The sequence below is a fragment of the Chanos chanos genome, chromosome 7, assembly GCF_902362185.1.
Source record: "Chanos chanos chromosome 7, fChaCha1.1, whole genome shotgun sequence".
In the NCBI taxonomy this organism is placed as follows: Eukaryota; Metazoa; Chordata; class Actinopteri; order Gonorynchiformes; family Chanidae; genus Chanos; species Chanos chanos.
Window position 1 is genome coordinate 24,949,937 of NC_044501.1, and position 144,179 is coordinate 25,094,115.

At 40.3% G+C, this 144,179-nt stretch overlaps 4 protein-coding genes across 4 annotated transcripts; 1 reads left to right on the top strand and 3 right to left on the bottom strand.

The window, feature by feature from the left end:
* The first annotated feature begins 12,170 nt into the window (after positions 1-12,170).
* On the top strand, positions 12,171-15,669 carry LOC115816144 (uncharacterized protein C11orf95 homolog). The gene is given in 11 exon segments (XM_075353586.1): positions 12,171-12,276; positions 12,716-12,757; positions 12,760-13,148; positions 13,150-13,237; positions 13,820-14,157; positions 14,590-14,874; positions 14,876-15,032; positions 15,174-15,275; positions 15,309-15,433; positions 15,435-15,527; positions 15,529-15,669. Coding segments are annotated over 11 exon segments (1,866 nt in total).
* A 1,646-nt stretch (positions 15,670-17,315) lies between these two features.
* rtn3 (reticulon 3) lies at positions 17,316-41,581 on the bottom strand. Its single transcript, XM_030779114.1, has 9 exons — positions 41,337-41,581; positions 34,105-34,152; positions 27,277-29,790; positions 22,830-23,037; positions 22,289-22,427; positions 21,575-21,644; positions 20,877-20,923; positions 19,775-19,833; positions 17,316-19,518 (listed from the first exon to the last, which is right to left on the bottom strand). The coding sequence occupies exons 1-9, from the start codon at positions 41,431-41,433 to the stop codon at positions 19,470-19,472; spliced, it is 3,231 nt and encodes a 1,076-aa protein (XP_030634974.1). The 5' UTR covers positions 41,434-41,581; the 3' UTR covers positions 17,316-19,469.
* Positions 41,582-43,335: 1,754 nt separating this feature from the next.
* On the bottom strand, positions 43,336-96,353 carry map4k2 (mitogen-activated protein kinase kinase kinase kinase 2). Its single transcript, XM_030780039.1, has 32 exons — positions 96,261-96,353; positions 83,346-83,403; positions 82,354-82,444; positions 79,721-79,785; positions 75,525-75,580; positions 75,063-75,110; positions 74,386-74,428; positions 74,076-74,148; positions 73,722-73,853; positions 73,570-73,632; positions 72,723-72,804; positions 71,197-71,307; positions 69,644-69,722; positions 68,260-68,318; positions 66,743-66,789; positions 65,931-65,969; positions 65,465-65,498; positions 59,361-59,517; positions 58,941-59,110; positions 57,738-57,779; positions 57,567-57,651; positions 54,298-54,377; positions 54,097-54,157; positions 52,025-52,148; positions 51,777-51,835; positions 50,823-50,926; positions 48,908-49,094; positions 48,761-48,829; positions 48,590-48,676; positions 44,369-44,439; positions 44,124-44,179; positions 43,336-43,749 (listed from the first exon to the last, which is right to left on the bottom strand). The coding sequence occupies exons 1-32, from the start codon at positions 96,351-96,353 to the stop codon at positions 43,662-43,664; spliced, it is 2,613 nt and encodes an 870-aa protein (XP_030635899.1). The 3' UTR covers positions 43,336-43,661.
* An 833-nt stretch (positions 96,354-97,186) lies between these two features.
* On the bottom strand, positions 97,187-109,244 carry men1 (multiple endocrine neoplasia I). Its single transcript, XM_030780285.1, has 10 exons — positions 109,188-109,244; positions 108,310-108,790; positions 107,644-107,852; positions 107,272-107,400; positions 101,484-101,524; positions 100,802-100,889; positions 99,208-99,344; positions 98,277-98,412; positions 98,004-98,177; positions 97,187-97,921 (listed from the first exon to the last, which is right to left on the bottom strand). The coding sequence occupies exons 2-10, from the start codon at positions 108,743-108,745 to the stop codon at positions 97,412-97,414; spliced, it is 1,860 nt and encodes a 619-aa protein (XP_030636145.1). The 5' UTR covers positions 108,746-108,790; positions 109,188-109,244; the 3' UTR covers positions 97,187-97,411.
* Positions 109,245-144,179: the final 34,935 nt, after the last annotated feature.

The following is a 144,179-nucleotide window of genomic DNA, read 5'->3' on the forward strand; positions in this document are numbered from 1 at the left end:
AAATACATTTAATAAACAAAAACATAAGACAGTGAGTTTCTTTTCATTTTTCAGGTTTGAAAAGTGATTTTTTTTTACTAATTAACTTAGTTCAACTTAGTTTTGTACAACTAAGAAGAATTTTACAACTAAGAAGTGCAATGTACCCATCTAAAATGTAATCTTTCATCGATATAAAAATGTCCAGTTAACAGGTCTTTTGAATTTCACGCCCTACTTCCCTACTACAGAGCTGGACTGTAGTGTTCTCATCTAAATGAGACTGGACAAATTAAAAGCAGCAGAGAAGATAAAGCCTGCTAGGTGTTACTGCCTGTCATCAAAGCCTCATGTAAAACTATAAAGTAAAGGAACGTCCAATGTTGTCGGAGGCATGGAAGAGCAAAATAATTACCTACTCCAAAAACATAATTTTTCTCCCTAAAATTGTTAACGTAAAAAATCAGAGCTCTTGTCTGAATATATCTTTTACAATAAGCCAACAATTTAAAAAAGACAACTTTTTAAGAAAGGTTCACCAATATTTAGAAAATGCAGCATGCTTACATTCTTCCAAATGAGGGTCTGGTTCTGGATGTACCTTTGCTGTATTTGAGTACATGAGGTAAAGATTTGGCCCTTATAATTCAGCCAGCATTCAGTTTGAGGTTTGCAATTCTGGTCAAAATAAACAAGTGCATAACAGTACGTAAATACATAAATACTGACATTTTACCCTAATTCCTCCATTCCTGGCTTGGTCTATTTCCTGATTTTTTTTTCAGTTAATCTGCAAAACAAAACAAAAAGATGTTTCCTAATGGTAGAGAAGACAACTATTATGTATCATGTAAGAAAAACATGGTGATTGTGAATCTGCTGTGGAGAAACAACCAACAGAGAATGAATGAAAAGACTTATAAACACCCCCTCTCACCTGTACTTAATCTCAGAGTTTCCTGGAGTTTTTAATTTTTTGGAGACTTCCAAGTTTTCAGGACCTCTGAATCTTCTACATCAACCATCACTTCAACCTCTGCTGGATGACTTGAACTCTGCTCTGAAAAAGATTTCCCTGGTCTATTAAATACACAGCTAGGAAAACACTTTGATCTGGTAACATGTCTATAAGATTTTTTTTAAGTGTACTAAGTGTCTCACTGTTTGCCCATTACCTGGCACAAATGAGCTGTGATGCAGTAGCTGGCTACTGAAGAAACGTTCTCGCATTGACACTTGCTCATCCCAGGCTTCCAGAATATGCTGTCGATTCTGGGGATCCAGAGAGAGTGTTTCTGGGTGGGCTTCCTCTATGTGATTCTTTGCTCCCTCCAGACTTATGGAGTGCTGTTGCTCTCCACACACCATGCACAGAAGGAGCTGGTTCAGTGGGTCATAGTCCATGAGATAGACATCTCTCCACTTGGCATCTGGAATAGGGCCACTGCTGTCCTCAACAACAAAACCCATTTCAACTTCATCTGGATTGTCATTAGGACACACAAAGAACAGAATCATGAGACAAGGAGAGTCAATTCTCCAGAATATATGGTATTTTTTCAGCATTTTTGGGGATCCTGGAAGAGATCTTGGAGTGTTCATGTAATGGGTAGAATAGCAAGACATGGCTTAAATCAAAAATAATGTAAAACTGCTAAAGGCATCATTTTGATAATCATGGAACTAGCAATGACCTAAAAATATAGCATGAAACAGTTACACTACGCTCTCCATATGACAGCATCCTTTGGTGAGAATTGTCCTGTTCCTCACTAGTTATCAGTTACCTTTCATAGCCTCAAACTGGCACTCATCAGGAAAGTAGCTCAGTTCCACCTCAGCTGGTCTGCTGTGAAGAAGCACATAAATCCTAAATCATCATTAAAAAAAATTTAAAAAACACTAAAAAAGTAAAGGATTGGAAAGAGACAAAAAGGTAAATTAAATTCTAAGCCTGTCCTTTATAATTTTGAAACTAATAAATTTCATCCTTTAAATAAGTAAGACGTGGAGTTTTTTCAAGTTCCAGTAACAACTGATACAATCTGTAGACGAATCCAGGTGGTCTTGCTTGATTCAAGCACTTACCTAAGCAGTAAATCATTGTTATCTAAGGTGTTGAACCAATGGTTTGTGTCTTGGACCTGCAAACAGATGGAAAAAAGGTGTATTTTTACACAAAAACACTGTTTAGACAAAAATAACTCATAATATCATATATTTCTTTTCACTAGGATACTCATAACCTTCTCTGAAATGGTGATATTTTTGTTGTATTTTGTACTAAACTAAAATGTTCCAGCTGCTCTTATGTGCAATGATACTTATGTTTCTTTAAAATAACTCAAATTAATATAAATTTCCTTCATCCACACCTATTGAAACACTCAACTGGAACTGCCATCTGCCAACTCTGCCTGTGAACTGAGCTGTTCAGAGAGTGAGAATCCTACCAACTGATCCCTGTCACAGAGATTTCATTTCTTTCCATGGCATAGATTAGAGAGAGGGCTCTGAAGACAACGGTTTACATGCCCTTGTGGCACCCTAAACAAAACTATTTTTTTTTTTTAACTTGACATTTTTTCTCACACTGTTCATAAAAAGTGAATGAGACTTACTAGTACAACTATTGTAACCACAGTGCAGAATATGCAAACTTAGCATAATCTTATATTAGGAAAAACTCTTTCCATGCATCTGAAACATAGGACTTAAACTATCAAACATGGTCTGCATTCTTTAAAAAAGTTGAGTCAACCATTTGACAGATTACAAAATTACAAAAAAGGAAATGTATGTCATTTTTCATTCAAAACAAATGGGTAGTGTTGTTTTCCTGAATATGAATGTGTTATACCTGTGATTCAAAGCTTTGATGCAAGCTTTCACTGGGCAGGTCAAATCTTCCATGAGTGGACAACCTCTCATGTGTCAGCTCCTTCAATGCTGCCTTTCTTAGCCCTCTGCTCCTTCTTTTTCACCCTCCAGTATTCACGCTTCTTCTGCAAAATCTCCTCTTCATTCACAAGATCCACAGTCGACTTTGGTTGTTTTAAGTAGCTTTGAGTATCTCTTTGTTTGGTCACTGACGGTGTGTTTCCTTGAAATTGAGAGCGAGCTTGCTTAGCAGGACTTCTGGCCAGGTTTGTCTTTGCCAGATTGTTTGGAGAAGGTTGGAGAGGGACAGCTGATGAGTCTGTTGTTGTAGTGGCACTCACATTTTGTACAGTGGGATGGGTGGTGACAGTAGGTACAAAAGCATGGTTTTGATTGACATCTGTAAGGAACGAATGAGGTTCAGAGAGAGATGGAGGTGGGTGCTGAACCGGCATGGCTTTTGTGTTGAGGCATGAAGAGCTAGGCAGAACTGCTACCACTTCTCCTCTGCCAGTGGACGTGGAATCTAAGAGATGAAAGCAATTTGGGAGTTAACTAAATTAACTAAAACGGAACCTGCAAAAGAGAGAGAAATCTTTACTAAATTGTTTACATAGACTGATCTTTGTTTACATAGACTTGATACTGGAAAGTATGACTGCTTGCAATATCAAATCAAACAAGTAAATGTTTCATTTGTTACTCAGCGGCACTGTCATTACTAGTATTAGAGTTTACTATTACTCTTATTATTAACAACTTTGAGATTTTAATGTAAACAATCCTGAATGTGTATCACCATGTCCCTGACGCCTTTCCTCTCCTTGGCTTTCCTTGCTCGTTGTCGTCTCTTCATGAACCTCCAGTACTCTCTTTTTCTCTGCAGGATGCTGTTTTCACTTGACTGCTGTCCTGAGGCTTCTGGGTGATGTCCCACTTTCTCAGGATGAGTTTTTTGGACTGGGTGTAGTGAGGGGGCCAGCACTGCCATGGACAGACTTTGGCTGTGTGGCGGTTCTTGGCTGACAGAGGGCATGAGAGTAGAAGAACCTGACTGAGCCTCAGTACAGAAATGTGACAATGTTTGGTTTGAAAGCACAGTGTCATCAGCAGAAGAGTCGAGTGTGAGAAGAAGAGAATGACACTGCATTGGGCTGAGTTTGGCCTCTGCAGTAGAGACAGAGGTTCCAGTGATATCACACTCAGCACTTCCTTGGGGGAGCAGTACCAACTTAGAGTTCAGGTCAGTCTTTGTATCCTCCAAAGGACAAAGCTCTGGTTCAGTCTTGCATGGAAACAGCTCGCTCTTACAAGATGCTGAAACAGTGAGTTGTTCTTCAAGAAGGCCACAGTCAGGAGAGCACTGGCCTGATTGTAAGCTCCTGTTAACACTTCCTGAAGATTCTGTCTTGCTCTCTGAGTCTGGGGATTGAAAACATGGGGGGTTTGATATCTTCAACATCCAGACACTCAGTCTGTTGAGAAACAGCTATGCATGGTGAATCTTGTTCTTCCTTTAAACTGTCTGTTGGAGTCACCATCAATCCGCGGGAAATGGAGGATGTGTCGGCAATGGTATCATCAGCGGTACAAACATTACAGAGCTGTGACATTCCAGACCCAGCGTCAGCGGGTCCCCGATTTTGTTGCCTCAACTTCACTGAGGTGCCTCTTCCCCGTGATAGTCCTTGTGTGAGCCAAGCAGCACGGTTGGCCCTCTGCTCTCGTTTTTTGATTCTCCAGTATTCTCGCCTCCGCGCTAACCTTTCTTCCTCAGATAGTTCCTCAAGCTATGCTAGATTTTGTCACAGTTCTTGAATTCTCTGATACAGCACAACTAACTGCCTTAGGCCTCCCCAGAGAAAAAGCTGAATTCATTCTTCGGGAGTTCAGACCCATAGACCTGAGATTTAGCTTAACATTTTTTTATGGGATTGCTCTGAGAATTGTGGAGTGCAGACCTAGCTCTAAGAGTGACTAACTTTGGAGATTTTGAGACATCAACAGGAACAGCATATGAGGGTTCTTTTAACTGTGTGGCCTTATTTTTTGGAGGGGATGGATTCAATTGTAATGGACATTTTAACTTCAGCAGTGAAAGTATAACTGTGAACAGGAGGCACTGTCTCAGGCTCCATCTGTTGGATGGGAACTGTGACTGTGCCATCCTCTTTGATAAAGCCTCCAATGGTTTCAGAGGCACTGTTGACCATATTTCCTGCTGCTTGTTGTAATTTGTGGAAGCCTGCACGGGTCCTTCGTATCTGCCACAGTATGGTCTGACAACGCTTCATACGACGCATCATTGCATCCTGCTCCTTCATTCTGGCCTTCACCTCCACTGAGAGCTTGGCCCTCTGCTCACGCTTTTTAATGCGCCAGTACTCCCTTTTTCTGGCAAGCTTCTCCTCGGCAGTCTCCACTCTGGGAGAACTCACTCTTGGTAAGACCATGGCTAGAGAGAGGTGTTTCCGCACAGTCCTCTGAGTTAGCAACCTCTGAGTTTCTAAAATCCTTTGCCTTTGTGTTTTGAAACGGTCACTCCTCCTGATAGCAGCTGAAAAGTGTGAGGGAACCCCTAGAGCTAGAGATGCATGGTTTGCTTTCAAATCCTGGTTGTGTGCGTTAGTATTATCTATGGCAGTTGAATTCACAGTTCTTCCAGACTCTTGAGCTTCCTCTACTTTTGAAAAATGCACTGGAGTGGAGCAGGGCACTGTCTCTGATCTGACAGTGCCTGGTATCACTTTAGGTATTGATAAGCTATGCTGGGTGACTCTTTTCACGGCTTCATCACTTTTCATTATGCCGGTGATAGGGTGTTTCCCAAGTAGTTGCACATTGCTTTCAACACCCTGTGTTCTAACTTTTTCCTTTAATAACTTTTCAGCCCGTTTTGCCCTCTGTTCTCTCTTTTTGATACGCCAGTTCTCCCTCCGCTTGGCTGCCAGTTCCTCCTCATTTTCAGGAGCAGTCAGGACATGGAATTTTCCTCTTTGTGTTGGCACCCTCTATTTCCTTGGATGTCCTGACTCATGTTCATCTTTTAGTTCTGTAGGGGTCAAAGGTGTGGCAAGAACTTTAATTTGAGGTTTGTTCTTTTCATTATCCCCTAGTTTGACATGACACATAGGGGTTTGCTGAGACATTGCAGAAGGACTGCCATTGATCAGTGATATTCTGCTCAAAGTTTCCACTGTGGTGTTTGGGGATACTTTTAAATCTACTGGAGGCACTGTGAAATCTGTAGCGAAGTCAAGGGCTCCATTTGGTTTGACATCCTCTACACTTGTGATCCTTTTGTCTGAGCACCTAACCAGATTTTTACCAGGGATTGCACCCTTTTGTGACTGGTGTACTTGGAGATGAGGTAAGATTTTTTTTAGCTTAACCCTCTGGAACCATCGTCTGTTTGCCTGTGGTTCTTGCCGGTCATAGCAGTCATGAGGTGAGAGGCCTGACTGAACAGAACTCAGAGGAAACTCTCTGTCCATTGCATATGAACCATTACTACTTGATAACGTGGGACTAGCATCTGAATGCAAAAGAGATGTGGAACTACCAATTTTTCAGGGTTGAAGAAACTTGGGCTGAGTCTGTGAATGTAGATTTACAAATCCTGTGTTCGTCACTTCAGCTTTTCTCTTGACCACTGACAGTCTGGCCCGCTGTTTCTCGTTTCTTAGTCCTCCAATACTCCCTTTTTCTGGCAAGTGTGGCATCATCAAACTTTGATGCAGGCTGGTAGCTCGGAGTTCGAGAGTCTTTTGTTGTGTGCATGCCAGCTGCTTTTCTGGAAACACAGTTTGTCTGCTTAGGAAATTAACATTCCACTTTCTTAAATGTGTTTTTGAATGGGACATTATCAGCTCAGTTGAGGCAGTTTACTGTGTCACATGTTTAAGCATGCCATCATCTTCTCCTGCTGCTATCAGATCATTTTGACCACGCTGCTGATGTTGTCTCAAGTAGTGACCTATGACTGAATAAAAACATGCTGATTAGTTCATGTGGTTGATCTTGGAATTAGCAAATTTAGATATTTTTTTAAACTTAGAATTTAGTGCAATTATCATAATTAAGAGACAAGACATAGCACTAGTTCATATATGCTTAAACCTGCTTTTAAATTCTAACAGTTGCCTCAAACTCCCAGAGCACATTTCAAAAGAAGGACAAAATACTGACCTCAGTCCAAAAGATTTCAGCACACTGGTGAAAAGAAGAACCTTGGGGTCCTTGTCTGAGGCTGAACTATCTGACAACAAAGATAAAGCAATGCTTTAAATAACTCAGGGATAAAGATAAACAGGGACAGTGGCTGGGTGGAAAGCATGAAAAAGCTACCTGGACACTGTATATCTACACCAAATTCGCTCCATAAGCAGTGGAGAAGCTATGGAACTACAGCCACAGCCCAATATACTATCCCCTTAATACAGAAAAAATAGGCAGAGGTAGAAAACTGCCATGGAAATACACTGAGACTAAACAACAGCAACAAAAAGCTACTACAGTCTCTGGGTGAGACAATAAAAAGTCAAATGGACTGTCATCCAAAACTCAGCTATTTTGTCATACACACACACAGTAACTCAGGGTTTTCCTTGCCTATCTGAGATAGGCTGCCTAACTTTTTTTCTTGACTGCCTGAAATAAATGGAATGAATCATTTTTTTTTGAGTCAACCTAAAAACTTCAAGGCTTTGTCCACTGTGGTGTCTGGATATGCAGTATGCTAGGCAGTAGAATAAATCAGAATACATGTAACACACTGACACTACAGTATTCACTATAGCATCTACTTGTGCCATTACTGGATTTGTTATTCTAACTTCTGGACACACCATTCTATCAACGTGATGTGTTAGCTTATGGTAAGGTTACTTAAGTTAACTGTTCATCCCCTTACCATACCTCCATACAGATAGCTAAGCTAACACACTGCCTGGCCGTTCTTATGCCGAAAACTTCCTGTCTGCCAGGATCTCCCTTCCCTCCATGTGAATGCACACTCACCGAGCACCTGTTGCCTAAGATAACTCATTCTTCCTACAAGAAAGGTTCATGTATTGTGCACTGTAATTACAAGTTCAAGTTCAAGATTATTTGTCATATGTAGGTCATATGTCATATACAGGGTCAATGGTACAATGAAATGTATGCGACGAGAGAAACAGGTCAACTCAACGATAAGAGCACCAGTCGTAAGAATAAAACTAAAATAAGGGATTTAAATAAAATAAAAATTAAGAGAATAAGGAATTAGAAAAATAATAGAAAATAAGAGAGGTCATGAGCGATAGAAGATTGAAATACAAAAACTGTGTGTTCGTTTTATACATTGTAGTTTTAATTAGTTCAGCAAAATTTATTAGAAGTTATTGAAGTCCTGTTTAAGACCAAGTATGATTTTCTACATACATTTGTATTGTTAATGGTCCAAAATCACGTGAAATTCATAGTTCAGGGTCAAATAGCAAGAGGTATTCTCTGGGGAGATCCTCCTCCCCCACCCTGCTCTATACCACTACCTGACCCAACACCTAAGCCCTAAAAAGTGCCAGGGAAAACCCTGCAACCAACAACAACCACTGCAACCAATGCAAACCAACACTGCTACTGTTTACAAACAACAAAAACAATATTATTAAACATCTAACACCAATATGCAATGAAGTCATATTAATACAACATAATTATTAGCAGTAGTGATAAAAGAGGTTAAAAAAATACTGGTGTGACCACTATCACTGCAGCAACTCAGCAACTCTGTCATGACAAAAATAGATAGATAGATAGATAGATAGATAGATAGATAGATAGATAGATAGATAGATAGATAGATATATAGACAGATAGATATATAGACAGACAGATAGACAGATAACAGATACATAAATAGATAAGTCCATTTCACTGAGCAGGCCCCTTTGAAGGTTTGAAAGTTAGAAAAAGACTACTGGCTATGGACCAAAGTTCAACATCTCATAAGAAACTGAAGTGAACTGTTCAGTGTGTTTAACAACCACTACTCACTTTTACTGGATAGTTTCATTTATATTATATAAACTCTGCTAATTAACTTTATAATCAGAATACGTGGCTTTGATTTATGAAATGAACACCAAATGCAGCCATCCCTAGAAATGGTTGTGAGCTATAGAAACAAAACAAAACAAAACACAGCCAGTCAGGTAAGGAAAGGAAAACCTGAGTTTTTTGGTGAAGTATTTGAGGTAATAGAAATTTCATCTCCATCCCTATATATATATATGAATAAGGATGAATAAGGATCATATATATGTATATGTACACACACACACACACACACACACACACACATATATATATATATATATATATATATATATATATATATATATATATATTTTTTTTTTTTTTTTTTTTTAATGTAGAGGGATTGTTATTGATTTGAAACTGCACTGTATGGTAACTGCCTTGCCCTATGTGCTTTATCAGTTGAATTTAGGTTTAGTAATTTATGTCAGCTAAACCAGATCGCGGATGTGTGCTACAGCTGGTTGGCGTCCAGCTGACTATTTCCTTTATGTTTCTTTAATACATGTTCCTGGGCAGGTGATATATTCTCTACATATGCTCTCAGACTGTGAAAAACAAGGTCAGATATGCAGCAGGACAGACTGTGTGGCTTTATGGTCATATGTAGGGAGGCAGTGACCTTGGTCCAGAGGACCGGGTCAGTGATGCATTCTGGACCTTGAGGTACAGATGTTAAAGAGGGGCTAGTGTCTGTTGGAATATGTAGTTATCCATAGCAGTAAAACAAACTACACTGTGTGATACCAGTTCATATTTGTTGTTTCATTTCCTAATCAGAATTGTTAATAATTGTGTCTCTAAAGGCCAAGATATATTAAGTACATTGTACATGCTTTCCTGTGGCAAAATTTAATCACTAAGACAAAATATAAGATGTAGGCATTACGTATTCATTGCAAAAACTAAATATCATAAAAACACAAAATATTTCATGACTAATCTAATGTACAATACTACAAGCACAAAAACAGACTGAAATTTTGTCCAGAAGTAGATACCAGTGCCACTTAGAAAATATCAGGAGGCTAATGGCCCTGATGTCATTAGGTAACTTTAGGCAGAAAAAGGATAAATGTCTAAGTGGCTGGAGGGGTAGCCTTTGATAGCGGGCTAGCTTGCTTGGTTAATTTCACAACAGTTGTAGATAATGTACACCAGAATAGCCATAAACACTGCAGACATATAGCATAGATTATAATCCTGACTGAACACTGAGTGCAAGTTATATTAAATGATATCACAGTGACATAGGCTATAAATTGTTACAACCTGTGGAAATAACTGATTTTTTTCAGGTTGGTACTCACAAAAAATTTCCAAATTGCTGTCAAAACAGTCTTAAAATCAAATATATCGGATTAAATAAATAAATTAAAATACGTTTAAGATACTATTCTGCTACTAACATGATTTACATGTCGAGTCTTGGAATGAAATTTAATTGCTGAAATTTACACTTAGCCAAAGTCTTATCCCAGAAGTGTGACAAATGACTGGAGATGCTTTGCGAGCAAAATAGGTTGGTTATGCAGTGGACTCTCTTAAAAATCATCGTTAAAAACCATGTATGCTTGAGAAATTTGTATAGTACCCCTTTAAATCATGTGTTATGTCCTCGACCAACAGTGAATACATCAAGTCGCGTGAGAATGAAAATAAACACTATAGCTATTCTACATACATATGCAAGCAAAGCATCTGCGATCATATTCCTGTGCCCGCACGGCACGATAATGATATTTTTAAAAGTAGTATTTGCGTTGGTTTCCGTTACCTCGAATGTACTACGGCCAAATACTTCCTCCTTCTCTGTCCACACGATCTGGTCGCTGTCTGTGTGTAGGTTGCTTATATTACTTGGCCATGAAATGCTGGATGCAACAGTAATAGTGTTTCAAACATATGAAAAACATGCATGTGTTTTACCTGGTTCTTACACCTAACTTTCCGGGATAGTTTGGGAGCGTTTGGACATTTGCTAGAGACTACCAGGACACTGCAGCTGCTTCCCGAAGCACCCTTTCTTTCTGACGCTGCCCTGACAACGGTGAAAATACCAGGATGTAATACCTTGTTGTATGTTAACTGCGCAGCGCGTGCACAGATACGATTCTTAAAGCAGCAATGTCTCTGTAGAGGAAAAATCATGAGTTTGTCATCAGCTAATATTTTAGCGGTTATAGCAGGATCGTGTTCCGTTTTAACGAACTGCACTGTCACATTGCCACAAATAGGCTAACCACTCATAAACCATGGATTGAATTGTATTACCCAACAAGACAGTTCGTAATTAACCCAAATACATCTCTGCTGGCTTTATTTCATTACAGGGTCAAGTGGTCAAAGCCTAGATCATATCCCAGATTAATCAGTACGGTCCTCTTTTGAAATTCTTTTTATACATCTCATAATTTGCAGATAAACACGTCATTAGCCGATGGTCTTAGCTAATAATTACCCACAGTAACCGAGGTCTAATCCATTTTTTCACTGTACAGCTCTTGTCTGAGTCAATGTGCTTACTGTATTTTTTAATTTATCCAAAACACTTTTGCTGACTGATCTGTAATACTAGCTTTTGTTTATTGGAATATGTCTATATGTAAGAAATATCACACACTTTACTGAGTGTCTTTGCGTGTTCTCGTGCATGAATAAAAAAATAATTTTGTAACGTTTTTGTATGGGGAACTGATAGTGGCTGGTATTTTGTGGCAGTCCCAAGTTTTGCGTATATTTTTCCACACAAAGCTACATTTACGAAGCTGCAAAACCTAAAGAGATTGTCGAAATAAACGAGGAGTTTCGTCCCTTGTGTATGTCGCTGCGTGAGCACCGCTACTGTCTCTTTAAATTTACCCAGGAGCCCCTTAAGGAGCCCCAGGGCCCCAAGCTCGGCTCCCCACCCTGAAGACAAGCAGACCCTCAAAATACCTCTGAGGAGGCCGTAGGAGTTATCTAGTATTTGATAGGCCCTTAAAGCGGCTTCGATCACGGAGTGTAATCGTCTAAAATTTATACCGATATTATTAAAGTCAATATAACTCTAACCCAAAGGGCGTAAGAGCTACAATGCAGTAACAACACTGCACACAGTTTAATGGGTGCGTGCGTATATAAGAGATATTATTAACTGCCTGCCGAATGCTTCTACAAAATCCTCCTTCCGTGGCATTGCTACAGAGAAGAAGTGGGAATCTTGTTCTGTTCGACAACGTAACATAGGTATGGAAAAAAAGGAGTCCATAGAGTCGGAGCCCGAGGTCCACCCTGAGCAGACAGACTCATTCTCATTAATAATAAGCACCGAGGAGGAGGCGACACAACAGCAGAGTGAGTTGGGTTTTTCATTCCAAAGTAAAAAATATTGTAGTTAGCTCAATAATTGCAACTCAGGCTGTCTGTCGTGTGCTTAGACTGTAGCGGCGTTAATCCGCGTGACAGCCAATTCCATGAGGCAGCATGGCTCCTTGTCTTACGGACTCCACTATAAACAAAGGCAAAATACCATGCTGCTAGCTCAATGTAATGCGTAGTCGCCACCCAGAGGAAATCAGCAGTGTTTGTAAGATAGCAACTGCACTTGTAAACCCTGAGGGCTTAACGAAAATGTGAAATGTGACAATGTGAAAATCATTTGGATGAGTTGAAAATATGGTAAAAATAAATTGTTCTTGCCAAACAAATCTGTTAAGTAAATTTAATGTAATTACTGAGATCAAAACTTTGTGCAACTGTACAACAAAATGACAGTCTTTGTTATGTATTCCAGGTGAGGATGGAATGACCAATGGGCATGGTGATGAAGAAACAATGAGAGCCAGGCTACACCCATATGCTCTGCAGGCACCAGTTACTGGAGTGTTACAGAGGGTCCAGATTCGCCTTTCCTCCTCTCTCCTGTAGCAGGGCCATCTGGGAATAAGCCACTCTCAGGGCGTGCTGAGCGGGCATCACGTCCTGGTCTGAGCCGGATCCCTGGCCGTGACCACCGGCGATACTATCATGAATATTGGCGCAGTGAGTACCTGATGGACTTTGACCCTCGGAGGCAGGGGATGATCTGCATGGTGTGTGGAAGCTCACTGGCCACACTTAAACTCAGCACCATCAAGAGACATATCCGTCAGAAGCACCCAGACTCACTGCTGTGGAGTGCTTCTGATAAGGAGGTTATCCGCTCTGGCTGGGAGAGCCATCTGAGTTTTAGAGGGCAGCCAGAGACCCTACTGTGCTCCTGGAGGAGTGGCCCAAGAACAAGATGAATTGCTGGACTGTTCACATCATTCCATGGGTTTGTGTTTGTGTATATGTGTAGAACAAAATCACAAACATTACACTGAGATTAATGTACTCCATACAAAGTCTAATCAAAACCCATAGAATGCAGCAAGAATAAAATGATATTACTGTGAGAGGATGTTAATGTATTGACCTACATTTTACTTGCTTTATCTCTAGTAGAAAGGTGATGGTATTGGGCTGAATTCTCAGTTACAGAGGCTTGTATTTAGCCATAACAAAAGGAGCTCAGTATGCCAGTGTTTGCTTTTGAGGTCAGGGCACTACGATGACCACTGTGATTTCTTTTCAGAGTAGGAACCCTTGATTTGTGACATGGAGACTTATCATAGGTGGGGACCATATATGGGGTTAGTGTAGGGTCTGTTTCAGAGAACACCTGTGTTGGTCTCAGCACTCACAGATCTGCGTCTTATTCATGTTTAGGTGAGATATGCTATTACTACCCAAAACCTACAGTGGCATATGGTCCTGTCTCTAATGAGCTGGTATATCTTCTGTTGGTGCAGTATCTGTATATAGTCTCAGATTTGAGAGTCTGTTGCTTTTAACGTCCACCTTTATAACCCTGTAGGGAAATCTGGCACTGTAATTCCTAAGCGGTCAACCCCCAGATAGGCACCAGAACTGTGGCATCCTCCTCCTCTCCGACCGGCCAGGAGCTCCCAGGCCCCCTCTGTGCAAATGTTGGAGCGCTACCTAAACGATTCGCTGCATGCCTGGTTCCGGCAAGAATTCCTGATGGAGTATCAGGCAGAGGCTGGCCGGCTGGTGTGCATGGTGTGTGGCAGTCCACTGCCTTCACTGCATTTGGACCACATTAAGAGCCATGTGTTAGACATCCACCCCAACTCACTGGTGTACAGTGCAGAGGAAAAGCACTGCATCCTACAGACCTGGCTCAGGCACATGGTGAGTGGGAGAGTTGAGAATGAAACAGTTTGTACAGATTTTAGTCCATTAGTGGAGGACACTTGCAAACAACACTAATGCTATTGCTTTGTTTCATTCCAGCTCTGAATGCAATTTTTCAATGTATAGCACTTTTCCTATAGCACTTTTCTTAGATTAGAAATGAAGCACAAATGGATTGCATTGAAATGGGATGGTGCAGTGACAACCAGTAACATGAATTTGCTAGATGTTTTTTGTTGGGATTTCTCCATCACAGGTTTCAAACGTTCATCTCATACATCTTAATGAGTGTATGAGTCTTGAGTGTTTTGAATGGACCATGGTCTGTGGAAGTCATTTTTGTCTGTCTGCTTATATATGAGTACACCTGTGTACAATGACCATTATTATTTTTATATGTACTTCGCCTGTGTGTTCATTTTACTAGAGTCTGACCACTTGAGAGAGTTTTTCAAATCGGAACCAGAGACCAAAGATGTAAAAAACAACAAAGCTGAGTTCTTTCCTGCAGAGATTGATCAGTCCCCAAGATGGTATATTAAGAATTCAGGAAGGGGGAGCTCCAGACACAGGACAACAGTTCACAAGCACTTCCACATCGCTTACCCCAGAAAGAGAAGGTTGCGTGATGGGTTTCCCTGGCGGTTGCGGTTAGACTACCTGGTTGCTTATGGCCCACAGGGTCGGGGCTGTTTCTGCATGGTGTGCTCTCAGACCACTACCTGTAGCCAAGGTCAGCAGCTTCCGTCGGCACATCCAGGACTGTCACCCTGAGGACCACCAGCTTGAGCCGACAAGAACGGGGAAGCGATGGCTAATGCCTGGTCCAAAGAGGGTGCCAACACAAGAGGAAGCTTTGCAGACACAAAAGGGTAATCTCAGTATTCTTTATGTACACACAGTAAGACCTCTAAGTCCAAAGGAAAATTCGGTGCTTTACAAAAATGCTTCTCTTTCTAAATTTGGTTTTGACAGTTGTGTTAAAATGGCCCCTCTCTTCTCCTTGACAACAGCCACCACCAGTGACATCACTGATCCACCTATGCTGGAGGATGGACCAGCAATGCAACTCAAAGCTGGCAAACAGGGAGTGGTCAAGATGGAGGATGGAGAAAGTTTTTAAGGCAATACCTCGACATCAGTTGCAGGACGACACAGACACTACCCAGGTAAGGACCAGCGGAGGAACTACCAGGTGCGCTGGCGCATGGAGTACCTGATGGACTATGACTGTCGAAGACATGGACTGATCTGCATGGTGTGTGGAGCAACCCTTGGCCACACTCAAAGTGAGCACCATCAAAAGACACATTCAGCAAGTACATCCCCATTCACTGGAGTACGGACCTGAGGAGAGGCAACAAGCTTTTGGACAGTTACAACCAAACAGCTCTGCACTTTGTCCACTCAGAGGACTGCTTCTCAGCTATGGACCACAGCCATATAGTGTCCACTACTGTGGACTCTGGCTTCTTTTGGCACTTAGGATGCAGGTGGTCTTTTTTATGACCATTTGCCCCATTTCAATTTTGGTTTCTTTTGTCTCAGGAAGTAAATGTTCATGCTGGGTTGAGCAAATACTGATCTTCACAGCTTTTAGGGGTTATCAGAGATTTTCATGCACTTTTTGTCCAATGATAGACAAAAAACGTTTTGTGTGATAGGGTATTTTGGGAACGGAAATAGATTGTCAAGTGCTTCACATAATAATCACAAATTAAAAGAGATGAGTTGGGTTCGTCCTTTCATTTTTCACGGCTTGCTGGAATAAAGTATGGCAGTGTTAGACTGATGTTGTACTTCTAATGCATCCAGATTGTCCAGTGAGTCAGCAACAGGACTATTTCTGCTGCGTCAGAGGTTTGATGCTACAGTGTTGTAAGCATGAAGGTAGTGCATGAGGTCATGCATGACTGTAGACAGCATGTCCTGAAAGGATGACATGGGTTAGCATTCCAGAGCAGCTACCTTCCCATCAAATGGTATGCGCCTGACATGTAACACTGTTGAACAGTTTTTTGTAATGGTACAATTTAGTTAAGCATTAGGCCTAAAGGTTGTTGGGGGTGGGGGGGTATTCCAGAAAGCAGGTTTAGTGAAAAAAGTAGTAAACTTCCTAATAGAGGAGCCATATGGCTTCATTCTCCTAGCAAACAAAGCCACGGGGCTCTTCTATTAGGAGGTTTTACTACTTGTTTTGAGTTTTCACTAAACCCGCTTTTCTGGAATAACCATCTGATCATGTACACAGCTGGAATGGTACCCCATAAAAAATGCTAGGGCTTCCAGTAGATCATATTGATTTCAAATCATAAAGACTAGTTTCACTCCATTGGGGCTGACTATCAGCACATCATTTCATCAAATAACATCAGGCTCAGGGAGTAGTCATTGTCTGTTCTTACTTGCCTTGACATGGACTGCCTGTTAGACATGGCTGTTGTAGTCTGTGGTTGTTAGGCAGCTCACTGTGATTCTAAATTCAGACTTAAGAGTCTGCAGTTAAACTACTGAATGGAGCACAAAGGAAAATAAAGGCAAACTGAATGGACTGACACCACCATTGACTTGTTTTAGGACCATCTTTTACAGCTCCGCTGTTAGTTCTGATGGCAGAATCAGAATCACAGAATTTGATTTCAGTGTTCAAGACCTCCAGAGGGTTTTGAGTCAGTTTTATCAACTTGTTACAAACCCCAGCTTTTTGACAAACTGCAGCATTTTCCTATCACACTATAATTATCAGTGTGCGAACAATGGTACATTTGTATTTTTCAACACAGACATATAAATAATAATATGTAGTTCTGGCAATATGAAAATTCACCAGTCCCTGTAGGTGAAAATTCACCAGTCCCAGTATTCTGGAGTGACAAGGTAAGGACTTGGGCGATGATACATGGCGAAGTACAGAAATTTACAGTACTTATTAATCATTGTAACGCAGAAATAAAGGATTTAAAACGTGGAGCAAAACATTGCAGAGAACAAAAACAGCAGAACATTAGAAATTCACTCTTGAAACTCCTGAGGCTTTAATGACTTTGTTACTTACATTTAGATTTTCTGATAAACCGTGTAATTCAAAACACAAAAAGAAAAGTATTGTAATCTGGAGACCCCACTGGATGGAAATAAAACACAAGAACAGCAAATAATCTGATATATTTTATTAATTTCACTTGACATCAGTACAAGGGCCAAAATTTCCCCCCATCATTCGTATTTTTCCAGAAGCCCCTGTACATAACTGAATTTATAACTAACAAACTGATCTTAGATGTTAGTTTTCCACATGTAATTACCAAGAATTAGAGTGAAAAGCAAACAGAGAATGCAAAAATGTAAAATGACTTCTCCCATGAGAGAAACTGAGACAGGGAAAAAAGGAATCAGCAACATTGTTTTGAAGAGGAGAATTAAGTAACATCTTGATATTCTAATAGTATTTCAAACACTTAAAGAAGAAAAGAGTAAGCAAACAAGAAATTATCTAAAAAAAGGTAGTATTTCTTTACTTACCCATAAATGAAAGAATTAAAACTTATTTCAAGCACTTAGATTCTGACTTCTGAGTACTGGTTTACACAGAAAGGTACTCTCAAATGTAGGTGACTGTTATCAATGTGTGCAGATATATTCATGCTTTAAAAAAAATGACACACAAATATCCAGTATTCCGCTTTGAAGGTCCAACTTTCAGTGGAGAACAGGTCCTATACTTATGCAAACAGTGTGTCTACGAGACTAACCTTCTAGTGTATGTCTACTGAGGCCATTCTGATCACAAATAAGTTAGTTTCAATGGTCAAGAAAAACAAACACATGCATCAGCTGGAATGTGCTATAAATACTTTCCAAGTAACATACAGCAGCTGACACTCTTATGTAGTAACAGTAGTCATAAATGATGTTTCTAAAGGCTAATATACCTCTTCGAATTAAGAACATGATAGCTATTTTACTACTCTAACCATTATTACTGTAGCACTGAATCAAAAATGCAAACTAATACACTGGAGAGAGAGAGAGAGAGTGTAAAGTTTGAAGAGGTTGCCAATAGGAGGCAGATTTACTGAAACTATATCATCTAATTTTTGTTTTTTGAAGAATAGCATCCTTCATGATGTTTCTGAACCCTACCATTCTCTAAATGTGGCCATATATGCACAAAGGAAAAATATGTGATCCTTAAATGAATAAGAAATTACATATCACATATTCTACTACACTTTCAGTAACTGCAAGTGCCTAAGAGCATTAAAGAAAAAACAAACAAACAAACAAACAGCCATATAAATTCTGTGAGACCTGGTCGAAAGTAAAATTTCCTCTCACTGACCGTCTTTAACCCGTCTCTGGAAACTCCCATATACTGGGCTTCAGAGAGCTTCCCCTTATCCAACATAGCCTTATTCCAAGCAGTAAAAAAGGCAAAACAGGTCACAAATCACTGACTTATCCAAGACCTAACCATTTGCTGTCAGCTGTTGCCTCCAGGGGGGCAGAAGTCAAGGGATATCATACCTTTACTTCTGGACACTTGTATGTTAAAATTTAAGTCATTTATGAAGTTAACAACTAAATGGGAAGTCAAAGCAGCCATCAAAATAATAATAATCATTATATCTCCTGTAAATACCCTAATAATATACAGACTTTTGTTCTGAAACAGAACAAAAATGAGTTTAGAAGCTGCAAGAGGGTATTTTTAAATATAAAAAGCAACATGAATCACTTATTCACAGTAAAGAAGAGCCTGCTGTAACCTTTCTATGTACACAAATGGAAAAAGTTTCCCAAAAAGCCAAGGAGATCTAAACTACACCAAACCAAACACCTATTTCACTCTACACCACCTTCCTTTGTGTATGTAGTCAGTGCATTGGAAAGATAATACATTTTAAGTGTTTTAATGTGGGACAAAAACTGTTTTTAAGTGAAATGTACAGTAATTCTGGTTACAGACATTTGAATTATCTTCATTTTCAACAGTAATCCATCAACACTACAAAGCCAGGTTGTAGAGGAAGTCTAACTGTCTAGTACTGCATCATGATGGGCACAAAACCAGGCACCAGGATTACAGTATTACATCTATCTGTGAAGCTCTTGTATCTTTTCTATTCTGATATTAAACTGCAAGATTAACACTGAAAAATTTCAAGCTTCTCCACATTCAGCCTAGCTAGATGAGTGTAGATAATTTACTGAAGGGTGTGCCCGTGGGTTGGATGTGGGGGTAGGAAGAGAAAAGCTGAAAAAGCTGAAAGGGTGGAGGGGGCTGTCAGGAGATCAGACTGGAGTAATTATTCCATCTTGTTGCGCTTCACAGCTCCAGGAAGTTTCTCTTGTAGCCTAGAGAGATAGAGATCAAAACATAAGAGTTTAACAACCTGTCTGATTAAGCAGTTCCATGAGGAAGAGGGTCTTTTAAGTGATTTTGTCAACCACATACTGGGAGAAAGCCTAGATGTTATGTCTAGAAAGTGTCTACAGGTTATTCAGCTTGTATGTGGTGCCATAACTACCGAGCAAATGGCAATTCATCATTCTGCCCCTGCTTTCACTCATACAAATACTTAATCAGTCAAGGGATTCAGAGGGAACTTACTTGGCAATAGTGTTGTTGAACTGAGTCCTTGCAATTTCAAGATAATGATCAATCTGGGTCTGTAAGAAACAGTTCATTTATTACAGCCATTAGAACAAACTAACTTCACACAAGCATAACATACATACAAACATACATACATACATATATTTGGGTTTAGCCAGATTCATATTCTCAATTCTCCAAGATACAAGGCTGTTTAAAGAACATCAGACACTGCAAGACTTGCAACCTCCTCCTGCTGAGCTCTAAGAAGTCAGATGCACTGACTCTTGGTTGGATGGCTGGTAGGCTTAAGCCAGCTGCTTATACCTAAACTTTGTCAATTTCTTGCAGCTGATATGGTCTTTCATTTTGATTCTCCTTTAGAAAAACATGTCTATGATGTCTACATGTCTACATGCCTGCTTACACTCAACTACCAAGCTTGGGAAGCTGCCATGCACAATGCAGAAAAACTAGTCCATGTTCCAGTTATCAGTTCTAGACCAAGCTACTGCAATACTCTGTTCTCTGAATGTTCACTCTCAGCAGGTGCCAGCTAGTACAAAACAGAGCAGAGAATTTGAACATATTGACTTACTGTTAAATTCTGCATTGATTATAAACCCATGTCTTTTCTGCACACCATGTAACTTATACACTTTAACAGATTTACTAATCCTCATGTCTTTCCTGTCTTTTCACTCCTTGTGGGTGTGGAGTGCCCTTGGGCACAGGTGTCTCTGATCCAGCTCCTTCCTTATCACATTGCTCAGCAACACCCATAGTCTGTCACTGTCTCAGGCCTCCTGAGTGTGTACCGCCCTGCATACCTGCTTTTCTCCCTCACCAGGAACTGCCCTCTTTCACCCAGGGGTGGAATTCACCCAATCACTATGTATCATGGCATCTAAAGCACCAAGCTCTGTGCCTTTGAAACTACAAGCAGAGCCTGTATTTGCTATGTTTAGCTGAGGGAATCAGCTGGGAGCGACAAGGTAGTGTAACACAAACTGCAGGTTTGGTTGTGATGCAAAAACCAAATTAGTAATCATAAGGTTAATTAAGCTTTAGAGGTGTTTACAACATTTGTGACAAGTTTCTTGGGTGGAGAACTTACCTTGTTCTTTTCATACACAGGGGGGACACTGAAGAGAAGAATATCAGCTGCAAATGAGAGAATAAATAAACAGAGAAGATAACAGGAAATGTCAAAAACTGTTTAATTTGGTTTTTTTAGAGGAGCATCCAATTCTCAGACAGGAAAACCAAATTAAAGACCTATGCGATCCACATGAAATATGTACATAGGTATAGAAGAAAAATCTAAAATATAATTTACCATAAATATCAAACTGCAAATGGAGTTGGGTTGGGATCACATCAGTGAATTTTCTGGTACGCAAATTACGTGGAATGCTTTAGTTAGGTAGTCTGGTCTAGAGTTGGGCTAATCAAACAAGCAGGGTGTGCAGGAGATGTAGCAGTTGGAGGACACAGCCTTGTAGCTGGCAACAACGGGTGTAATCAGGTCAACATTTTCAGTGAAATCATGGCTTCATGGAAAAAAGGAAAAACTTAACCCCCGTAATTCTGTAAACATCTTACTTCATTATAAATTCTACTTTTTAATTAGCAACTAAGAGAACAATATAAAAGACAGAAATGTGTCCATGAAGATATCGAACCTTCCATGCTATCCAAAAACAGTATTAACTATGACACTCCTTTCAAGTGCAGCAATAATTTTCATCAGAATTGTGAGATGTAATTATCAACTATGTGCCAAGGTCATGAAACTGTAAGGCATGGCCGTACCCAGAATGAGGATGGTAATGCCATTGAAAACAGCTCCTACATAGGTCAGCAGCCACATAACCACTGCCAGCTGAAAAAGAACAAATACGAAGAAACAAATTGTTCACATCATTCCTGTTTGTATGCTTAAGGAAAAACGTGTCTCACAATTGAAGAAAGCCAACAAATAACAGATGTTTAAAAAAATCAAATAGCAGATAATACCACTTGATAATTGAGGCTTTGATAAAAATATAATTATTAATTGTGATAATAATGACATGGGTTCATCCTTCTCACCACATCTTCAAATGTTTTCAACCTTCTAAAATTATGAAAGGTGAATTCCTTACACGAGTAAATCATGTTAAAAGCTGCACTCGCATTTGCTCTGCTTCTACACTCACATTTGATTTTTCTTCCTCTCCATCTAACAACACATTCTGGGTCATCCCTAAAATCATTATTGTAATCCTTCATCTGCACTAATGTACCTGCAACTGCCATGGTCCCATTCACCATCAAAAGATGAGAGACATTAACACATCTCATCATAAAGTAAAGATGAATGTAGTAATAAAGCTAAGCAACATTTAGTTGATCTGATCGGATAACAGGGTGAGTGAAATAAAACTATAAAGATGTACTGATCAGTGGTGTCACTCACACAGACAGACTGATCACAAAAGGTAGAATAGTAAGCTGAAAGCACTGGTGTTTGACAGAGACACTGACCTTCAGGGAATCCACCAGATCCTCAACGAGGAACAGACGGCTCATCTGTTTGAGTCCTCGGTTGATGTAGGTCAGACAAACGTCCACGTGCTTGCGGAAGGTCTCTGGGGGCACGGTGACATCTTTCTCCATCAGAGCTCTAGTCAAGCACATGGGTGAATTTAATTAGCTTCACTATTATACACCAGCCAGCCTTTTGTAGTTAGATGACTTATGAAATTAACACTTGTTTTTCCATGACTAAAACTTCGGGCTTCAGAGCAAGACTTACTCTTTGAAAACACATCAGTTTTTAGATAGATCTTTAAGAGATGGCATTCTGTTGAAGTTCCAGTTGATGTGGAATGAACCTTCCAAAAACCCAGGCCAATAAGCATTAGCTTGACAGTTAAAAAGGTGGCAGGGAGAAAAGTTTTGCAGTTCACAAAACTAAACTCCATTTAACTAACAACCCATCCTAAAGTAATGTGTCTATAAGGGAAAGGCAGCTCAGAGTCATATTATTGATACCCGCCATTCTTTTAGATCACCATGGTCTTACTTGAAGGGATGTCCCTCACTGGATTTCTGTACGGCCTGGATGACAGACTTGTAGATTCGGAAGGTGATGGTGACACAAAGCAGGGCCAGGAGTAGGTAGGAGACCACACTGATGATGCTAAATGTTGCCAATGAGAGCAACACCAACAAGGACAAACCAAACACCACGCCAGACTTCTTAGGGTCACGCCAGTGTACCAGATCAGTCACTGTAAGGGTGTAAGTGAATAAAAAAAAGTGTAAGTGTGAGACAGTCTGTGTACAAGACAAAGCATGTGAAACCCTGACGTGGTAGGTAGGGTGTTTATGCTTATTGTGAAAAAGCAGAAAAAATAAGCAGTGTAAATGAAAAGAAAAAAAAAGAAAACAAACAAAAAACAACCCAGTAACTACCGATGCATACACTTCTACCATGTAGGATATGCAATGCCTACACAAGGAGCATAACCTTTTTTTTTTGCCTATTTTTATCAGTGTAAGCTAGATACAGAACTTTAAAGGAGTCAAGCAAGAAGACGTACATGTTAGATTACATAATGCTGTTATGGGGCTTCTAAATGGCGTTCTCTGCAGCATGAACTGAACCTTTTAAAGGATTCTTACATAAAAGACTGACTCCACACGAGAAGAGATGCCTTGGGGGGGATTTAAAGCTAAGCACCTCAACAACAGCACTCACAGAATGAGACATGGATGTAGCAGTAGGATGGTAGTGTGTATAGCTAGTTTCACGCAGAAGAAGTGGATATGGCCCAAGTACTTGCACAGACTTGAAATATCCACCACACCCAGCCACTCCCCTGTTTTCCTTTTTCATTTGTAGAAAAATCTCCTAAAAATGACTATCCTCTTGCTATGAATCATACCATCATACCATTTCTACACTGTAGTGCCACAGTTCAAATACTGCAGGTAGAACACCACAATATTTATACAGATAGATTTGGTATGTGTTGCAACACACTGCAATAACAGATTTTTCCCATGATAAAAAGTGGGTTTTCAGATTTTGGACTTTTATTTCCTTACCTTACATGACATAAGCCAACAGTTATTTATGCAGTTAAACTGTCAGTGTGAAATCCTTACTCACTGTATAGATGCCAACTCAAGAATGTGACTTAATTATTCAAAGCTTTTCTTTTTACCTGAAATAAATAAAAGCAAATGCTTGTGGCTCTCCCTGTAAATCATTTAGTTAAAGATCACAACAAGTCACGACTGAACAGTGAAAACACACATCGATTATCAAAGAATTTCAATGTTAGATTTCAGAATCCATAATGTTTAACTTAAGCATTCAAAAGAAATGCATTCGATCCCAAACAGAGATATGAAAACATTAACAATAGAACAACAAGAATCAAGGCGGGGAGTTTAAGCTAACTGTACCAATGTTTAAGCTGACGAATCAGGGCTTAAAAAAAGCAGACCATTGTTTTGATCGCCTTGTTTCAGATGCTTGTGGGGTAACGACAAGTGTACCATGTATGGGGTTTCCTCATCTTTCACTGCAGGGGTCTGAGTCCCTCCCAGCACGCTTTGCCAGTGCCCACAGGGAGGCAGCCTACACTGAGAGCCCTGTTTCATTACCCCTCCCTATGTCTCCCCCTCCCCATTCCCTCTCTGCTGTTAGTAGCCCTAGATCCAACAGCACGTCCCAGGAGGTGCCCAGCTGCAGTGGCCTCTTTTTAGTGCTGGAAGTGCACAGCTCTTAAAGGCACAGGCACTATATCCTGTATCTATAAACCAATGTTTATGCGGCTTTCAGAGACACAGAGAATATTTTTCCAAAAAACTCAAACAAGCCTACCAGTCAGGATTAACTGGTTGGATAAGACAGATTTCAGCTGAGGAAGAATTCACATGTTCTTAAACATATCCATATATGGTAGTGTTAACAAATGGCTTAGCTTGATAAATTTCAAAAGGCGATACAAAAGAATTCAAAAATCCAGGGGGATTGTGAAACAGTGACTTGTAATAAAACTATGCTATATTCTTTAAATGTTTTTACAGTTCTTCTTGATGGGGGAAAAAAAGAACAACCACTGTGGGATTCATTAAATATGTACCTGCCTGATTCTGTGTGAAACCACATACAATGAAGAATGACAAATGCCGAATGTTCTAAAATTGCATGTGTGCTCATGTTAACCTCAATTAGCATATGCAAACTCAAGAGTCAGAATGAATTTAAAATGGGGAAAAAAACTCCAGCTGTGAACAAATGCAGCTTGGTAGCCACAGAGTCAGGGAATAGTGCTTTACATTTATCTGACATGGGGCACCGCATCAGGGAGATTATTGGAGAGACAGCATGTAAATTCTTAAAAATAAACATATGGACAGATAATGTTACCCTCATGATACAGAATCCTGGGTTAAAAAAAAAAAAAAAAAAAACTTACCTTACTCTCTTACCTTCAGTCTCAACAATGGTGTGTATGTGAGTTGGTAACATAATGTTTTTTAATAATGTATTTAGCTTTTTTCAATTGTCTGACACACATAGGGCCTATTATTGCCTCAAACAAATGAATTTTCCTTCTTACCAAAGGACAGATGCTGGCTGAGAACATACTGTTCTTTCTAAGTGTTTCTGGTCTTTCAAAGTGTTTCTAGAGCTGTTTTTCTTTACACTTTATAGTCCAATCAATGAGGAGTAATACTCACAATAGTGGAAGTGCTCACAGATTTTTACAAATGCTCATTTTTCAGCATCATTTCTAAGTTTTCTAAGTCAGATCATACAGTCTAGTTGGAACATACATACTCACAAACACACTGCTCTATAACTAATTTATGAACTAGTTTAGTATACTAGTTTGAGTATAGATAAAGCACAGCACCGTCCTCTGTCTACAGGTTGTATGTGTGAGACAAGTATTTGACCTGCATGTTTACTCTGAAAAGGCACATGACCTTAATGGGGGTGAAGCAGATCTCTACTTACTCACACAACAGCCTTTAGAATGGAGCAGGATAACTAAAAGACACCTTATACATGAGGAATTTGAATATCAGGCAAAAAAAGAATCTAGCCCTTTCTTTAAAATAGCATATACCCTGAATTAACTACAGCCTCCCCATCAGCACTCCTAACACAGCCCTCTGAGAAAAGTTGTGCTAAATATGAAACACTGCACTTGGGGAGAGACTTGACTGATTTGGTGGCTATGAAAGCAGACACTCAGGAAAAATGTGTGAATTCATCAAATCTCACTTCTGAACTATGCCTGAGGACAAAAATGCCATTTCTGATACTGCGGCAATGAAATTAGCAGAAACTAGCAGCACTTCATCATGTCGTAGCATCACTCAGTCAGTCTACAATTCAATATATGTCACAAATTAACCTTTTTAAAGTTACTGATGAACATCAAGTACCCAATTAATTACTACCTTTCAAATAAAATGACACCAGAACAGAAACCTGAAATTAAGGCTCTGGCTGAGGCTCTAAGGCTAAGAGATCAGTATGTTACTTGAATAAGGTTCTCTACTCATACTCATTCTTTCCTTTAAGGACACTCACAGGCAAGTCATTTTTCCTTCAAAGATATCCAAAGTGTAACTTAAATCTCTCTGCATAGTCCTGGAAGGCCCTACATTTCTAAAGTCAGAGTGCCATGCTGAATTAAAAGTTTCAGTCCATCCTAACCCTAACCCTGAACCTCAAACTACTCAAGTGAAAAGGCTGCTGAGTGCTTTATCCTTAGTGTTAGTGCATATAAGGATATTTCAACTTATTGAGTTTTTGTACAACAAAGAAGATTTAGAGCCATACAATTCAGAATTAGATCAATCTTTGAAAAATGGTGTCTCTGTCCCTGACCCAAATCTTTTGTAAGCTCCTCTCCCCTGATAGACAACAATTTTACAGCCCAATCACAGCAAATTTCTTAGTATTTATTGTGTTAAAACATTTTTATGCCACAGCCCTATAATCTCCTTCCCCTGACAAGGAAATTGTTACATTTGGTCAATGTTAACAAATATGGTCATGTATACATTTTGTAAATGAGAATGATATTATCACACCGGGTACTTTTAGGACTGGCTGAAATGACACATAATTGCCAGATCTGTGTGGTGTCCATCTCCGTATTTTATAGTCAAAACCTATCTTCACCACAGCACACTCATGTGACACGAATGATACTTGAATGCATAAGTAAGGGTTCGAGCAATAAAATGTTACTTCTCCTTTCAAGAGCACTATTTCTTTTAACAACAGTGTTTGTCTCCTACATTACACGAGTAGCATACGTGATGAGTCGGTAAAATTCCTGAACATGGCATGTACTCTTAGAGCTCCTAAATACAGTGCAAATACTGAATATATTAGTGTTGTCTTCTTGGAGCCCAACTTAGGACAGGGTTAGAGGGGTAGGGCTTTGTGTGAGATGTTAGCAGGCCAAAAGCCCAGAGGAAAGGCATGTTACCTGATATATGGGTTAGTATCGCTGCCAAAATATGTTCGGCAAGGTGGTAGGCTTCTGCCACCCAAACATCAACTGCCTCTAAATCTGTGGCAAAAGAAACCTCTGGCTGTTTGATTGAAGTCTGAGGTGTGACTGTTGAGGTGACAGACGATTCTGATTTAGATACAGTTTCCTTTTCCTGTGTTGATGAGTACAAGGTCTGTACCCTGGGTGAATTATCATCCTCTTCTTGACTGCTGCCAAGCTCTTTCAGTGCACAGATGGTGAGGTGCTCTTGTTCAAGGTCCATAACCATGGTAGGCTGGCTGGTGGAAGGGGCACTAGATTCAGGGCATGTGCTCTTTGTGGTGTAACTTGCACCTGGGTCTTCAGATTTGACATCCAGTTGTGACTTTAGGCATTCCCTCATGAATTCCACAAAGCTATCAGTAGGTGCCGTGCCCAATTCAGAGCTGATATTCTCAGGATCAGTGGATGTTTCAGTTGAGTATTGCCTTCCTTGAATGTTTTGTTGGGTCATTGCTGCAAGGTCTTGTTCTGGGTTACAGCTATTCATTATCATCTCCTCAGAAGTAATAATATCTTTTGCCATCTGCTCAGCCATCATTTCCTCATTTTTGTCAAAAGTTGGAGAAGAAGCAGGGAAGGATTCTTGAATGGAAGGTTGTTTCTCAGTTTGGTTGTTGGAAGGATCATCCCCATCTCCCAAAGAAAAATGTCCTAAACTGGCCACTCTCTCCAATCCCCCATCATCATCATCATCATCATCATCATCACTAGTTACACTATTTTGTGGGTGGAGAGGTTGTAGCTGAATTTCTGTAGAGGGTTCAGGGAGACTGTCAGAGTTCAGTTTGCTTTCATCAATCATGACTTCATCAATACTTTCATCAATAACAGATTCATCACAAGAAAGTGTACAATCTTTTTTGTCCTTGGACTCATGAATAATGCCAAAGTTAGCGCTCTCCTCTAAGATTTTTTGATGAGCAGTTTGTTTATTTAAAAATGAGCCAACACCACACAGGTCTGATTCATTAGAGACATCCCTGGAATCTTCAGGGAAGCCAGACAATGTTTCTTCAGCCATGTCTAAAGGCTCATTTGTGTCAAAGGAAGCATTCTTAGGTGGTTCAGAGGCAGATGACACCAGAGAGTGTGCCTCACTGGTCCCCAAAACAAAGTGGTGAGACTTAACACATCTTTCATTAGCATCATCATTTTCTTCTTTGATGTGGGATTCATTATCAGAACCTGTAAGTGTGGGCTGAAAGGGGGTTTCTTTGCCAGGTTCAGGGACCTCTGGTGGCTCAGATCCTGATTTTACTTCCTCTGAACGTTCATACTTCTCATTATCATCTTCTTCTTCCTCATCACTAAGTACCTGTTCATCTGTCTCAATTACATTAATGATGGGCACCTGGATACACTGCATCTCTTGTCCTGTCAGCTTGGTCTCCTTTCCTTCAGACATTTGGGCAACACACCCTGGCACTGCTGGGGTACGGACACAAATTCCATCTTCTATCACGGTGTCTTCAGACTCACCAGAGCTGTCAATTTCAAGGATTTCTGTAGGCTTAGACTCACCCCCGAGGGGAGCAGACAGCTGATTGGTCACTGAAGCACTGGGTGGTGACCCAGGGGGAGAAGGGGGAGATGAAGAATCAAATTCAATAGGGGGTGCGGGGGAGGCAGAGAGCTCAGAATCTGAAATTTCTTGAAGATTTGGTGGGCACTGAGCCTCAGTTTCAGAGCTTTCTTGTTTGTCCCACATGTAAGCAGTAGGCAGGAAGCGCAGGTCAAACTCTGACTCCTCTTCTACACTGTCTTCTTTTAATGATTCACCATTGTCTTTTAGTTGACGACTTTTAACAGGATTGTCCATGAATGCATCAGGGACCCCAACAAAAGCTTCTGGAATGTCTTTTACTTCTGTCCTAATTTCTTTGGATGGACTATCACACTGTATCAAAAGAGCATCTGAATTTTCTTCCAAATCAGAATCTTCAGGGTGAAAGGCAGGCGCGGGTGGTAAGTGAGCTCTCATCCAGTCTGCTGTGTCCTCAAAGTCACTCCCACGTCGTGTATCACCAAGGACTTCAAAGGGTGATTCTGGTGAGTCCTGCTCAGTTGATGGCGGCCTGTTCTGGAGGGGTGAAGAGATAGTTGGTGCCTCATGGGCTGACTTCTCATAGTGTCGTTCTTTAAACTGGGGGAAATTTCCATTGCTCCAATCAGGATCATTCTGCTTTGCAGCTAGAGCCTCTAGTGCTTTAATTCTCTCAGACACAGGGGATGGCTTTATTGGAAGTTCATCCTGATTAACAGATCCATGCAATGAGTCAGAGAAATCTTTTTTCTCTTGGATTTTGAAGGTACAATCTGTGACATCATTAGACGGCCCTTCACTCCCATATGTTGCTGAAGAAAAAGAATTTGGCTGAGAAAAAAATTGACGTGAGGCTGCCACACCTTCTGAGGAAATTTCAGAGCCTGGTACCACCCTTTTGTCTGCATCCAAACAGCAGGTAAGGAGAAGGAGGAAAAGGAGGGAGTAAAAGTCAAGACACTCTACACATACAAAGATATGCTAAAGTAGGGGTCCATCCTTGTAGCTCTTTACTGGGGCCGTGAGATATTTTAAGATTAAAAGAAAACTTTTTATAATGGCTGATCAAAATTATTTTTATTCTGCCAACCCATTTGGAGCCAAAAACAGGACCTCACAACTTCAGCAATCAGACCTGAAGCATAACTACTTATTCTTAATGGTACAGCATTAAATTAATTGCAGCTAAAGCAATCATGCATTGCATGGTTCGACAAATCAATGGATGGAGTTGAATTATGTGCATGCCATTTTGACGAGATATTTTTTACACCTTAACCTTGATTTCGGCTATCTCTGTTTTGTCAGTGCTCTGACACTGTTAAAGTAAACAATTTGCACGCTCAGTTTCTGTTGCATGGCGCTAATGAATATCAGTTCCTGTTTAATCAGAGCTACAAAGAAAACACATTTAAAAATGTTACTCTAAGCTTTTCAGAACATGACCAATGTGACAGGTTTGTGCAGACGACCGCATTGAAGTTACACAAGCTACATAAGCACTTAGGGAACCACTTTGTAGATACACAGTGGTTAACAACAAAACAAATCTCAGATGGATGTATTTGGGTTGTTCTGAGAGAGTTCTACATCTTTAAGACATTACTGATCTTTGTCAAAAGGCTTCAAAAGACTGCTGGGCATCCATCACGGATAGGGGCATACCTTGAAGACAAAGATTTAATTCCTGAAAAGACCTCCTCTAGGCAGAAAGGTGAGTTTGATCAGTCTTTATCAGCAGCTCTTTTTGTAAAATTACGGTGCCACTGGTGGAGTGGATGTCAGATGCAGAGGGGTTTCAGATACATAAAGATTATAAAATTTGAAGTAACAGGGGTTAATTTCATGTACTTTGAATTCATTTAATAATTTTTTTGCGCGTCAAAGTCCAATTGACTGGTTTTGTTGTGAATACATTTAATTATGTGGTCAGAGCATTCTCTCTTAAAATGGGGGACAAATAGTCTGCTGGGATCACGGCTAGATGCATAATACTTTTTGCTTTGTGAAAAACACCACTGTGATTTTCTCAGTTTGAAAGAAGTTTAGTTTATATTTAATGTTAGCATAATTTAGCTTTTTCAAATTCTCATCAGATGACAATTGCTTGCGAGACTGTTCTACATGAATCAGCTCTCTTGATTGTTCAAAAAAAAAAAAAAAGCCTTATTCCTGTAAAGGAGTAAGAAATCAGCAAAGCAGTACTGCCCTCTGTATATTATTCCAACCATTTGTATTGTTATTGGAGGCCTTGGTGAGAAGTGCGAAGTGTGAAGATGATGAATCTCAAGGCTTTGTGCCATGCAGTTTGTTGAAAAGAGAGGCACAGGTAAACCACGGAATGGGTTCTTTCATTTGTTTGGATGGCATAAAGTCCTAACATTCCATGCTATCATGTCATATATGGATACCATTATAATAAGTAAGATTACTGAAACACAAATATAAAAAGAAAGAAACACAGAAAGCAAACCATCTTTCCCTGTCTCCCTCAGAACAAAAAGCCAGCCCTGAATCAGTACTAGTGAGCAAGCCATAAAACCTTGGTCAAGGGAACCCTGACCTTGGGCTCACAGCAACCTCACAAACATAAAACAGAAAAATGTATATTTCCATGTCATTTGATCTGACCTTCGGGGCATGACACACATCAGATATATGAAAAATGCTGCAGCAAAAATTCCCACTTTGCACAAAACAAAAATCACAAGGTAAGGTACAGACCTGCTGAGTGGAAATTCAAAATAAACTCAATAACATGTCCCTGGATTACTATGAGGAATTTAGAAGTTGATAGAAGAATCTAACAACCCAAATTTACGCCAATATTACTGCAAACTAACACAATAAGAAACTTATTTAAGTGTGCTAGTGACGATGCCTCTCTCTTCAATAGCTGGAAATTTTGATAATCGTTATGTTGCTTGGGCGGACAAATTCTTGACAGAAATTACGTCATGTTAAGCAATTACGAATTATTTCCGTAAACATCACATTATTAATTACTGTGTTAAGAGGTTTCCAAACAAATTCATTATTTTAATCTGTCAAATTCAAGTTATGCTACTGGATGCAGTGGCATACTTCTCCAATCAATGATCACACTCGGAAAGGATGCTGTAGTTCTCTCCATGTGTAATTTCCTTGAGACTTTGCTGAAACAATGCTAATTCAAATGCAGGAAGCAAAATCTATGACCTCAACCTACATGGCACTTGGAAAGAGCCAATTCCCTTCACAAACTATCTCCTTTCTCCTGACTCCAGAGTTGGAGCCAAGATCTGCTGATAAAATCTGCTGAGAAATGTGTTATGAAATGTCCATCGTCAGTATAGCTAAATTGTCTTTACAGTATTGACAGTGTAGTATAACTCAGGTTCTCTAAACCTGCTCATGCTAAATTTAGTTAGACTAAATTGACTACTGTGACTGTTATAACAAAGAAGATCAATCAGTTTTTGCCCCATTCTTTTCTATGATTCTCTCATCACTTCGTTTTCATTACTAGCTGCCTAGTAGCTACCTTGACTTGCTTCACTTGTTTGCTAGATGGATACAATTCTTTTGTTTCACAAGTAAATGTCTTAATGCATGTGTGTTGTCTTCCTCCACATCATCCACATGTTACAAAGGCTTTTCCTCTTCCTCTTAACCATTATTAGTGAACTCTACATTCCAGTCAAACTCTACTAGTTTCTGCGAAAATAAGTTCACCCTATGGATGCGAGCTGACTGTTTGAAAGTTTTATTATCAATAATTAATTTATGATCTGTAATAATTAAAAGTATCCCCAGCACAGTAGTGAGGCCAATTACGAAACTCAGACTTTGATCATGATGCCAATACTAACTATTTACTTATATACTGTGAGTTTTTATAAAAAACAAAAAAAACAAAAAACAAAACCTGAATTAATTCACATGGGACAAAGTAGCAAATTTTCGTTTTAGAGTTTTTGGGGTCTCTGGTCTTGCAGACTGAATGAGTGGTTTTGTACCTAAAATATTTCTAAGGATGTGCTGTATACTAAACAGACAGGAGACAAAAACACAAAGGAGAAGAAGTATGTATGATTCAAATGGTACAGAAATTAAAAGATCTCTATTCATCTCTGGTATGTGGTCACATGCAAGAAGTCTTATATGCCACAGAGGTGACAAACCAGCAGCCACAGTCATATACAGCCAATCAAGAACAGGCATTTTATTGGCTGATCCCTCCCCAGTGTCACTCTACCTGCAAAACCTAGTGATTCTGGAGTGTGTGTGTGTGGGTGTGTGTGTGTCTGTGGTGGGGGGCTGAATTTAAAAAAGAAAGGAAGAAAAAAAAAAAGAAAAAAAAAAGGAAAAAAAAAAAAAAAAAACAGTGGAAGGGGAGAGGATGGGGACATTAAGGACAGGTCTCCTTTGGGACGCAGACCTGCTCCATATTTAGAATTGTGCTCTGCACAAAGTGAACTTGAACTTCTCAGCCATCTTAAAATTAGGTAGCAATCTTGAGATTATCTTGGACCTACAGTAATACTGACCTGAATTAAAGACTGAGACATATAACTTTCCAAATCTACATGGGCCTTTTGCTCCTTAAAACAATCGGCAGATCTTGTTGTAACTCAAGGGTAGGTATTTGACTTTGGGAAAAGAATGCAGGCAATTGCTCAGACAACTCTAAGAACTCTTAAGAATATGTCAGTTTTATTTCGTTTTAAAAAAACTTCAAACAGTTTCTTGATGTTTTAAATAATTATACTGCAGGTTCATGGCACTAATGCACATCACTCGTTCATTATGTCTGCCGATTTGCTACATCATTAAGACGATAGCCTGGACTGCAGACAGGCCATGTTGAGTACTATAAAAGGAGTGAACATCATGGATGGAGCTGAGATGTGACTGAGAAAAATCAAAGACTCCAAATATCAATTGCTGTTGAAAACAAAAGGGACAAGTATATATTATTTTTCCAACCAGCACAGCAATGTCTCTGGGATTGTAAAGGCAATGCCCAGAGCAGAACAAGTGGGAGAATGATTATTCCATATCTGTCGCTGTGAACTAACCTGGTTTAGCAACATAGCAGAGGAGAGGGGCACTAGTGAGAGGGATAGAGTGCACAATAGCAGCAGCCCAGCAAAACAGAGACATTCAGCAGACGATAGTAGGAACAGAACTGGGAAAGCAAAAGACCTAAAAGCAGAAGAGAACTATACACTTGCCTTGAGGTGACGAAATGAGAGATACAGGCGAAGTGGAAAGAAAGGAATCTGGAAAAATAAAAAGGATAGAAGAATGAGTAGAAAAGTAACTCAGATTTCAAAATTACTATTCTTATACACCTACTGATGAATCTATACTCTATGGATGCATATCCACTCTATTGCTTATCTGAAATTTCCTAATTGAAAAATCATCGGCGTGTTGCAGATTGTCCCAACATTCTTGAATTCTCAAACAGCAACCATCATTAATTCACCACAGCAGAAAAGACAAATGGTGGATTAAACACCAGTTAACAACTTATTTCAGTATTAAAGGCATTAAAAAAAGCTTACTACATGTTTTTTTTTACAAGCAGACAGCCGTCTGTAGGCAAAACACAACAGATTTGCACTACAACTGAGAGAGTAAACTAGAAATCACATACCAACAACACTGCTGACATAATAAGACAATTTTGCCTTAACTACTCTCCAATTAAAAGAAAATGAGAAAAACAACAACTATACAACTGCACTACAACCACGCAGAAAAAACACTATTAATTTGACTACTGTCTGGCTGAAAAAGAAAGAATAAAATAAAAAAAAAAGCTCATTATATAGTCGTTATTGTTATTCTATGAATGTTGCTATTAAATGTCAAATGTAACCTGCTTGTCTCTGCACAACTGAATGAGCTTTACAGATTTTACTTAAAAGCAAGGCTCGCCAGGGTATGGGTGTCTGAATGGATAACCTGTCCAACCTGTTCACACATTTACAACATTATGATTCAGTTGTCAGCTTATCCTACATAACCCATTATCATTTTGCCACACCTCACATGAACTACAGGGCTATGTCAACTTCATGTCCACTTTCGAGGTTAATCACTGTAGACTGTTGGCATTCATTTCATGTAGGAAAGCTGACAGAGTGAGTCTGACTGGTGCATTGTCAGAAACAGGTTGGTCAAGACGCACAGGTTCTTTAACCATGGCAGGATGTCCAAGTTGTAGATTTTATTGAGTACCTGCTAAATTGCATTCCACCCTCACCCCACCCTAACATTACACAACCTATGCCTCATTTATGCATTTTTCCCCAACTCACACAATGCATTGTTTCTTCTTCTTATCTTCCCAGATTCAAAGAATTGATCATTTCTTATTATTATTTTTGTGCCCGGTTGGATAAAAGTGTCCACAAGGTCATTTTACACTTCTTTGAGACCTTGCCCCAGAGTCAGAACAACCAACATTCCGCTTTGATAGTCTACCATATACCTCAATTAGCTCTCTGCTTTGGACTGGATATAGGAGTAAATTGACAAAACAGTGGTTTCACCATAGTGTGCACACAAATGACAATGGAATCATATTCAACATGACAGCTACCCATACCATAACACATCCACTACTATGTCTCAAATTCATTAATAGGTTACGTGGGCTGACAAAATCTTATATCTTTTCCCAAAGAAAAACCCTTTGAGATGAATGAGGAACACTTTACGTTGACTCCTTGGGCAATATTGTTTCCTCTACTGCTCCAGGGTCCAAGTCGTAGGGTCCTCGGGACATAGTAATTGTTTCGAGCAGATTCAGAAAATTATAGACTTGTTGAGCGTGGTCTTCAGTCAGTTGTGAGGTAATTTTGTGTTTCTTTAGCAACTATGCTGTTAACCGTCTATCCTCACGGTGAGCTAAGTGAACACTAATCCTCTTCTCCTGTACTGTCTGGTATGATTTTTCAGTGTTGATGTCACTGATGATATATGCCAATATGAGAACTTTTTCATTTTACTTTAAATAGTCAGGCATAACCAGTAGTAGGGGCATTGTTTATTACTTCTAGACAAGTAAATGCATTAAATGATTACTTTGTAAAACATAAAAGGCATGCCTCAAATTAGGGTTCCTGCTTCACAGTATTAGAGGAGGATGATTTACTGCGTAATCTGTTTAAAGCTGTTTAATTTAATTGACAACTTTCATTGATTAAGGTGGGAAAACAGGTAGTCTTTTTATGGGATTACTATCTCAATAGGTTGTAAACTCAAACAAAGGCTTTTCAAATACCCTAAGCATAAACTGAATCATCACTTGCAGGTAATCTAGCTCGCCAGCAGTATGAGTTTTAACTTAGCTGGCTGTAAGAGTTTTAGCTTAGCCAGCTGCAAGGGTTTTAGCTTAGCCAGCTGCAAGGGTTTTAGCTTAGCCAGCTGCAAGGGTTTTAGCTGGCTTTCCTTCTGATGTGTTAGCTACAGCGACAGCGAGGTGTTAGAGAAGCTACAGATGGGTTCTTGATGGGATATCAATGAGCAGACCTGAACAGTCATAAATGTACTGTTAATAAGCAAGAGGAGCAACATTGGCCCATTTTGTCAACTTTGCTGATGACATGATGTGTTGGTGATTAATCATAAATGATGCCCTACTTTTTTTAAAGAAAGCCGACTGTATAAGACACATATAGGTAGAGCTAGCTAGAGATGCAAGAAAGAGGGCTAGAAAGGGAAAGAAAGGTATTATTGCATGGACAAGCAACTCTTCACGCAGGACAGAATAAATACATGGAATTATAAATCATTCAAGAGGCTCTTGTAAATCTCTATCAACTACAAATATAGCAGAAGGGAGTCACAACTGCAATGACTTTTACATAATACTAAAGGATTTGCAGTGCTTTATGTTATCACAAATTTTAGTTGGTAGCCAGGTCTATCACATGAATTTACAATTGTCCATCCCTGTGAACGCAGTCAGGCCCTACACCTCAGTTAGGACGAGTGAGTCTTCTTTCAAGTTCTCATCTAAAACGAGGAAGTATGTGCAAAATCCATGTGGGATCTCATGGACAGCTTGCGAAACTGAGCAGCACTGCATCACCTTTTCCTTGACTGTGCTAAAGAAAAAAATCTACACAGCCACAGCACATATTTCAACACTGCAGAGCCCAAAACTAGCTGCTAGCACGTTGACTTCTAGCTCACTCTTATCAGTGACTTTGGGTCCATCTATAATGGTATGACGAATTCAATATCAAATGGACGCATTTCAGTAACATACTGTTAATCACAACAAAAGTGCATTCATTTAAGTATTAATACCACTCAGCACCAGAGACATATTGACAGTTCTGGTCCATCCCTGATACAGTTCCCGGCAAGCAGGACAGACTGCTGATGTCACATGCAGGAAGATGACTTTCTGTGAGCCTTTCTGCAGCTTGCTTGAATGTAGTCCTATTTTTCCACAATACAAGTTTCATAATGTAAAGAGAGGCAGCGCATTTGGAGCAGAGCACTATCCACTTTACCTGCAACTAATCAGACACATGACTATCAGTCACCACTGCTAGCAAAGAGGAAACAGCCAATTGTGTTGCATGGACCTCAGGACCCAGGAGGTGAGTGCAGTGCAATTAGGATTCTAAACAGGACTCACAAACTTAGGAGGGATCAGTGCACTGTTATAATAATTATATATAATATATAAGATATAATTACGGAGGATACTGGATAAAGGAAGACAAACTGCATGGGAGCAGAACCAATTTAAAGCAAAGTATTTAAAAGATAATAGTAATGACCAAGAAAATGTGACTTAGCCAATTGTCCACCTATTGCAATTTACGTACTGAAAAATCAGCTACTTTTTGATTGCCCCTTTGAGTACATTAATGTGAACATGCAGAGCCCAAATACTGCTTTAATCTGAAAACAGTCATAAGTAATTTTCAAAACAGATGGTATTGTGACCTAATAAAAAATTAATCTGTGATGTTCTTTATATTTTTGATCAAAATATAATTAGAAATGATATCAGAACTCTCTCTGCAAGTTACAAAGGAATTCAACATATTTTGCTGAATTTAGCTCTTTTAAACCTATATCGGCCACAATTAATCTACCTACTCCATGGATATAATCTCTACTAGCCTCTTTAGGAAGGTTACAACAACATTATGTTTATATTCTTTGATGTTCTTATTCTTACACCAGTGGTGCAGTTCATTCTTGTTTCAATTAAGCAAAAATTCAGCTCCATTTTAAACAACTGTACACAAAGTTGGCATTTCTTTCACAAACTACAGAGGGTAGCCATAAAGTAGCTTATGTCAGTCATGAGTGGAAACAAATCTGTTTAGAAAAATTCCTGCTAGGCTTTTATGCAATACGCAATACTCTACTTGCACTACTTAGAGAGATCAATCTCAAGCTCAGACAATGCTGCATGCATGGTTTTTGTCCTCAAACTCTCAGTGTTGCTGATGGTATAGTAATTCGTCTTAGATGTTTAGAAATTCTATAAGACCAAATCTCAAGCTAAGAGCCATGACTAAGGTCACCTGACTGAACCTGGTGTACTGAAGACCTGCTTAATTCTGCTCTGTGCAAGATCTTCATGGTCTACTTGGTTTTGCTCCCTTCAAACTGCTCCGATTTTAGGTGTAGCAGGTAAGACAGGACCAAGTCAGCAAAAAGGTCCAGATACTGGAACTGGAAGTCACCAAAGTAATGTCAATATTAGGGGCAATGAATTTACCTACTGGTATTATTATTAATTAATCTAATAAAAGTACTATTACTAGTCAACTGGTACTTAAACTAAATTCATTAAATGTACAATTAGGAATGATAAGAAGTGGATCAAAAATATTTAAAACATCTGCCCAAAAGTAAGAAGATTATCATAATTCTTAATGTTTGGAGTTGACATAAAACTTCTTGACTGACTAAAATGAGGATTTGAGGAATATCAAGACAGATAAGCAGGCAAAATAAATTAAAGTATACTCTCTCTCTCTCTCTCTCTCTCTCTCTCTCTCTCACACACACACACACACACACACACTCACACACACACAAACAAACAATCTTGCTCAGACTTGTGGTTGGTCATCTCTTTCTGGGTTCTAGGTTATCTTTTTCTGTATTCAGTTCCATGACTGCAGACATTTCCTGCAGAGTCAATTTGCTGAGAGAGACTTACTCACCTCATGACAATTTTCTGTTGTTTCCCTCTGCGTTTGATTCAAGTAACGTCTGCCGTTTTGCACACTAAAATCAGTGAGGAATTCGCTTGCTCAGGTTAAACGTTACCGAAACATATCAAAATGCAAAAGCCTACATCACACATTTGCAAACAGAATTGGTTTTCCGAGCTCATTTCTGCAGAGATCTGCAGTTGCTAATATCCCAGTTTAAAAACAATGACCAGAGAGTGTGTTTGTGTTTGTAGGTAGAAAAGCTGGGTGTGTAAGAGAATATTCAAGGGAGCAGTACATCTTTTATCATCCCTCCTCAGCTTACAGCAGACTTTATAACATATAGCATATCACAACATATAACATTCCTCAGGGAAGTCAAGCTAAGTCTGTCATGTGTCAGGTCATTTGTGAGGTTATGTGTGGTTGGTATTATTTCTGTGGACTTGGAATATAACAGCTCAGGACATGTATGCACTTTTTTGGTTTGAAAGCCTGACGAATTAGGTTTTGTTGTGGAATGAGAGCACATTAAAAATAAACAGACAAGCTGACAAACAAAAAATGATTTGTCTAAGCTTGTTAATGGTGGTGAAACTTTTTCCTCTGCTAATTGTGTATACCACCTCCAACTTCATTAAGGGTTTTTTCTAAGCAATCTCCTGAGCCAAATTTTTCATAGGCACTATCTTTCTGTGTCTTCTGGTGAAGGGGTTGTATCTACTTAATACAGATTGGTTTACAAGCTGCATTCATTTGAACATCACCAGATTGCAGTCTCAGCTCTTGGACTGAGTCTAGCAGTACTCCAGGTGAGTCTCCTCGTCTCACATTTCTCATCACCAGAGGCTGAAACTGCGAAAATGGCAACATTTTTTGGGCACGCAGATCACGAATACACAGATGTCTAGAGCCTGGTCCACTTGTCAACTGTCAATGCTGCTGTAAGATTACAGCAGGGCAACATAAGCTCAGATGCCTTGGGGAATAAAAACCTCACAGGATATTTGAACACTGTTTCACAGATACCAAATTTTGTGTGTGAAAGGGATACAAAGAACTCACAACAAAGGACTTCACAAGTGGCCCATCAACTTCCCGAACTACGCTGTGTGGTCTGGACATTTCATTCTTTTTGTCAAAGAAAACATTCAGATTCAAGCAATCAATACAGATAAATAAAAGAAATAGTTCATAACATCACAGGAAAGAACTGTTTTTCCCCTTTAACCGTTTGTTTTTATGTTCCATCCGAGCACAAAAGAAGGAAAAATATTTAACCATTTCTGATACAGTAATCATTTCTTAAACAAACTGCTACCAAATATGCATTCACATGTATAAACATTCCTTAAATGCCTATATAACATATTTCGAAGTCGTATAGCAATGGCTATTTTGTTCTTGTTTTCGTAACTGGCAGCATGTGCGTTCTACTACTGTTCGGTGCATATCTCGTCGCATTTATCAACACGGTCCCTTGTTCTCACAATAGACAACACAATTACTATTCAAGGTACAAAAGAGCCTACAAAATGCACAACACAATCAGTGATCGATAGGTTGTACAATGGTTTCTAAAGGTTAAATCGTTTGTGTTGTTTTGAGTGTGTGCACTTTACAATGCTCAAATGTTACAACGACGAAAAACATCAACGCCTCCAAGAGATCCTCCCTTTATTAGCTCTTCCTCCATTAAGTACAACGCATCTGCAGTGCAGACTGTACTCGCCGCAACATGTTTCATCACTGCCCAATGAGGCAGCCCTATATAGATGTGTCCCCTATTCTGTATCCTAACAGTCTGTCAAAAGTTTCATCCGACCAATGGCTCGCAGTCGCTTTCCAGGTAAAAATTTAGACCATAATGTATACCAGAAATGTTGCAGGTCGAGGAAAACATATCAGCCTCACGACCTAGTTGGGTTGACGGGAGGTCTGTTTGGTTTTGTAGGTCCGACACATTGAAGTGGAGGTCTCATGGAGGACACAAATCGTACTAATTAACACCAAGAATTGTATAACTCCCCACAAGCGCAAATACACGTTTGTATAGCACAAGATGTTTAGAGCTCATGATAAACTAACCTTATCACAAGACTATTTTATCAGAAATGAAAGGATCGGGGAGGAAAACAGAATGCGTAGTTTTCGTAAGTTACGTGCCTCAGAGTTACACGACCACAGTGCCTTCCTTGTACAGTAAGTTAACGAATATCGGAACTCGAAACGTTACGACAGAACGAACACTGCCTTACCAGACAACTTCGAGTCTTTAGACGTCCCCGAGTTCTGTCCGTCTATTAGCCCCTGAGACGACGATATCTGAGAAGACTGGGTCATTGGATCGGCCATATTTTCGTATTATTAATGATGTTCCGCTGTATTGTGCAAGATCGACGTCGTTGATAAAGCTGTCTTCAAATATGTTCGGCTCTGCAAGTTGTTTCCTCTGAATCGTGATGCTGCGTCAGTGCTGTAGACCCTGCTGACTGACTTCTATGCTGTTGAAACAGTGACTATAGCAGATGAAGGCGGGCCGTAATATTAGGGTGAGAGGTCGTTCGCGCTCTTAAAGGGACAAACGACAACATTTTCTGTCTTAGAACCTCGTAAAATTTATTGGCATATGCCCTTGAAAAACATATTGCATATATTCAACTCATATGAAGTATAACAATCCAGAACAACTCGCTCATTTTGTTTGGCTATAATGATATATCTTTCCAAATACAAACACATGACTAAAACAAATTAATAAAAAGACAACCAATAAAAAAAAAAGTATTTTGAGAGTTTGAGATAAAGCGACTGGGCATAAAAGACTGCTGTGCAAATACATAGCAAATATGAACATAAGGATATGCAGAATATATGTGTGTGTAACACTACACCAATACATTTATTCTGGCAGGTTTTAAATATGAACCCCTCCCAATAACATGCTTTAAGCAATGCTTGTGGGTCCAAAACCTTCAGAGACAGGTAAAGTCTATGAATGTCAGATTCAGTTGTCATCCTTTCATATTTTGGAGCTCAAGGTTAACTGAATTAAACAAAACCTCACAGTGATTAGGGGTTTTAAATCTTTATTACTGAATTTGTTTTCTTAAAGAAGGCTGACAAAGCAAACGAAAAAGCAAAAGAAGACCTTGCATAAATCAGACAGTGAGGAAAACAAAGCCATATACATTTAACTGACAACAAAAACCTTTAAAAAAACTCTCTCTCATTATGTTTTGCTTTTCTCTTTTGCTTAATTGTTTGGTTTCTTTTTCCCTACCTGAACAGCATTTTCTGTTCTATTCTGCAGCTCCTTAAATGCCATTTTCTTGTCAAGCACGCCACCTGTTGGTCATCTTTAGAAAGACTCTTCAGGGAAAATAGAATGGGGAAATGGTTGGTGTGTTAATGCATGGATCACTACTTTCTCTTGACTGACGTTTGAAAAATGTGTTGTTGTGTCCTTGACTGAAGCATTGCAACCACGTATTGAAGGGAAGGACATAAAAGTACTACCTGTATCAGCAGAAAAAAAAACTAAAATATTAAGACATTTTCTTTCTGTCTTTTTTTAGCTTTAGACACCAAATGGGTATTAAAGGTGTAAAACAGCTCTGAAATGCTTATCAAATTTGAAATTCTATGTGGGGTTTGCAGTCTTAGAAACATTGTTCTTTCCTTTACGAGTTGCCCCTTCGAGCTGAGCCTGCTGTCTCAGTCTGACTGAAAAACATTTTACTAGTTTACTGTGCTCTTACACATGCCACCTTTAGAAGTTCATGTTATAAAAATAATACCTATATGTAATAAAAACATACCTCTGTGTGTGTGTGTGTGTGTGTGTGTGTGTGTGTGTGTGAGAGAGAATGACAGAGAGAGAGAACCATACTACTGGCATATTTGATGTAGGAACCATGTACATTTAAACAAAGTAGACTTCAACTCTAATTTCAGTCTGACATTTTATTAGTACTGTACATCTCACACAGCAGTGGTCTGAATTAGTCAACAGAGAAAACACAGCTGTGGAAAAATGAAAACAGTGTCAAACTGCAAAGTGAACTGTACAGGAGACTGTGCATGAAGTGGTACATAGTGATGGGTCAGAGCAGGTCATAATACAACCGATTTCCCTCACCCAGAGTGCATACTGTATTTACCTGTTTGCTCTGCCTTACACCTTATACAAGTTAATAATTATATATATATATATATATATATATATATATATATATAAACCACACATTTACACTGTTGGCACTGACTTAGGTCTCGGTCCCTCCTCTGTACAGTGGTAAATTCCACTTATGCCACTGTCTCCATTTTATCACATACACAGGCACATAGACACACGCACACAGACACATACACGAAACTAGTAGTAGTATGGTCAGCCAGCACCAATGCTCCACCATGTCAGTGCATCATCGTCTCCATATTTGACCTTGTCAGAGGAGATGACATTTCGTCCAGATGCCAAGAATGACTTTGGACATTTGTATAATTTGTAACACCCCATATCTTCAATCTCTCTCATGTTCTACACTGTTTGTTTTCCCATCTCTCTCTGCTCTTCTGCCTCAGCAGCTGCATTCATGACCGGTGAGAATGTACAGGTTACTTGAGGCAGAGGGGTTTCCAGTTGGAGTGCTTTGAAGAACAATGTCCCTAAAATAAAAAAGTATATAAACTTTTAAATGTTTGAGTGTAAGTAAAACTGATTAAACTCCATGCTTGAGACATGTATTCAACAGATGTACAAAAGCATTAAGTACTGTTCATTATTAGTGACAAGAGGTTATCAAGATTTTTTTTTTTAAATTAGTGTCAAGATGAGTCCTGTAATACTCACAAGGCAAACTTCAGTTTATCTCATATTTTCATCTTTGTCTAATCATGGTGTTGATCAAGTGCAAATCATGAATTGCCAAATTTTTATAAGCATCATCTACTCCTTTTTCTTTTTTTTTTTCTCTGATGTCTAGGCAGTTGAGCATCATATACTCCTCATTATGAATAATGAACAGTCCCTTAAACAATACCTGTTTGTTCCTAAAACCCTGAAGACACGGCTTTGGTCTGTGATTTCCTGAGTTACCTGAAGAGGCAGATATAAAAAGGACCTTTTTCTTCTGACACATCTATTCAAATTTTAAAATGTATGTGAATACAGAACTGTGTGCCTATAAATACACATCATTTACGTACAATGGTATACACAAATGTTTCTTTTTCTAATATAGAATTCATCCAAAGTTACTCCTAAAGGAAAAAAAATCAAAAGTACCTCATAGGTGTACAAACTTCGTCCTTTTAGTCCATGTTTCCAGAAAGCCAGAATACTCTCCTGTAAACAGACTGGTGAGAGATAATGTCAGTTTATGCAGTAAATAATCTGTAAATACTGTAAATGAGAAATTACTGAGGCAGAACCAGGAGAGCACATGGCCAGAATACAGTTCAGTTTCATTTGTACAGCATTTTTTTTTATTTTATTTTTTACAAAAGACAAAGTGACAGAACAGCTTTAAAAAAAAGACCAGTCTCATGACTCCCGGACGCAAACCCAAGGTGACAGAAGGGGTGGTAAACCTCCCTTTGACCATGTTAAATAAGAAAGGAGCCAAAATTCAAAATGCTTTGTCCTTTAGCTTGGAGTTAGGTTGTTAGGTCATAAAGGTCATGATAATTAGTCTGTTTTAGGGAGCAAGGGAGCAGAAATACAGTGGGGGTATGAGCTGCACTGCCGGACACCTGTTGTGTAAGTGCAGTCACAGAGAACATTAGTGACAGAAAGAGAGCATTAGAACAGCAGTTTGGTCAAAATTAGAGAGCATTAGAACAGCAGTTTGGTCAAAAATGGAATTTGGGAAGAGGGGCAGGGAGCCATCACAAACCAGTGGAGGGGCAGCAGGTGCGCAGGCCTGCATGCATAGTCATAGCTAAGCTAGTGAACATATGCATACTGGATAAACAAACAAACAAATAAATAAATAAATACATACATAAATTCATATATATACATAAATAAATAAAGCATTGGTAATTGTGTAAGGCAAGAGACTGTATGAGTGTCATGGTGCGTTAATTGCAATAATGACTGTCTAACAGGCCTAGCTATGGCAGCCTAAATAACACACACAGTCACCAACACACAGTCAACTAACACACACTGACACCAACTCACAGTTAATTAACACATACCAAAACCCCACCATCATACAGTCAACTAACACACACCAGACGCAGGAGCAGTAGGCAGCATTCCTTGCGCCCAGGGAGCATTGGGTTAAGTGCCTTGCTCAAGGGCACACAGCCATGGATGTTGGTCCTGGGAATCGAGCCGGTTCCAAAGCTTCTTCCCATACCGGGAGTCAAACCCGGGCCGCCTGGGTGAAAACCAGGAATCCTAACCATATGGGAGCTATGTCGGCCATGCCTGGTTTTGCTGCAGTAACGTTAAAGCCGGTACAATCAGTCAAACATAAAAATTACGTTTAATGTTACGTTATTTGAGTGGTGTAGACTAAGCTGTTGACAAACTTGATTATAAGTTTATTTAGAAAACAGCGTAGTAGTTCTAGCGAGTAAACAAACAACGATCCTGTCATTTTTCCCTCGTCCCTTCTAAAAATTTTCTCTGGCAATATTGTTTACAGCAACTTATAACGCTGTCCATTGCTAAATTAGGTTACAGACAAAGCAAGCTAATGCCATGTTTATCATTGGGAGACCGCTGTGGTTAACGGGCAATTAAACTGCAGTGTTTAACTTATTCTACCTAAATGAGGCAATGGTAAAGATATCTGCGACCTGCATGTCTGTAGGTACAGTCGGTGCATTGAAAATTATTAAACCAGAGTAGACACGTAAATAAACTTGAGCTGAACAAGTATCTAACATGGCTTGGTAGCCACACAGTTACTTAGTTTCTCTTTCAAACATGTAGTGTGAAATCCCAAAGTCGCAAATCCTTGATATGACACGACTACAGTCATATAGTATTAGATGCATTCAACAGCAGCGTTTACTCTAGCTCACTGTATCAGTTTACTGCATTATTTATCAAAAATTTAATATATTTTGTTTTACCTTTGTTCAAAGTACTACTTTTGACAATAAAACAAGTTTACTTTTAAACTGTATTATGGCATGTTATCTTGGTGAGGACTCTTACATAACTACACATAACAAATGTTAGGGAGAATCTTTGTTTATGTTATGTGTTTCTGAGAGGGAAAAAAAAAAGAATGTTGGCTGATATATCATTATCGGATTTCTAAATAATCAAATATCAAAATTGGTATTGGTCTGAAAAATCCTATATAGGTCGGGCTCGACACACAACAGCACTCCACCGACACCCCACCAACTCAGTCAACTAACGCACACCGACATCAACTCACACTTAATTAACACACACCAACAACCCGCAAAAACACAGTAAACTAACACACAGTGACACCAAGACAAAGTTAAATAACACACACCAACACTCCATCAACACACAGTCAACTAACACACTCCAACATCCCACCATCATACAGTCAACTAACACACTCTAATACCCCACCAACACACAGTCAACTAACACACTGACACAACACACACTTAATTAATACACACCAACATCCCACCAACACACAGCCAACTAACACACACCGACACCAACACACACTTAATTAACACACACCAACACCCCACCAGCACACAGTGAACTAATACCCCACCAATGCACAGTCAACTAGCAACACACAGTCAATTAACACACATCTGCACACCACCGACACACAGTCAATTAACACACATCTGCACAACACCAACACAGTCACCTAACAGGTATCAACACCCCACCAACAACCAGTCAACTAACACACTTCAGCACCCCACCAACACACAGTGAACTAATACCCCACCAATGCACAGTCAACTAACATGCGCCAACACACAAACAACGAACAGACACCAACACAAAATCAACTAATGGACACACAGCCAACTAACAGGAATGTCTGCATACAGTGGTATGGTCATGACAGTTGAGATTCGGACACTGTTTTACTGGAGAACAATGTTTGGTTTAACCTAAGCCACACCAAAATCAGAATTTGCACATGGAGCACGGCTAAATATTCCCATTCAAATATATTTAAAATATGCAAATATAGTAGACTTAAAATTATACAAAGTCAAACTGAGTCTGTAAACCCAACCCTCTACCTCAGTCAAATTTCTGAAAGGTATGTCTTCAAAATGATGTCATCAAATTAATAATTTCATAGAGCAGTTAAACTGCAGCAAAATGCATACCTTTTTACTTCTTCTAAAGAATAAAAGAGTTTTATTTGCCATTTGTAACTTTACTTTTGCATTACTTTTACTTTACTTTTGTATTCATACTTACTCTTCTGGGCTGATATCACATATTGATATGACAATATGACAATATTGTTTTCACAACACACAAAACAATGCAAACAAATATAAAACTGGGACTATGGCTTTTTTAAGAAATTCAATGACCCTCGAATACTTACATGCTCAAAAGTAATAATAATAATAATAATAATAATAATAATAATAATAATAATAATAATAACTTTTTACAAGTAACTTGAAATAGGCTACTCAAATGTTTTGTCTATGTAATAAAAATGAACAAAATTAATTAAAATATATTTTAACAAATGATCTGTAGTAGTTTAATATTTTTGATGAGAGTATTTGGGAAATAAATGTTTCCTTTGGAAAGGTGAGCGCTGAAGTTTGATTGGATGGCATCATGGTCTAGGTTTGTATCACAGTTTAAGGAACATTAACATTAACTTCTAAGAAAATACACACAATACAAAGCAGAAGCATTTATCACATACCTAATTGTGGATCATGATGCAACTGTGGAAAAGTCAGGGTTTTCAATATATTTCAATATTTCATTCTTCAGGAACAAGTTTTATTTACAAAAATAAAACCTGTGTGAATTTCACCACCTTTCATAAGGTGTACCTGTCGGGTATGGTAGTGCTGCCATTCTACATATAGATTCATTTTTATGGGGTCTCTCTCTGTCACCAACTGTCAGATTCCTATATAGTTATTTCTATATATATATATATATATATATATATATATATATATATATATATATATATAATGCTGCTCTCCTACAAATATACTGTGTCCTTTGATGATAGCATACAATTCTTACTCACCGCTACAGCGGTGAGTGGCTTTACCCAGTGTGGGGAAGTGTGTGCTAACCTTGCTTTCATAAAGCCTTAAAGATTGCAGCCATATGGAATTGTCAGCCATGAATAAATTATTTTTTGCCAATATACTGTATTGTTGTTGTTGCTCTGATAAATGGCCCAATATGCCTGGGGATGCATCAAAACGTCTGATCAGATAATCTAAAAAATAAAAACAAAACAAGGCTAACAACCACAGACTCCCAATGCTGGTACAGTCGTGTTTTAAAAAGGCACAGTGCAGGGTTGGTGTGACTCACCTAGAGTCTCAATAGGGAAGTCAAAGTCCAGTTCAGAGGCCAGTTCTTTGCTTGGCAGGCCTTGCAAATTGACAATCTTCACACTCTCTGTGAATGAAAAGCACCGTTGGACTGCATGGAGGACTTGTTTTGTTTAAAACATTATATGATAAATGATTCGGGCATACTCACTCTCCAGTGCAATGAGCACAGAGTCTCTGTCAAGCTGTGTCACTTGCACTGCCCCAACAGGATCACTATCTGCAGATACACAGCCAAACAATTCTCAGACATTACGAATAAGACTGTAAGCATACATGGGGGTGTCCATGTACCTACCTAGGGTACAGGAATTAGCCATGTCATTGAGATGGATGATGTCAAACTGCACCCGCTGATTATTTGGATGGTCATCAGTTCTCATGGCACATGTCCTGACACCCACGCAGAGCTGAGGAAGCTCCTCAGACACTAAAACCAGCAGTTCAAAGATAGGCAGTGACTCTGGCAGAGTCACCGCAATGTGCTGAGGAAAGACCATGGAAAATGCAACTGAATAAGCAAGTCAATATATGCACAGGTACAAGAAAGTGACAGGGATCATACATTTCGGTTCTTGCTGCCATTTGCAGCATCTTGATGAGCAGAGGTGGACAGTAACGAAGTACATTTACTTGAGTACTGTACTTAAGTACATTTTTGAGTATCTGTACTTTACTTGAGTCTTATTTTGTTTGGAAACTTATACCTTTTACTCTACTACATGCGAAAGACAAACATTGTACTTTTAACTCCTCTAGATTTCTATGAAGAATTTCGTTACTCATTACTTTGAAGCATAGCTTTAAAGTCAGTGGACGAATTTTCTTTTCTAAAATGCAATAGGCCATATTCTGTTTGTCACAGGAGAAAAATAAATCACAGTAAACCACTCCAATGCTGTCAGTCAAGTGCGTGCTGCATTTTTTTAACAGTTGAACTCGGTGGTTTTACTGATGGCTACTACCATTGCAGATAAAGATGATAATGATAAAGGTTCCTCACAAGAGCACCCATGGCCATATCTTAAGTCCATGTCAGAGATTTTTGAAATCAACTGGTTTTCAAGCTAACTGCTTCCTGTACATGTTCGCCTACCTTTTTTTCGTGGGTGGCTGTGATGTAGTGCTCACTGCTCAGTTACAGTCAAGTGGTGACGAGAGTCATCCAGCTGTTTCACATTACAGACATTGCTATGTAGTAGAAGTAAGATTAACCTAACCCACAACGGTATGACGTGTTTATCCTTTTAAGGCTAATCTGAGTTAACTAAGGGCCTATTTAACTGAAGCTATACCTTGTCTTTTACAGAGGAAGCATTCGATTCAACTGCGTTTCTATAGGCTTTGTAGCATATTCCACAAGCTTTTTATTCTACAGGTTCTACAAGCAAGTCAGTATGTTCAGAAGGTCGTTTCAGAGTCATTAGGCTCTGTAAATGCATTGTGGCAACTATGCATTCTCAGATTTTATGGATTTTATGCATTTAATTGGCTTGAGTCATGGACACTTTGACCGGTTAAAATCCACAGCATGGGTAAACTGACAGCATAGTGGCCTTGGTGTCTGAAATTTACAGCATAAACTTCTTTGCCATGCTAAAGGTTGAAGAGGCCCAAACCAAGTTAGAAAACCAATCCAAGTGCCTTCCAGTTACCACTGCACCCTTTGCTCTCAGGATCTGTCAAAACCTGACAACCTTAGTAATGTCACATGCACTGAAGATGTCTTTCAGAGGAAGACTATTATACCTGTGAAATCAGATAAAGAAGTGTGCATTCTGGAACCTAAGAGAAAAACTGCTTGACAAACAAATTGTCAAACTTACAAATTTACAATCATTTTTACAACCTTTACAAACAAATTTATCCACTACTAGCCATCAATCACACCTTGGCTCAACAGAGGGTATCACCACTTTTTCCAGTCTGGATCTCAACAGTGGTAACTGGCAGGTGCTAACGGACTGATGTTGTGTGGTATTATCTGGCTCAGTTTTAGCACAGGTCCACTCTAGCTTGGTGCACTGAAGGAGGATGGAACTATACTGAAAAGTAACTGATAACTTTGATAAAATATTGTTTTGAAATTTTGAGTTCAGATCAATGTCATGCATAACAACTACTCAGACAGACTGAAAGCACCACTGATCTGCATGAAGAGCAAAGATTAAATTTTAAAAAATACAAAACAATAAAGTTCCTCAGGAGCTGACCTTGAGATGCATAAACTTCTGGAGTGGCTCATACCACAGCAGCACAATGAGTCCAGATGGAACGGCTGCACATAAGAACGTGCTGTCTGTGTATGGGTTTCGTGCTGTTGGGATGGGAGGAGGGTGTTAAGAAAGAGACAATAAAAGAGAGAGAGAGAGAGAGAAAGAGAGAGAGAGAGAGAGAGAGAGACAGAGAGGGAGAAGCACAGAAGAAAGAAAAAGAAATCAAGACAGTAAAATTAGATAAAGGTGACAAAGATGCAATGTAGTGTTGCAGATGTACTGAAAACACATTAACTAAACAACATACTAAACTATGTTCAACTACAAAGAATCTCAGTTTGTTGCATTGTACTTGCAACAGATCAGAACAGTAACATCATTTGTAGTCTATGCATCTTTAATCTCTGAGGGACCAGGGCAGTGAGGACAGCTTAATCTGCCCCTGTTTTTAAGGTCTATATTCTGACCCATAACCAATTATTGTAAGATGCAGGAGAATACAAAATAGGACAATAACCAAAACAGTAATGAGTGCTTTTGAGTTGCCTGTTCTTGTACTATTCCAGAGTATTGTTCAGTAATGTGTGTATTGTGTTTTCATGATGAGTTGCCAAGATAATACTGTCTGTATAGCCAAAAATTTCAGAAAACGTTTGAGCTGCTTTAAAACTGTAATGACATAAATATTTCTATTTAGAAGATTATGCACAGTTCATTATGACAACATGATTGACCTTTTGTCTTTTATGGAATCTAGTGTGAGGCTACAAATACCACCAAAGATGAAAAGACCAGAATTAAGGATGATAAGGCACTGAAAGAAACTGTGGTGTACTAGAGTGAAGAAACTGCAGCTGAATACAACTAAACTTAGTCAAACCTCTGACTATTCATCAACAATCAAACTTAACTAAACTACAATTAAACTTAGTCAAACCTCTGACTACTTACCAACACTGCACCTCCGGCAGCCTTTAGAGTCTGGGATCTTTACAGTGACTGCACACTTCCTATAGAGGAAAAAAACAGTCCATCCTGTGACTCACTGACACACACACACACACACACACACACACACACACACATGCATTCACACATTCACATGCACGCTCTAACCTGTGAGGGGAAAAGCAGTTGTCACTATGACTCACACACACACACACACACACACACACACACACACACACACACACACACACCTGTGGCTGATTCTTTCTTTGAGGCGATGGCTGTTGAGGGACAGGTGGCTCAGTTTCCTCTGTGTGTGATTACGCTGTTCAAACAGAGCTGTTAGGCTATGGGAATAAAGATGGGAAGACTTCCCTAAAGTCAGAAAATGGGATCATCAAAAGTCAAATACATAACAAAAAATACAACTATAATAAAACTCCATCTTAATAAAATGCAAAATGTACTGCATGTCTTTAAAAGTCATGGTTTTAAAGATGGAAATGAACATGAAAACAGATGATTAGATGATTTTGTTGTTGTTGTTGTTTGTTCTAACATCACACAGGAAAAAGGCAAAGTCATAGTACAGAAGGTTTGGTTATAATGCTTCTTTTGCTTTTAGAGTGGCCTCAGTTTTTCCCCATTTTTATTTTGTCTGTAATCTTGTTGCTCTGGAAATATTGTGCATAATGCATTTGTAAAAGAAAAAAACATAATAAATGATACTAGTCCTTGCACTTTGTTCTCATGCAATTTTAGTCCTTCCTTTTGTTACCAGTTTTATATTGTAATTGTCAGTAAGTTCCACTATTATGATTGTACTTCGTCACATGCAAGTCTATGGCAGCCCCTTGAACCGTATGGTAAAAAGTCGTGAAATTTGGCACATTGATAGAGGCCAGGCCAAAGTATCCAGGCCCAAAATTTGGGGTCAATCTATACATCCCTGTAGCACCACCAACAGGCCAAATTTCATGGTACATTTTTGACTAAAACTTTTGAACCCTTTATCCTAGAATTGTGATCTTTTTTTCCATGAATCCTTGGGTCATGATGAGTCAAATGCACCCATTGGCGTCAATTTCCGCCTAACAAGATTTTCCAAAAAACCTACTTTGGCGAACTCGTCCTAGACCATTGATCCTATCACCACCAAATTTGGTACACATCATCTACAGAGTAGTAGTTGATCAAAAGTTGTATAAAGAATTTTGCTAGGTCTAAGTATATGGCCGCTGTCGTCCAAAGAATTTTGATGGCAAAGCTGCCAAAACAGGAGATGAGCACATCTCAGTAATGTTTGCATGGATTGATGCCAAACGTGGTATGCTTCATTGCCAGGGGGATTACTAAGTACCCACCAAGTTTCACCAAATTTGGCCATTTGGGGGTGCTATACCAGAAAAGAAAGTAAAAAATGTACTGAAATACCAATTACTTCGGAGAAAAGCAGATATTTCATTGAATTATCACATTAAAGGACCTTAGTTGAGAAATTGAACCCTCTGTGTTGTCCATTTTGTTCTATGGTCATCTTGGTATTATCCTTTTTCCCCTAGTTTTCTATGGCAGGCCGTAGGAGTGCTATGTGGATTGTCTGGGCATCTCCAAAAGCTATGAGTGGGTGTCAGTGTGTCTATGCACCCTGTGATGGATGGTCTTGTTCCAGGGTCATTCTGATTGCTTGTCTACTTGGTGGCCATGAGTTGCTTGGCCCCCTCATTGCTGCTTGCAGCTATATTTGTATATATTTTTATTGTTTTCCTTTATCTCTACTTTCTTATACTTCGTGTTTATTTGATAAATGGCATTGAGAGTGGACGGTAAATTAAGAATTTCATTGTACATGTAAAACTTGATTTAACTGTGCTTATGACAATAAACGCTTTGACTTTTGAATTGAGGCAATCAGTTATTTCAACTGAATAACTTAATAGGATCCAGTCCAAAAGGTTGCTTAAGAGCTTCACAAAAGTGAATTTATGTATTATACTTTACCAGGTGAAGCAAACCATGCTGCTCTTAGTGTTTGAGAACTGTGCTCTTGCTCTTTCTGTCATCACTCAGATGACAGCTACAACACCACACTAGTTCCAATGAACGAAATGAACAAATGACTACATATTGGCGCGTGGCAAATTCAAGTTTTACTTTTTGGAACTTTCTGGATTTTTTCCCCCCGAATATTTTCAATCCGCAGTTGGCTAAATCCGCGGATGTGGAACCCGTGGATAAGGAGGGCTTGGCCTTGTATGTGTTTGCCCATCAGACGCACTTCACTCAGTGGTGGATTTATTTTAAAGCCTGAGCCCTTACTCACCAGAGATGGACATTAAGACATTATTCATGACATAGAGCCAGGTACACCTCTGTGACAGCAACTGCACAGAATGTAGACAAAGACAGAGAGAGAACAAAGGAGAATCTACATATGAATTTCCATTGTTAAAGTAAAATAATCCAAATACCATGTTGCATAAATGTACTGAAGTGACAGTTACTAAGAAAACCATGACATTACCTTTTCCAAAGTATCCTCGTGAAGCTCATTGAGGTTTAGAGTGTAGACACCCTCTTCTGCGCCTAGAATAAGGTACTGGTCTACAAAAATACAAAGTATTTTCATTAAAATCATGTTAATGTACTTCTAGGTTGGCAGTATCTAATATTCATGTGTAAATAATATATGTTAATATATTGGAACTATATATAAATAATGTTGGAACTATTAATGCAAAACATTACTTGTCACTCAAATAACAGGAAAATGACAGGAATAAAACTTCAGAAATCATCACAAAGAGATGGTGTTAAAGTGCCATTCAACTGGACAGAACCAGTGGGGAAAGTGGGTATGCTTAGGGCATTAAGAAGACAGTATATCGACTCTCTGGTCCACGCACACTCTGTGCAAAGCATTTTTGATTTAAAATGAATAATAATAATAATAGTAATAATAATATTAATATTTATTTAGAGCCCAATATCACTATTTATAGTCTCAAAGAGCTTTACATGTCCATAACAAAGTCAAATCAAAATTATATCATGCATAAGTTCGAGAAAATAGATAAGTCTTTAGTTTTGTTTTAAAGGTATTGAGAGAGTTTGCTTCTCTAATTTCTTTAGGTAAACCATTCCAAAGGAAGGGAGAGAGGTAGGAAAAGGCTCGGTTGCCAGCGGACTTCTTTTTAACTCTTGGAATGACTAATAATCCAGAATCTTGAGAGCGCAGGGTGTGAGGTGGGTTACAGGGTGCAATTAAGCCAGACAGGTAGGAAGGTGCATGCCCATGTAAAATTTTATATGTTAATAAGAGGACCTTAAAATCTGCCCTTGCATGAATTGGGAGCCAATGAAGGGAAGCCAGGACAGGGCTAATGTGATCAAACTTCTTCGTTCAGGTCAGAATTCTAGCAGCAGCATTCTGGACCAGCTGAAGACTATTGGTACTAGAGGCAGGCAGGCCAGAGTAAAGAACATTGCAGTAATCGAGGCGAGACGTGACGAATGTGTGAACAATGGTTTCTGCATCAGCCATACTTAGAAAGGTCCTAATTTTAGCAATGTTACGGAGGTGATAAAAGGCAGTTTTGGTTGTGTTCTTGATATGAGTGACTAGCGAGAGACTAGAGTCAAAAATCACACAAAGGTTCTTAGCTGAAGAGTTTTGAGAGATGATGCAGTTGTCAAAATTTAGAGTTAGATCACTAAAAAGATGCTTAGGGGGACCAATGACCAGCATTTCAGTCTTGCCTGCGTTAAGCATCAGGAAATTTGAAGACATCCAACCCTTAATAGCACAAAGACATGCCTCAAGGTTAGCCAATTCAGAGCGGTCATTATGCTGGATAGGTAAGAAAATCTGAGTTTCATCAGCATAACAATGGAAGTTAATGTTGTAACTATGAATAATGTCACCCAAAGGGAGCATGTAAATAGAGAATAGAAGAGGGCCAAGGACTGATTCCTGAGGAACACCATAGTTAAGCTTATGGTATTCAGAGGTCAAATTATTATAGTGGATACACTGCTTTCTCTCAGAGAGATAAGATTTAAACCAAGAGAGCGCCAGGCCACGAATGCCAATTTGGTTTTCCAGGCGCTTAAACAATATAGTGTGATTGACCATGTCAAATGCTGCACTCAGATCAAGCAGAATAAGAACAGAGGTAGCACCAGCATCCATGGCTAATAAAAGATCCTTAGTTACTCATGACTACAGTGGCTTCAGGCCAGCTGACACAAAGGGAATCTGCCCCTTGAGTTTTTAAAAAGAAAAGACGACAATGCATGGCATGTAAACTAGATACGCTTTCTCTTCCTAGGGCTCTGCTTATTATGGGAAAAATAAACCTCCTTAAATATAAACAGCATGTTCCCATTTAGTTTGAATACTACTATTTCTTTACAATGTCCTATTCCAGAACACACACACACACAAACAGGCCTGACACAGGACTGGTTTGAAACAGAAATGCATAGGCAAACATAGGCAGCTTTATATCTTTGTGTGCTTCTAGGGGTCGGAAAAGTAAAAGTAGAAGTATTCTTGCTAAAAAAAAGTACTCTAACTAGAGTTAAACTAACAAACTTTTTTTTAATTGTAAATTGTAAATTTTTTTTTATTTTAGCAAGAGTATTTCTGTTTTTACTTTTAACTTTGGATGGTTAGGATTTACGGCTGTTGGTTAAGTTTATTTACTGGTAAACGTAATGATATATGCTGGAGTATCCTGATAATACCAGTGGAAGTAAAGGACCTATTTGTGGCATATTGACTTGGTTGTTGATTTGAATCCTTGATTTGAATTTGATTTGAACCTAAGTCATATGAATTGTGTGATTTCAGCAGCCTTACTTTTTTCAGAGTAGCTTAGACAGAAAATGTAAAAACGATTCTAAACATGTGGATACTGCCACATTATGATGTGAGCAAAAAGCTTGGAAAAAACTTTACAGATCCTCTCAGGATCCTGTTAAGCTCCTTTTAAAATCTTGTTAAGATACTGATTAACAAGACTTGCTGATCAACTTCCACAATTTCCACAATTCTGTAATAGATCTACATATCTATTAAAGGGGTTCCAGTCTTTATCTTTATAGGTGCCTAGGGATCCTAATACGATAATTCAGAATCTATGGGACAATCCTCAAATATTCTAAATAAAATTAAACAGCATCATAAATAAATATAAATATAATTTTATATAAGAAAATAAAATGTCATGAAAAATTTTCTGTGCATACCAGAGTCCTAACCAAAACCTTCAGGGATCTCATTTAAATCTTTTAAGATCCTAACCATTATCTTAAGATGTCTACCAAGATCTTTAGTGATCTTAAACCACATCTTTCTGGATTCTAGCAAGATCTTCAGGAATCAGGGCACAAACCCAGTTAAGGTTTTAACCAGGAATAACACCACTTGGTACAGGACTGTAAGGGGGTGCAGTCCTGGATGGACAGAGAACAATGTATAAACAACGTGAATGGACGTGTAGGATGAAGTGACACAGTATATACCTGCTGATCTTCACTGTTCCTCTGTTTAAGATGTCCGTGGCAGTATGCACAAAAGCACCAAACAGTGATGCCAAAGGATATTTTCTCTGACATAAAACATCTTTATGAAGAAGTTAAAGAGCCTAAACATGGAGGCCAAGCATGTGATTTTCTACTCTTTCCTCTTTTCTCCACTTATTTTTTGTGGTTATTTTTAAAGAACATTTTATGAAAAATCTAAAATAAAGGAATACCACTCTAATATGTATTTTTGTAAATTCTTACCTCTGGTTTTAGGAAAAACCCAAGTAACAGCACAGTGAATTTTCAGGGGACAGCCATTGAACACTTTAGAGAAACAGGCTCCCATCTGCGAGGAGAGAAATTATATTCATACACTATAAATAATGTGCATTTCAACAAAACTAAGGCCTTTTCAATGTACAATGAACTTACATGAACTTGGGGTGTAGGAGGCAGTCCATGTGAGACAGCTCTCTAAAAATTTATAGAACAAAAAACTGAGCATTATTTGATCTCACAACATTCATCAGTAACAATGAGTAATAACAGTGAAGACAGCATTCATCAGTAATAATGAAGTAAAAACAGTGAGGACAGCATTCATCAGTAATAATGTGTAATAACAGCGAGGACATCATTCATCAGTAATGTTACATCCTAAGACGTATTTATCTATTTATTTTGTGTTTGTTTTGTTTACTGTTGTCCGTTAGTATATTGTTGCTGTTGTACTGTGCTGTGTCCTCTCTCTTTCTCTCTGCTCCTCCCTCTTTCCTGTCGACAGGTCGTTAAGCTCCATGGAAACAGGGGAGGGCCTATTTGTCAAACCACACTCCCATTGGCTGAGAGAAAACGAGGCCAGGGGATATAAGCAAGCCTGTCCTCTTCACAAGAGACCTTTTTTTCTTCTCCTGACTCAGACTGTGGTGGCTGTTGTTGGTTGTTGTTGATAATTTTTTGTTCGCTTTATTTGCTTTTTTTCTGCTATGTGTTTCTTTTTTTTTGTATTGTTTGTATTGTACATAGATTTGTAAATAGCTTTGTTCATAGCGTGGGAAACCCCGTAGGGAGGCTGGGTGCCTTTTTGTTTTAAACCATTTTCTCCTGTTTTTTTGGTTAGTTAGGGAGTGAGGATAGTTTGTGTTGTTAATTTTGCTTTCTTTTTACCTTTAGGTAAGTCAGATTCTACTCCAAATAGCTAGATTGTTTTATTTATTGTTTTGGCCTTTCCCCCTCCTGAAGTCTTTTTGTTTTGTTTTGGTTGACGCTTCCTGTTTTCAGTTAAGTTTGATAAATAAATCCAATTATTACTTTTTCAAAGCTGATTTTTGTTGTATTGTGGAGTGCTGGGGACATTCACTTATTTAATTTAGGCATTTATTTATTGTTACATTCCCTTACCCCCCCGGACAAAAAGGGTAACGTAACAGTAATAATGTGTAATAACAGTAAGGACAGCATTCATCAGTAATAATGGATATAACAGTGAGGACAGCATTCATCAGTAATAATGGGTATAACAGTGAGGACAGAATTCATCAGTAATAATGAGTAAAAACAGTGAGGTCATCTTAGGACAAAATACTTGTATTTATTTGTATTCATTATACTAAAGTACTCGACCTGTTAACTCACCAAGTCCTCTGTTTTCTTCCTCATCGTACACCACTCTGGAGACAGAGTCGTGTCATTGGTCAGGGTCATGAACTCAGGGGACATGCTCTGTCGCCCCTCATTTTCTCCAGGGACTTCAGACTTGCTGCACCACTGCCGCACATCCTGGCGAGCCGAACACCTGGAGAGAACTTTTCCACAAAGTAAGGGAAAAAGAATAGCAGGTTGTGCCAGACTTGTCAATACTACAGGTATCTCAGACGAGCAAAGTAATTTCCAAATGAAAAATATAGAATCAAAATGCTCCAAACCACAGTTCCTTTGCAATTACAAAGATATTACTGGACTGCTAACCAGATAATATTTCCCTATTTCCACTGCAAGTTCATCTGCATTTTGGTATTTCTTGTATGTATTGACTGTGAAGTAACGGTGTGGTACCTGAGGTAGGATGAGGGGTGAAATCGTGGCAGAGAGTTGCACTGGGTCGCAATGGCAGATCTGGCGTGAACATGCCCATGGAAGGTAGGGAGGAGGTGGTACACAAAGGCAGAGAGCTGAACATCCCGCTTTTCCTGAACACACCATTTACGCCCCACTGCAGAGCACAAAATACCACACTACTTACATAATGAAGAATGCTATCATTGATAAGAAGTCATCTTCATGAAATTATACTTATGTAATCTGGACATAAACTGAAGACTCTTCTAATAAGGCTTAACATTAAAACACATCTAACATTTAGACACATAACATAAAACAGAGCTGTGCACTGGGCATTTTTTAACCCAGAACGTGGCTGCACCCTCAGCAGCCTTCTGCCTCATAGATTAGATCAGAATATGATCAAATGAGGAACAGAAACATGCTTACAAGCATATTTAAATCAGTCAGAGTTCATATAGTGGTTTTATTGTGGACATCATGTTATGTATCATCATGAAGTTGTCCCATAATCTCAGCTGTGACCGGCTATCCCCGCATCAGTGAGAAAATGCCCCATATGACCATGACATTTGTGTTGGGTCTCGTGAGACCCGCAGTTTTTTGTGAACTAGCTCCATAAACCCAACCAAAATAATATATTGGAGACATGCAAAAAAATCATGCAGAAGTGGAAAACATGATTCATGATTCACAGAAACTATATTATTCATTGGTGTTAGATTTAACATCAGTTTTACTGAATGTAAAAACTCTGCTTAGAGTTTTTACTTGAACAAATGGTGTTGGTCTGACAAATACAAACTGAGTTAAACCAAAGAGGACAGAACAAATTTCAATCACATGGAGGTGATGTCCATAGCAGCGCAAAAGCCATTTAATGAAGACGTTACACAAAATGTTCACAAATCTTCACAACATGCACTAAAAATTCAGTCACTATGCAGTCACTATGCTAATCTAAATGTCATACACTGAAAAAAAGCAAATGTTACATCTACTTAATTTAATTGTGGAAAGTTTTTCCACGAAAATAAATAATGTTCCTTCAAAGTTAAGTAATTTTGTTGGTCTAACAAAATTGAGAGATGAAATGAATGTAATTTACTGTTGTAACTTCAATTTAATGTGATTAAGTCAGATGAACTTGACTTACTACAGCTGCCAGTTTGAATATATGGATTTAACAAATGAATCTAACCTAGCATTAACTCGTCAATGCTAAGACTGAAGACTTAACTGAAACCATTTACAGCCTACTTTGTCATGACAATCAGTGTTTGCAGCAATTATTCAATTTCAAATCCGCTTGAATGAGGTAAATCACACATATAAGCAGAGGTGGACAAAGTACACAACGTACACATTACTTGAGTCAAAATATAGATAATCCTGGTCAAATATTAATCAAATACAAGTGAAAGTTGTTCAGTTAATTTTTTACTTGAGTTAAAGTACTGGAGCTTTTAAAAATACTTAAGTACATTTTCTTGTTAATGTCAACCAATCGTTGTATTGTTGCCACAATGCATTTACAGAACCGAATGACTCTGAAACAACCTACTGAATGCACTGACTTGCTTGTAGAACCTGTGGGATAAAAAGCTTGTGGAATATGCCACAAAGCATAGAAACACATTTGAATCGACAAAAGGACAGCCATCATCATTTTGATTTTTTTTTTTTTTTTATACAACCCTACTCCCACCCCACCCCACCACCACAAAACAGCATGGCAGTGCTCTGACACAGCCCTAGCAGTGTGTGTGTGTGTGTGCGTGTGTGTGTGTTCTATATATCCGAAACAATTATAGTTTTTTATTATAATCTTTTATCATCACCATCATCATCATCATCATCATCATCATCACCATCATCATAATCATGATTAAGCAAGTATGCAAGTTCAATGTGTAGAAAAGCAGAAATGATAGACTGACCATGGAATATTTAGTGATTTTTGACATATATTTCTGAAAGCTTTTACATATATTTCTGAAAGGACTTCAGTCAGTCACGTTAACTCGGCATTTTCGCTAGCTATTAGTATGCGTCAACGGTGGATTCACACAGGACCCGGTGTTATGTCCCAACTGGTTTCCAAGCTAACTGGATCCCGTACACATTCACACACTGTGTTAACAGCAGCAGTTGTGGTCTGCCTCTGTCACCAGATTCGTCACACATTCACAAACATATTACTCGCGATTTTCAAGTCGCATCTCATATCTACTGTGGCGAACATGATTGTATAAGTGAGCAGTGAGCACTACATCACAGCCACCTACGAAAAAAGTTAGGCGAACACAGCGCATGAACGCATACATGAACCAGTCATCTTGAAAACCAGTTGGGACATAACATCGGTCACAATACAACAATTTGGTGGGCAAATCAATAAAAATCCAATGCATCACGCACTTTGAACTTGACTGACAGTGTAGGAGTAGTTTACTGTGATTTTTCTCCTGTGACCAACACAATATGGCCTCACATTTTTAGAAAAGAAAATATATCCGCTGACTTCAAAGCTATGCTTCAAAGTAATGAGTAACGGGAATCTTCACAGAAATGTAGTGGAGTTAAAAGTACAATATTTGCCTTTCAAATGTAGTCGAGTAAAAGTCATAAGTTTCCAGAAAAAAAGATATTCAAGTATGGAACAGATACTCAAAAAATGCGCTCAAGTAAATGTACTTCGTTACTGTCCACCCCTGCACATAAGTGGCACAAGTGCACAGTGGCATAAGTGGCTCAATCAATAAACATGTAAATATAAACCTTATGACAGATTTTTTGTCATTTAAATAGAAAACCACCTGAAAAACCACAGCAAACCTGGTGTTACAGGTATGCACTAACAACTGAAAACCAAGTGCTGTAAAACTTGGATAAACATCATTCATTCTAGTGCATTTTACATGACTGGTTTTAGTTGGCTGAACTACTGGCTTATTTACGCTCTTTCAACTACAACATTTCAAGTAATACATGGAAATTCATGAATATAAGTTATTTCAACTTGATTTATTTGCTTTAGATATACAAATCACAAATTCAAGTTATTTCAACTTGATTTATTTGCTTTAAATATACAAACATCAGTTTTCATTTTTTGAGTGTAGGAAGGTGGATGCAGCCCCATCCATCCTGGGAACTTCCATCCATTGTTATAAGCAGAAACAGTCAAAACATGATCAAATGTCATACTGCAAATACATGTATCTGCTCCTGTAGCATTAGCTTCAAGATAAACTTAGGGCTGATCCAAACCAAGCTCTGCCTATCTTCCCCTTTTGAGTTCTAAACTGATGATGTCACATCTAAGGAACTAAGCCATTACGATGTATGAAAAACGGCATGTTCTGCTTATATATATATATATATATATATATATATAATATCAATATTGTTTTCATCTTTAAAATGTGGCACATCTGAGATCTGAGATTCACGGCCCGAATCCCTGCAGTTCCAGCTTTGCCTCCTAAACCAGGGATTTTGCAGAAGCCCCACTGGCTATGTTCCCAAGGGCAGGTGGGGTGGAATACTGCTGACTATTAATCTCAGCTCCTGTTGTTCCCAACACCATAGACGTTTTCTACACAGTGTACATTTCTGGAACATACAGCCACTCAAGACAACTCCTTCAACTCTTTGCTACACAAACAACTCATAAACTTGTGTGCACCATGCTAACCAACTCTTCATAAAAGCATTAAAAAACAGTTGCTCATCAAAGCATAAAAAACAACAGATCAGTCTTCACCCTTGACCACCTTCACATGACAGGGCTGTTTCCTTTTATCATCAACAAACCTCAACCAACACGCCATACAACACCCAAATATCTCCAACACGCCATATAGCACCCAAATATCTCCAACACGCCACGTAACACCCAAATATCTCCAACACGCCATATATCACCCGAATATCTCCAACACACCACATAACACCCAAATATCTCCAACACGCCACATAACACCCGAATATCTCCAACACACCACATAACACCCAAATATCTCCAACACGCCACATAACACCCGAATATCTCCAACACGCCACATATCACCTGAATATCTCCAACACGCCACATAACACCCGAATATCTCCAACACGCCACATAACACCCGAATATCTCCAACACGCCACATAACACCCAAATATCTCCAACACGCCACATATCACCTGAATATCTCCAACACACCACATAACACCCAAATGTCTCCAACACGCCACATAACACCCAAATATCTCCAACACGCCACGTAACACCCAAATATCTCCAACACGCCATATATCACCCGAATATCTCCAACACACCACATAACACCCGAATATCTCCAACACGCCACATAACACCCGAATATCTCCAACACGCCACATAACACCCAAATATCTCCAACACGCCACATATCACCTGAATATCTCCAACACACCACATATCACCCGAATATCTCCAACACGCCACATAACACCCGAATATCTCCAACACACCACATAACACCCAAATATCTCCAACACGCCACATAACACCCGAATATCTCCAACACACCACATAACACCCAAATATCTCCAACATGCCACATAACACCCAAATATCTCCAACATGCCACATAACACCCAAATATCTCCAACACGCCACATATCACCTGAATATCTCCAACACGCCACATAACACCCAAATATCTCCAACACGCCACATAACACCCGAATATCTCCAACACGCCACATAACACCCAAATATCTCCAACACACCATATAACACCCGAATATCTCCATACTCAGCATTCACCTATTCAAATGTCTACTCTAATTATGCTGCCATACTCTCTGTTTAGACCACCACATCCCACATATCGTGCCCAGCATTGAGTGAAAAGCATAACTCTCAAAATAACGATCAAAAGCAGTTGCATAATTCACTTTTTATAGCCATCCAATATGTTACAAGACAAACAATGCCACGTTAGAAAATAATAATGCCATGTGCCATGTGCCACACAGTGTGCATCAGTGTGAGTCAGATCAACTGATATAAAACTGTAGTGACAGTGTGCATCAGTGTGAGTCAGATCTACTGATATAAAACTGTAGTGACAGTGTGCATCAGTGTGAGTCAGACCTACTGATATAAAACTGTAGTGACAGTGTGCATCAGTGTGAGTCAGACCTACTGATATAAAACTGTAGTGACAGTGTGCATCAGCATGAGTCAGATCAACTGATATAAAACTGTAGTGACAGTGTGCATCAGTGTGAGTCAGATCTACTGATATAAAACTGTAGTGACAGTGTGCATCAGTGTGAGTCAGACCTACTGATATAAAACTGTAGTGACAGTGTGCATCAGCATGAGTCAGATCTACTGATATAAAACTGTAGTGACAGTGTGCATCAGCCTTTATAAAGCAATATGTAACATTATCAGAAAATCAGTTTGGAGAGTTTATTTAAGTATCTTTTTTTAAGGAGAGACCAAATGCACTAACTGACAGCTTCATCCCTCTCACACCTTTCTTTATTCAGGCTATGGACAAGAGGAGTGAAGTTTTGAATGACAAGCTCAGATGTAACAGTTAGAGGATGATCTCTAACGCTCTGAATGGTAAATTATATCATAGTATCAAATGCTTGTTTCAATACTGCTTTGTTATCTGGCTTTCATTCTGCCATATAAACTCACTTTCAAGTCACCTTCCCTCTCTTCTCATCCACCTCTCCATCTTTTCAGCTCATGTGTTTGGAAGTTTCATATTGACCAAACTGATCCATGCTTCCCAGCACTGATTCCAAGCTTAACATGTCACCAAGCATTCTACAGCATCTACTTAATCTCACCACCATACCATTTGACTACTACCATACCATTTGATGACTCTATTGACTACTACTCAATTAAGCAATGGAATTTGAGGTACCACCCACTGGGACTGCCACATCTGTTAATTTGCATTCTTTTGGCATTGTTTTGAAGAACTTGACAAAACATGTTAGTGCATAAGAACTTTACAATATATGTTATATAATTTGTCTGCACAAAGATGTTACGCTTGCATGGTCTGAACGCAGACATCTCTTACATTCTCACATACCTCAGAAAATGGCAGTCTCTTTATCGTCAAGCTCCTGGAACAAAATGTAGAAGCAAGGATTTTAGGTGGAATGCATTTTAACTAACATGTTTACATGATGTGTGTGTATATCCCTAAAGAGAGTTTAAATTAACAGTTGTATTTTTATACCTAACAGTAAACAAGTTGTTATTACATGTTCCACATAGATGGTACATCTGAAATGACAGTGCTATTGGAAATTTATCACCATTTTAAAACTGAACTATCTATATCAATATTCTTTTGTTCAACTGTAACAAAATGCTTTGTCACAAAGTGGTAAAATCCAACATCAACCAGAAATACAATAACAAAGGAACATATGCTCCAATCAGCAACATGCCAGCAGGGAACGTGGTCTTTTGGTTATGCTACCCAGAGAATTTGGTCTTCTGGTTATGCTACCCAGTCATTAAAAGGCCTTTCAGTGATGTAAGTGTACTACCTCTCATGGAGTGCTTCTTCCACACACTCTAGTAGAGTTCTGCAACAAAGGACAGCGGGCTTTATTTCAGTTTGTGTCACTTTATAAATGAAAATTACATTATTTTTATTAGTGTTTTAGATGCTGGAGAAAAAAAAAACGTGTCATCTACGGCATCTGCTTAGCATCAACATCAATATAAATATCAATGGCACCAGCCAGTGACAGAGTGGCAATATATACCAATACCTATACAAACTGTTAAGACTAATTGGAATAAGGTACACTGGCCACAGTGACTAACAGTCCTCTCTAAAATGGTCCATCTTTTTTCAAAAACAAGCAGTGTTTCCCAACAATTCTTTATTATGGGGATAAATGGGAAATATTCTTTAATACTAATACCATGACATCACGTAAAAATATTTAACAATGATATTTTCTTTTCAACAGCAGTTGAGCAGTGGTAAGCTACCTGGTAGAGGTCACAAATGCAGCTTGACCCTGTGTACAGTGATGTAAACAGTCTGGGAGGCCTAGAAAAATCTAGGGTCCATAGTGAGGGCTCTGGCAAAATTGGCAGAATATGCACAATACACACAATGCTGTGTGTAAATGTTGTGCATATTAATGTCTTAATGTATTAATATGCGTACGAGAAACTGCTGTGATATTAATGTTTGTCTGAAACACACATCCTCCTCTGATGTCTTCTTTCCTAAAGTACATGACTAAAGCCATATGCAGTCTCTGAGGTCCATGTTAATGTGCACAAATTACATCTCACACTCACATCCCATGTACACAATAAAGTGATGAAAAAACTTGCTTACGGTGACTCTACTCCATCGCCAGATAAGCTCCAGTCATCACATGACCCCTAATAAACAAAGATCTCCATTATCCAAAAAGAATCAATGTCATTGTCAGCAATTAAAGCCAAAATCATTAATATAACAACATTTAATAACATAGTCATTAACTCTCTTCATGCTTGGACTTCAGAGTGGTAAGTCTAAAGTGTTGTCTTTACAGATTTATGCACCCTCTGTCAACAGCTTCACACACAAATTAAAAAACAGAACTTGTTTATTAAGTATCCATTTCACATGCCATGATGAAAGATTTCCCTACTTTACTTTGGGGGAGTCTGTTTATTTAACATGTGCTTCAGATGGGTGATATCTGTTGTGCTGAAATTTCCAACTTTAAGTTACTTTCTTATTCAGGACTATTCAGGACGGGTACTGATAAAGTTGAACAAAGAGTGGAAAGAGACAGAAATGCTTCTGCATTTATAACTGAGAATAAAAGCTATTCATAAACAATCTCAGATCTTCTAATCCAGTTGAAATTCAGGACACCTCAGCAAAAAAGAATTGGAATAGGCAGCAGTGAGAAGGCAGCATCTGTGGGTTTCAATCCAGAGAACAATTCCCTCCAGTGCATAGAACACTACGCTATTACTATTACTGTATGACATGCTTAAAGTCAGTATACTACAGCAGTTACTGACAATAGGACAAAAAAGATCACCCAAATGAGAATAATTTTAAATCTCAGATTTTTCAATGTTATATCATAGCATTTGGCCTAAACAAGTGAAATGTGTCAACACCAGAGTCCTCTACCCTCTCGCCTACCCAAGTCAACTCTAAATATGATATGGTCCGTATGCCAATTTACCTCCACAGTGAGTGTTTTTGGTCAGAGATTGGTAGAGAGTGGGCAGAGGGGTGAGTCAGTGATGAGTAAAAATGGCCATTTGAATCATGAAATTCTCCAGCTATTTTAAATGCCTCTAAACCTCTCAACTCTTGCTGAAAACAAATTAATGGACTGGCTGTAATGAAAAAGGCTCATTTTGAACACTATTGCATCCAAAAAATGGCTAAAATGCTCAAATTGTACAGACAGTTCTTATTCAACAATATCAATATCCTCAAGGACTTACTTGTGCTACAGTTCAATACAGTTTTATCAACCATTAGTGCAGATGATTTTCTTAATTTGATGAGACACGTTGTTACCGGTGCGTATTTGAAAGTGAAAAGTTTTTTTTAATACAATAACACAATAAGAGCCGTGTGCTTTACAGGAGCTCAAGAAACGGATGTGAAAAGCAGTATAATCAGTGCCAGCAGATATAACACAGCTGGCCAAAGAAAACCAGCTTTATCACTCCCTTTAAAATTCCAAAAGACATTTGTTGCCAATGCCAATATTTCCTCCTCCATTCATTCCCATTCACCTCAAGAACTGACTTTGAAAAAACAAAAACAAAAAACCCCAAACCACACCAAACCAAAAAAATAAATTAAAAACAAACAAACAAAAAAACAGTACTCACAGGATTGGAACAGGGGTCTGTCTCTTTCCTCCGAGGGGCAGTAAATCTCATCTGTCCAACTGAAACGACAAAAAATATTAGAAAGGCATAAAACTCAACAGTTACATTTTAAAAACAAAGACACCTTGTTGCTGGATGAGAAGACTTCATTTTGTGGTTATACTATTTTTTATGTAGCAATGCTAATGAGTACATTGGTATGTTTTAGCCATCTACATATTTGGATACACGATTGTTGAATTGATGTTCACATAAATAGCTTACCACATTTCAATCTATAGTTCATTTCACAGGAACTCATAGAAATGTTTAGATTATGTGTTATTTAAGATCATAAATGTAAGCCTGACAAACCTTTGTGTGCCTGTTTAGTAAATGCCCTCCCAGAATTTTGCTCACAGCTTTACACAGACAAAAAATATTCCAACCCCAAGTATGAAGACACCCACAGTGGTATTTCTGATTTTACATTCTTCTCATCTTACTTTATCATGTGGCACAAAAGGGAAATGTTTTGATGTCACAAATGGCTATTTGTTGAGTATCAGAGAATTTAAAAAATATTTGTGAGCTGAGCCAGGGTCTAACAGTCATTATAACTCTATTACCCTTCCATACCCACTCTGTGTGTCCAGGCATGTGTGTTTTTATGTGGCCCTAAGTTGTTTGCCATTTCTTTCTCTGCTGTAGAGTTGATTCACTGTCTCTTGACAAAGTCTGCTGAGGGATGATGTAATGTCAATGAAAGATATGTGATAACAGCAGCTGAGCCAACATAGCCAATGGCCTCACCAACACTAGACCTGCTAAGCTGGCTCGCCTCTCCTCTGCAGAAAGCAGAGGGCATGTCGTTGGCGTGTACAGAACAGAGTGAGCTCTGTGTGTGCTGTTCTCACTCCCTGTAATTCAATGGTCGCCTTGTTCGAGGAGCTGCCATCTCTGTCCCCAGTCTATACATGAAGCTGCATGACGCTGAGCTCAGCCAAACAAACAGTTCTGCTCACACTCCCTCTGAAGCTGTCTGCTGAGACATGTACAGATTGTTTTCTGTGGCCACGTAAGGCACTATGCTGTCATGTGACCTGATCCTGAGTGGGGTTATGTGATGCTCTCCAAACATGAACAATATTTCATTTTTTTTTTTTTTGCATGTCCTGAACAACTCCTGAGATAGGTAATGAAAAAAACAACAAAACAACAAAAAAAGTATGCAACAATCCACATTGTACAACCCCCCCCCCCCCCCCCCTTTTTTTTTTTAAACTGTATGCAGCTTGTAGCTGGGCTATTTTCTAAATGCTGAATAGCTGAACGTGGTGTTATTGAGAATATGCACAGAGTAGATAGCCAACACCTCCAAGAAATGAGTAACACAGGCACTTACACTGCTCCTCAGAGAAACTTCTCTCCACAGGCAAATGTGATCCCTCTGAATGGATCTTATCAGGAGAGGAACTGTTTGTCTGTGGACATAAAGGCACAAATATTTCACACTATTAAAACAATGAGTGGCAGCCCTTTCTAAACTCCTAAGGGTTACATTTAGTCTATAAAAATGCAAATGCTTTAGGCCAATTAGGTTTTATCATTTTCATCATTTTTTTTGCTGATATAAAAATTATTCTTATACTTTTTAATCAAAATTAAGCCTGAAACCTCTCTGCATTTTGCATTCATTCTCCAGAAACGCTCTTGATGTATTGAGTCTGTGGGCATTGACTTGTTATGCTATAGTTACATCTCTCTAGGATATAGTGCTATATGAAAGGGTGGATAATATGACCATCCCTAAACAAATGAAACAGGCTTTCCTTGCCACAGATGAGATTCAGGATTTCTCCAGCATAAGGTTCATGGTCTGACTGAAGTAACAGATTAGGAAGCTGGTCTAAAGCACAGTCTTCCCAAAGTGTGGAAGGAAATACATTTGCATTGGTGCCCTCTCATGACGTAATGATGCCTGTCAATGTTTATGGCTGCTGTCGGTTTAAATAGATTATAACAGAGAACAAACATAAAAGAATCCATTTTTCCAGCAACATAAAAATGCAACCTTCACTAATAAAATATGGAAAAATTCACTTCAGTTCCTCAGCAGGTTGTGATGCCTCTCTAATGGTTCACTTTCACTTTGGTGAACTGAAACATGTCTTCAGACATACACTGATGAATGCAGCTCACGCATGGTTGGTGTCTCTAAAGTGGTAGAGCGATGATAAAAACAGACTACATCCCCGTAAAGACACTCATCCTGAGAACTCCCACCATTAATCTGATCTGAGACTAACATAGAATATAACTGAGCACAAATTAAGCTCTCCACAGTTTATGAAGATCGAATATTTATATGTCATGTATCCACATGTATATATACAAACTGGAGAGAGCTTGTGTTCAGTAATGTTTTAACATTTCAGCTACACTGCAAAGGGTTTTTTCTCCTTTGAATTCTCAGTTTAATAGCCCTCTTGCAAAAATGTAACCTATATCTTGGCGCAGATCAGTTTAAACTGTAATTTATTATTGAGCACCTGAGGGTGCAAGATTAGGAGATTTTTAGGCGCAAACCAGCAAGTACAATGGAATAGGATGGGTTGGGGGGGTGCAAGTTCAAATGCAGAGGGGGTGGGGGTGGGGGGGTGGGGGGTGTTGAAAAAGGTTGAAAACATAACTCATTTCACCCCCCATCCAACCACTGCCCTTTCAAGATGCAACAATGAACTTGGAATTGGCTGTTATATTAACCACTCCCGTATCTTGTTCACTTGTCTACTTTAGAGTTCAAAATAGAGGATCTATTCACCTTTTGGGGAAGCATTGTAATTCATGTTGTGAAAACCAAATTATGATCTCTTTTTGTGAGTCTTCCATTGCATGTTACTGCCTCCTTACACCTGTTTGACAAATAAGACAGGATGCTGAAGGCAGAGTACTCACGTCAAGGTCGGTCTCGTCTGCGGTTGGTGTGGCATGTGGCTCAGGGTTACTGGCCTTGTGCAGCAGCTCTATCACCAGGTTTCTGGTTAATAACTGGGTCACAAATGGATGCTGAGGACAGAGAGAATACACCACAGGACACAACACAAAACTGAGTCTATCATTCTAACGTTATGTAAAAATCCAGAGCTCTGTGTTAACAATAATAGTCGTAACAGGTCAACCGCGCTAGTCTACTCCACTGGTAACACAGGCCCCAGTAATACAGTGATACTGTGTTGATTCAGCCAAAGACTTGCTCAGCAAGACATTCGGTTACAAGATGGACAAGATGGACCAATTCAATAACATTTCTGTGCTCTTCTTCACTTTCTTTTTAAATGAATGCATTTTCTCCACTGACACAACACAGCACAACACAACACAATAGCGATACAGTGCAATGCAAACTTCCAATCTAAATAAATACACTTCCATTGAAAGGCTGTGATGCCCTCACCAGTCCAATCATGCTGTTTCAAATACACATCAAGCTAATATAAACATAACCAGGGTGTGTGTAGCTAACTCCTAAACCCAAGCTAATCCAAACATAACCAGGGTGTGTGTAGCTTACTCCTAAACCCAAACTAATCCAAACATAACCAGTGTGTGTGTAACTAACTCTGAAACCCAAGTGGAACAGCGAAGCTGTGTGCTAAGGAGAAATGTATACCTGGCTCTGTGATGCCCTTCACTGAGGTATCTAGCAAAATTTTAGCTGCGTTACACAGACAATAATGACCCTACATCTTAGGCTGCTTTCACACTTGGTCCGTTTGGCTGGTCCGTACCCAAGTGCGATTTTTAGATCCGACAAGCATGAATTGCCACGTACCTGTCCTCCAGTCACTATTTCTAAGATTCTTAGTGTTTTTGAAAATTGCCTGTTAATTAATAAAACGAATTACACGTCATCAATAGCGTTTACTTCCTGGTTTTGGATTGGATAGCTCTCATACCGATGCGAACGCAACCCCCCTTTTCTGGAGGAAAACAGCATTCACTGTGAAAGCTGCCCTTAGACTCACTGCAACAAAAACTTCTTTTTTCTTAAAAGAACAAGAACAGTAATTCTGAGAAAAAAACATTTTAACAATCAATATTTTCCAAATGAATATGTCACAATTAACTGACAGTTATGTGAAATAAAATACTTCAAATATAAATGTAGAACTAACATACTATTCTTAAGGTTAGTTTCAGTCTTACAGAACCTTATTGTAAGCATATTCATCCTACAGTTTTGAGCTAAAAAAATGAAAGTGGCATGTAAATTCAGGTCATACTGAAGTTGAAAACTATTACTTTAAACCATAAAACACTGAAGAGGTTCACCTGAACACAGGGGTTTGAATATTTGTGCACTTATTTTTTAGAAGTGCTGTCTGTGAATTTGGATGATTTTATTGTCTATTCTAACATTTTATTGGCTATTTAGCATGTTTACAATGCTCTTATCTAAAATGTGTTTCAGCTTGAGGTACCTGTAAAAGTGTCTCGGCCGTTGGTCTTTTACGTGGGCTTTTAATCAGACACATCTTCACAAAACTGTGGAAGCCTGCCGACCTAGATATATACACAACACAGAGAGTGAGAGAAAGATTTTACAGGTACGCACCAATTTTAAGAGTAATGAATTATTGAAAGTTACTTGTCTTTTTTTTTTTTAAACAAAATAACCTCCGCACTCACTGTGATGACTGAATGACTTTTTCACTTTATATTTATTGAAGAATTTTTCACAAAGTTCAACACTGAAAAAATGCAAACAATGTATGACAGACAGACCTCCACACTCACACACTCTCCATACTAACTGCCATACATATTTCACATCTGTGGTTGTCCAACAGAACTTTTAAATAAAAATAATCATAAAAGTCCAGACATATGGGACTGAGGCAAACGAATGTTTCAAACAGTCAACTACTTAATCTGACAGATTTAATAACAAAGGAGTTTTTGTCATTAACTTTTTTTTAATTTTATAAATCATGTGAACTGGAGAGAGGACAATGTTCTAGTTCAGATTGGTTATCAGCATATACACAACGGGACATGCAACACTGCTGATTTTCAGAACTTCACCATAAAGAGCAAGTGCACACATGGCAGTTTTTGGCAGATATTTGGCCTTTATCCATGATTGTGAATACATTTTACTTCCAGAAAGTCCACACATCTGGATATGGTCAGATAATAGCACTCCTCTATGTGTGTATGTACTGATCACTACCATCAATGAGCATTTCCATGAGAAAATGAATCACTGTACATAAAGAAAGGAGTTACTAAACACATTTTAGTGGTGTTTAAGCATTCCATTCTTACCATTTGGTCTTGTCCTTAAGCCTGGGAGGCTGGTAGCTGCTCTTAGACATCAACACCAAAGCTCTGTGACAAGGATTACGAGATGTTGTGTTTTTCGGTTTCCATTTAGACTTGAAATGTACTAGACAAATAAAATCATATTTCATTCTGACCTCATGGGGTGTAAGTCAAACAAGGGCGGCTGTAACTCAGCCAACTCAATAGCAGTAATGCCCAGAGCCCAGATGTCACACAGATGGTTATATCCACCCTTCCTCTCCACTGCTGCCACTTCTGGTGCCATCCTAAAACAGATCAGGTCAAAAATTTAACATTAGAAATGCGGAGCAACGCTCACCCAATGTGGATACTTTATTAAAAAAAGAACTTAATTATACTTTAGTTTTCTGTAAAAAAACAAATGTACTCAATCAATAAAAAGATTCTCTATATATCTTTTAATTGGACTAAACCCTGCATTGCACTGAAATGTACCGGAACTTGTAATTTATAAGCAGCTGTCTCACCAGTAGGGCGTTCCAATAAAAGACTTCCTCTTAGCAGCTGATGCACTGATTTCTGCAGCAACACCAAAGTCCGCTGGAAATGGTATTTAGTCAAATCAGGCAAAGGGAATCTCATGACAAGTTAATGAAATCTGTTTTGTGTGTGGAGAGACTGGAGAGGAAGTAAATGTGATAGTGAAGTGTGTGCGCGCGCACGCGTGTGTGTGTGTGTGTGTGTGTGTGAGAATATGTGTGTACATGTGTCTATGCATAAGCAGTGAAGGAGTAGGAGAGGTGGGGTGAGGTTGGGGGGTAGTAGATTTTCACTGACCTAGTTTGACATCTCCTCGTTCTGTGAGAAGAATGTTGGCACCCTGTATTAAACACAGAGTAATTCTTTTAATCTCTTATTATTGTAAGGATTCATAATGACAACACTTCATGTCATTGTCACTATATTTACAATGAAACTTTTAGACTTATGGTACACCACAAAAGGCTAAAACAAATACATGTGTAAGCTATGACAGAACACATTATGGAAAAACAATGAACACTGGAGAAACTTCTTTCACTTCCGAACCTTTCAGATGTTACCATTACAACATGTCTCCAAAAGCATAAATGTACTCAATAATCATAAGAAATACATTATGAAAGCAGGTGAGTTCTAAGGAATCTGTGGGCTGTTAAGTGGCATCGTAACACTTTCTTGACTTAAATAAAAACTACTTTGTACTTTCTTCAGAAAAGCTGTCAATGTCTTGATATTAGAACACTTTCTGTGACAATAAAACAAATTAATTTCCACAAAAGTGCTGACTGAATTAATCAGAAATACATGAGTACACAAACAATTACTACCAAAATCTGAGATAACTGCAATGTGTTTATTATTATTGGATTACTGGATAATATAAACCTAAAATCATTGCATAATATTAATAATTCACATTTTAGAATAGTGTGGCATCATGACAGGCCTCAAAAAGAGGCCATTTACTGTACCTTAATGTCTCTGTGTATTTTGCCTGTCTCGTGGAGGTGAAATAGACCCTTGGAGAGGAGACAAATAATAAACTAACTTCAAATGATTCAGTGACATGGCAATCCATTCCACAGCAATACCAAAATGACAATCCACAGACCAAATTTGACTCATGAGCACATCTTCATCATCTCATAATCTTATTGTAAACAAATAAATTCGTCTTAACACACACATCGAAGCAGACTGTCAGACCCAAAAAGTTCTGCCAGTCTGCTTTGAGACGCAGCATTTTTTTACTGCTCAGGATATGAATTTCTAGATGCAGGATTATTCCTTCTCTTGGAGTATTTAATACTGATCTTCTCATGAAGAAATGCATGTCTGGCTGACACATGTTAAATACCTGATAAATCTGTATCCTTGATTTCCTCATGGTTTAAAATCTCTACAGAGTCATGGGATTATGGGTATATACTCACCTGTAGTGTTTCTCTGCAGATATAAGCAATCTGTTTCTCCTTTAATGGGCCTGCAACTGTCAAAAGATATCAACTTTACATCTACATGGATTTATATAAATCTTTTTTTCATTGAGAGCTTGTTTTAGATTCTGTCGATAGACACATATGTATGTTCAGCCATAAAGTTTAAAAGTAAAGATTTTGTTGAATTTTTATGTGATTTGTTCTTGCCATAACATGTAGAAAGTTAAAAATATAGACTGTTATGCTGTTCTCACAGAACTAACAAAACATCATGCATTTCAACTCTAAGTCAAACCATGGGACACATCACAGCATAAGTGTTTCACTATCTATAAACAAGCTCCCATCAGCAACATCCATGTTAATGTCTGATACACTTAGAAATTCCTTTTTTTTTATTGTTGACTTAGTACATCAAACCAAATCTTTTTAAACAGCATAGCTCATTTTCATCTCAATTTGGCTGTCGTAGCAACTCCATTCATTCCCAGGTGTCACTAGCATCAGCTCTTAAAATGTTTCAGGGAAAAAATGCATTTCAGTTGCACTGTCTGTTCACCCCCTCCTGGAATCGCAACCTTATCAAGGTGGAGGGGTTTGTGAGCCCCTGTGATCCTGGGAGCTGTGCTGCCTGGAGCATGTTGCTCCTGGTAGGGTCACTCAAGGCAGAGAGGTCCCAGGTGAGGGGCAAGACAAAAAGCGATTCTTAAAGCCCTTATGAACCGCACCCACAGAGAAACAGGCACGTCGCTTGGAATAGGGAGACCAAGGCCCCCATCCTGGAGCCAGGCCTGGGAGGGGAGCTCGTAAGCGAGCGCCTGGTGGCCGGACCTGCCTCAGGGTCCGGCCAGGCTCAGGGCCGCCCTCTTGTGAGCCCACCATCTGCGAGGGGAGAAATAGGGGCCGGGTATGATGCCACACAGGTGACGGGTTGGGGCGAGGGCCCCGGCGGACTGGACTTACGGTTCAGAATCTGGCTTTTGGTATGTGGAAATGTTACCTCTCTGGGGGGGGGGAAGGAGCCGGAACTTGTGCGGGGGGTGGAGCCATACCAACTAGATATAGTTGGGCTAACTTCTACACACAGCCTTGGCTCTGGAACCAAACTCCTTGATGGAGGCTGGACTCTATCCTTCTCACTGCGACTTCGGGTTGCAGGGTGGGAAATCTCTGACTGTCGTGACGATGTATGTGCCGAACGGCAGCTCGGAGTATCCAGCTTTCGCTGGAAGGTGTCCTGGTGAAGACACCATCTGGGGACTCTGTAGTTCTACTGGAAGACTTCAATGCTCAATGGCAATGATGGAGAAACTTAGGCCAACGGTCGATGATCAACTTTGTAGTCATCTCATCAGACCTGCGGCCATATGTTCTGGACACTCGGGTGAAGAGAGGGGCAGAGCTGTCAACTGATCACCACCTGGTGGTGAGTTGGATGAGATGGCGGAGGAGGCTGCCGGACAGACCTGGCAAACCCAAGAGCATAGTGAAGGTGAACTGGGAACGGCTGGCTTAGGACCCTGTCCGGAAGGTCTTCAACTAACACCTCCGGAGGAGCTCCTCCCTGATCCTGAGGGAGGCTGGGGACATGGAGTCTGAATGGACCCTGTTCGAAGCCTCCATTGTTGAAGCGGCAGCCTTGAGCTGCAGCCAGGCGGTAGTCGTGCCTGTAGTGGCAGCAACCCAAGGACCCGGTGGTGGATGCCACGGGTAAGGGAAGCTGGCAGACTGAAGAAGGAGGCCTTCCAGCCTTGGCTAGCATGGGGGACTCCAGAATTGGCTGAGAGGTACCGGCATGCCAAAAGGGCTGCAGCGACAATGGTCATGGAAGCAAAAACTCAGGTAAGGGAGGAGTTTGGGGAGACCATGGAAAAGGACTTTCGGATGGCCTCAAAGAGGTTCTGGCAAACCGTTAGGCGACTCAGGAGGGACAGGCAGGGCCTCATCCAGGCTGTTCTCAGCAGGGACGGAGAGGTTCTGACCTCAACTGAGGATGTGGTCAGATGATGGAAGGAACACTTTGAGGAGCTCCTAAACCTGACCAACACGCCCTCCCCAGAGGAGGAAGGGCCAGAAGATTTAGGAGGGTCGTCACCCATCTCTCTGGCAGAGGTCACTGAAGCAGTTAGGAAACTCCGCAGTAGCAAGGCGCCAGGAGTGGATGAGATCCGCTGTGAAATGCTGAAGGTTTTGGATGTTGTTGGGCTGACACGTCCCTTCAGTGTTGTGTGGGAGTCAGGGACAGTGCATGTGGAGTGGCAGACGGGGGTGGTGGTCCCCATTTTTGAAAAGGAGGACCGGAGAGTGTGCTCTAATTATAGGGGTATCACACCGTTCAGCCTCCCTGGCTGGAAAGGAGACTGTGGCCAATTGTTGAACCTCGGATCCAGGAGGAACAATGTGGATTCCGTCCTGGCCGTGGAACAGCGGACCAGCTGTTCACCCTTGCACAGATACAGGAGGGATCATGGGAGTTTGCCAATCCAGTCTACATGTGTTTTGTGGATCTGGAGAAGGCTTACGATTGTGTTACCTGGGGTGTCCTGTGAGGGGTACTGCGGGAGTATGGGGTGCCAGGTTCACTGTTGCAAGCCATTCGGTGCCTGTATAACGCAGTGAGAGCTGTGTCCGTATTCTCGGCAAGAAGTCAAACTCATTCCCAGTGAGTGTTGGACTCCGTCAGGGCTGTACCTTGTCTCCAATCTTATTCTTGATTTTCATGGACAGGATTTCAAGGCGCAGTCGGGGTGAGGAGAGTGTCCAGTATGGTGGCCTCAGGATTGCATCTCTGCTTTTTGCAGATGATGCGGTTCTGTTGGCCTCATCAAACTGTGACCTCCAGCATGCATTGGGGCGGTTTGCAGATGAGTGTGAAGCAGTCGGGATGAGGATCAGCACCTCCAAGTCCGAGGCCATGGTCCTATGCCGGAAAAAGGTGGCTTGCCCCCTCCAAGTTGGGGCTGAGTTACTGCCTCAGGTGGAGGAGTTTAAATATCTCGGGGTCTTGTTCATGAGTGAGGGTAAAATGGAGAGGGAGACTGACAGGCGGATCGGGCAACTAGTCAGGATGCCTCCTGGGCACCTCCCTGTGGAGGTGTTCTGGGCACGATCAACTGGGAGGAGACCCCGGGGCAGACCCAGGACAGGTTGAGAGAATTATATATCTCGGCTGGCCTGGGAACGCCTTGGGATTCCCCAGGAGGAGCTGGTGGATGTAGCCAGGGAAAGGAATGTCTGGGCTTCCCTCATAAGCCTGCTGCCACCGCGACCCAGTCCCGGATAAGCAGCAGAAATGATGATGATGATGTATGTTCACTGACTTTCAAAGCCACTTACCCTAATTAGGGTCACGGGGGGTCCTGGATCCTATCCCAGCGCTCATAGGGTGAATGGGAGGGAAACACCCTGGACACAGACAAACACACTCATATCTAGGGGCAATTTAGTGTCTCCAATTGACCTAACCTGCATGGCTTTGGACTGTGGGACGAAACCAGACATCCTGGAGGAAACCCACGCAGAGACAGGGAGAACATGTAAACTCTACACAGAAAGGTCCCTTGCCGCCTGGCCGGGAATCTAACCCAAGACCTTCTTGCTGTGAAGAAAGACTGCCACCATGCCGCCTGCAGTGTATGTTGATAATTTTATTTGTTTTGATAGAAAGTTCTCACCCTGCAATGGACTGGCAACCTGTCCAGGGTGTTTCCCCGCCTTTCGCCCTATGAGCACTGGGATAGGCTCCAGCACCCCCCACGATCCTAATTAGGATAAGCGGCTTAGATAATGAGTGAGTGAGTGAGAGAGAGAGAGAGTTCTCATTTCCAAGCTATTTTGAAAACAAAGTGAAATGTAAACGTGCAATTAATTCCATCAAGAAGATCAGCCAACTGTTTAAGATTTCAGTGATTGCAATGTCATGAAAAAAAATAAAATCATTATATAATATAGACAGGATAAAAGTTATCTGTTGTTAGCACATTTAAAACAGAGTTCTACCTACATTTTACCATGATCAGTACATATGTCTTTATTGTAAGTAGATAACAATGTTCCACAAAGCTTCTTAAATTCTCAAATTTACAATGGCGGAATTCATTGAAGATACCAATTCAGCCAGTTTCAGATGAAAATACCTTAAATAATGGATCACGTTTTGGATCCAGTATTCAGGCAACATAGAAACTCACCTGTATAGATGTCCTGTAATGAACCTCCTCCACAATATTCCATACAAATCCACAACTTAGTGTTTCTAAAAAAAATAGAGAAATGGCATTCATCAATATCAATATCATGCTTTACCTGTATCTGTCTGCAGTTCAATTTTCCCTTCTTTAGCTTGTCTTCCACTTGTATCTGGTCAATTACTGAATTTAGCCTCGACACTTTTACTACAGACAGTTCTGTAATGGCTCCATGCCTGGATTGTACTGGGGCCTTCACTTGTAAATTGCTTTGGGTAAAAGTGTCAGCTAGATGAATAGATGTAAAAGTAAATGTAAATGCTTTCTGCAGATGACACACCATAGACATTCTATAATGACAAGAGAAGTATAGTGTACAATGGTACCCCAAAACACTGCATCACTTGCACAATCACATTTACAGTGGTGCCACAAAAATAACACTGATCAGAATGATAAAAGAATAATAATAGATAAGAATGCAGGATCTGATCGTCATAGGTAGTAGATATAACGCCTGTTACACTGAGATTTCTCTTTCAATATTTTGTTCTCCTCAAATGTAGCAGTTATGTACAACATAATCATGGAACTGATTTTACTTGATTTCCCTCTCTCATGTTCATTACTGTGCCATAATATTTATCAATAAGTAAACATTTGAAGTGGTTCATTATGCTGTATCATAAATATGACTCCTTAAGTGGTTGTTAAATGACTCTACAGGAGAGATGCACGTGTCAGGGGTGTCACTGCAGGCCAGCAGAATCAAGCTGATTACATCACAGCCTGTTCACTGTAGTCTCATTATCAATTGTATCAAGTGTTTGTCACAAACCTCCCTGGCTCTGGGGCACCCATGACTTCTATGTGCACTAAAGAGCAATGACAAAATCATATAAATCCGGGATTCACTTGAGAAATACAACTGCACTGAGGCCCAGACTAGTAACAAAGAAGAAGAAGAAGAAGAAGAAGAAGAAGAGGAGGAAGAAAAGAATAGAATCATGATCACACACACAAACGATCACACACACAAACTTTGAGCAGTGAATTTAACCTCTGCATTCACACACACCAGGTGCAGGAGCAGTGGGCAGCATGCCTGCACCCGAGAAGAGGGAGAGGAAGAGGAAGAGGAAGAACAAGAAGAAGAATGAATGACAAACATGGTGTCAGTGCACCCTTGGTACTTGGTCTCATAAAAACAACTGGCTGCTTGACTGACTACTACTACTACTACTACTACTACTACTACTACTACTACTACTACTTCTACTACTACTACTACTACTTCTACTGCTAAAAAATTCACAAGGGGCAAATTCCAGAGTGGCAACTGGTGCGGAATAACCGGCTAGGGTAGGAAGGACTCTTGAGCCTTGGTTGGCAGCCTTCCTAGTGATGAGGTAACGATAAACACTTCTTAGCGGTAAGATTAAAACACATATTTCTAACATAATAGAAACCAGATCAAAATCATGCCACATCGCTCGTTGTACAGATCAACAAGGAGCACATCCCCCAGAGGGCGACCAGTCTGCGGTCGAGAAGTGGGTGCTGGAAGAAATCTCCCAAATCAAGAGCTGGAGGTACCCTATAACAGGTTAAATCCTAACAATGGCACTCCAAGCTTACCATCAAACACAACTAAAAGTAAAGTAAAAAGAGAAAAATGGACGAAGGAAGATAATAAGGAGGTAATATAGTGTTATCACAGAGAAATGATATTTCAAACAGATAAATGGAATACAAAACAAACATATATAAACTGGAATAAGGGAGCATGAAGCCCCAGCTGTGGTGGAAGGCCAAGAAATAACCATTTTATTGGACTTTAGTATACAAACAGATTGAACAATACAAGCAAATCGCCCATTCATGATAGTTAAAGATGTCAAGGATAATGCCTACTCATAGGCAATTGTTGCCTATTGTTATCTGCAGTCCCAGCAGATAACAATACTTCATTAAAAACATTTGAAAAGCTGAGTAAATATAAGGATCTTGAAATTGAAGTCAGTAAACTATGGCATTTAAAAACCACTACTGTCCCAGTAATCATAAGTGCTTTAGGGCTTGTTTTCAAAAGTGCATAAACTCATGTTGAAAAGATACCTGGAAAACCATCAATATCAGAACTACAGAAAATAACTTTAATGACAACTAATCATACATTGTGTACAGCGCTGCCAATGCAATTTTGATATATATAGAAAAAGACAGAGTATGTTTATATGTGTAATCAACATATAAATGTGTCAATCTGTTCATATGCATTTGTGTGTATGTTTATGTATTTAATCATCATTGCACAAAAACGCTTTACCTCACAACTCTCTGATGCTTTAGGGCTCTAGTTGGGACTTGGCACAGATCATATAAAAACACAGTGAAAAATTAAAACATTTGACAGGTTGCCAGTCCATTGCAGACTTTCAAAGAACAATGTCTGAAAAATGCCCACTTTCAGAGGATTGGGTCTATTGGATATGTTGAGGTGTTTATTCCTCATATGACCAATGTTTCTTATCTCTTTTACTAATTTTCCTGGACAACACCACAGAACAAGGTAAGCCAAGTTCAGCCATTATTTTAGCGTTTCAGAGAACTAGGTGAGAGGACTCAAATCTTACCTGTGGTAGCTGCCATAATAGGCCACAATATTCTTGTGTTTGCATTCCTTCATCATGGTAATCTCCTGTTGGATAGATGTAATGTCATCTCCTAAAGTGAAGGAAAAATAATACAAGATCATATAGAATATTATACAGGCCTGCTGTAATGTTTGGTTTTAGCATCAAAACCAATGCATTGCCCAAATGTGAACTGATGCAATCTTGTCCGTCTTTCCCAGCATGTCAGTCACCTCAGTCATATTGAGTAAGGCTAGTGTCATTTCCCCGCAGTGTCAGTCATATTGAGTAAGGCTTGTGTCATCTCCCCTCAGTGTCAGTCATATTGAGTAAGACTAGTGCCGTCTCCCCTCAGTGTCAGTCATATTGAGTAAGGCTTGTGTCATCTCCCCTCAGTGTCAGTCATATTGAGTAAGGCTTGTGTCATCTCCCCTCAGTGTCAGTCATATTGAGTAAGGCTTGTGTCATCTCCCCGCAGTGTCAGTCATATTGAGTAAGGCTTGTGTCATCTCCCCGCAGTGTCAGTCATATTGAGTAAGGCTTGTGTCATCTCCCCTCAGTGTCAGTCATATTGAGTAAGGCTTGTGTCATCTCCCCGCAGTGTCAGTCATATTGAGTAAGGCTTGTGTCATCTCCCCGCAGTGTCAGTCATATTGAGTAAGGCTAGTGCCGTCTCCCCTCAGTGTCAGTCATATTGATTAAGGCTAGTGCTGTCTTCCCTCAGTGTGTGCTGGACATCTCAAATGGATCTCCCTCATTTTTTTTCTGTTTGCCAAGAAGCCATAGTACTTCTGTGGCACCAGATCAATTCAATATTTCACAATACAATATGTCATGGCACTTTATGACAACAGTTTAAACTTACCATTCACCATTACTCAGTACCAAGACAACACACAGTATAATGTACCTACAGAGTTATAGTTTGAACAAAAACTGTACAAATTGTATATGTGTACTATGCAAATTAAACAATTATTATATGCACCTACCAGGATCAAGCTTCACAATTTTAATAGCTGCCATCTCAGAGGTCCGAATTTTTCTCGCCTGTAAAAAGTTAAAAGTCATCAGTTCAGTGATTGTTTTTGCTTATATTTCTGTTCGGCTCTTCTACTGTTGTGTCTGCAATTGCTACTTGGTCCACGGTGTGTAAGAAAGCAAAACTGGAAACTTCTTCTGCAACTAAAAGATATTAGAAAGTTGTGTCTTTTGTCTCCAAGAACAGCCTTAATTTTGGGGCACAGATTATACAAGGAGCTGGAAATGTTGCACAGGAATGTTGGCTGGATAGCAATGCTTTCATACTGCAGACAGCCTATTCCATCTCATCCTGCACATTCTCTGTTCTGTCTGGGGCTGTAACCGCCTTAGAATTTTGCCAGTCGAATCGGATTTGGCTGTTCAATACAAATATTTGACTATCTGTTCCTTTTTTTTCCATATAGACAAGTTCACAATAAGAAAATACATTGGCATGAGTTTTAGTGAGGATTTGGACCGCATTAATATAGTCAAATGCAACAGAGTCATGGGGACATATTTTTGAGCATTTAAAAATCAATAAAGACAGCTGCACACACTGTAAACCTGAAAGTTCAAATAACTTAATTCTATTAAGCTGTGTAAACTCAAAATATCCTTATAAGTTGTACTGACTTAAAATTTTTGATTTGTTGTAACACGTAATTCAATTTTGAGTTATGCAAACTAAAGACTTTTGACTAATTTCAAACCACTTTTGGATTAAGTAATATAAACTCCAGATTACTAAATCACTATAACTTGAAATTTTGGCGTTCCAACCTCTGATGTCAGTGCCGCGGTGCATTATGGGGTGCCTCCGTTTACATTTAACCTAGCGACCTTTTAAAAGAGTTTTTAAAAAAAGAGTATAGTCACTAGAGTCGTCATTACAACTACTTTGCATTAGGTACAGTGGTGAGCTGACAAGCCAATGGTGTGATGCTACTATCTGTGAGATAATGACTGAACACCTCAAAGTCAGATTCTCGCACACATGACCATATCATATCATAGCAGTTGTTGATTACTTTCAGATGGTTATCACTGAGTGAGTTTGGTAAGTGTGGGCTTGAAGAACAGTGCCCGCACATAAACCTGGTCTTGGGTTGAGGTCTCGCAAGAAAAATGTGAAAATAGCCTACAGACAAGATTCTGTTCAAATAACTCAGTTTCATTTTTCATTTAATTATTTATTTATTTTTTTACATATATCTAAAATATTTGAGTTGATATAAATCAGTAATTTGATTTAACTTAAGTTAAGTAGTATAATCAATTATAACTTAAAAAAACAGCTCTGAAAACTGCTCACTTCAATTAACTTAAAAATTTTAAGGCAATCAGTTGCCTTAATTGTTCTGAGATCTGTTAACTTATTCAATTTTACAGTGAAAATATTTGAGCTGACATTATTAGCCATTTAATTTAACTTGTTACATAAAAGTCAAGAGAAATTTAAATGTTACATCCCCGTGAGTTAAATCTAGGGACTGTGGGAGGTAACAACAACAAAAAAAAAACTAAAAAAAATTAGATGGGAAACAGAAATATGTGGGTTGTGAATTTATTAAGTCAAGAAAAGAGAAAAACAACAAGGGTTACAACAAAACCAAAAGTAATGTCCAAATCTACTTAATCGCCGTCATCCGATTTAAACACACAGCGTAACTGCTGTAACCAGGCAATATACACACAGAGATAAAATACACACAGCGATATATCCCTGTAATAGTTACAAGACACACGCGCGCGAACACGGGCACACACAGCATTAACCCTGTTGTCTGGCCCACTGGCCCCGTCTATCGGTCTCCCCAGGACTTTTAAAACAGCCGGTTCTGATGAACAATTAAGCACCGGCGCTGTTAACCATTCATAGCAATGAGGACAGGGGAGGGCGGTACCTGGAGAGAGACATGGAGAAAAAAAAAAACAAACAAACCCCAACACCACAGCCATAACACAAGAAAGAAACAAAAAGAATGATTTAACCAAAAATATCTTTTTAAATTAAAGTTTAATTTAAAAAAAAATTACAGGAACTTAAATTTTCTTAGGTAATAAGTTACGACAAAAGTTTTGATTACTCTGAACTTATTCGGTTTTACAGTGTAGTGATTATGTAATAGTGACGTAATATTTCAATAAAAGCCAATCGATGAGACACCGACTCAAAATCATGTCATCACCGCTGGGAGCGAGCAATGGTGCTTCTACCCAACTGCTTTCACAGACACCACTACTTCGCGGCACAGAAATTTCTCCATAAAAAAGTGCTGTTGTTCGACGTTAAACAAAGATCGTTGCGCTGTACGCTTACAACGCATGTGCGAGATTCCGAGTCAGAGGTTCAGTCATTATCTCACAGATGGTAACTTCACACCATTAGCTTGTCAGAGCAGCACTAGACCACATGCAAAGTAGTTATAATGACGACTGTAGTGGCCATTCTCTTTTTTAAAACTCTTTAATCACTGTAAAAAGTTTGCTAGGTCAAATGTAAGTGGAAACGCCCCATAATGCATCATGGTGGTGACGTTGGGCGTCAGAACTCCAAAATTTTAAGTTATAGTGACTTAATAATCTGGAGTTCATATTATTTAATCAAAAAGTGATTTGAAAGTAATCAAATTTTGTAAGTCAGTAGAATTTATAAGGACATTTTAAGTTTATACAACTTATTAGAATTAAGTTATCTGAGCTTTGGTTTACAGTGAAATAATGACTTCTTGTCTTCAACAGGATAGGCTTATTAGGCTACTGTATTTCTCTTTCAACATAAATCTGAAGTGTAAATGAATAAATAAACAAATTAAAAACACTTGCAACTTGAGATTTGAGATATTTAAGATGAAAAAGCAAACGTTTGTCTTTAGCCTCTTTTCCGATGTCCGCCTAGCTATGCAACTTATCCGTCTCAAGTGGTTTTCCAAGTTCGATGTCGTTGAATGATTAGGGAATTGTTGCATACAGCATTTGCATTTAACTTTGTTAGGGCTGTCCTTCAAAAGTTCGAAATGAAGCCATACCTTAGACTTCTTCTGAGACATGATTATAACCAGTCTATTTTACCAACCACTCCACCTCAGGCTTCAGCTTCTCTCATCAGTTAACCACCAGCGCATGTTGTCACGTGATTTTTTTTTTTTAGCAAACGTGCCAGCTAGCCCTGCTATAATAGTACAAAAATGTATGATTCATGATTCCCTAAATTATAATTCCTCACTATAATGCTATTACTGCACATTTTTTAACCTGTTATTGTTAAAAAAAAAAAAACAAAAACAAAAAAAAACACGACTGTTCTGTCCTTGCTGGACGTAAGATTAACTGAAGGTATCCAGCTAGACAGACAGCGAACATGCGAGGATGGATTCAAACTTTCTCTTTTTTGTAAAACTGAAATAAACCGAAATGACACAGTTTCTTTCTTGGTATCAGACAACGCAGGCAAGTTATATTGTCGCAGCGAAACAAAATATATCTTACGCCTGACAGCGCAGCCCACCATATAAACAGTAGCTCAATTGCTAACATCATTAGCCTAGTAAGACAACTTTTGCAGCCTTCAAAACCCACCATACAAACCAGCAACTTGTTGTATTCACACCCTAAACATTTCAAAACATAACATGTCAAACTCTCAACACAGGATAACTACTTACAAGCATATGTGGGCCAAAACTCCACCGAGAGAAGAAATCGACCGTACCTCACAGACAAGTGGTTTGCTACTAAATTGAAGTCACATGACCACGAGCTTAACAAACAAAACTGCAGCCATAAGAGGGCGCCAAACCTATTATTTACATCAAATTAAAGCGTTACCAACACACTCCCCGCCTGGTATAATTAATTTTATACCACTCTTTTCTCTTATCAGTCTTTCTTGACAGGTTCCTTGCAGAGCAGGAGGACGAGTTGCGACACTGGACATAAGTACACTTGTGGAGCTCCTTGCTTCACAACTCTAACCTCCACTTTTCTGATTCTTTTGTCTTGACTCGAAATGCTCTTGACAATGAGACCAACGGGCCATTCATTTCGTTTGGCTTGGTCATCCTTCAGTAAGACAATGTCTCCGACCTGGACATCACACTTGTCTTTGATCCATTTCCTTCTGGACTGGAGTGTTATCAGGTACTCTTGTCTCCACCGCTTCCAAAATGTATCGGTGAGACATTGAACATACCATCATTGTTTCTTGTATAGGTCTTTTAGGTCAAACACTCCTTTGGGAGCTGGCGTGGTCACAGGAACCAGTGGGCGAGCATTCATTATCACCATAACTTCTGCCATCAAGGTGGTGAGGACTTCATGAGAGAGACGAGTGGGGCCTGACTGGAGCAACAATGCATCCAGGATCCGACGGGCGATGCCAATCATCCTCTCACAAGAGCCTCTCATATGGGATGAATGTGGTGTATTGAAGGTCCATGAGCATCTTTCCGAGCTGAGGTAATCTTGGATCCCGGGATCATCTGTGCAGATCTTTAACTCTCTACAAGCTCCGACGAAGTTGGTTCCACGGTCCGATCTGAGAACTTTGGAAGGGCCTCGTGTGGCAAAAAAACGTCTTGAAGCATTGATAAAACTTGAGGTGGACATGGATTCTACTACCTCTATGTGGACAGCTCGTGTTCTCAGGCAGGTAAACAGCACTGCCCAGCGTTTGTTCTCTGCTGTACCCCTTCTAGTTCGCTGTGAGACAACGCTCCATGGCCCGAAGACATCTAGGCCGACCCTAGTGAACGGGGGCTCCATGGCAAGTCTGTCCACAGGCAAAATGGCCATCTTCTGCTCCTTAGGCTTCCCTCAGAGTTTACGGCATGTGACGCACTCATAGATCACGCTGGAGACTAATTTCCTTGCACCAATTATCCACACACCAGCAGAGCGAAGCGCTCCTTCAGTGAAGCGGCGACCTTGGTGGGCAACATCTTGGTGGTACTGTCTCACCAGCAAGGTTGACACATGATGTTTCTTGAGAAGTATAACCAGGTGTCTTTCATCACACAGAAGGTCAGCTAAAGATATCCGGCCTCCTACCCTCAACACTCCATCTCTGTCAATAAAGGGGTTCAGCCTCCACAAGGGACTTGTTTTGCAGACTTGCTCTCCTCTTTGCAGTTTTCTGACCTCATCCCTGAACGCCAACTGTTGGACGCTCCAGATGACCCGCAATTTGGCTTGTGTTTGTGGATTTTCAGGGTTTTGCTTTGGAGACTTGGACTTGCTCCTCACTACACTGATGAGCTTTGCCATTCCTCATATCAGACGCTTCCAAGAAGAAAAACGTTCGAACCTGTGTGGACCAAAAAAGCTGTCAATGGCATTAGTTGTGAAAGCACTGACTTCTGGGCAAATCTCTGTGTCCTGCTCCGGTTCGACAAGATCAAACTTGCTTGGTGTCAGTGGTGCAGACAACTGTTGGACTTGCCTCAGGAATGAGGGGCCGATGAACCAGCTTGTTTGTTTCAGTAAGCTTGCTGTTATTGGCCTTGTTGCAAAGTTGGCTGGATTGTGGTCCGTTGAGACATGATGCCACTGTGTGGGAGTAGTGGACTTCCTAATTCTTGAGACTCTGTTAGATATGTAGACATAAAACCGTCGTGAAGTATTATGGATATATCCTAACACAATCTTGCTGTCTGTATAATACTTCACGGCTTGAAACTCAAGATCCATCTCTTGGCAAATGAGCTCTGCCATCTCTACGGCAAGAACTGCCGTGCACAGCTCCAATCGTGGGATTGTGTGTGCGGGTTTTGGTATCAACTTGGCTTTTCCCATGACGAATCCGGTGAGGCACTGTCCCTGCTTGTCAAGAACTCGTATGTAGGCAACGGCTGCAATTGCCATTGATGAGGCATCAGAGAAGACACACAGTTCTCGGTACTGTGCTGTGGAAAGAGACAATGGAACATAAGGTCTGGGGATGTGTAAGAGCTCTACATCCAAAAGGGAGTCTTTCCATGCATTCCAATGCTTTTCTTTGGCAGGTGGAAGAGGATCATCCCAGTCACATGGTTCAGCGGTAAGTTCTCGGATGAGGGCCTTCCCCTGAACAGTAATAGGTGCCACGAACCCTAAGGGATCGTATAAACTATTGACTGTAGAGAGTACGCCTCACTTAGTGAAGGGCCTTTTCTCCTTAGCGACTTGAAAAGTGAAGGCATCCGATTCAAGGCTCCAGCTCAGACCAAGGCTTCACTGCAGAGGTAAAGAGTCAGCCCCCAGGTCTAAGTCCTTGAGGTCCTTTGCTGGGTCATCACTGGGGAATGCCTCCATCACCTTGCTACTGTTTGAGGCGATTTTGTGTAGTCGTAAATTTGACTCTGCTAACATCATCTGTGTTTTCTGTAGGAGACTGATCGCATCTGTTTCGGTGGCGAGGGAAGTCAGACCATTGTCAACGTAAAAGTTCCTGGTGACGAACTGCTTTGCACCTTTGCCATGTTCTGTTTGTCCAGCTTCGGCAGCTCTTCTTAGCCCATAGATCGCCACAGCTGGTGAGGGGCTGTTCCCAAACACATGCACCTTCATACGATACTCCGTAACCTCTTTTGCAAGGTCATTGTCTAGGTACCAGAGAAAGCGCAGATAATTGCAGTGGTCTTCCCTTACAGTGAAACAGTAAAACATCTGTTCCACATCTGCAGTTATGGCTATGGGCTCCTTTCTGAACCGAATCAGGACACAGACTAGACTGTTATTTAAGTCTGGGCCACTTAAGAGAACTTCATTCAATGACACACCTTCGTATTTGGCGCTTGAGTCAAAAACCACCTGTATTTGTCCAGGCTTTTGCGGGTGGTACACTCCAAACAATGGAAGGTACCAGCACTCGTCATCAGGCTTTAAGGCAGGTGCTAGCTCTGCTTGCTGGTTGTCAAAGATCCTCTGCATGAATTTAACAAAGTGATCTCATGTCTGCCCTCTTGTCGAGGCTGCGTCTGAGGTTGTAAAACCGTTTGAGAGCCTGGTCTCGATTGTTTGGTAATCGCTGTCTGGGTGTTAAAGGGCAGGGGCGCAACCCAGCTGTTGGTCTCGTCTTGATACATCTCATCTTGCATGATTTTGAGGAAACGTTCATCCTCTAATGAAGGTGCTGGCCTTTCATCATCCTCCCTCCTGACAAACACTGTGTCACCGAGGCTGTCTGTTTGGATTCTGTGGTAAGTATCTCTGTGGTTTCGTGTGGTATAGCCCAGTTGGTCTGCAGACAACTCCTCTTTTGCATGTATACTGTTGACGCATGGACTGAGATATGATGGTCTTCCATTGAGCAACATGTTGGTTTTATAGGTCATCACAGAGGCCGGCTTGTGTGTGCGTACCAAACAGACGTCTCCTATAACAACCCAGCCGAGGTCAAGGCGCTGGGCGAATGGCGCATCCTGCGGCCCGTTGCGCTGTTCTCTCAGTTTGTGCAGTCTCAGCACATCTCTTCCTAAGAGCAGAAGAATTTGTGCCTTTGTGCCCATGGGTGGGATCTTGTGCGCAATGGCCTTTAAGTGAGGATGGTGTTGCACAACCTCAGGAGAGGGTATCTCAGACCAGTCCTCAGGAATCATGTCACATTCCAACAATGGGGGTAGAGGTATTTTCACATGACCATCTATGGACTCGATGATAAAATGTTTGGCTCTCCTTCCTTCCATTTCCATTTCCATAGTGCCTGAGCACGTCTTGAGCGTGTAAGGTTCTGTGCCTCCTGTAACACTGAAAAGGTCAAAAAATTCTGAGCGTGCAAGAGAGCGGTTGCTCTGATCATCTAAGACTGCGTATAATTTGACTGCCTTCTCCATCTGGCCTAATGGATACACCTTGGCAAGGCAGATCTTGGCACAAGACCTAGTGCTACGCCGGTCTCCACAGACTTCTGTGCACATCACTGTTGCCGAGGTTGAGGTTTCTCTCACTTGAGGCTCCCCACCATGCTGTTCCTCCTCTTGGGGTTGGTCTGATGTCGTGAGGGGCCGGGCCTGGATGTAATGCCGTATTGTGTCTGTCGCTTTCACACTCTTTACAGCTGATTTTAACTGTAAAGTTCTTTGCCAGGTGTTTGGTGGATGCGCAACACCTAAAACTTTCAGGTATGCTTTTCTTTCTTCAAGAGGCTTGCTCCGGAAGCTGCGGCATTTTCTGAGAGGGTGCAGCTTCTTATGGAGGGGGCATTGCTTGTCCGGGTCCCCACACTCTTCGGATTCCTTTGCTGCGGACTCATGTGAGACATCTGTCTCTCTCACTGATATGTGTTCTGTTGTTATTCTTCACAGGTCTCTCAACTTTCCCCATACACACCGATAGAAAGGAGAAGCTGGGGTCATTTCGAATTCTAGCCTGCTCTTGTATGAATTTGGAAAAGGCAAAGAAAGGTGGAAATGTAACATCATGATCCATTTTGAACTTGGACGCCCATGAAATCCATTTCTCTTGCAGTGTATACGGTAGCTTCTCCACTATGGGATTGATGCCACATGCTGTGTCTAGAACGGCAAATCCAGGTGAGTAACCTTCTGCTTTAGCGAGTTCTAACTCGAGTAAGAGATCTCCTAATTCTCTCAGCTTGCCATTCTCTCTGGCAGATATTTTTGGAAAGCCTTCAATTTTCTTGAAGAGGGCATATTGTATTGCTTCAGGAGCTCCATACGTTTCTTCTAAAAGCTGCCAAACCATTCTGAGGCCCGTTGTGACATTGTGAACTTGTGCAGAGCTGACTCTCCTCGCTTGCTCTGACGACCGTGGCCCTAGCCATTTGATGAGAAGGTCAAGTTCCTCTCTAGGTGACAAAGACAAGTCTCTGGTCACATTCAAAAAGGAGGATTTCCATCCTCGGTAGTTTTGTGGGTTGTCATCAAATTTTTGTAAAGTGGCTGACACCAGCTCTCGTCTCATTAGATATTTTGCTACGTCAGTCACAACTGATGCATCATGGCGGGTAGGTGGCGATGACCTGTGTGGTTCATAATGGCGTACTAGACTTGGGTTTGTTGCACATGGAGCAGGTTCTGAGTTATGGTAATTGCTAGGAAGGCATTGCAGAATCAGCTCCTGATACGTGCTGATTGGTCCTCCTGATAGGTCTTCTTCTTTCCAAACAGGTGCATAAGGCGGAGCTGGTTGTGTGACTGTGTTTGTATTTTCTCCTGCGTAATATGATGACGGCTGTATGGCATTTGACGCTGACTGATTTGTTACTTGGTTATTTTGCGCATATGATTGACTGTCAACATAGTCTTGGACTCTTTGCTTATGATCTGCAGAGGCAATTGAAAGATGTTCAAATTTGTGGTATTGTGGCTCCTCGTGCTGAGGTGCAGCTTCAAAGATCTCAGCTTCAGCTGATGCAGCAGCAGCCATTTTCTTTACCTTAAGAACATGGAGTTGAGCTTGAATCTGCGCTTGTTGTTTCATAGCTTCTGCTTCTTGCTCCGCATAGATCAACTGCGCTTGTGCAGCCTCTGCTTTGGCGCGCGCTCTGAGCGCTTGCTGATGACCTACTGGATAGCTTTGATGAGCTAGAACAACGGGACCTTGTTGCAAGAGACTCCGCTGTAACATTCTTTTCAGTGCGCTCCATCTGCTTGATGTGGGATTTGATGTCTGATGGCTTCGACATAATGTATACAGTAACTGTCTTCGAGTGATGGTGTCAGCTGAGTAATATGCTTTTTTTACTGTTCTGTCCTTGCTGGACGTAAGATTAACTGAAGGTATCCAGCTAGACAGACAGCGAACATGCAAGGATGGATTCAAACTTTCATTTTATTGTAAAACTGAAATAAACAGAAATGACAATCAGTTTCTTTCTTGGTATCAGACAACGCAGGCAAGTTATGTTGTCGCAGCGAAACAAAATATATCTTACGCCTGACAGCGCAGCCCACAAGCTACCATATAAACAGTAGCTCAATTGCTAACATCATTAGCCTCGTAAAACAACTTTTGTAGCCTTCAAAACCCACCATACAAACCAGCAACTTGTTGTACTCACACCCTAAACATTTCAAAACATAACATGTCAAACTCTCAACACAGGATGACTACTTACAAGCATATGTGGGCCAAAACTCCACCGAGAGAAGAAATCGACTGTATCTCACAGACAAGTAGTTTGCTACTAAATTGAAGTCACATGACCACGAGCTTAAACAAAACTGCAGCCATAAGAGGGCGCCAAACCTCTTATTTACATCAAATTAAAGCGTTACCAACACAACGACTGCTTGACTTGAAGAATCTCAGTCAACTGACGGGTGTCTGACTGATGATTCGACTCGTCAACTTTCAGAGGGCAGCCCTAGTTCTGTCCTAGACATATGGGGAATTACTCATGTGGCATAAGGCTACTCATAGTAGTATACATGTAACAAAAGGAAAACTGTGGCCATAAAAGGATGCACCTGGTAAGCTCAAATACTTTCTGCATTCAATCGCTGTTCAACTGGCATCAACATAACACAAAGCAGCATAACATTCTCCAAACAATTCCACTACCCCCACCCTCTCTACCGCTGACAACAGGCAGGATGGGTCCATGGACTCATGCAGTTTACACCAAATCCTAAATGTCATTAGCATGACACAACAGGTACCAGGGCTCACTGAACCGGGCAATGTTTTCCCACTCCATTTTCATCACGTGTTTGTGACCAGGTGCCCACTGGAGGTGCCTGCTGTTTTGGCTGGCAGGAGTTCAGCTCAGCATGGCTGGCTGGGGCTACAGCATGGTGCTGTGTATGGTAGTGCTGTACAGTACTGTTATTTCCCTGATTATAGCTGGTTGTTTAGCTTTCACAGTTTTTGCCACTCTCCTTTATACTCTCTCATCCGCAGCCTTTTTACTCACAGTTTTGCTACAGGATGTTTTTGTTTATCATGCTGTTAAAAGCACAAGAAGCTTCCTTTTTCTAAGGTAACGGGAACGCTCACCAAGCACATTAGTGAAGTAAGTTGCTTAAGGTCACTCATTTTGCCCACCCCAACGTTTAATCAAAGAGTTACTGGACCCTCTACTCCCAGCCTATATGCTTTATGTAGCAAACCATCACTACATTACTATCTCAATCCAATTTCTGAAAGAAGGTTGTGTAACTTATAAAATAATAACCATATTCATTGATTAACATTAGAAAATATAAAAATCGCTCACGCAGCCGCAGGAGTTGCATGGAAAGAGAAAATTTTTAAACCTACACGGTGGCAATCATCCGAAGTGACCAACCCAGAAAAGATGATTATGTGTACACATTGGAACGTGACAGCAAACTGGACAATGCAAGGAAACAAAAACTAACAGCCCCCTCAAGACCGATTTTTTTTTTGGAACTGGTTCAGCTTCTTTTTCACTGTTGCAGTCTTCAGATGGATTAAGTTCGCAAGGAATGCGGACAGATAAATTATTATTCCCAAATCAGTGAGGTCAGCAGGCACATCTAACATCACCATAATCAACAAATCCAAACATGTATGTTTAACTGGGTAGAGCTAAACATAAACTCTGAATAATTTGTTTGTTATGAAATTATGATAATTTGAGATTTGAGGCACACCTTACATATTATGTTGACAATAACTACAGCAAGAGGAAAGCGTAACTGAGCTTTCGGAGCCCGCAGATTCTGTAGTCAGTTGAATTAATTCTAGTTCTGTAAACAGCAGTGTAACTCTGTCTGATCGGCGCTGAAGCGCCTAGACGAGCGCTGTCCTTAACACACTGTGCAAAGATGGGTTTCCTCGTTCCTCTGACAGTAAACTTCCCTACACGTTGACCAAAAAGAAAAAAAAAACAACTTTTTTTAATCTATAATCTCATTCAAAAGTGATTTCCCGCATGTCATTGGAACTTTCAAAATGGCAGGAAGCTAGGTGGCTGGAGGAGAGGGGCGAGAGGGTAGGGGCATGAATTTCGCCTGTTATAATGCTCCTCACATTAAAACATTTATTTAATAAAACGACAGGTTTACTGTGAGGACTCTCTAATTGATACCATAAAACGACTCTGAGGTAGTTCTCGATGTGAAAGTGACTGTAGTTTGCCTTTGTTTAGCAGTATTACAGAGATGGATAAAGGCACTTTAAACAACTTTGTAACGACACAGAAGGAACGGTTCTGCGGTGTTTGGGAGCACACAACAAAGGCGCTTCTATCATTCACAAACACATTCTTAAATGACCGTCAATCAAAGGAATTCTCAGCATATGAACTTGTCTTCCCTGAGTGACTGGAGACGGATGCCACACAAACAACACTAAGACGCGATGTCCTAAAGCCATGAATGCACGGTTTCCTTCCTTCCACGAAGTTCTCCGTAAGCTACTGATTGTACCGTCTTCAATACCATATCTATATATACTATGAAGTGAAGAAAAAGGGTCTGGGTGAAATCAGTGCTTTGTCACGTGAGCAATTTTGCCTTTGAATCTGGCGGAGAATTCAGCCCGTTTTAGTTCTAAAATGTACACGAAAATTGTCAGCGACCCAGTCACTCATATTCAATACAAGACATAGGTTTCCAAAAGAACAAGTAATATTCTTCTCAGTTTATCAACGGAAATTCAAAAGGAGCATTCTCAGGTTACCCTGTTAAATATCAAACAAGTATTTTTCCCAACTCAGTGGTTCAGTTTGTTGTCGGTTGGTACTTATTTCGTATTTTGCCGACAAATTAAGAGTTACGTTCAGATTTCTGTAGGTACAACATGACGTGAATTTGCTGCAGTTTACCAACAAGCTGTTGTGTCTAAGAACAAACAAGTTGGGTGGGGCAAAAAAGGTATACAAAGGTGCTGATATATTCTGTTAAGCCGCCAGGACACTGAATAATTATTAAGACCGTAAATCCTTTGTCAGACTCAGTCGCTAAAAAACATACCTTGTACACATCACCATATGTGCCACTCCCGATTCGATCAATTATCTCATAGTCGTCTAAAGGGTCCAAAAACGAAACGCCAATATTATCCATCACAACAGGTTTCAGTGGTTACTTTTTTCCAGGCTGATCTGTGCGGGTACTTGTCTTCCCTCTTCTCTCTGTACAGTTTTACATCCAATCGTCATTTGCGCATGACCGATGTCTAGCTGCCTCCTTACACACGGAAAGCTGTTTTGTCGGTCACCGTACGGCAGGAGTCTTAAGGTGACAACAGTACAAATTACTGCACAATATGCGCAACAGAACATTCAATGAAAGTTGAGAATGCTCACGGGAGACGTTGGGTCACAAAGGTCTACAAGTCTCTGCATGCAGTTGATTTTATGTAGCCGCGTCTCCTATCTTGTACTTCAATCAAATGGAACGTCACAAAGTTGCGGGTGAATTCGAAGCCCTGATCTTGAACGGCTGTGCGTGCAGTGCTTTCGACTTTCACTCAGTATTAACAGACTTGCAATCATCTGGAAAAGAAACCGACAATCCCACACACAACTGCTTGTTTTCACGAGCGTTTTACTACTTCAAAAAGATTTATACACTATACAAGTATTGGGTAGAAATCATGTTGAAATGTTACTAACCAGTCTACTTGTACTCTCTCTCTCTTCACAAAAACATGAAAACCCTGCAAAAACACTGGCAATAATTGCTGCAAGCAATGACAAACTAATAAAAAAACAGTTTTTATGGGCAATGATTAAGAATCCCGAGAATTCTTCACAAACAAGAACAAACGAATCTCAAAAAGACCTATAATTAATAGTTACAAGATCCAGTATGACTGGTAAAACAAATTTGTAAAACTGCCGTTTTTCACACAATTTAAGACATTTCCTCTTATCTCAGAATGATTTCCTCTTATCTCAACACTGAATGATTTTGTGAATAGTTTGTCATGACATAAAACTATGTCTGACTGAAGGAACTGTTTAAAATAACTTTTCTGATTAGCCTTTTTTCATGTTAAAAGAGCAGGACATGCTAAATGTTCAAGGAAAAGTACAGACTTCACTACAGAGTTTGTGAAGACAGATTTAATTGAGAAGGTTCTCTCTTTCAGGTGAAGCTTCAGGTGTAATTAAGAATATTCACAAAGTCTTTCGCTGGCGTTTCATGAAAGACAGGGTGTAGTCACCAGAAGGTGTCGGTTTCTGTCTCTTCATCTGAACCTGGGACTGTGCAGTGAGCTGTAACTTGATAGCGCTGGAATTGACTTTTGAAGCAGACAGCAGTTCTTTCATTCCCTTCATCTTCTCACTGTGGAACGTGACCACAGGCCCTCCGGTGCTGGCAGGGGTTGGCTGGGTGGGAGAAGGGACAGGGCTGGGAGACAACGGCTCAGTCTTTCTGTCCGTCTCTTTTCCTCTACCCCCCTGTATGGATCGAGGGCGGCCCGCACCCTCTCCTCCAACCTTTTTGGGGGGTGAGCCCTGGGTGGGCTGTGAGGGCAGAGCAGGGGCTGATGGAGGCACTTGATCTTCAACTTTGGACTCACGTCTCGGACCCCGCCTCCTTCCCTCACGAGCGTCTTCATTGGATTGGTCGTCTTCCTCCTGTACCTCTGGTTCCTTAGTGATTATTGTCACTTTCTGCCTCACCTGGAAAAGTGGGATCAAAATTAGGCTCTGTTACCTTGTATTTTTCTGGTTTTATTGGTGGAGTATGGGCACATGGCCTTACCTGTGCGTCAAAACGACTAAGGGACTGGACGAGGTAAGTAGCCCAGCCGACATGGAGGACTGGAGTAGGGCTCCCCTCCTCCCACTTACAGATCCCATCATAGAAACACAACAGGTGAGCAAAGCATTCTGGGTCCTGCAGAGCAGAGAGGGCCGCAGCCTGTCTTGGCTCATCCTACACACACACAGAGGGGAGGGAGAAAGAGGAGAAGAGATTGGAGAATGGGTCTGTTTATTCGTTCATATCATGTGTTGTGAAATATTGTCTGATTACCTTTTCTTCCTCCTCTCCCACCTCCCCACTGCTCTCCGCTGCAGCAGCAGTCTCTTTGAGAAGGGTGGGGATAACATCATTGGCAATGTCAAAAAACTCCTTATAGATCTCCTCATCTTCACGGCAGTAGTTATAACTGAGAATCAGTGAGAAGAGTTGAGCAAAAGGAAGTCAAACGATAATAAAGGTTTGACTTTTCCTGCACATACACCACTCTTCATAAAAACATGACAAGACCAATAAAACAGCACAGGCCTGGTATGATATACTGCAGTTTTGGCGGGCCAAGCTGAGTTACTGCAATGTTTGCTAGACAGCAACAACTGAGCTAAAGTTATCCAACAAACAGACTCAGGAAAAGGAGAGGGGAAAAGGAAGTGAGTAGGAGGGAACACATTGTCCAGGGCTTGTCTGGTGCTGACAAACTGGGGGACATGGACATCAGAATTCATTGGTTCCAGTGTTGGTGTATTTTTAGCAGTGTGGGCTAGTGAGCTGTATTTTAATGGAAGGAAACTGCATGTTTAGTAATCCCAGGGGTTTAACACTGATGTGAGAGGAAAAAAAAAAAACTTTGAAAAAACTTTCCTGTTACCGCCAAACACAAGAGCAAGTAAACAAGTATCCTCGCTGAGCTAAGAAACAAGTCTACTCTCCTCTCCAAAACATCTTAATTATTGCTAGATAAACAGAATTTGTTTAATGAATGTTAAGAAATTAATGCAATACATTAAAATATTAAAAATAAGTAACAATAGGAGACATTAAATACCCCCTTCCCTCTAAGTATTAAAGAAATATTTGTGCTAAACATTAATTTAATACATGGGAAATAGAAATGAGCACATAATGAGACGTTTCTGTGTCAGTGTCTTGAATGAGTGAGACAGCTGTGAGCAGTACAGAAGGACAGATTTGTAGACTGACTCACTCTTGCATTACCGACGCTGCCTCCGCCCATGCTCTGAGCGCTTCGTGTACATTCCTGTGCCTGTAGTGGTAACCAGCCAGGTACATGAACGGGTAGATATGCTCATTGTTGTAGTATGTCTTCGCTGAATTGACAGCCTTAAAAATAAACATAAAAAGACAGGTAGAGAACAAAGCCTGTGGCAATCCTGTTGAGTGCTGAAACATGTGTCATCCATGAGACAGAATCGAATAGTGGAGACATTTTCTACCCCACAGCATCACATTCACTTAAACAGTTTGTTCTCACGCCATTGGTAAAGGTAAGAAAAGAGTCTATAAGAAAAGAGTCTAAGGTTAAGCACCAGTGGAACCACTCTATCCTCTAGTCTCTGGACAGCTGTTATAGTAAGTATAGTAAGAGTTTTCCACTTCCACTGACTGCCTTTAAAAACGTATGCCTGAGCCTAAAGCGAAAACCTATTTTGGTATATATGAACCAAAATTTATGCAAAATATTTTTAGGCTATATGGTGTCATTTAAAAAAATAAATACTTAAATTCTATAGTCTAGTTATAGATACATGGTTAGAAAACATGTCATAAAAAAAATTACTTTGAAAAATGTGTCAATGTTGCACTCATTAAAGCAATAAATTATGTACGTGTCTAAAGAATAAATAAAGTAATGCAACAGACAGCGTCTCAGTGTTAAACAAGCAGTAGCTCTCTGTTTCCTTAAGGTTCCCATCAAAAATCCAAACTTAAATTCAACTTAATCCTTCTCCTACTGTAATTCATAGTTTTCATCCATAGTCAAAACATGAAAATGTTATTGCTGATAGCTCCTGACTTTACTCTGACCAACTGGAAATGTTATGTGAGTGAAATGTTAAAATTCTGAATGAAAACTCTTGCCAAGCCTGCAGCGCCATCTTGTGGTATTTAGGTTTGTCATGGACTAACATGTCAGGCCCTGTACAGCTGCAAAACGTATGGGGGCTGGTTATGGGGGCTGGTGAGCAGAAAGTTTGGACAAATTGTGAATTTTCTTTAGGTCTGAAATATGATCCTGACCTGAGACAACATTGTGAGTGGATATAAGGACGTACAGAGAGGACAACAGCAGCTATGAGTAGTTTTATGGGGGAGCGCAGCACTTATAACCAGGCAGTTAGAGCTATGAGCCATTTTATGGGAGAGTGCAGTGGTTATAACAGCAGCTATGAGTAGTTTTATAGGAGAGTGCAGTGGTTATGTGTAGTTTTATAGGAGACTGCAGTGGTTATCACCAGCCAGTCACAGTCAAGCTCTGTGTTGGTTCACACAAGGGATGATGACTATTTGAACAATTATTTTGAAGTCGCTCTGAGCACAGATGTGAGGAGAGTTGTCAGCAAAACGTTGGTGAGAAATGTGAGTGATGGGTGAGTAAGGGTATTTAAAGAACACTGTCAGAATGTGTGAGAACACAGGGCCATAGACTGGTACTGTCACACCTGAGAAATATTCTTCCAATATGCAACTCTGTTAAGGTTAAAGACTAAGTAATAACTTATGACCGGTGAATTTGACTGGTTTATTGAAAGAGACTTTTCTTAAAGTGCTGTGCGCACCTTGAGGTGGATGGAGAGTGGGTCCTCCTTGCCAGGAATTGGTTCCTGATCCTGCAGGTCGGCAAGGGTTCCCATGGCCATGGGGTATCTGCATGACAAACAGAGGAGACAGTTAAAGAATTCAGCAGGTGCTACTCTGACACAGAGACATAGTCTCTATTTCATTTATTTCATTTTCATAATCTTCAGGTATGTGTTTGTTCTGACTGTATAGCCATATTCTGGTATGTACTACTATGTACATCCCCCATTCGCATGTCCTAGTCCTACAACCACATCAAAATAAGTTTAAAATCCATTCTCCTGCTGAAGTCCTTCACAACAATACCACATATGAGCTATATGAGCTAAAACCAGTCCTTCTATTTAAACCTTTTCCAATATTTTAGGGGATTAAACAGGTTAAAAAAGTATAATTGTACTGTTTCAAATGATCATGATACCTGTTACATTTGCCATAAGGGTACATGAATCAACCCAGTGTTCAAATCTGTTAGATCCATCAGAGGCCAGTTCGCAGGAGAAGGCTGGTGGAGGTGAATATGTTTTTACACTTTACCAACATCACATGGATGCAGGGAATTCACTGGCATGCTCTCCTGACACACAGATCCTAAAAATCTGAGAGGATGTGAAACTCTCTGAATGGAGGAACGCCTGAAGGATATTCTTTAAGACTCACCTCTCCAGGTCTCCACGTTCATAGAGCAGCCACAAAAGCCTCTGTCAAAGGGAGCAGAAACAGATTAGACCAAACATTACTCACACATTACATCAGACTGTCCAAAAACATCATTCACACATTACAAATTGTCTGAAAACATTATTCACACATAGGGGTGTGTGATATTTATCATCTGTGATTAAGAGTGTAATGATTCATTGTAGCACAATACATCATGGTGCAAAAATGTGACGGTACACATTGTATAAGTTGGATGGTTCGCATCAGATAAATTGGACCGTGTTGGTCGTCAGATGATGAATGAGTACACTATGATTCATCAGCCGTAGTAAATAAATATATAAAATTAAAGTCACCTGTATCATTATTTGTGTTACCAGTGCACAAAGTCATACATCACACTTCCGGCATTCCAGTCGAGGCCTCATGTTTTACATGTTTCAGTCACAGACAGAAAGAAGAGGTTTCAGTAGCAGACTAGCAGCGTCAGCATGAAACAATGTGTAGCTGGAGCTGAGAGTAAAATTGAGGATGCGCCATCCTCTATTAAATCAGAAGTGTGGCAACATTTTGCCTTTCCGATGATTCAGCAGGAGAATGGCAACAAATTAATTGACTAAACAAAGACGGTATGCACTGTAGAAAAACTATCAGCTACACTAGGCCTACTGCTAATACTGCGAATATGATGCAGCATCTACAATGCCACCACAACGACAAACTCGGCCAGGGTTTGAGAAAGAAAGTGCTTGCAAGCCAAACTTTTTTTGAAAAAAGTTTTGCATCCCCGTTGCCTCATTCGTGTGCAAGAGCAAAAGATATCACCAGATCCATAGTAGTGTTTATCGCTAAAGACAAGAGACCATTCTCAGTAGTCGACAACAAAGGACTTTGCCAACTACTTAAGACGCTAGAGCCCAGATACAACGTCCCGTCACGCCTGCACATCAGTCAGTCTGTAATGACAGCCTTGTACAATGAAGCAAAAACCAAAGTGATAGAAATTCTGAACAGTGCGGAGTTAGCTCATTAACTTGTGTCTAAATTTGAGCATTGTGTGTTGAGGTGCAATTTTTTATAATCTCATTAATGTAATACAGACAGACCAATTCAATTTAATATTATTTTATGTTTGAAAACTATTTTTGTCTAGCTTTCAAAGAATTCCTCCTAGGGTCAAGCTGTCATCACGTTTGGTTTAATGGCACAAAAAAAAACAACAACAATAGTTCAGCATTATTAATGCATCGAAAATAAATATTTCATTCCAATGTCAGTTCAATTGATTTTCTTAAAAATATCGTGGAAGAATATAGTATTATGAATCGAATTAAACTGTATGCTGAGTGTATCGTTACATCCCTATCTATGATAACATCTTAATTATTGTTTTTAACGATGTGCAAGCTGACATCGAGTATTTCACTCACTTGGCAAAAACCAATCAAGAAACACACTTTGAGAGTCCACGCTTTACTGCGTCATGCAGCCTAGTAGGACAGACTACTGCATGTGCACACTGAAAGTGCATGCAGTGTGCTGGTATAGGCGTACGTGGTCACCGCACCACAAGTTAAGCTAATGTAGCTGCCTGAAAATGCATGACTGAGGTTAAAAATGAGTGAACAAACAGCGCCCGGAGACTAAACACAGACACCGCCAGCCTCGTATACTATGTTGTTAGATTTGAGTCAAAAGACAGCAAGCTGCAAACTATGTCGGACATCGGTTGCCGTTAAAGACACCTCGACAACTAACTTGTTTCACCATCTGGAAACTGTTTGATCTCAATAACGCTTGCACTAGTGATTTCAATGTTTCTATATTGTTTTTACTTGAATTCTTCAGTTTTACATAAATAAACAAGACCTGTTCTACTTAAATATGTTGTTTCCATTAATATCATTACTAAGCAACAATTAATATCCAACTACCAAGAGCAAACTGTGACAATGTAAGACTTTTACAAACACATTTCTGAAGGAGGCAAAATAACGTCTACATATCGTTATCGACAAAATCCCAGAATATATCGAGATATCATTTTGTCAATATCGCACACCCCTACTCACACATCACATCAAAAACATCACTCATACATTACATCAGACTGTTCAAAAACATCGTTCACACATTACATCAGACTGTTCAAAAACATCACTCATACATTACTAGGGATGTCCCGATCAAGTTTTTTTTGCCCCCGATCCCGATCTGAGTCATTTAATATTGAGTATCTGCCAATACCAAGTCCTGATCTGATACTTGTATTTTCCTAGATATTACAGTTGCACAGTGCACATTTCAAGTGCATTAAGGGTATTAAAATCAATTCAGTGTATATGCTTGACAACTGAATAGCATTGCATTAAGAAAAAATTGCCTGGATCCAAGCTGTTTCTTATTTTGTTTTTTTTTTTTAATTCGTCTTTTTTGTTTTCAGTTTTTTGTTTGCTTTGAGTTCACTGCGAACGTCTGTGAACACACACAAACAGTCTAAAGAGGTAGTTCTCGCCGAATAAACGTGGACACTGGACTAAGGGAGATGTGTGCTCAGATGGGAGTTACACCAGAAAATATAAGCAAGTGTTCGATTTTATTTAATTTTCTTACAATAATTCAAGTGGTTAACTTGTCTGTCAATTTCACTGATACAAAAAGAGGCTTTCAGAAAAAGTATGCTATCATTATCAATCCTTAGCGTTAGTTAGGCAACTGTATTGCTCTCTGTGGTCGTTAGTTTAGGCTAACTCGCATGCATCACATACAGCTAAAGCATTAGGCGTTTCAATTTTGAAATGATAGCTTGGTTGTTGTTAGCAGTCTTGAGGATTAATGTCGGAGTATGCTTAAAAGTTAAATTTGAACACCTGAACGTCCTAGAACGTTCAGTTTGCCGAATTTGAAAGAACCTCTGTATTCGCTACCACAGCGATGGGCTGGTCATCCAAAGCGATTGATTAAGTTACCCTCTCGGTAATTATTTTGGCCCTGTCGCTGTCTTGAGGAAATTTCTCTCTCCTTTTAAATGTGTATCCTCCAATGTGTGTTGCTTCGGAGCAGCCTTTGCCAGAGTTACCTGAGTGAACTCACTGTACTCTGTTAAGTGTTTACTTTTTAGGTCCCGTATCAAAGCGGTGGTAGCTTCTTGAACGCAGCTCCTACCACCTCGCGAAATGCTCGCATTACAAACATTACAGGCAGCTGCTGGACTGCTTTCGTTTCCCAATTTAAAATATTTCCACACTACAGCCATTTTAGCCGCGTCCTGCCACAGATTATGCTCTCCGTTTATGACACCTGTGTGATGGCTGACATAAAACAAAGAATCGGACTTAGGGTCGTGCTCAATAAAGCCGATACCAATCAGTTAAAAAATGCCTTGATCGGCCCCCATACCGATCTTTAAGATTGGATCGGGACATCCCTATACATTACATCAGACTTTTCAAAAACATCACTCACACATTACATCAAACTATCCCCTACACATACACTGCGTAATACAAACTTTCTAGGTTAACGACTCACACTGTTTACTGTTGTTGTTTGAACAATACCTCAGATGACCTTCTGTACCAGTGCTGTTCACAGTTTAAGGGGTGCAGTCATAGAGGACTATCAACTGCCTATTCGATTCAAATTCAGTACCTCCGTTGGGGTTCAGGTATATGGCACTGAAAAACAATGCCTCATTAGGAAACCTTCTATGTGACTATGAAATATCACAAATGTTGACCCAAAAAACATGAGTCATGAGATTAAACGAAACTTTGCCTCCAGACTTCTCAAGGCTCAGTGTCTGACTGTGTTTCAGTGTGAAATAAAGACTCTTGTGAGGGGGGACTAGTCTGATTCTGATTAGGACGTGTATTAGGTGTAAAGAGTCACATACCCTCAATGCCAGTCAAAAATCCAGAATGAGTCAGCATCAGTTTCACCTCAGGCTGTAACATCTGGCCCTAAGCTTCATCGACCCTCAGTCTCTGACATCTCAAATTTACACTCAGTATCAACCAAAACTATCACTGGACAACAGCAAGTCAACTTTACAAATTTCTGTGACTCTTTCCTGTGTAGAGATTGTTATTTAAAACCTGGGGTAAAGCATCACTTGTCACAATTTTAAAAATATCACTAAATTTTAAGAACATTGATTTATTCATTTGGTCGTTACACTATTCAAGCAGTATGCATTAAAAAAAACTAACAAAGCAAAAGAAAAAAAAATCTGAATGCCTAGTGGGTGCAAAGAAACCTAGCACTGCTGAGAATTGCAGACTCAAAATGTCACCAACATGGGACTTTCCCAGGGACTGAGTTCCAAAACTGAGACTTCAAACTTTTATAGTGTCGCACAAAATTATTATGGATGTGCCAATTGCCCCCTTCACATTTTATGCTGTGCAATTCAGAAGGAAGCCAAATGAGACTAGCTAAAAGAACCCTGCGGTTACCATGCCAACTGACCTATTCAAGTACAAAAACAAATACATTAGCTGGAACTAGGGCTGCAAATATCTAATTGCGATTTGTCTGACAGATATCGCAATTGCGATTTGATTTGCGATATAATTTTTTAAAGTCATGCTTCAGTTCAATATTCACTGTGTAATGGATTTAAAACATGAGATGGAGCATTACCACATGAGATAATATTTTGATGCTAACTGCTCTATATTCTAATGCAAGGATGAGAATTTATAGTTGAGAAATTATAGTTGTTGCTTCCAACATGTAGGCTATTTATTACATCTTTTTTTATTACACGGCTTTGTTGAACACTCAATTCTGATTGGTCAATTACAGCTGCTAAGACTGCTGCTATGAATGATAGACCGTTATGGACGCAGTTCTGGACATTAACGGACTATTTTTTTAGTGGAAGCAATAAAATAATTTTTGAATTAATATTTTGTGTCAAATTACTGATTTCTTTAGTAAGTAGCCGTGTAAAAATCAGGACAATGTAGAGTGAGCCAGTCTTTATTGTGAAATAAACCCCGACAAGCTGATTCACGTTGGGGTCCTACATCACCCTGTCGGGGTTTATTGCGCAATAATGACCGACTCGCTGTACATTATCCCTTACCTAACTGACATAGAACAATTACCACAAAAGGTGTGACTGTGTTAAGTTAAATAAATAAACTAATAATTAAAAAAAAAAAAAAGTCCAGTGTTGCTCCTGGCTCAGCAGAGGCCATTTTTCTGCACCACGAATGCAACGTTTTCCTTGGGCTTCCCATGTTTGTTGTTGGTGGGCGTATACATAGTTGTCTTGTCTTGGGTCACTTCTGATTGGTAAGCATGACTGGTACATGAGGAGGGCGACATGAATTTGCAAAACCATTGACACGACAGTTTAAACCCTGGGTCAGATGCGCTGAACAACGTGTATCCTAAATCACAGCCTTTTGTGATTTGCTAATTGCATTGTTTCAAATCCTGATTTTGATTTGAAATTGATTAATCATTCAGCCCAACTGGAACCCTAACGGTCTGTATTTGTCCCACTGATTCCCTTTACATACAGAAACAGAATAATGGAAGTACTCATCTACTGAACCCTGGAGACAGCACAGGTTTGGCCCGTCTCCATGTAAGCGTGAGAGTGCGTACATACGAGACAGCACAGGTTTGGCCTGTCTCCATGTAAGTGTGAGAGTGTGTACATACGAGACAGCACAGGTTTGGCCCGTCTCCATGTAAGTGTGAGAGTGTGTACGTACGAGACAGCACAGGTTTGGCCTGTCTCCATGTAAGTGTGAGAGTGTGTACGTACATGCTGAAGCTGCAGTAGTTCAGTGCTGTCTGTATGCAGGTCTAGAGATGGGTTAATGGCACAAACCATAAAAGCCACTTCCATATTCCTGTTACACTTCATATAGGAGCCTTTCAGGTACAACCAGCTCTTTAGAAAGAGAAAGAGAGAGAGAGAGAGAGAGAGAGAGAGAGAGAGAGAGAGAGAGAGAGAGAGAGAGAGAGAGAGAGAGAGAGAGAACGAGAACAATAACAAAGGGTGAAAATTAGAATGCAACACAGTGACACCACACTGTACTGATCTGTGGTGTCAATGCCTTGTTGGAGCCCAAACTAAAGCAGTGCTGCTATGAAATTATTACAGATATATAGTGGGTCAGGGAGTGTATCTTACCCTTTCATTTACACCTGCACTGACTGTCTGCCCACGCCTGTCTTCGTTACCCTTTCCATGCCATGTGACCTCTGCAGTCTCTTCACCACCCTTACCAAAAATCACCCATGCATGGTCCTCTGAAAGGGCAAGGTGAACATCCTGCAGGCCCAGAACCTGGCACGCTGCCACCACTGCAAACGCAACCCCTGAGCTGTCCAGCTTTGTGCCTGATCATGCACAAAATAAAAATGACAGCAAACAACAACACAGTTCAGCAAAGCTGTATGTTTCTCTGCTTCACACAAACTCCTGTCTCAAAATGGTCCTTATCAAAACTTACTCAGAATAACTTGTCTAGTCACTTCTGTCTTTCTAACACTTTAGATGTCATTAGGACACACTGTACACTGATGTCAATTTTTGGCTTTATCGCCCAGCCCTTGCTGGAATAATTAAAAGGAAAAGACTATTTTTTTTCATCAGTGTGCGATTTGAAATTGCTTGCCATATACATTTACAACATATATTTACACTAACACTGCACTTAAGAGAAATATGCTATCTACCAAGCTTTTGCGTTTGTTTAAAAATTACATTAATACATTTCCTTCTCCTTACTTAGTGTTTAAATGCATAACTTAGAGCACTAGGTTTAAGTATTTGTGAGAAGAGTGCTGTTTGTACCGGTGATGAGACTGAAGAGGGACTGAATATGGGCCCGGTCCTTGAAATACGAGCGGCTCAGGCTGTTCCAGATGACGTCCGAGACTTTCTTCACCAGCTCCCGGCTCGAGCAGCCCGAAGGCCGACGATACTGAGACAGGTCTACAGCGCCACGGATCTGAGAGGTGAAGCGTTCGTGCAGCGCTGAAATCAATCCAAGCTCAACTACAGGGAAATACGAGTTAGGACAATCAGGTTTCAGAGGCTCAAAACGAACTCCAGGCACGTTGATTGGTACCACTCGGTTGACGGCAAGGAAGTGCTCCACAAATCCAAGTACCAGAGACAGCAAAGCCAAATCTGGCTCCGTTTTCTGCAGCTCTGCTTCAAACAGCTGAACAACTCCATCGATTCCACGTAGAGGAAAGTGCTTTTTCTGAGCCGTTCGCAGCCCCATGGTTGGGCTTGAGTCGCAAAGCGAATCTGTCTCCTCTACACCCAGCTGAGACGAAAGTGGGGAATAATCCAGTGTTACTGTTGCTAAAGAAAGACTTACTGTACTCATTCTCGGCATATTTTAGAACATGATAAATAGGCAATGCTATTGCTGTAACTTCAATTGAGATTCTGAGTATGACGGAAAATTTAAAGTGTACAAATCCAAAGATAATACAGTAATTTACTCTAAATTTACAGTAGCATATCGGAGCATGGAGGGTAATCCTAAATTAAAGAGCAATTTAGAATGATCTTAAATTAATTTCAAACATTTGCCTGCAAGTGTCCTTCAGTTTGCTAATTTACAAGAATTCCAAAAACAAATCTACCTAACTCACAGTTCTATTCAATTATGTGCTAGTGTTAGCTCAGTTAATGTTTGCATTTAAATATTTGCTTACTCGTTAGTAGATCCAACGAACGTTGTTAATACTTGGAGTATTTATGAAGCGTCTTCATGCACAAATCCACACTTACCGGAGTTAAAACATTTATTAGTTGCCTACCTTGATAGAAAATTTAGCAAACACATGCTTTTGTTTTTGCTCGCCTTTTGCCGCGCAGCTCAGTCAAGAAGAGTCTTCTTCTTCAATGTTCTCATGGCGTTAAGCGCCACATTGTGATGCCCTCTACTGCCGACATCTGGACTGGAGTATGAAGACTGCAAACAACGCGGAAAATACAGAACTTCTGAGAATAGCATTATAGATCCAAGGAACACTTCTCCTTAATGAGATCATCATCCATGCCAACAACAAAAGTAGGTATACGCTTCTGAATGCTGTGTGAGGCTCAGAAATCTACAAAACTACAAGTTGATAAAATGTTTCATGAAGATCGTATATGCATAAGACAATATCGAACATGATCTTGATGTTATACTTCCCTAACCCTGAGTGGGTGAGTGTTACCAGTTCCATCATAGTAATGATAACTGTTTTTTATGATAACTGGAAAAAGAGATGATTGATAGTTAAAGGTACTAGGACAGGATAGAGACAGAGCTAAGAGGCAATAATCTGAGAGCTGCTTGTAATGCCATGGAATGATGGCTATGACTGGTAAACCTAACAGTAACAACAATGTATCAGCAAATAAATTAATTCAGATACTGAGCCTGCTGTGTGTTGATATCTTCCAAGAAAATATGCTCTTTCCAGTTCTGGTGCTGTTGAGAAGCTGTTGGGGCCCAGAAGTGTTGGAAAACGCTGTTCCAAGAAAACCATTTTTCATCCAGTGGCAAAAACCTCAAGAAAGACATAAAAATGAAGATGGAGGTTCAGTCTGCAGCTTCTATTTTCCATGTTGTCTAACTTCTCATGTGGAGTCTACATGGTTAATGTGTGAGCTTAAATAGTTTTTTAAGGTTTGTGTTCCTGTAATATCTGGCCCAGAGAGAGAATTTTTTTTCAGGTGCAAGGGATATTGTTACAGCTCAAAGAGCTGCACTCTCTTCAGTGAACAGAACAACACTGTTCTTTCGAGACAATGGGTGTATGAGGCAAGCATTAGCTTGTTATTTTTCCTTATACCATTTCTAAAAAATGTATAGTTTGGGTCATAACTTTTGGATTTTAGAATCCAACGCGCAGGGCAGTGGGTAGCGCTGTTGCCTCACAGCAAGAAGGTCCTGGGTTTCGATTCCCGCCAAGCAGCCAGGGTCCTTTCTGTGTGGAGTTTGCATGTTCTCCCCATGTCTGTGTGGGTTTCCTCCCATAGTCCAAAGACATGCAGGTCAGGCAATTCGGGGACACTAAATTGCCCCTAGGTGTGAATGTATGACTGCCCTGTGATGGACTGGTTTTGTACTGTTACTTTATGTGTTCAGTTTACTTGATGAGCCCAACAACACATGTTTGGAATGTTTGTTCAACCTAACATATGTTTGTTATGTTTGCTGGAGTCACAGGACCTCACTCAGCAACCCCACTCCCCTCACATTCTTTTTTATGTTCAGTGTTGTGTGTTTCAAACACGCAGAACAACATCTGGTTAAAATCACATTTTAAAAGTCTCAATTTCCCACATATGTCCCTCCTGATTATGTATTAGTCACTGTAGTGAATGTGTCCTCACTAGTGAATGTGTCTCCACATGTGGCATCTGTCATTTCATACTGCATCATAAGTTTTCCTATATTTAGAAAACATAAAGCTTATTATGTAAGTCTGTCATTTTTTTCCATCCTAAAAACACGAAACGCCAGTCTGATCTGAAAGGGTAGTTTTCAGTGTCAATTTCAGATCTACCAAAAGTTTTTTTCCTGCTTTAAGAGGACAAGAGGAGTAGTTTGTACCTGTTGTCAGAGAACGCGTCCAATTAGTCGTCAGTTTTAAACATTGCAGGGAAGTCGTTCTCAATAACGTCATGGTTCCTTTTTTCCTTGTACAGTACTATAGTTTTAATGGTAAGGGTAGCATGGACAGAGAGAAAGGGAGAATATTTCTTTTAGCTGTATGTCTTTCCCAGTTCTGGTGTTTGCTGTACCTCTTGAGTAAAATCCTCAATCCTAGTACAAGTACTTCTGTCTTGTCAGAATTAAGTAGTAGGAACTTAATAAGCATCCAGTGTAGAATGTCCTTTACACATTCCTCAATTTTATTAAGCTGGTGTCTCATCTGGCTTTGCTGAAACATACAACTGTGTGTCTGTCACAAGGCTAGACCTGGTGGGCTTCAAACCCAGGTTGTCAGGGCAGAAGACAAACCACCAATAAATGCTCCACCCAGGATTAGAGTGAACCCCGTTGCAGAGTCATACACAGGAGAGAAGGTAGATCTCAGAAAAGGGTTTTAATGGAACACAAAATCTCAAAAGTCCAGAAAAAAAGAAAGCAGCTTAATCCAAAAAGAAAAACAGAAATGAGATCAATTAGGAAAAAACTTAAGCAAAAAGGCTTTTTCAAAAAACAAGCAAAATAAGTCAAAAAAGTGAAAACAGACACAATCCAAAAAGGCAGACAAAAACGTCTCTCCAAAAAGCAAAACACTACAGTCCAAAAAAAAAAAAAAAAACAAGAAGTCAGATATCCTATGTGAACCAGGACTCAAGTACACAGGGAAAATGGCTCAAAGACTAAGCAACAAGTGAACAAAAGACCATGGTTTAAATAGACAGCCAAGACAAGACACAGGTGATACACATACATCAATAATGAACAACAGGGAAACTGAACATGTGACAAGGACAAAACAAAAAGACTGAGGACCCCTATGGCCAAAAAAGGAATGACACCCCACAGTCATGACAGTGTCATCAGCATAGCAGTGGAAGCTAATACCATGTTTACAAATAATATTACCCAGAGGAAGCATATATAAAGAAAAAAGCAGTGGGCCTAAAACAGAACCTTGTGGAACACCAAACTTTACCTTAGTATGTGTAGAGAAGTCACCATTCACATCAACAAACTGATAATGATTGGTAAAATAAGACCTGAGACAGGAAAGGGCCATTCCCTTAACTCCAACAACATTCTCTAGTCTATCAAGGAGAACAGTATGATCAATGGTGTCAAAAGTTGCACTAAGGTAAGGCAACACAAGCAAGGAGACACAACCAGTGCTGTCTCTGTGCTATGATGAGGCCTAAATTCTGACTGATACTGTAAGAGACATAATGATATTTGTTGATTTAATTGTATTTTGGGTTAATTTAAGTGCCAGCCTTTATATTGTACTAATGCTTTTTCCATGAGGACTTTTATTTTAACAGCCTTAGAGCTTGACGTGATCCTGATGATGCAGGGGGGCACAATGCAGCTGATTCTGAAGACATTGGAGCAGCACACAGTTTTTACCGTGAATGTGTCGTGAGAATAATTTAACGCAAAAGACATTGTATAGAAAATTGATACAAATACACATCCAAAGCAAGGTAAATCGTTCCAGTAAACAATTCAATGCTAATCTTCGACTCCAGTATTTTGAACAAGAAAACACACAACACAACACATCAGGAGTAAAAGACGGTTGCTTTTAGACATTCAATGACCGTAGCCTACAATTAATAAAAACTGTACTCCACAAGAGAAGAAGCTTTGGATTTGACTTTGGATGCAAGAAATAGCAGACAATAGTGCAAAAGAAAGGAAGAAGACCATGAAGCTAAGGCATTGCCAGTTTTAATGCTTTGAAAAATGAAGTTTAAGAAGACGATGGACTTAGTTTTAATGCTGGCAACAGTTAGCAAGAAGATCAGTGCATGAAAACTTGGCAGCTAACACTGAGCACTCTGAAGACTGCATTGTTTTTAGCAATTACTCTTCTTTGAGTTAGACGTGTGACTGGAAGATTATGAAGAAGTTATTGAGAGCACAAATGGCGGACGAAGTTACTGAAGATGTTAATACGAAACGTTAAGCAAACAGCCAAGGCTATGGAAGATAAGCCTCACAGGCTAATTGGTTCTAGAAGAGCAAAGCTAAGTCAGATAACTGCTGTGAGAAATGAAATAGAACGTCTGAAGTTGGACAAGAAAAATCTGGAGAAGATTAAAGACAAAGTTGATTATTTCATTCCTCAATTCATTCATTCATTCATTCATTTTCTGCCACTTATCCGGGACCGGGTCATGGTGGCAGCAGGCTGAGGAGGGTAGCCCAGGCATCTCTTTCCCTGGCTACATCCACCAGCTCCTCCTGGGGGATCCCAAGGCATTCCCAGGCCAGCCGAGATATATAATTCTCGCAGTGTGTCCTGGGTCTGCCCCAGGGTCTCCTCCCAGTTGATCATGCCCAGAACACCAACCCAGCGAGGCGCCCAGGAGGCATCCTGACTAGGTGCCCGAACCACCTCAACTGGTTCCTTTCTATGTGGAGGAGCAGCAGCAGGGTGTCTGAGCTCCTCACTCTATCCCTAAGGGTGCACCAAGCCACTCTGCAGAGGAAACTCATTTCTGCCGCTTGTATCCGCGATCTCATTCTTTTGGCCACTACCCAGAGCTTGTGACCATAGGTGAGGGTTGGAGCAAAGAATGACTGGTAAATTGAGAGCCTTGCCTTCTGACTCAACTCCTTCTTCACCACGACAGTCCGGTACAACAACTGCATGACTGTCGCCACCACCCCAATCCACCTGTCGATCTCCCGCTCCATTTTACCCTCACTCATGAACAAGACTCGGGATACTTAAACTCCTCCACTTGAGGCAGTAACTCAGTCCCAACTCGGAGGGGGCAAGCCACCTTTTTCCGTCATAGGACCATGGCCTCAGACTTGGAGGTGCTGATCTTCATCCCGACTGCTTCACACTTGTCTGCAAACCGCCCCAATGCGTGCTGGAGGTCACAGTTTGATTAGGCCAACAGAACCACGTCATCTGCAAAAGGCAGAGACTCAATCCTGAGGCCACCATACTGGATACCCTCCTCACCCCGACTGCGCCTTGAAATCCTGTCCATGAAAATCAAAAATAAGATTGGAGACAAGGTACAGCCCTGACAGAGTCCAACACTCACTGACTTCTTGCTGAGAATACGGACACAGCTCTCACTGCGGTTATACAGGGACCAAATGACTCGCAGCAGTGAACCTGGCACCCCATATTCTCGCAGTACCCCCCACAGGACACCCCGGGGAACACGATCGTAAGCCTTCTCCAGATCCACAAAACACATGTAGACTGGATTGGCAAACTCCCATGATCCCCCCTGTATCTATGCAAGGGTGAACAGCTGGTCCGCTGTCCCACGGCCAGGACGGAATCCACATTGTTCCTCTTGGATCCGAGGTTCGACAATCGGCCGCAGTCTCCTTTCCAGTACCCTGGAGTAGGCTTTCCCAGGGAGGCTGAGCAGTGTGATACCCCTATAATTAGAGCACATTCTCCGGTCCCCCTTTTTAAAAACGGGGACCACCACCCCCATCATGATAGCCCAACAACATCCAAAGCCTTCAGCATTTCAGGGCGGATCTTATCCACTCCTGGCGCCTTGCCACTGCGGAGTTTTCATTCCTCAATTATTTAAGGAATTTCAGAAACTAAATGATGGTGTTGTAGAATTGTTGAATGAAAAACAGAATGATCAAGATTATTGGTATACACCCAGAGTGGACCAGATTACAACATTTATGGAAGAAAATGAGGAGTGGATCATTGATACACAAGAAGAGGGGCAATCACCTGAGGAATCTGAAGATCAGGATGGTGAGGATGAAAATGAAGTTGGTCCACAAGATAGTGTTTCTCAAGTTTCCAGTAAACAGCAAAATGAATATGGCTCAGTGCATGAAAAAATGTCAAATGTCTCCTAAAAAATTTCTGCACACATGAAAGAGCTGCATTACAAGCAAGAGCAGAGGCTCTAAAGAAAAGAGAAGCTGTTCTGGTGGAGGAAGCACAATTAAAGGCTAAGAAGGAGCAAGTAGAGGTTGACATGGCTATGGCTGAGTCTAATGCAAGGCTCAAGGTGTTACAGGAGTCTGAAGGATCTCTTGCGAGTCGGAGAAGTAGCGTGCAGTCACAGGCATCCCTAAAGCTGAAGTCTAATAAAAGCTGTGGTCCATTCCTGTGAATGAAGTGAATATTCCTCAACAGCAAGAGATAGACAAGTGGTCTTATTTGAAGAAGGTCAAATAAGACCACTTTCAAAGGAAATCTTTCTTTACATGAAGATTACAAAGATTTCATGGAAGACATCATCTCAAAAGGCTTTGCAGTGAGAGTCCCAAAGGAACAGTTGAAGCGCCAAGATGGAAGAGTGTGTTACATCCCACATCACGCAGTGTACCACCCACCCAAGAAAAAGATTAGAGTTTTTTTTTACTATAATGCAACATACAGAGGTATGTCACTAAATGGACAACTGTTGCAAGGACCTGACCTAACAAACAGTTTGATTGGTGTTTTAATGAGATTTTGAGTAGACCCTGTCGCCATGATGGCGGACACAGAATCAATGTTTTACCAAGTTAAGGTTCCAGATGAAGATGCAGGTCTTCTTCGCTTTCTATGGTGGGAACATGGAAACATGGATGAAAATCTGACTGAATACAGAATGGGTCTGCATTTGTTTGGTGCTACCTCCTCACCTAGTTGTGCATGCTATGCACTGAGGAAGACCGCGAGTGACTGTAAACTTCAGACGACACCTGATGCTGTGAACAGTGTTAAAAAATTTCTATGTGGACGACTGCTTAAAGTCCATGCCAACAGAAGACCAGGCAATCAGACTGTCCAGAGAGCTGAGATCACTTTGCCAAGATGGAGGCTTCCGGTTGACAAAACGGATTAGCAACAGATGAGCTGTCCCGTTATCCAAACCTGTGACAAGACGAGGAATGCTTTCAGTGGTGAGCTCAATATATGACCCACTGGGATTTCTTTCACCTGTTATCTTGCCAGCCAAATGCATCCTCAGAGAACTGTGCCAAGAGAAATGAGGCTGGGGTGAGAAGATTCAGAGTAAACAAGAGCAAAGATGGCTAGAGTGGCTGAACAATCTACAGTGGATTCCCAACTTCACTGTGAGAAGATGTGTGAAACCTGCAGATTTTGGAATTGTGAAGACTACACATTTACATCACTTTGCAGACACAAGTGACATCGGGTATGTTGTTGCAACCTACCTTCACATTATAAATGACTCTGGTGAAAGCCACTGTTCTTTGCTTATTGGAAAGGCAAAAGTTATACCTTTTAAGCAGGCCACCATTCCTAGGATGGAGCTGAGAGCAGCTGTAGGTGCAGTTAAAGTTGATCTAATGGTGAAGGAAGAGCTAGGATATCAGCTTGAAGAGTCTATCTTTTGGACAGATAGCATGACTGTGTTGCGGTACATTGAGAACGAAGTGGCACGTTTCAAGACGCAGGGCTCCTACGCAGTATGGAAAAGTATGGAATTTGATTTTAGTAATTTCCAGGTCTGGAAAAAAGAAAAGAGAGTATGGAAAAATATTTGTGTTTCCAGACTATTGCCCCTATTCTGTTTCCTAAAATATAACATTCACAATTTCCCAAACTGAATTGATCATACAAGCAGAGTGTTTTTCATGGCGTGTGGAGCAGGCAGCCAGTGCAGCCAAAATGTATACCGCTGTGTGAGAGAGCGCGGTTAGCGTGCAGCAAATTTTTGAAATGTAGTATGGCAGGGAAGACTCATTAATATTCATAAAAGTAGTGCTACCTGATTGGCCAATCTTAATATTCATAAAAGAAGCGCTACCTGATTGGCCGATATCTGACACATTGCATTGTATTGGCCAATCAGGTAGCACTGCTTTTATGAATATTAATGCTATGCCATACTACATTTTGAAAATTCGAGTGCCGGCCAGAGTGAGCAAGGCAAATATGGCATGGTTTAATTTTTAGCGTTGTGTACAGCAATTGATAGTGGAGTATTTGGAGTATTAGCAGCTGCAACAGTAGTAGTAGTTGTAGTCAAATTAGCTGCTCCTGCAGTGGCTGCTGATCTTACTAGTCAAATGATCTAGCTGAAGTGAAGGCACTTAATTGTAGTATTATATTGCCACCCTTTGGCATCAGTGTGTCATACCTACTGGGCTTATCTATACTACAGTTTATGGTCAAAGCGGAATAAGAGGGAATTCAGTCTATCGGTTTAAGTAAAGACATATGTTAACATCCTAGAACGAATTATGTTGAACTGGCCATGTGTGTCATTAGTTTTGTTAATTTGCACAAACAATTAAATGCCTGAGTCAATATTAAAATTTTAATAAATAATCTTATGATGTAGGCTACACCACAGTACACTGATATGCCATCCATTATCATATGACATATATTGTCATCTGTGATGTCAATTCAGTATTTTGGTGTCTAACTGTTCATAACTGTTGGATGTGAAAGTATTACATAGTTAAGTTCTTGTTTCTTTATATTTGTACTCCACCAAATGAGCCACATTTGTTATTCTTTTTTAGTGTCACAGCTGCAGCTACATGCGGTAGCTCAATGAGGACCTTTGTGATTAGGCCAGAAGCTCTGTCTGCAGAAGTGTACAGGGCACTTAATGTCATGGAGAAGCATGGCTCCTTCAACAGCTGTATTGTGACCTTTTTTGTCTTATGTTTCCAGACAGCAACATTGCTGCCAAGCTCACCTGTGGGGATGACAAAGCAGCTTGCCTGACATCCTTTGGTATTGCACCACATTTCTCATCACTACTTTTGTCAAAAGTGAAATCTGCTAGTCACTATATTCTACTTTTTGACGAGAGTTTGAACCGCCCCCTCTAGTCAAAACAACTAGATGTGCACATACTCTTTTGGGATGGAGACTGTGTAAGTACAAGGTTTTTTGACTCCCATTTTCTTGGACATGCATACAAACCACTACACATCAACTGCAACACTGTTGGGATTCATGGCATATTGCAGCTGTCAATGGATGGACTGAATGTAAACTGGAATCTGTTTGACACACTGTCCAGGGACTTAGAAGAGGAGATTGTCTCCAAACTCCTCAACACAGGGAGTTGTGGACTACATATAATGCACAATGCATTTGAAGCTTGCAGCAATACAACCACGTGGCACATTGAGCACACTCTAAATTGTCTTTATTGGCTTTTCAATGACTCCCCGGGCAGGCGTGATGATTACGCCAAAGTAACAGGTTCAACTGTTTTCCCTCTCAGGTACTGTCAACATAGATGGCTAGAAAATGTCACAGTGCTAGAAAAAGAGCTATTACAATATGGCCCCAGATCCAGATATATGTAGCTAATGTTAATGCCTCAAAAAGTACCACATCCAAAAAACAAGTCTTTTGAGTCTGTTGAAAAGACATGCACTGACCCCATGTTTCTGGTAAAAGCCAACATCTTCCTCTCCATTGCTCGGAAGTGCCAGCCTTTTCTAATAAAGTTACAAACTGATGAGTCCATGCTACGTTTCCTGGCAGATGATCTTTTCACCACACTGAAGCACCTTCTCCAGAGATTTGTCACAAATGATACACTTAAGAGGGTGAAGACTCCAGTAAAGCTCTTCTCAGAAGACTTCAAAGATCAAGCAAAATCACAAAGATCAAGCAAAATCACAAAGATCAAGCAAAATCACAAAGATGCCTCCCTTATCAACATAAGATTTGTTGCAGACAAACTGCTTTCAGAGTTTAGGGTGAGGAAGAGGGTTTCTGAGCGAGATGTTCTCATGGTTAGACAAGAGACCAAGGAGTTCCTAGTCACAGCTGTGACAAAGCTGCTGGAGAAATGTCCCCCGAGGTTCACACTGGTGAGAAACTTGGCATGGCTGAATCCACAGAGGATAAAAGAGAAGCCAGAGCTTTGTGAGAAACAACTAAGGTTGCAGATCATCTCCAGTGCTGGACAGATCAGAGAGAACAAGTGTGATGCAATCCTCAACCAGTTCAGAGACTTCGCTGTGGTCTGCAAAACGAGTGAGGATGCCTCACAGTGGCCCACTGGTGCCCACTCCTGGACACCTTCTTCCATGCACAGCTAGCCAAAGAGCATCCATTCAAAGATCTGTGGGAAATCGTCCAAAAGGTTCTCCTGCTGTCCCATGGCCAGGCTTCTGTGGAAAGAGGGTTCTCTGTTAATAAGAACATCACTGTCACAAACATGAAGGAGAGAACCTTGATTGCCCAGCGGGTAATAATAGACCACCTGCACCATGTGGGTGGGTGTCACGCTGGTGGAGTGGTGCAGGACCCAAGTGCAAGACACGACGATGGAAGTGACAAAATGGAAGACTTTACTTGGAAACTGAAGATGAAAATACAGGTGCAAAACAGGAACAAAAACCAATAACAAAAAGGTGCAGCATAACAGTGTACAAACTAACACAAACAATGATAGACAAAGGACAAGGCAAACACAAGGGCTTAAATGCAGAGGGAGAACTAAACAGGGCAAAACAGGATTGGTTAAAATTAACGAGGTTAATAATGAGACAAACAGGAACAGGTGAGGGGCGGAGACAGACACAGAACAGGAGCACAAAGACATAACAAAACAAGAGTCCAAAATGGAGGTGCAGGCTGTGACAGAATCCCACAGGGACCATGGTATCACATAGCCCTGGATTTCATCACGGACCTCCCCCTGTCAGATGGAAACACCACGGTCTTGGTAGTGGTGGACCGATTCTCTAAGACCTGTCGTCTCATTCCCTTTGCCTCTCTTCCCTCTGCTCTCCAGGTTGCGGATGCCCTCTTCCACCACATCTTCCGTTGCTATGGCCTTCCGGAGGACGTGCTCTCTGACCGTGGCTCTCAGTTCACCTCACGGGTTTGGAGAGCCTTCATGGAGAGACTGGGGGTTACAGTAAGCCTCACCTCCGGTTACCACCCGGAGTCCAACGGCCAGGCAGAGTGGACCATCCAGGACTTGGGGAGGTTTCTTCGTAGCTACTGCCACCGTAGACAACATGACTGCTCACAATTTTTGCCCTAGGCAGAGTATGCTCAGAACTCCTTGCGCCATTCCTCCACCGGCCTGACACCTTTCCAATGTGTCCTTGGATATCAACCTCCCCTGTGTCCCTGGAATCCGAGCCAGACGGAGGCCCCGGCGGTGGATGATTGGTTTCGGCGGGTGGAAAGGTTCTGGGAGATGGCCCATGTCCATCTTCGTAGAGCCGTCCGCTGGCAGAAGATCCAGGCTGATCGTCACCGCTGGGACCCACCTGAATACCAACCTGGAGACAGAGTCTGGCTCTCCACCCGAGACCTAAAGCTCCGCCTGCCTTGCCGTAAACTCAGTCCTCGGTTTGTGGGGCCCTTCAAGGTCCTCCGGAAGGTCAACCCGGTCACCTACACTTTACATTTACCATCCGATTACAAGGTTTCACCCATTTTCCATATTTCTCTTCTCAGGCCGGTGATTCCTGGTCCCTTGGCTGATGCGGTCCCCCCAGACACTCCACCTCCCACGCTGGAGATCGATGGCGCACCAGCCTACACGGTGCGCACACTCTTGTACTCCAGGCGGCGTCGGGGCCGCATGCAGTACCTAGTGGACTGGGAGGGGTACGGTCCCGAGGAGCGTTGTTGGGTTTCCCGCTCTGACATATTGGATACCAACGTTATTGCTGAGTTCCATAGGGCTCATCCAGATCGTCCTGCTCTTTGCCCTCGGGGACGGCTATGGCTGGAGCCGTGCATCGGGGAGGGGGGTACTGTAACGACCTCGCCTCCCCCCTTGTCTGCTTCAGCCACTCGGCGTTCAGCGTCACCGGTCTACTGATCAGCGGTCTGATCAGCACTCCCCACCCTCACCTGTTTGCTCGTTTATTTCGTTAATTTTCCTCCTTATTTAAACCCCTCACTTTTGGACATTCTTTGCGAAGTCTACTTTCGGTTATGCGCCTCAGACATTTGCCTTACCTGTTTGTATTGATTTTGAAAAAGACCTTGTTGAACTTTCCAAGTTCCTTGTTTCCTTCTGCCTTTTGTTTGAATAAATTCCTGTGTTGCGCACTTGTGTCCTGCGACAGCTTTGGTTTCTGACAGTGGGGTAGCTAATGTAGGGACGACCAAAGAACTACTACAGTCTGCTGTCTGTGCAAGACAGAGACACCATGTGTACCTTGATGAGGAAAAGAAGAAGAGGGAGCACACACAACAAACACAGATACGGAAGGTAGTACAGGATGAGGCGGACCAACTCAAGATGAAGAGAAGAAAGCTTCAGACCAACTAAATGGACTTCGGACATCTGCAGATGAACTTGCAGTTGAAGCAGAAGCCACTGGCAAAAGATAAAGAACAAGAGCTAACAAAATATGACAAAGACATTGAAAAGAAAATCAATGAAATGAAGAAACTTTGAGGGTATAGCCTAGCCATGGCAGTACAGGTCATACCTGTGTGTGTGTGTGTGCATGTGTGTGTGTGCGCGCATGCGGGCGTATGTGTGTGTCTGTGTGTTCGTTCCTCTTCCCAGCCCCACAGTGGTTCACACAGCACTTAATAAAAGGCATTATTTTAATTTATGATTGCAAATAATTATTTGACTTTATTTATAGTTATTTATTACACAGTGTTTACAAGTATGTTTCATGTTTTACTCCATCTAACAGCCAATGAAGCAAAGTCAATGGACTTTAGTTCTCTTTTGTAGTTCCCAGGTGAACTGTACATGAACATCCCTTCTGTTACTGTAGGAGCTGGAGGTATACAGTTATTTAAATTTACTTGACAAACGCTGAATACCATTGCACTGTGCACTGAACTTGTCTGGGTTTGGTGTTAATTGATTTGTATGAGCTACGGTACCTAGCTATAATCTTGCAATTATTTGGCAACATAATAGCATACATAGTCAGAATGTAACATACATGTTAACAGTTGGATTTTAAAACCATTTATTTGCATAATAAACATATGTATTATTTGTACTCAGATGTCAAATACGGTCTGAAAAATCTACCAAGAAGTCTGGAAATCTGAGTCTGGAAAAGTATGGAATTTTGAAATGGAAAATGTGTAGGAACCCTGAAGATGTTTGTTGCAAACAGAGTTGCAATGATTCGTCAGGCCACAACACCATCACAGTGGAGATATGTCCAATCGGCTTTGAAGCCTGCAGACCTTGCTTCAAGAGGTATGAAGGCTTAAGCACTTATTAAAAACAGCAGCTGGTTGCAAGGCCCAAGATTCTTGTGTGGACCAGGGTGTGAGTGGCCAAAGCGACCAGATATTCTGAGTGATATTACTGATGATCCTGAGGTGAAGAAGAATGCAGTGGTCAGCTGTGGCATTACCATAGACAGCTTGGATACAGTGAAGAAACTAATAGAGTATTATTCATCCTGGTACCAACTCAAGAAAGCTGTTGCATAGATTCTTAGATTGAAAGAAATTCTGCATAACCTAAGCATTAAATGAAAGGAGTACCAGGAAGTAAATGAAACATCTAGAGACAGTATTGAAAAGCGTATTATGAGCTACAAGGCTGCAATGGATAGAAGACCTGTCTCAGTGGATGATCTGGGGAATGCTGAACTTCACTTTATTTGTTTTAGTCAGAAGGAGGCATATCCAGAAGAGTATACGATTCTGCAAAATAAAGGCATGCATTTGAAGAAAACAAGTTACATGTACAGACTTGATCCTTTTCTACAGGATGGAGCTTTGAGAGTGCGTGGCAGATTGAGTTGAAGTGCAATGCCAGAGGAAGCGAAATGACCGGCTATCCTGCACAAGAGTCTCCACATTACCACTTTGATCCTGAGGCAGATTCATCAAGAAGAAGGACATGCTGGAAGGAATCAGGTGTTAGCCAAAGTAAGACAAAAGTATTGGATTTCATCTGCAAACACAGCAGTGAGGAAAGTGATATCCAAGTGCTCTGTCTGCACAAAGCTATGTTCAAGACCTGGAGAACAGAAGATGGCAGACTTGTCAGATGATCATTTGTTACCAGACAAGCCACCATTCGCCAATGTAAGGTTGACTATTTTGGACCATTTGAGGTAAAGCGAGGACGCAGCCTAATCAAAAGATATGGTGTTTTGTTCACATGTCTGACAACCAGAGCTGTTCATATAGAAGTGGATCACTCCCTCGATACGGATTCATGTGTCAATGCCTTACGTCGATTCATCTGCCAAAGAGGGATGGTGTCAGTTACTAGATCAGATAATGGCACATACTTTGTGGCAGAGGCGACTGCTTTAAGAGTACACGGGAAGCCGAGCCTCCTCTAAAAGTTCGTCAATTAAATATGTAATACTGTACTTACATTACTTAACCCTCTTATTACAAATCAATATTTTGGGCTAGAAAGTGTTCAACTTCATGGCTAGTTGGTTCAGCATTAATTTCTTGCAGGTCGTCAGAAGCTAAAGAGATTTTTTTCTCATAGAAACCCATGGAAGCACGACCCATTTCAACCCATTGATGCTGAGCGTCTCTGGGGTTCAATGGCACTTCAGAATATGCTTTGTTTTCAGTGCAACAAAGCTAGACATTTATTGGACAATATGCTTTTAAAACATCATTTCCAGACGCATGGCTTCCATGGGAGTCAATGGGACTGGCGACAGCGATTTTTGCACTGAAAAAAATTTCTGCACGTTTATTGGACAGCAGGCTTGATTTTGTGCCGCTCAGACGCCGGGCTGCTGTATATGATTATTGGAGGAACTCTTTAAAACATCATGGCAAAGAACATGACTGACAGCGTTTTTAAAATTTTACACCGGCATCGACGGAATTCAAGCTCGATCTATACGGAGTGTTGGCAGGTGAGGTCGTGAGACATAAGCTTTTGCTCATTTTCTCTGTTATTTGCTATACCGCTTCTGTTTGTACATACTGTTAATAAAATTGTAAATATAGAGTTCTTGAGTTTGTCACTCGCTATTGTTTCACTTTGGTAAAGTTGATTTTAAGCTAGGTCATAGAGGATCTAGCCAGCTAGCTAGCTAGCAGGTGCAAAACTGTAGATGTTGCTAATGTTGTTGACCTGATTTTGGCGAAGTTCTTTGATAGTCTTTCTTACGAGGAGAGACTCAGAATTAAACCGCAGGGCAGATCAACACCCAACGTTAATTTAGTTCAAAAATCAGGGAGCAAAGACTGATCATTTCACCTCTCCTGGTATGACAAAGTGAACTGGCTGAGTGGAAGTGCTTTGACTGTACTGTGGGCCATTGAGAGGAAACTACTCAAGGCTCAGAAAAAGATCTGACAGGAATGACAGGGTAATAGACTATTTCCTAGAAAAAGAAAGGAGGGCAGAATCCGCATATAAATAACAACAAATGTAATAATTGACTAATTTTATGACTAAGGCCTAAACTGTGCCTCCCCTATTTCAAAGACCATCGACCGCCACTGCTTTGTGGCCACAGAAAGAGAGCTGCGTGAAGCAATTCAAGGAATGGATCAATCAAAGATACATGAATCAATGCCAAAAAGGACAAAATGGATTTTCAACACTCCAATGGCGTCTCATCAAGGAGGCATTTGGGAAAGGCAGATATGTACAGTGAGGAAGATTCTTCAATCCATTGTAAAGCAGCAGACATTACATGACGAGGCACTTAATACAGTCATGTGTGGAGTGGAAGCAATATTGAATGATTGTCCAATCACAAAGGCCTCTGATGACCACAATGATTTGGATGTTTTGACTCCAAACCATCTTCTGCTGATGAAAAAGCAACCAGTCATGCCCCCTGGTGTCTTTAAAAGAGAAGATTTGTATGCTTGCAGAAGATGGAGACAGGTCCGATACATATCAGACCTTTTCTGGACCAGATGGACCCAAGAGTACCTATCTCTTCTACAAGAGCATCAGAAGTGGACACACAAGGGTCCACTCTCATCCACTTTGTGTTACTGTCTGGATATTGTGTTAAGCATCTCTATCTACAACACAGTGAAAGCAGCTATAATAATAACCCCAGTGTACAGGACTTATACACTCACTCAACTGGGTTTTTATAAAGACTCTATCTCTACATCTCTGGACTGCTCTGGTTTTGTTGCTGCGGATTGCACGTCTATGCTGTTTTGCACACCTGACGTGTTTGCAGAATTTTATACTTTTTGCACTATTCTATACTGTTTGCACTATTTTTTACTGTCATATACTCTTTATGCCGTTTAGACTGCAATTTGCACATCTGAGCTGTTTGCGCACCTTAGCTGTTGCACTATTCACTACTACTGGACATGGTTTACACTGTCTATACTGCCATATACTGTTTATACTGTACATACTGTGCATACCGTTGCCACTCTGTACTGTATTGGTTCTGTTGCTGCATTCTGCACATCTAAGCTATTGCACTATTTATTTACTACTGATGGACACTGTTCATACCGATGGACACTGTTTATACGGCTCACTAGTTTTTTTGTCCTACTTATTGCTATTTTATTTTATTTGCTATTCTATTGTTACCTTATTTATTGTCTTTTATAGCATCGAGTACAGGAACTGCAAATCTAATCTCATTGTACTTGTGCAGTGAAAATTGTACTTCGGCAATGACAATAACGATATTCTATTCTATTCTATTCTATTCTATTCTATTGTCAGGAAGGACAACAGCGCTGGACACAAGTGCGGAGAACTGAAGGATTTTAATGATAAATGAAACAAACAGAAAGAAGCTCAACACAAACAGGGTTAACAGGAGGCCAAAAGAAAGAGTGCAAACGGGATAACTGATAGACTAGGAAACTTTGGCACACGAAACACAAGACGGCTCAGTAGACACAGGGAAGGTGTAGACTTCGCACTGATTGATCCGATGGAGGGGTTTAAATATGTATAATCGAACTAAAGTGAGCGCAGGTGTGCAGGAGGAGAGTGATCAGACCGGTGACTAGTAAACCGGTGACACTGAGCGCGGAATGGCTGAAACTGGTGAGGGAGGAGGCGAGGTTGTTACATCTATTCTATTCTATTCTATTCTATTCTATTCTATTCTATTCTATTCTGTTGTATTCTATTCTATTCTATATGTCACCCTAGAGTCCTCTGTTCTATGAGAGTGGTCTTGACCAGTTGAACAGTTAATGAACAGCTGAATGAGGCAAAATGTGCTGTGCCGTATGTGATATTTTCTGTAATAAAAGAACAAGAAATGAATCTGCTCCAATTACTTGGTATGAAACAATTTTTGTAGACCTAAAATATTTGTTTCCAGATGAATACACAAAAGAACAGATTATTTCTGCCTGAAAAAATACCCCCCCCCCCCAAAAAATACCCCCCCCCCCCCCCACACACACACACACAGAAAGAATATTTAACAAAACAACATTTATACTGTTGTGCTGTTACAGTTGTAACAAAGTCTTTTTTTGTCTCTTTAGCACCTCCTAGTGGTGTACTTTGGTAAACATTTGGAAATGAATGTGTAGTGATGTCACAGGAAGTCAGATCCAGGAAGGAAGGATAATCAGGAAGTTTGTACAATCAGTACAGCATGACATGTTGATGAATGCTCTGACAGATCCATTTAAATCTGCTCTCATCCTTTGTCTTTCGTGGCATCGTCTGTATGTATATTGTTCATGTCATACTTACCTATGCAGTTTTATTAATCTTTTTTAATACTTGTGAAGTTTATGTAATGTTGTAGCAGATAACTGACACATGTACCAAGTGATTAACGGAAGTTCTTCAGACCATTAATATTGAGTTTCATCTTTTATTGTAGTTTCACACTTTCTATGTTAATAAACCTGTGGACAACAAAACAGCTATCCTCAGAGTGTTAATGGAAGAAAGGTGTTGACACTTGCTGCCAGTTCCCCTTCTCATACGTACAAGGAGGGAAAGACAGTAGAACCATAGTTAATGTACTTCATCCAGCTCCTTTTGAAGCAATAGCTACTCCTGAAAAATCTCTAGAAAAAAACCTTGAATGTGTGTTCAAGTGGCTGGATTTTAGAAATTGAAGTTCATTTTCAAGTTGTCATGACAGATCTTCAGCACTCAGCAGAACTTGATATAAGAATTATATATTATATAGTATATATTGTCAGGCGGACTCTGTGCAGCTTTCAGAAAGAAAAGGACATTTGTTAACCTTTAGTGTTCCTTAGTAATAAAAGTTGCAGTTGTGTAAACTCTCTCCCTCTTTTTCACCCTTCCTTATCTCTTTCTATCATTCTCACTCAGCCTCTCTGTCCCCATCCTTTTTGATCCTAGTTCTCTCTTTTATGGCCCAGGCCTCCCTGCGTTCAGGACCAATGCACACCAAAACAGAAACCCCTCACTGTAACACCTAACAGACACCAGGCTCAGTGTTTTAGCGCAGCAACCCCCAGACCATTTGGTCAAATGCTGATGTTTAATTGTGAGGGAGACCATGCCACAGATCCCATCTGCATCGCTCCACTTGGGCACAAACTGTGTAAGACAAAAGAAAAATTAAACCATATGACGTTATCAGGTAAGTATGGGTATAGAGCCATAACCATTCCTATAGTCATAAAAGCGTGGAGCCAGGACCAGGAGCCAAGTCACGAGCAGCTAATTTTATGACCATCGGTGTAACTGTGATGTTTTTAATGATAAAGAAACCATACTGAGTCTTGTTCGGAGGCATAAAATGCGGCAGGTACGAGTAAACTAACGTAATTTTACCATACTGTAGCAACCTGATGGGTCCTGCGTTCAGGCAGAGACACCCTCAAAAGGATAACAGCGACGCCCCCCCCAATCTGCAAATCGAGTGAAATGCCAGACTCCCTGCTATCCTATAGTTCAGCTTTCGGTTCTTAGCGTCAGTTGAGCTCCGGTTGTATCAGCCTTAATGTACCCCATCTGTTCTGATCTGCTTGTCTCCACAAAGAATTGGCCCAGGCTCACCGCTATGGTTTGACAGTGGTTTCATCACCTTAATGTGGTTCAGAACATGGAAATTTTCATGGTTTCTAATTTGCGATCCAGTTAGGAAGAGAGAGGACTTCAAACATAGTGTCTTTACAGTGCAAAGGTGCTCTATAGGTTCATTAAAAGAAGAAGAAGAAGTACTTTATTTGTCACACTGAGCAGTGAAATGCAGCCTCTGCATTTAACCCATCCTAACACCAGTGAGCACACACACTATGAGCTAGGAGCAGTGGGCAGCTGCCAGCAGCACCCAGGCACCAACTCCAGGTCTTTTTGCCAGTGCCTCGGTCAAGGTCAGGAGTACTAATCCTAGCATGCATGGGACGGCCAGTATACAAACCCTTGGCCTTCTTGCTGTGAAGCAGCAGTGCTAACCACTGAGCCACCGTGAAGCAACACAATATCAAAGCTGTAATCTGTAACCTTTTTAGATAATTGTGAGTATGCAGCACATGGGAGACAGGTAATATAGACGTCAGTGCTGACATCAACAAGGTTGTCTCTGTTAGAACTGACATTTGTTGTCAGTCCCCAAACATGCTGACATTATACACTGATAGCCAAGTGCAATACAGTCCCTAGGATATCCCAGAGGCAAATACAAGCAAAGGACAAAGTAAAGGTTCGGCTACCAAAAAGGTTCAAATGAACTGCAATTTTAATTTTTATTCTCACGCGCTGCATACAGCCACTCATAAACCCTGTTCCTCTGTCCCCAGTGTCTCCAGCGTCCCCAGCGTAAATGACGCCTATGTCTGATCGTGAAGGGGGAAAATGTGTTGGGCTAACATTCTAAGCACTGAAAACTCTTAAGTATGTGCCATATTCACAAGGTGCCCCTACAAGCCAGTCTCTTGGCTGGAAAAGGCAGCTGCCTGCATTTAGTCCTGAAATTGTCTGTAAGATAGAGATCACACACATGGTGTTCATTCAGACTTAAGCTCCACAAACACTTTCTGACTTTTTGCATCAAAAGTGTCCTTGAGGTCTTTTGGATATGAAAGATTTAGGGCATAGACAAGGCCATAAAGGTTTGCAAAGCCAGTAGAGAGCTCTGGGGAGATCCTGCACAACAATGATATCCTCCAACACAACAGCGATGTTTTGTACCTTTTCTGAAGAGATTGTTACAGTGATGTCATCCACCAAAACTAAAAGGATCCCCACAGTCACCCCTCTGGCCCTTCTATTTTCTTGATCTTTTTCCAGTGACACATACAGAGAAATAAAACAACTGGGTGAACAGTCCATGAAATCAATGCCAGTTTCCCCAGATCACCTTCTGTACATGTAACACCTACGATGACACAAGGTAGCTCATCTTCACGGTGCCCTTTGCAACTACACTGTGTTGGACCGCTTAGGTTCCACTACTGGAACAGTGATACACACACACAACTGCCAGAGGATTATGAGCACATTCTGTGTTAATCAGCCCTGTAACCCAAGTGAGGGGGAAAATGTGTGTGTTGCTAGTTAGTACTTTTGTGGAGCATAATGAATGTTTTATTTTGGGCTGCTCAACTGAAAAATGCCTTTGAAGATTTGCAGTCTGACTTAAGCTGTGTCCAGGCTCAGCTACATCAGCAGGAGCTCATGTTAAACGCTGACAAAACCAAACCAATATGCCATTATTCTCTAAATGAAAAATGACCCTCAAGTGCATCCTTGTCAGGTTACAGAGCTCTCTGAGAAAAATCAGAGGGTATCCCCCTGCTATTGTTTTACTCTTATGTTAGATCAGAGTTTTACTTTCCAACCTCCTGTAGAAGGTCTCATTGAAAACTTGTACTTCAGGAACAATTTCTAATAAGTTAGTAAGTGTGTAGAACAAACAAGGTACACACAGAATGAAAATACATAGAATAAAAAAGCCATGTATGACAATGGATATATTTTGATGGATGCGTGTTCAGTGCAGGATGTTAATATTGTGATTTATTAATAAGGCACTTTGACCTTTTAACAGGCCCAAGTATTTCCCACTGTTAGGATTATGCTGCCTTTTCAGTTTTCGCAAGAAACTTATAAATCAAATTTGGTGCAAGCTAGGAGAAAAACTCTTTTTAACAGAAATACTGTGAATACGATGGGCTGTGGAAGGAAGGTCTTAACAGCATACATAACTATTCAATCAATGTTTAAAAGACAGCATGAACGATGACTGCATCCGCTGTCCTACTGCCAATGTAAGTTACACAAGATCTTCCGAGAGACGTTCTACCTTTGCAATGGATGCAAAATGTCAGATGGGTCATTAACACATCATGTCTCTCTTTGGACATGTAACAAGTTGTATGCATACTGGACATGAATATTTAAATGTTATTCTTAGGCATTTGAGAAGAACTGGGAACCAAACCCACTTGTCGCCATCTTAGGAGGAACAAGAATTCTATCTACGGTTGATCGATATCAAAAACAGACTGTTTTACTTGGTATGGTGGTTGCATAAAAGAAACAAATACCAAAACCGAAAGACCTATTTTAAATTATGTGAAAGATGGACTGTGCACCATTGTATAAAGTTGGGTTAAGAGAAATGGTAAATGTACAGTGTTTAGGAGGGTTAAGTTTTTTCTAATAATGACAAGACAAGTCATTTTGATCTGGAACCCTTTATTTGGTTATGTATGGTATGAGGACAATACTATAATGTGGTAGGGCTCTTTTCACTGCGTACTATGTATGTACTATTACAGTAAATTTGATTTTCCATTACTTCTGGAAGTAATCACAACTGAGTTGTGCATGTGATGGATACATACACTGAATGTTCTGAGTGTATATGCTATGTAAACTGAAAATAAACATTTAAAAACACACCCCCCCCCCAAACAATTTCCTGGCATCTGGAACCAAAACAAACCAAAGCAAAGAAAGGTCTAACAGAGGCAGATCTGTATCTGACTGAAAACAGGAAGATGGCACCCTGAGGTCACAGGGGCCTGAAATTTGGTGCATATGAACACCAGAATGCTTCACTGAAACGAATGGGAGAGATTGCATTCAGGTCTGTCAAATACCACTACTACTAATACTAATACCACTGCTACTACTAAAATATACAGTGGAACTATGCATTGGCAGCACATTGTGGACATATAAAGAAATAGAGATTGTTAAGAGATTTACAGGATAGCTAGTCTTCAGGCAACAGTAAATAATACCTAACCAAAAAAACCCCAAAACAAAACAAAAGAAAAAACAAACAAACAAAAACCAAACAAAGTATGGATCCTCCAAAATCACTCCACAAAAATTTAGGTACTGGGCCAGTTGAGTTCAGCTAAATATAAACAAACAAACAAACCAACAAACAAAACCCTGCTTTAAAATAGGTAGATCAGCATTAGTTGTAATCTCTGTCTGATGTCACAGCTGCATGTTTTTTGACATATGTAGACTAAATTTAGGTTTTATAAAACCTTGTGCTGCCTGACTGTATTTGTGACCCAATTTATGTCTCAAACCTGTTGAAGTGATAGAGTATGTTGGATTTATGTGGGATTCTCATTTAGATGTCAGTCCCATTGATATGTGTCTTTAGAAGTGTGTTAACTGAAGATTGATTTTCTTCCTACAAAAATGGCCAATGGGGATTAAGAATAATTACAAAATTTAATAAAAAAAAAAATTCTTCTGTCTTTCACAAGACATTTTTAATACTGATATCATATTTTATGAATGCGATTGATTTGATACCTTTGGTTAAAGATTGCATATCACTGGATATACAAACTACAAACGTGTGAGCAAACACCAGAAATAATTTAGAAACACAAGCCATGATATTAATTAGTGTTATATTGGTTCTTAGACAGACATGAATTTTGGGAAAAATAATTATATCCGTGTAAGACCTGTGTGTGAGTATTTAAATGGCCAATATTTAAATGGATAGCCTAGATGACATAATGTAGTTACAGTGTAGGGAGCAATTGAATTGAATTCCTATCTTTGTTTTAGAGTACTAATCCATTTTTATAGTGTCCAAATTGTAAAATGAAACTGTGCTGTGATTTTGAGGGTACAATATGTGGTAATATCCAGTATTAATATCTAATGAATAATATTTAATGAATACTCCTGGTCTTTGTGGTTTTCATTAACATTAAATGAACAAACTGTTTTAATTAACCACAGTTTTTATTTAAGGTTCGTAACACAAGGCTGCCGCTCTTTTCAACTCAATTACAGGTTTTTTTTTTTTTTTTTGTTTTTTTTTTACAATTGCTAACAAGTGTTTATCTATACTTAAGACACTTTTTCTCTTAACACAGCAACACCCCTACATCATACAATTAGCCATTTAGCCAGTTAATTTTCTGCTCAAAACCACATTTTGTTCATTAAATACCAACTCTACATTTCAAAATGCTAAAAAACTTTCTTTACATGCACAGATTGTGTCAAAACACGGCAACCCTACTCAATATCAGATCATTCTTTCAAAACACCAGCACATGTTTTCTATACAAGAGGAACATATAGTCAATTACAGCACAATGACTTTAAAAATACTAACAGCTGATGGCATTACAGAAACTGCATTACTTTTTGTACTGTTCTCATTGTGTGTACTAACACCAATTTAACAGCCAGTCTAACCCCATCCATTAAATGCAGAAGAGTCAGGATTCATCTTAGTTTTCAACTTTAATAAGATGCCGGGATGCATTCATGAATTAGGAGTGAAACTGTAAAAAATGCAATAGAAATGAATGAGAAATCAGATTCTGAATACTGTACATCACAATGTTGTACTGAGGAAATATAACAAATTCTTCAGATTGGACAAAAGGATGTCAGTGATTGTAAAAAACTGTATCACAAAGCAGCCATTCACCTAAGTCCCTCAGGTAAACTAATTACAGACTACTGGTATCTAGTGGGTCTGCTGTAGTGCTGCATAATTATATGTCACAAAGTCCCCAAATCGGTGATTGCATACCAAAATGCATTGCAAGCCTCTTTTTTACTCAGCACCGAACCTTGCAAGACAACATTATCCTGTCTTTCACCATATCTTGTTTACAAATCCAGCCATTTTATTTCTCAAAAAACTGATACACAGTTTTTTTTTGGTGTAACATGGGTACAATAAAAATAACGAAGCCAGGCTATCAATCGGGAATATCCCCTTTTGTGAAAGCCAGCATCCATTAGAAACTCACAAATCCTACTTTATACAAAATCATGTCACAGCCTGCACCTTGGTTTGGACTTTTGTTTTGAAATGTCTTGCGCTCCTGTTCTGTGTCTGTCTCTGCCCCTCACCTGATTCTGTTTATTCTATTCATTAACCTCGTTGTAGCCTTGTTAAGTTGCGCCAATCATGTCTCCCCTGTTTAGTTCTCCTTCTGTATTTAAGTCCTTGTGTTTGCCTTGTCCTTTTGTCTGTTGTTGTTAGTGTTTGGCTGCACCTTTTTGTTACTGGTCTTTGTTCCTGTTTGCACCTGTTTATTTGTCAACATTTTGTAAGTAAAGTCCTCCTTTTTTGTCACCACCATCATTGTGTCTTGCGCTTGGGTCCTGCACCACTCCACGCCTGACAAACCATCAGTTCATGATGTTATAGCTAGGATTGACTTTAGAAACCGATATTTTGTACAAGAAGAAAAAGCAGTGGTATCATCTGCTGTTTATTAGTCTTTAAAGAAAAAAAAATGTGTGTATTTAAAATTGATGAAAGCAAGTTTCCTGGGGTTTTTTGCACATCCAATCTCAGTGTAAACTCAAAGTGATGGCACTGTGGAAATGTAATGGCACAAAATGTACAGAAACAGCCATGTTTGACGTCTGCTGTCTTGCACATCATGATATTTTGTATTCTTTATTCTCATGTATTAGCCTATAGTCGGCAACACCCATTCTCTCCAAACTGAGAATCGCGATATCAAATTATTCTTACAAAAGTCTTAACTTGTAGAGAGGCAATTTTTCAAACCTTCCTGTTCAAAGTGGTGTCATCTGACCAGGCAATGCTGTTGGGTGATTCTTCAATTATAGTAATTTGTGTCTCTGGAGGAAATAAGAGATTCTGCATTTTTACTTGTTACACTTACTTCACACCAAGAGGACTTTATAAAAAATAAATAATAGTTGGGCCGCAGTGGGTAGTGCTGTCGCCTCACAGCAAGAAGTTCTCGGGTTAACCACTAATGTACCTGAGCGTCCTGTGAGACAAGCATTTTGTTTTCAGTATACCGTGTATTCTCTGAGTTTGATGATGGCTGTTTAACTGAATCAAATATAGAGGAAAATGTGGGTTTTGTTCATTCCAGTCTCTAAGGAGAAAAAAGCTACTCACCCTCTACAGTGTGTATTTAAATATTTGAACTGACATTCTGCACATACAAATTGAACCTCTGTCCAAGATTAGTGTATCAAATATTTTAGGAACTATAATCTTTTATTAATTCCTTCATTTAATTAGTGAAGACAGCTCCAGTCAAATACAAGTCGCTTTCCATAAATCCCCAGAATATGTAAATGGGTTGGGTGGGGCTCTAATTAAATATGCACACTACAAGACACGTGCATGCAGTCATTGGTTGTTATGGTCTTTACTTGTGGGAGTACGATTTTGTCCCCAGTCTGTCAGGGCATTCCCATTAGTTTGGCGTGTTTCCAGTCAAATGTCCTCCTAAGTGAGCAAAAACAATTACACAAACACACACCCTGCATAAACAAGCATGTTGTTTGTGATTCAAATGTCCCTGAAAATAACGAGCAGAAAAAGCTATAGAGAGACAATAAAGGAGAGTGAGTGCATCAAAAAAACAAACTGTGTGTCTCTCTTTATCCTCCTCTTCTCCAATCCAGAATTATTCCTTTGCAAGTCTCCCTTCTTAGCACACTAGATCACACTTCTCCCTCAATTTGTGTGATGTCTTTTCCCAGCCTGTCAAATACATTCAGTCAATTCTATATGTGTCACGTAGAGAAGCTTGGTCTGTCAAATAGAGAGAGAGGTCCTATATGCTGTGATTGAGTTGGATATGTGCCAATGAATAAAACATGCATCTCTTCTAAAGTTACCTCTTCTTATTAACTATCCAACTGCTTTTTCTCTCCACAGGCTGGCACTGGCTCTAACTTCTGTTGCTTCAGTGCAATGTGGAAAATGAGTCCTTATCTTGGTCCCAAAATTGCTCCTGTGTAATTACAAGAGTGAGTAAGAGAGAGAGGCAGGGAGAGAATGACGTTAACTGAGCAGAGTGAATCGTACTGTTAACAGAGGAGAGGACCTGGTTGTGATGATATTTGTGTGTCACCGGCTTTTGCCTGTGGCCCAGGAGCAGTGTTGTATCAGTCAGTGAACCAGGGACACAGTCATAGGACCTGCTGTCTGTCACAGGCACTTCAGCAAAGGCTGTGTGTACATTGTTTGTTTAGTTTTTGTAACAGTAGAATACTGTTGTGGATGAATTGGACCATTATAAAATTAAGGCCTCTCTTCTGTCAGACAGACTCATTTACAGACTCCAGCATAGATACCTATGCATTTATGATCTGTTATAGTCTGTCTGCCATTGTGTGTAGTTGTGTGAGAGTGTGTGTCTGGTGCGTGTGTGTGTATGCCTTACAGACTCACTTACATACTCCCACATACATTACCATACCATGCATTTATGCCCATTTTTAGTGTGTCTGTGTGTGTTTGTGTGTGTGTATGTATATGTGTGTGTGTATGAGTCCCTCTGGTCTCTCAATAGATGGCACCCTTGCTCCACTGAGACATGGAGCAGAACACCATTGCTGCAGAATGACTGATAACACTAGTACTCTCTCCCCTTCTATATATATATATATATATATATATATATATATATACTTCAGTTCTTTCCTCTTCCTTTTTCTATCTCTTTCTCTTTTTGCTTTCTCTCTCTATTACACACACGCATACACACACATAAAGAGTCCAGCTCCACCTTGAGCCCTTCAGCACTTTTGAGCAGTGTATAGCCCAGTTAAAGAGGAAATATCTGTCCCTTTGTCCCAGCCGGGAAGCAGAATGTCTGATAGAGAGAATGGGTGGGTGACGGAGATAGTGGGAGAGAGCTGAGACAGCATGATGACAGCTGTCTCACTGTTCCATCTGCTCTCTCTCCTCCCTCTGCAAATTATTCTGTTTGTGCTGGAGTGTGTGTCTGTGAGTATCAAGTGCTTGTCAGCTGTAGTTACAAACAGACCCTCGCTGGCACAGTGCAACCCTATATTTTTAAACTCACACAATGATAAAGGTGCTGATGAAAGAGCTCTACCTGCTCCTCAGACTCTGTGTTGGTACTAATTCAGAGAGCAGCTCCTCTTTCTGCCATTATACAGCTGTACAGGAGCTGAAAGACATTTTTGCAATGAAGAAGATGATAGTGGGGGGAGAGAGAGAGAGAGAGAGAGACTGTCCGAATGTACTATAGGAACAAAAAAGATTGAAAATGCAATCCAAATAACTCATATTGTGTGATGATATCAACAGCATCCAACAACTGAATAAATGGACAACTTCATAAAATGTGCATCCGTTCCCTGGTAAGAGACACACTTATTGGAAAAACCCATTGCATCTTTTTTTTCTTTTTTTTTTCTTTTTACCATGGAGGATTTGTGTTCTGGGGTGTTTGGGTGGAGTAGTGGCATAAGCTTATAAAGCTATAATTCAACTGTAATTCCTGACTAACCAGAGCATACCAGCATAGCAAACTGAAACACCCTCTGTGTATCTGTTTGATTTATATTGAAAGCTATTTTACCATTTCTCAAACTGCTGACATGACTGACATATGCAGTTTTTATGTATTATTTATTCTGAGTGATAACTGGGAAGTGGGAAAATAATTTCTCAAAATGAGCAAATCTGAGCCATTCATTTTGGATTAGGAAATTGTAAAGAAAGAGCAATATTCTAACTAAATGGGAATATTCTACTTATCTTTAAAATGTTTAAGTTCCCATATCTAGTAGAGCCCTGTGGGAGTACCCAGCTGCACCATTTTATGTTTTGTCCTGGGTGAAGTGGATAGACAGAAGAGGTGTTTTGTCCTGGGTGAAGTGGATGAATGAAAGGGGTGTTTTGTCCTGGGTGAAGTGGATGGATGAAAGAGGTGTTTTGTCCTGGGTGAAGTGAATGAATGAAAGGGGTGTTTTGTCCTGGGTGAAGTGAAAGAATGAAAGGGGTGTTTTGTCCTGGGTGAAGTGGATGGACAGAAGTGGTGTTTTGTCCTGGGTGAAGTGGATGCACAGAAGAGGTGTTTTGTCCTGGGTTAAGTGGATGGATGAAAGAGGTGTTTTGTCCTGGGTGAAGTGGATAGACAGAAGAGGTGTTTTGTCCTGGGTCAAGTGGATGGACAGAAGAGGTGTTTTGTCCTGGGTTAAGTGGATGGACAGAAGAGGTGTTTTGTCCTGGGTTAAGTGGATGGACAGAAGAGGTGTTTTGTCCTGGGTTAAGTGGATGGATGAAAGAGGTGTTTTGTCCTGGGTGAAGTGGATGAATGAAAGGGGTGTTTTGTCCTGGGTGAAGTGAATGAATGAAAGGGGTGTTTTGTCCTGGGTGAAGTGGATGAACAGAAGAGGTGTTTTGTCCTGGGTTAAGTGGATGGATGAAAGAGGTGTTTTGTCCTGGGTGAAGTGGATGAATGAAAGAGGTGTTTTGTCCTGGGTGAAGTGGATAGACAGAAGAGGTGTTTTGTCCTGGGTTAAGTGGATGGACAGAAGAGGTGTTTTGTCCTGGGTTAAGTGGATGGACAGAAGAGGTGTTTTGTCCTGGGTTAAGTGGATGGACAGAAGAGGTGTTTTGTCCTGGGTTAAGTGGATGAACAGAAGAGGTGTTTTGTCCTGGGTTAAGTGGATGGATGAAAGAGGTGTTTTGTCCTGGGTGAAGTGGATGAATGAAAGGGGTGTTTTGTCTTGGGTGAAGTGGATGAACAGAAGGGGTGTGACCTACAGAGAAGGCTTTTCGGACTTGTTCCCCAGGTTTATCTACTCCACTGTATTATAAGGCAACTATAAAAGGACAGTTACGATCCCAGTAATCAGTCAATAGATACATCAAATTTACCGTCAGCGAATTAGTGAAAAACTCCTTAATGGTCAATATGTGCAATGGTTATTATTATATTAACACTATGATATGAAGTTAATGGCCCAGTTGTCACAAATGTTACATGTATATATATGTATATTAAAAGTATATGTATGGAAAAAATATACTGTACATCTTATCCTCAGTCATATGCAGGCCACTAGACAGTGAACATTTCCATTTCATGTTTTTTTTTTTTTTTGTAGACATCCCTGATTCCATAATGTGCTTTTAGCATGAGTAACGCCCTTATCAGTTCACAGTCTGGTATTTCAAACATCAGGGAATGCCAATGCACATACTTTTAGTTTTCCTCTGGTCACAGGGTCCTTCCCCTTTGACTTCCACTGCAACGTCAGGTCCTTGAGTAAAGGAAGAGTTTGGTAGAGGAACACAAAAGTGTGGCTGAAGGCTTTGTTTGGAATTCCCAGCAGTTGTTTTCCAGTGCTTAAGCAAAATTATAAGATTACATCACAACTTATGAAAGTGTTTATATTTGAATCTGAGTCTAAGATTTCATTCATTTACTTCATCTTCAGTGTGCTTTGTTGCAATGAAGATTGGCCATGAATGACATGATCTCAGCTCTAAGCTGACCGTAGGCCTTCCTCAGTGCTCCTCTAACTGATGTAAGAAGGCCTGACTTGAAGATTACTGTTAGAGTTGACAGGTTGATTGACATTTTCCAGCCCCAATTTCACCTAAAATTACTAAAAAGATACTTTACTTGATACTTCACTGTATGTAGCTACATAAATTGAACTATGAGCTCAATTTGCCCTTCCAGGGACTAATAAACATGTGAGGCCCAGAATTACTTCTACTTGCTGCAAAAACTGAAGTTGGGTTTGGTTAGAAACAAGTTGACAGGGAATTTAGTGAAATGCTTTGTGTCCCAGAGAGCAAAGATTTTGGCAGAAAATATCCAAATAAAAAGGTTGACTTGGAGAGCAGCAGTAATTTAGAGGAAAACAGCCCAACATGAAGAAGCCAATGGGGTGATGAGAAAACAGAGAGTGAAGATTTAAACAGAAAACCCTCAAGTAAAAAGAAGAGCGACTGGGAATGTAACAGTGATTTGGAAGATTAAACCAGCTAAAAAGCAAGGAGTAAAGTACAGGGAGTGGGAATAAAACTGGAAATGAAAAAATTAATGACTCCAGTGAATGAGACTGGGAGGATGGAAGCGAGGATGGAAGCAATGATGGAGAGGAAGAGGAAGAAAATACAGCCCACAAAAAAGATGAGAAGATGAATTGAGTGACCAAAAAGAAAATAAAGATGTGTGCTTAGACATGGTTAATGTCTGTACCAGAATATCTCTGAATCTGCTCAATAGAGAATCAGTAATTTACTGATGAAAACTGACCATTGTATCCTGGTACCCACTCTCATCTAAAGCATTTGATCAAATGCCTCTTTCAACAACAGCACTACCATCAGACAATAAATGACCCTCATCATTGTACTAATCCAATGAAATGAAAGAAGAAGAAATATACTTTTGAAGAGAATAATATCTTCTATAATATCTTGTGACACTTTTCTGCAGCAGGCAGACAGTGGGAGATGCATCAGGTACATGTGTGTAGAACATGGCCATGGTGGAGGAGAAGCATTCATGTAGGATTAAAAAATGCTTCATTTGACATGACTACAGAGAGATTCAGAAGAACAGGCATGGGTCAATGTTTCATTCCAGGTATGATGACTCATCCCACTCACCACGTTATCCCTATAGAAGACTTCCTAATTTGAGTACAAGTTGCGCTGACTCAGAATTTTGTTTGAAGGAACCTTGACCAAAACCCTGGCAAAAAAGCAAAAAGCAGGCAGTTACAATCATTGACTGGATGGTATCACTGAACAAACAAATTTTGCAGAAGTAATCAGAAAAGCCTGTCATCCAGTTACATTATTACAGTATGTGGATGTTGCTGCAGCTCTTTGCACACATGCTGTGAACCTGTTGACCATTCATACTCCTGATACTCATACAAAAATATAGTACTTTAAGAATACTGAAAAAAGTAAATATAGGCTACTATATATTGTTATATTATTATTAGTATAAACTATATACCTTCAGGACTGTGGGGAAAGAAAGTCCAAGACGAAGGCCTTTCAGAAGTAGTAGAGACTCCTCAGGGCTGGTTTAATGTGGAAGGAATTGAGCTTTAGAAGTTACGTCAGTACCCTCTATGTTAATAGCCAAGCTCTTGTTCAATAGCCGGACGTCCTTCTCTTCATTCAACATTACACAATGGCATGTCTGGGTGCTGTATTTGTCTCTGTGCAGGAGGCTGACACATGACAATATTTGACACGAGTTGTGACATTTCACAATCCTGTGATGTTCCGCTAAACAATAGTGTGAAAAGATTATATCCCTTGTGGCAATCAACTAAGGAAACCCAAATGCAGAACACAACTCAGGTTTTAGAATGAAGGAGTGTTTATTGACAAGTTGCAGAATGGAGAGGGGATCAGGCAGAGGAAATGAAGGTAGCCGACAAGGAAGCGGATGACGAGCGAGGTTGCAGAGTGGAGCTGAGAGCGAAGAGGAGTAGTTGGACCAAGGTGACGGAGCTGAAGCGGTGACAGGCAGGCGAAGGGCACACAGGGGACGTGATGTGGCATGGAGGTAATCCTTTCGGGAAAGAACAGGCAGATAATACTGAGATGCAAACCACAAACACCAAAAGAATACAAAGCGAGACCAGGAAGCGAGTTCTACCACACTGGCTGAAACAACGATCTGGCGACGAGTGGATGAAACACCGGGGTTTAAATACTCTGACGTGATGAGGTGACTGATCACAGGTGTGTTGGCAATCTGGAAGTGTAGAGAGACCAAGCCCACAACACACACGTGCACGCACAACAGAGAAGACAAACCAACAGGGGGAGCACAGGGAAAGGGAAACAGTGGAAACATAAGGAATAGACTGACAAAATAGCCTTAACCATGACATCCCTAGCCTTAAGCTCATGCCTAAATTGACCACTGGTCACTTTCTTCATGTTTGTCACATTTTGGTTAAAATATCATCTGAAGGATCAGGTTAAAAAAGAAAATGAGAATGAAGAAAGGAGAATCCACAGAATGAATCAAATATTTGATGGTGCCTTGATCTCTATGCTTTGGATAGACATCTACTTCAGATCATACACTTTCAAATTTATCATAGGTGCCTTTGTTAAACTCTGGAAGTGCCATCATTGACAGTCATGCCTGTGGAGATCCTTGAATTGAACTGAACAGAGAGAGAGAGAGAGAGAGAGGCAGCTAGCGTCTAAATGTTAATGTTCTGCGTGGTTGCTGTAGCTCAGAGGGGAGAAATCCAGGACTTTGTGTGTGTGTGTGTGTGTGTGTGTAAAAGAAGCCAAGGAGAATGAGTGGTTCCTGAATTGGAAGTGACATTCACAGGTAATGCTACTTCAGGAGAGCAGGGCTGGGGGTACATTGTAGAAGAGGGCAGTGTACATGGGCATTCACCCCCTTTTCCCATACCAACCCAGCCTAAGACCTCAAGCAGAAAATTACATACACAGGGTGGGTCAAAAGCAAGAGCATTTCCCACTCGGTTTTTCATATGCTGCCCACATTCATTAGCTCTCAGATTAGATTTTTCTCTAGTAATTTTCTCCCCTCTCCAACACCCCTTCTCTTATTTGATGACTCTCTCTACCTCACTCTGTCCCTAGAGGACTATCTGCCTTGATCTCTGTGCTGTGGAGAGACTTTGTTTCTGCCCCTGTCACTTGTTCTATTACACTTCTCTCCATCTTCCTCTTTTTTTTTGACCAGATTTAGAGGATGTGGGGCCCAGCAGAGTAATGACTGTGGACCCCAAGATCTGTGTACCAGAAGAGCATGCCTGACACACCAGTACCAAACTAGTATGGCTGAGGAATGGATTCTCATGTTTTACTGGTTGTTTTGTTAAGTACTCCAACTAGGTTCTTAATATACAAACAATTCAATATGGCAGTCCTACATGATGGACCTCAGGGGAAGCATTCCATGACCCCCAAAAGATTTCTAAAATCCTATTAGATGAACGTAAGCATGCAGTGAGTAATGGCTGAGTGTGTGTGTGTGTGTTTTGGGGGGGTCCTTGTGTTCAGTTTTGGGTCATGGACTGACAATGGCTTGGTTTAATCTCCAAAGATACAATGGAGTGGAGAATGTGTGTAGTGTGAGATGTGATCTGAGAATGGACACTGATAGTAGCCAGTAGGAGCTGTTCTTAATTGGCTGTGGGTATGTGGTATATATTTACCACGTAATGATACTGGGGTCTACACTGGTGATCTTCGTCACAAACTTTTGTCATTGTCTTCTATCATTAATTTTATTTGTGTTTTCTGCAAATTATTCTCTTAAAAATGTATTGTAAAAATCCATTGCATGTCCCTGTAACATTCCATTCTCCAGTGTCATTCGGATTGTTTCTAAAGTTTTCATCACACTTATTATAGTTGTGGAGACTAATAATGCAACAAAATTAGAATTCATTAATAATATGATTACTATGAATATACTTCTTAAAAATAATCAAACATTAAGTATTTCAACTCACCTGGTGCAATTAAACACAGCTTTTTTCTGACACGAGTCATCAGTTTTTTTTCCCTCTCTCCCGGAACTTAGGGAGGCTGGATGCATGTGGATGTACTTTACTAAATTGCAATCCACATCCGTAGCATTAAACAGGCAAAAGGTTGAGACCGAGATAAGGTTTATAAGGACAATCCAGGAATCATAAAAAGTAGACTAAACGAGGTCAGTACACAAGGAAAACACTTAGATTCAGATTAACACTCTAATGATTGAAAAACTTTGCAAAAAAAAATTAATGAATCAAAGTGGTATACATGAACACAGGGAGAAAAGAGGTAATAAAATGAAACAGGTGTGTGTGATAATTAGACAATGAGCAGAATTCAAGTTTCAAGTTTATTTAGAGCCCAATATCACTGTTTACAGTCTCAATGGGTTTTACAGGCCACAATAGTCAAAATCAAAACAGGACGGCAACCCCTGACTTAATCCTCATGGCGGGCAAGAAAAAACTCCCCAAAAACCCGAAAGGGAAATGGGAAAATGGGAGAAATCTGGAGAAGGACCACAAAGACAGGAGACCCCTCCTTGGCCAGACAGGTGTGCAATAGGTGCCGACCCAGCGGGCAGTTACAATTGCAAGTAAATTAGAGCATGAACAAAGGGGATGGCAATGCTGACAGGAGGCTGACAGGGGGATGAAAGATGATAACACCAGGATGGATCAGTCCAGAGGGCAGGAGGAGTCAGGATCACTGGTATCTCAGGAGTAGCATTGGTGGCGAGTAGCATGCGTGGCTCAACAGAGAGAGAGAGAGAGAGAGACATTGTTAGATGTTAATTTCCACAGAATGGTTAAGGGAAAATATACATCGTGTGCCGAGTGCAGGCAGGGTCTCCAGCAAGACTAGTTATTACAGCATAGTTAAAAGGGAGAGCTAGAAGGTAATATGGACATGAGGGCACTCTGGGACACAAGACGGCCACCCACTACACCATCAACAAACCTGAGTGAACATGTTAGAGGGGGGGGCGACAGCATCCAAACATCCCAGTTCACCAAACATTCTATGCCCGAGAACCCTCCAGATCTGCTCGTTTACCTAGTAAAGAGCTGTTAGCAAAAGGCTTGGCTAAACAGATAAGTTTTCAGCCTTGACTTAAACATAGAGACTGTGTCTGAGTCTTGAACATTAATTGGGAGGCTGCTCCATAAGTGTGGGGCTCTGTAAGAGAAGGCTCTGCCCCCTGCTGTAGCCATCACAACTCGAGGTACCAACAAATAGCCTGCACCTTTTGATCTAAGTAGGTGTGGTGGATCATAAAAGATCAAGAGTTCGCGCAGGTACTGTGGCGCAAGACAGTTTAATGCTCTATAGGTTAATAGTAAGATTTTAATCAATACGAGATTTGACTGTGAGCCAGTGCAGTGTGGACAATGGT

What these genes read in the sequence shown, in the direction of transcription:
- rtn3 (XM_030779114.1), bottom strand. Translation starts at nt 41,433, where the DNA reads ATGGCCGATCCAATGACCCAGTCTTCTCAGATATCGTCGTCTCAGGGG. An exon ending in GATACTAACCCATATATCAG is followed by an intron (nt 23,038 to 27,276) that starts GTAACATGCCTT and finishes ACACCCTTACAG; the next exon opens with TGACTGATCTGGTACACTGG. An exon ending in CTGTGTATGAAAAGAACAAG is followed by an intron (nt 19,834 to 20,876) that starts GTAAGTTCTCCA and finishes TGTTTCTTACAG; the next exon opens with ACCCAGATTGATCATTATCT.
- map4k2 (XM_030780039.1), bottom strand. Translation starts at nt 96,353, where the DNA reads ATGGATAATATTGGCGTTTCGTTTTTGGACCCTTTAGACGACTATGAG. An exon ending in AAATACACAGAGACATTAAG is followed by an intron (nt 74,429 to 75,062) that starts GTACAGTAAATG and finishes TGTTTAATACAG; the next exon opens with GGTGCCAACATTCTTCTCAC. An exon ending in CACCCCTCATCCTACCTCAG is followed by an intron (nt 59,111 to 59,360) that starts GTACCACACCGT and finishes TTTGTGGAAAAG; the next exon opens with TTCTCTCCAGGTGTTCGGCT.
- men1 (XM_030780285.1), bottom strand. Translation starts at nt 108,745, where the DNA reads ATGGGGCTGCGAACGGCTCAGAAAAAGCACTTTCCTCTACGTGGAATC. An exon ending in GAACGTGGAGACCTGGAGAG is followed by an intron (nt 100,890 to 101,483) that starts GTGAGTCTTAAA and finishes TTTGTCATGCAG; the next exon opens with ATACCCCATGGCCATGGGAA. An exon ending in TTAGTCGTTTTGACGCACAG is followed by an intron (nt 97,922 to 98,003) that starts GTAAGGCCATGT and finishes CCACTTTTCCAG; the next exon opens with GTGAGGCAGAAAGTGACAAT.